This window comes from Sarcophilus harrisii, chromosome 4, assembly GCF_902635505.1.
Source record: "Sarcophilus harrisii chromosome 4, mSarHar1.11, whole genome shotgun sequence".
NCBI classification, from domain to species: domain Eukaryota; kingdom Metazoa; phylum Chordata; class Mammalia; order Dasyuromorphia; family Dasyuridae; genus Sarcophilus; species Sarcophilus harrisii.
In genome coordinates, this window is record NC_045429.1 from 424919182 (window position 1) to 425062627 (window position 143446).

At 39.6% G+C, this 143446-nt stretch overlaps 3 protein-coding genes, 1 long non-coding RNA gene and 29 other non-coding genes across 33 annotated transcripts in view; 18 read left to right on the forward strand and 15 right to left on the reverse strand.

Moving 5' to 3' along the window:
• Positions 1-4411: 4411 nt before the first annotated feature.
• Positions 4412-4482, reverse strand: TRNAG-CCC. The gene has a single exon. It is a non-coding gene; the product is annotated as a tRNA-Gly (tRNA).
• A 1929-nt stretch (positions 4483-6411) lies between these two features.
• Positions 6412-6482, forward strand: TRNAG-CCC. Its single transcript has one exon. It is a non-coding gene; the product is annotated as a tRNA-Gly (tRNA).
• Positions 6483-9910: 3428 nt separating this feature from the next.
• Positions 9911-9982, forward strand: TRNAQ-CUG. The gene has a single exon. It is a non-coding gene; the product is annotated as a tRNA-Gln (tRNA).
• A 640-nt stretch (positions 9983-10622) lies between these two features.
• Positions 10623-10693, reverse strand: TRNAG-CCC. Its single transcript has one exon. It is a non-coding gene; the product is annotated as a tRNA-Gly (tRNA).
• Positions 10694-13588: 2895 nt separating this feature from the next.
• On the reverse strand, positions 13589-13662 carry TRNAI-AAU. Its single transcript has one exon. It is a non-coding gene; the product is annotated as a tRNA-Ile (tRNA).
• Positions 13663-26954: 13292 nt separating this feature from the next.
• On the forward strand, positions 26955-27027 carry TRNAV-CAC. Its single transcript has one exon. It is a non-coding gene; the product is annotated as a tRNA-Val (tRNA).
• A 2072-nt stretch (positions 27028-29099) lies between these two features.
• TRNAK-CUU lies at positions 29100-29172 on the reverse strand. The gene has a single exon. It is a non-coding gene; the product is annotated as a tRNA-Lys (tRNA).
• A 9367-nt stretch (positions 29173-38539) lies between these two features.
• Positions 38540-38611, reverse strand: TRNAM-CAU. Its single transcript has one exon. It is a non-coding gene; the product is annotated as a tRNA-Met (tRNA).
• Positions 38612-39452: 841 nt separating this feature from the next.
• Positions 39453-50195, forward strand: LOC100916825. Its single transcript, XM_031968720.1, has 2 exons — positions 39453-39820; positions 49787-50195. The coding sequence occupies exons 1-2, from the start codon at positions 39512-39514 to the stop codon at positions 50147-50149; spliced, it is 672 nt and encodes a 223-aa protein (XP_031824580.1). The 5' UTR covers positions 39453-39511; the 3' UTR covers positions 50150-50195.
• On the forward strand, positions 48109-48190 carry TRNAS-AGA. Its single transcript has one exon. It is a non-coding gene; the product is annotated as a tRNA-Ser (tRNA).
• An 11293-nt stretch (positions 50196-61488) lies between the features above and the next one.
• Positions 61489-61915, reverse strand: LOC100917088 (histone H4). Its single transcript, XM_012549658.3, has one exon. The coding sequence runs from the start codon at positions 61850-61852 to the stop codon at positions 61541-61543; it is 312 nt and encodes a 103-aa protein (XP_012405112.1). The 5' UTR covers positions 61853-61915; the 3' UTR covers positions 61489-61540.
• Positions 61916-63697: 1782 nt separating this feature from the next.
• On the forward strand, positions 63698-63769 carry TRNAM-CAU. Its single transcript has one exon. It is a non-coding gene; the product is annotated as a tRNA-Met (tRNA).
• Positions 63770-63916: 147 nt separating this feature from the next.
• TRNAM-CAU lies at positions 63917-63988 on the forward strand. The gene has a single exon. It is a non-coding gene; the product is annotated as a tRNA-Met (tRNA).
• A 4189-nt stretch (positions 63989-68177) lies between these two features.
• TRNAS-UGA lies at positions 68178-68259 on the reverse strand. The gene has a single exon. It is a non-coding gene; the product is annotated as a tRNA-Ser (tRNA).
• Positions 68260-69763: 1504 nt separating this feature from the next.
• TRNAV-AAC lies at positions 69764-69836 on the forward strand. Its single transcript has one exon. It is a non-coding gene; the product is annotated as a tRNA-Val (tRNA).
• Positions 69837-70236: 400 nt separating this feature from the next.
• Positions 70237-70308, forward strand: TRNAM-CAU. Its single transcript has one exon. It is a non-coding gene; the product is annotated as a tRNA-Met (tRNA).
• A 9368-nt stretch (positions 70309-79676) lies between these two features.
• Positions 79677-79748, forward strand: TRNAW-CCA. Its single transcript has one exon. It is a non-coding gene; the product is annotated as a tRNA-Trp (tRNA).
• Positions 79749-80659: 911 nt separating this feature from the next.
• TRNAS-AGA lies at positions 80660-80741 on the reverse strand. Its single transcript has one exon. It is a non-coding gene; the product is annotated as a tRNA-Ser (tRNA).
• A 1163-nt stretch (positions 80742-81904) lies between these two features.
• TRNAS-GCU lies at positions 81905-81985 on the reverse strand. The gene has a single exon. It is a non-coding gene; the product is annotated as a tRNA-Ser (tRNA).
• Positions 81986-83585: 1600 nt separating this feature from the next.
• Positions 83586-83657, reverse strand: TRNAQ-CUG. Its single transcript has one exon. It is a non-coding gene; the product is annotated as a tRNA-Gln (tRNA).
• An 861-nt stretch (positions 83658-84518) lies between these two features.
• On the reverse strand, positions 84519-84590 carry TRNAQ-UUG. Its single transcript has one exon. It is a non-coding gene; the product is annotated as a tRNA-Gln (tRNA).
• A 2038-nt stretch (positions 84591-86628) lies between these two features.
• Positions 86629-86700, forward strand: TRNAQ-UUG. Its single transcript has one exon. It is a non-coding gene; the product is annotated as a tRNA-Gln (tRNA).
• Positions 86701-87524: 824 nt separating this feature from the next.
• Positions 87525-87596, forward strand: TRNAQ-CUG. The gene has a single exon. It is a non-coding gene; the product is annotated as a tRNA-Gln (tRNA).
• Positions 87597-91548: 3952 nt separating this feature from the next.
• TRNAS-GCU lies at positions 91549-91630 on the forward strand. Its single transcript has one exon. It is a non-coding gene; the product is annotated as a tRNA-Ser (tRNA).
• A 1286-nt stretch (positions 91631-92916) lies between these two features.
• Positions 92917-92998, forward strand: TRNAS-AGA. The gene has a single exon. It is a non-coding gene; the product is annotated as a tRNA-Ser (tRNA).
• A 1448-nt stretch (positions 92999-94446) lies between these two features.
• TRNAW-CCA lies at positions 94447-94518 on the reverse strand. The gene has a single exon. It is a non-coding gene; the product is annotated as a tRNA-Trp (tRNA).
• Positions 94519-96970: 2452 nt separating this feature from the next.
• TRNAM-CAU lies at positions 96971-97042 on the forward strand. The gene has a single exon. It is a non-coding gene; the product is annotated as a tRNA-Met (tRNA).
• A 28686-nt stretch (positions 97043-125728) lies between these two features.
• LOC116423423 lies at positions 125729-131255 on the reverse strand. Its single transcript, XR_004234034.1, has 3 exons — positions 130400-131255; positions 126744-126844; positions 125729-126003 (listed from the first exon to the last, which is right to left on the reverse strand). It is a non-coding gene; the product is annotated as an uncharacterized LOC116423423 (long non-coding RNA).
• A 447-nt stretch (positions 131256-131702) lies between these two features.
• TRNAQ-UUG lies at positions 131703-131774 on the forward strand. Its single transcript has one exon. It is a non-coding gene; the product is annotated as a tRNA-Gln (tRNA).
• Positions 131775-131949: 175 nt separating this feature from the next.
• TRNAS-GCU lies at positions 131950-132031 on the forward strand. The gene has a single exon. It is a non-coding gene; the product is annotated as a tRNA-Ser (tRNA).
• Positions 132032-132808: 777 nt separating this feature from the next.
• TRNAS-UGA lies at positions 132809-132890 on the reverse strand. The gene has a single exon. It is a non-coding gene; the product is annotated as a tRNA-Ser (tRNA).
• Positions 132891-134531: 1641 nt separating this feature from the next.
• On the reverse strand, positions 134532-134603 carry TRNAM-CAU. The gene has a single exon. It is a non-coding gene; the product is annotated as a tRNA-Met (tRNA).
• Positions 134604-135362: 759 nt separating this feature from the next.
• The window catches only part of LOC105750581, a 12956-nt gene continuing 4872 nt past the window's right edge, over positions 135363-143446 (forward strand). The window contains 3 exon segments of the mRNA XM_012550122.2: positions 135363-135702; positions 136304-136435; positions 136769-136773. Of these exon segments, the coding sequence (XP_012405576.1) occupies positions 135383-135702; positions 136304-136435; positions 136769-136773 (457 nt within the window). The 5' untranslated portion in view covers positions 135363-135382.

Genomic DNA, 143446 nt, shown 5'->3' on the forward strand with positions numbered 1-143446 from the left:
GACTTTAACAGCTGGCTGCATTTGAGGTGATTATTACACTGAGCTGAAACTAAGGCTGCTCCCAGAAGACCCCCAAGAAACCTGCTCCCAGAAAAGATTATATTTTAGAGAGAAATACTACAATGAGAGGCTGACTATACTCTAATTATAATAAAAGTATTGGGAAAGTACTTAAGTACTTAATTCCAGAACATTACTTATCAAATAAGATGTTTATAAGAAAAGGATAGGACACATTGTAGAAATAGATATTTTCCCACAGTAGTAACAAATTTGAATAAAATTTTGTTTTTCATTGATGTAATACAAAAATATTCTGCAAGTTACATCTCTCTAAGAGAGCTGATTGTACTAAAATTCTCTTCTCCAAACCACACTGGAGATGTTTCAAATTTCAACAATCAATAGAATATCAGTTAGGTCCTACAGACAGCTGTATCAATAGCCAATTGTTCTTACATTACTTTGGAAGAGTTAAGGACCTTATTTCATACAGACATATACTTCTAAAAACAAGCAGATGACTAACCCAAATACTCACTTACCAGATTGTTTAGGATATAATGATTACACATTTTCCAGATTGAAACCAGCAAGATCTTACATACTTGTATTGTATTCATATCTTCTACTGACCACTTGCTCTGATAATGGAAATTGTTGTAAGAGGAAAAAGCAGGGACATGATTATAACGTGATCAAATTGGTTCCTTCAGGCTGAAATCTAGAGGCACATATATGGCAGGATAAAGCATCCTTAGCTCTGTGACTTCAAGTAGGAGTCACAGATGACAATGTAGTAACAATTCCACCTCACGCCAGACTCAGGAATAATCAGGTGAGAAACATTTCTGTTCAAACTAACACTACTGGGAAAATGAGCCAGAAGGATTCTACCTTAAACAAGACGAAAGTTGTACTCTCAGCTCTTGCCCAGATATGGACCACTACCTATAACCAGTTCAGGATCACATCCCTCTTAGTTTGTAACATTTCCCTGGAATGGTTCATTACTAACTTCATGTTCCATCAGACAATCATACTGGAATTAAAATTTCAAAAGAATATCAATTATTGTCTCAAGAGATTTTATCTCAAATAGTAAGTTTCACTAACCACACTATATTAATTCTACTAGTTGATTCTATCTCATAAAGTTGTAATAAGCAATAAAAATTTACCAGAACTAACAGACAAGAAAGTTCACTTACCTTCTTTCACTTCTTTTTCTTTTTCTTCTCCTTCTTGAATTGAGACTGGTGTAAAGACCTATCCAAATTAGAATTCATTTCTATATAATAAACAAACATAGATTCTCAGTAAATACATTTCTGGTTTGAAAACTATATATGTAAAGGGCAGGAACTTTGGAGAAATATACTTAAGGCTCAGTATGATTGATTTAAACTCAGTGGAATAAGACAATGGTTATCTAGTTTAGCATAGCATATGAGTTCTCTAGTTCAGTAGGATTAATTTAATCTTACAAAAATAATGGATCCCTAGAGACATAATGATTGGTTTTTCTCAGTATACTGTAATTGTAATAGAGCATATAAACTGGGGACAAACTCAGAGGGAGACTTCAAGATAGAGACTATTGTGGTGGCTCTCCTGCTTTCTCCACTGAAACCAAGACCCCTTCTGGAGAGCCTCCAGAAAGCTATTGGAGCCCCAGGTGAAGGAGACAGACTATGAAGAAGATAATAAAGAATTTGGACTTTATCCCTGGCTAGTCTACTGGTGATAAATGAAGGCTGGTCCCAAGACCTCAGAAAACTAACCAGAACTTTATATATATATATATATATATATATATATATATATATATATATATATATATATATTTTATCCCAAAAGCTCTTTTCCCAGGTCTGATGACCTTGCTCAAAAGATGGTTTCAAAAAAAAACCTGGAAAGCTTACAAATTATAGTCTAAGCTTGCTGCTCCTATCTGTCCACCTCATCTCTCCTTGGTGCTTCTGTGGGTTGGGCTCTCTGACAGCTCTCCCCATTTTATGAAGTGGGGAAAGGGTGCTGCACACCCTCAGATCCCAAGGTGAACTGATTAGGCTTTTACCTCATACCCTTTTTTCTCCCCCCCACAATAATCACCAATTTTAGATTTTAGCATTATGAAAATATCTCTAAATAACTTAGTTAACAATCTTAGAATTTTCCTAAGTGATAGCCAAATTGTCTTAGCTGTAATATCTGCTTCATTTCAAGTAAAAGAGTAAATGCCCAAACTCCTAAATTGCATTTACAAGATATTATCTAATAAAAGAGCTAACATTCCTTTAGCATTTGCCCTATACTAAGCACTTTTAGAATCATGTGATCCTCACAACAAAAACCTTTATTATTTCTCTTTACAAATGAGAAAACTGGAGCAAACAGAAATAAAATAATTTGCCATAAGTTATATATCTAATACTTAATATATAAGATAATATATCTAATATCTCTGTTTCTGCAATTGAAACAGAGAAGGGTGGACTTACCAAAGGCAGAGATTGACTGGCTCCTCCACCTTATGCTGCCACACTAGGTTCTGCCAAGGGTACCTGACTCTAGAGTAGCAGCTGGATGGGACCTGCTAAGGACTGGGCCAACTTTGGAGGCACTGGCTGACCCAGCTTTGGGAGGGTGTGCCAGAGTGCTCCACCTAGGGGGCCCCGGACTGGCTGGAGTCAGTGTTTCCTTTTAGTAGTAGTTTCAGGTGTCAGAGCTCAGGGAATGTTGACTGGGGTGTCTGACTCCTACACCCCTCAATTGGGTTGGGAAGGTAATGGGACAAGATGTGTGGAATTTCCACTGCTTTTGCTATCTTCCCATTTCTAACAGGTGGGGTGGACCTAGAGTTTCCCTATAGTTCTCCAGCATTCTCTTTTATTAATCTGATAGGAGATGAGAGGGGTTGACAGAGGGGCTGTAATGTGGCCGTAATGAGTTTGTTAGCAATCTCTACAAACTGAGATATTTATACGTCTGGGGAGTGGGGCCTGCTGAGTGATGCAGGGTTTTGAAGAGGACCCCTCAATACTTTCTGGATGCTACGGGAAGCACCTACCTTTGCTTCTTTTGGTTGAACAAGAACATCAGAATCCTCAAAGGAGATCCCCTTTTCTGGGTTTCGGAACCAGGAAAAACTGCTTCGGGAGAGCGCTTGTTTTGGAGTTGGAGTGAGAATCCTCACATAGGTTCTCCTTAGGTTAAAGCTTTATTTCTCAAAAGCAGGTGATTCAAGTAGCAAATGCAACTAATTGGCAATTAGTGTCAGGCGGCAGATGCTTGCTTATATGCCATGAATCTGGCTCTAAGCCATTGTTGGGAATACTAAAATTGCTATAGAAATGCAGAGGTTGTCAGAAACTATTTTTTTTTTAGGTAGTAGTCTAGGTACAGCACTTATTGAATACAGAAATAATCAAAACATCAATGTAGTTGCCTGGGTTCAAAAATAGTTAGGAAGCATTCCTTCTGTGGCTTCAGCAAAGGTTTTGTTTTGTTTTGTTTTGTTTCACAAAATGTTTATGGGTCCAATAATCCTCTACATATTCATCAACTGTATGACTCCGTGGAGGCATCTGTCTCTGTCGCTCTCAGATCCCCGCCTCTGTCCCTACCCCTGTCTATTTCTGTCTCTCTCTGTATGTTTATATGTATGTATCCCTTCCCTTACGTCCTCCCTTTTTCATTCTTCACAGTAGTTTCGATGCTGTACTATCACAGTTCGTCCTATACTTCAAATATCCACTTTTCGAAATCGAAAAGAAATAACTCAGCGTCGCTTTGCAATTCTTCTCTACGTCCCTTTCTCCCTTCGATATTAGAACAGGAAGGAGTTCCTTTCACGCAGCAACGGTAGATAGTCCCTCTCTTCAGATCACTCATCCTCGAATCCAGCTACGTGAAGGAGGACACCCTTCCAGATCGCCGGGTCTCGGTGTCACTACAATCCAACTAAGCAATTTGAGTATTTCCCTTGGTCTTGATGTCCTTGGTTCCTAGTTTAAGACCTTGCACATTATGCTGTAGGTTCTTACTCGGTGTTTTTTGCATTGCTTTGTATACCTGGTAGGGCGAGAATAGGAAAATGTATGCGCGCGAGTGCGCATGTGCGTGTTTTCAACTACTTGGCAGTTGCTCAGTGAACTGATTCTTTGTCCTTATGTATTGATCCTCGGACGCACCCTCACCCCTACCCCGCTTCCTGCTTCTTTGTAATGCCTGGACGCGCCAAGTTCTGGAGCCTGAAGCTACGGTAGATACTTATTTATACCTTGACTGAAGGGATGAATCCAAGAGAGACCAAATTAAGTGCTCTGAAACCCTTATATACAGAGAATCACTTAAAACAATTCGAAGAGGAAGGTGTTTAAGAGTGAATGAATCTTTAAAACGAAGCTGCATTGGCCGGGAATCGAACCCGGGTCTCCCGCGTGGGAGGCGAGAATTCTACCACTGAACCACCAATGCCTTGGTTTCCTCCTTTTTCCTAATAGATCTATTCCGCTATCGACTGGGGAGGGAGGCGAGGTTAGGAACTGGAGACAACAACAGGGCATAATAAATCTTTACAAAAATAAACAGGGAAATCTTTACAAAATCACCTAACCTTCTAGACCTCGGGTCCCTGATCTGCACCAATAGCTCCAGCAGACCCCCCAGGCCTAAGATTCTTGACGCCTAGAAATCTGTGCTTCTCATTCTCCTCTTAGCTTTCTTTGCTCTTACCCACAGCTCAGTTCTTAGAGTGTCTGTCTCTGTCTGTCTGTCTGACACACACACACCAGAGCAACAATACCATAACTCTTCTTGGGCTTCAATTATATTTTCACACAAGGTCAAATTTTCAAGGAGAAAGCAGAAACCAGCCATTCCATATGTACACATGTATTTACTTAAATAGCAATATGTGTATGTCTTTACACATGTCTATGCATATGTGCATACACATATATGTATATCTCATTTACATGTGTTCATGCATATATATATATGTATATATGTAATAATACACACATGTATTAAGGAGTCTTTTGCCTGGAATTGGTAGTTAAATCAATGAGAGGTAATAAGCTGATAGAAAGAAAATGTTGAAGGACCACTAGATCTATACCCCAAAGAGAAAAAGGAAAATTTACAAAAGTAACCTCTTTTTGAAGTAACAAAGAACTTGAAAGTAAGGGAGATGCCTCATCAAGTGGGGAAAGGGTGAATAAAATATGATATATAAATATAAGAAAATCCACTACAAGAAGTAACTGATGGGCTCATTTCTGAATATACCGAGAAGATTTATTTATATAAACTTTGACAGAGTGTAGGCAGAGAGAACCCAAGAAAACAGTTTATGGACTAATAACAACATTTTAAAGACAAACAACAGGGAAAGATTGAAGATTTCTTTCCTTTGTAATGATCCATAGTGATTTCAGAGGAATGATAATTTTTTTGACAATCCCCTGACAGGCAGACAATGAATCCAACATGTAAAAAGAGACATACATTTTGGCTATGGATAGTGCAGGCATTTGTTTTGCTAATCGATGAATATTAGTTATGGGGCTTTTGCTTTGTTTTTATTTTTTTAAATGTCTGTCATTAGTATTTTTTTTTTTACAAAAAAGAAATGATATTTAGAGAGAGAAGACAAGAATGTCCGGGGAAAAGCTTTGGGGTACAACTTCAATTAAAATGTGGCATGTGAATGAGGAACAACTGGAAGAGACTGAGGAAGAAATAGACGAATAGGAAAAGAAATAATACAATTGTGTCAGGGAACAAAAAACAAAAAATTAAGCTTGGAGAAGATGTCCGGGGGAGACAATATTCAATAGTATTAGTCTTCAGGGAAGTTAAGAAGAATGGGATGGAAAAAAAGCCCATTGCTTATGTAAATTGTGTTTGTGTGGTTCATGTAAATTATGAATAGATCCGCAATGATCTAACTAGATGTGGCTTGGAGAAGGCATGACTGGGGATTTTTCTAGAGTGTCTATTTAATCCCAACCCGTTTTTGAGGGAGAGTTTGATTGCTCAAAAAAAAAAAAAAGAAAAAAAAAAAAGGATTTTTTTTCCAGAGAAGGGATACGGGGCTAGATTTATACCTTATATCTGAGTGAAATATATTTCTGAACCCAGATTGCATGCATGTATGAGTGAAATACACAGTCTCTGGGGACTGAGCCTTGACAAGAGTAAAGAAAGCTAAGGAGAGAGAGGAAAGGCGCATTAGTTTCGAGGCGTCAAGGAAGTTAGAAGTATATTGGTGTTGCTATGGTACACTATAGGTACCTGAGGCCTAGAAAATTGAGATAGCTTTGTAAAGATATCCCTACTTCACTAGCTAGAGCCCCCTAAAATAAAAGAAAGGAAGTAAGGAAAAGCGAGAGTCTAAGAGAAGCATTGGTGGTTCAGTGGTAGAATTCTCGCCTCCCACGCGGGAGACCCGGGTTCGATTCCCGGCCAATGCAGTCTTACGTTCAACCCCATTTTTCCTTTTAAGTGGTTCTTCGTAGTGTGCTGAACTAGTGCGGAAGGTGACAGAGTTCCAGGTGGAGTTAATTTTCAACTCACGTAATTTATTGAAACAACAGGTGTAGATCCCTAAGAACTTGTTTAGGTTAGACCACTTAGAGCTGCCTGAATTAACCAGGCATATTGGAAGATCTCTTAAAGTTGCGGGCAAAGCCAAATAGCCTCTTCCCGTCCCGCTCTCGCCCCCAGATTTGTTCCTGAGGATAGAAAGTCACAGACTTTAAATCAAGTGTACTGGATCACCCCCACTACCAAGAAGGCTAGATCATGGATTTCATCAGACCGAATCTAGGCCGGTTTTCCTGCCAGGCCAGCGAATCGCTTTGAGTGACTGAGTGCTTAGGCCGGCTGAAAGGTGAACAAAAACCTTGCTTTTTTAAATTCAACTTTTAGAAGTGTCAGAGGAGGAGAAGGCATTTTATCTGGGGCGCACACATCTGGAGAGCTCTGTCGGTACCTTGTGGCCAACTAAGCTTATCTAAATGAAACTTATGACTATTAGGGTATAAGCTTAACCTATGCTTTGGGGCCCAACTAAGTTACTCTATTGTATACAAACTTGTCTTAGAGGTAGAACTAATGGGTGTAAGTAACTACGATTAAGCTACATTTATATAAAAATAAATTTATATAAAGCTGATAGAAAATGTTTGACCACTAGATCTATACCCCAAAGAGATAAAAATGAGAGGAAAAGACAAATGTACAATAGTTACAGCCCCTTTTTGAAGTAACAAAGAAGTTGAAAGTAGGAGAGATTTCCCATTAAGTGGGGAGTGACTGAACGAAATATGATATATAAATACACGGGAATCCACCACAAGAAGTAACTGATGGATTCATTTCAGAATATACTGGGAAAGTTTATATGAATTGAAGTAAAGTGTAGTGAGTGGATAGGGTGGGGAGAAACGTGCCTTGGAGTTACATTCATAATACTATGGTGGCTCCGGAATTTAATTAAGTTATGGAAACAGTTGACTGGGTAATGGGCTCTGCTATACCCATTTCTCTGCTCTCCATTTTCACAGTCCGGGTTTTTGGACTATTTTCCCCCTTAAAACCTGATTGATAATGTTTTTGGGGGGTACAAGAAAGAGCAAGTGTTTCAGCGCCGTTGATATATTCTCTTTGGTATTAACCCATTCACTTAAAGTCTAAAAGAGCGCCTACCTCAGCTTTTGACGCCACAGGATTAGACCGTGGCTACTATCTGAACTCTGTGGAAGCCTGGGCGGGGAGGGGGAAAGGGTGAGAGGGGGAGCAGGGGGCCGAAGACCAAGAAATAGGAACAATCAGTTCGAGGCACAGGGCTCCCGGATACATGAAAACGCGCACACATTTCTTGTTCTCCAGGTCCCAAGGCATACAATGCAATCCCCAAAACATCGAGAGACTACTACGTACTATGCAAGGTCCGAAGCTAGGAAGCAAGGACACCAAGGACATCAAGGTCAGAGAAATGCCCACAAGACCCTTATTTAGATGTGTATTGATGCTGAGATCCGGATAAGGAAGAGAGCAGCACCTGGTGGACGAAGCGCAGAAGTCAGCGCAAAGAGGCAGAAAAGCTTGGGAGAACCATGCTCCCAGAGCTCCCTAGTCAAATAGCGCCTCGACACAAAGGAGTGGAAGAAAGGCTAAGTAGAAAGAATCCGTCCCATTGGACCCCAAGGAGAACCAAGAGAAGAACTATATTTGTCCATGCACGGAGAAATGCAATTTCCTAAAAATGAAACCGAAGAGATATCCAGTGAGTGAAACTGAAACGATAGACTAGGAAGCAAGTACAGTGTCCAGAATGTCTACAAGGAAGGAGATCATCGAACGTCTGAAAGCATTGCTATATTTCATTAGCTTTCACCTACATCTGGAGCTTGTACATCCCTCTTTAATTTGGAGTTCCGTTCCTTAAACAGCTCTATTTTGTGCAAGAGCAAATCACGAGGCCTTCAATTACTCAGACACTTGCTATCTAGTGCCGTCTGTCTCCGTCTCCATTTTTGTCTCTGTTTCATCCTCCTCGTTCTCTTCATCTTCCTCTTCTCTTTCCCTCTATTATCCTTATTTGTATCTTTCTCCCCTTCCTTCTGGAGCGGAAAACCGGAAAATTCCCAGAGATTCCTGATTCCTTCTCCCCGGCATCTTCCTAAATGCGCTTTTTCTCCATTTCTTTTCCTTCCCCATCTGTGATTGAGAAGAACTCTTTTTCTTGTTCCTCACGTCTCTGGAAGGCCTAAGTGGAAAGGAAACCCGGCCATCTTAGGGGAGGATGGTTGGTAATGGCATTTCTGAACTGTGGTTCTGAGAGGGATCTGCACCAAAACTTGCTGGTCACGATCTTTTTTATGCACTCTTTTCGTAGTTGGATTCGAGGATGAGTGATTTAAGAAGATGGGGCGCTGGAACTGTAAGAGCAAGGACCTTTTCCAGTAGTGCGCCTCATACGTATGTCTAGTAAAGGACTCGACATTTTTATTGAGAATGGAATATCAATTTGGATTCAAGAAAACCCTGTTGGGCTCTCAGAGATTATCGACAGTTAGTTATGTTAAAGAGACCCCTTTCCTCTTTCAAGATCGGACTTAGAGCTTAAGGGGCAAGGGAGAGGAGGAATATGGAGGGGGAACTATTGTTTCGGCTGGATTTCGAATCCATGAATTTTGGAGTATAAGATCTGATAACAAGTACCCTATGGAAACTATTGTAAGGAAAACTTCTTAAACTGTAAGTTCCGAATCTATAGAGAATCACTTAACTGTGAGTGTCACGAAATTATAATCTATTTTCAAATAATATTTGATCTGTATACGTTTGATATACTTATTTATATATCGGGAATCACGTAAAAATTGCTCCGGTGGAAAGAGGTCGCGAGTTGGAAAAGTTTAAGGAAGCCCTGATATAAAGAATGAAAAGGGGTCGGAGACAGATCTCCTTAAAGCACTCATCTTCGAATCCAACTATGAAAAGAGTACACAAAAATGATCACGACTAACAAGCTCTGGTGCGGAGCTAAACTTTACGGAGTTAAAAAACTTTGGGCGAGAGGGAATACGTTGATAACTTTATCCCTTCAGAACCACAGTCCAGAAGGACCAGTATCAATCTTCCTCTTAGGATGGCTTGGTTTCCTTTCCACTTAGGGCCTTCCAGAGACGGAGATGGAAAAAAGGAAGGACGAGAATTACACAACTACATAATGCACCCTCAGAATCAAACAGGTGGTCAATAGAAATGTCATGTGCTGTGTTGGTTGCCATGGACAAGATTGAATTTATTGAAGAAAAAAAAAAAAACTTTTGCAGAAGGTAAATGGTCTGAATCTTGCTGAAAAAGAGTGAAAGAGGTTGTCCGTTCAGGTGGTTCCATGGTGTAATGGTTAGCACTCTGGACTCTGAATCCAGCGATCCGAGTTCAAATCTCGGTGGGACCTTCTCCTTTTCCCTTCAAGGAAAACGTTCTTTCCTTATTGCCCACTTACATCACACTGGATCCAAAGTAATGGACTGTTGTGCTTATCACTCCTTTTTTTTTTTTTTTTTTTTTTTTTTTCTTGCGTGGGTTGGGTTGTGCTTTAAACTTAGGAAAGAGAGAACCAGGAATGTGCATGATTTGAAATGTGTATTTGGGAAAAGCCTATGTGGAGGGAATTGATCCTTTACCCCACCCATTTCTGGACTTCTCTCTCACCTTGCAGGATCACTGAGGATCCAGAACTCGTCTTACGAAGCTTACGAACAGAGTCAGTCATTCAAGTGGTGAGTGGATCTACACTGTGTTCCAAGCTCCGTGCTAAGCACTGGGGATAGGAAGACACATGCAAGCAAAAGACTATGGGGCAGTAGGTGCTCAATACAAAATCTATTGAGGGAAAAACGAAGCACACAAACGGCATGGCAATGGCCAGGAGGAGAAAGAAAACAGGGTGGAGGAGGAAGTTTCCGACGTGCTAGGAGGTTCTAGTTGGTTCAATACAGAGAGGGGCGGCCGAGAAACTTAATTAGGCGGAGGGGGAGAGGCGATGTGTGCTGTTAGTAGAAGAGAGGGCAGAGATCGGATTCCTAAAACGTAACTGCATTGGCCGGGAATCGAACCCGGGTCTCCCGCGTGGGAGGCGAGAATTCTACCACTGAACCACCAATGCCTACATAAAACCCTCACTCGTAGTTGGCTCCTCGATGTAAAGAAATTCGAAGTTCTTTCTAAAGGCAGTACATTTTTCAAGGCTTCACGTTCCTGTTGTGCAAGTTCACGGATTCGTACAAAATAGTCCCAAGTCGCAGAAGTCGCTAACAGACCCTCCAAGCCCTTACCCTTCTGCACATCTGCCCACACAACCCGCCTCATCCCACTGCAAGGCCCGACTTCCCTCGGGTCGCTCCCACGTAGAACTAACTCTCTAGCTCTAAACACTGTCCTGAGCTTCACTTTGACATTCTCTCTTGGCTTGACGAATAATAATCAACCGTGACACAATGGAGAGCATAAACTATATGGCTTTTAATGGAACTAGGACAGGATACGGAAAAGCCCTCTCTCCTTCCAAACCAATTACAGTAGCTTACAATGACTTGATTCAGGAATATCTGGGAATTTCGCAGTTCTCTCATTGCCTTTCCGAGAAGCGTTAAAATGATGACCAAGACTTTGTGTACAGACAAAACCAAGAGTTCTGGATTATAGGGTCCATTGAGAGCCCGAAATACATAACCACACCACTAACTGCAAGTGCCGAGAGTTGTACAACCACAGTGACCCCAGAACACTTAGGAGCAGACTCTAACACTCTGGCAGGACATTCAATAAAGATACTCAATGAAAACAACTCGGTGATTCAGCTAACCACAGCTTCCCAGAAGTTAATCGGGTGCTGAGTCTAGAACGGATCCAGAAGCTTCTGAGAGAGAAAGAGAGAGCTCTGGAGCTCACTGTGGCCTCTGTTATTTAATCTCAGTTAACTTTTCACACGGATCGTGCTAACGTTATCTAACCTCAATGCTAGAAAGAGACAGAGGGATGGAGGGAGGAAGGAAGGGAAGGAGAGCCAGAAAGAGAAAAACCAAAAGAGACAGAAAGACACAGAGATAGAGAGGGAAACAGAGACAGAGAGTCAAAGAGACACTCAGAAAGAGACAGATTGACACAGAATGACGGAGAGAAACTGCAAAGAGGAAGAGACCAGGCTCCCGCTTGCCATCAGTGATGCTCTTAACATAATAAGATCGATAAAGACAGTCAGTAATAAAAACAGGCCGAAACCAGTCGCATAAACAAGAGAAGCTAGGAGTTTTAAACAAGGGAGAAACAGTCCGATTGTCCCGACAGTTTCACCACGCGCAGATCCATCCTTAACCATGGCGGTAAAATGTCAAGGATCGTATAACATTGTGGTCTCCCTGAATTCTTTGCATTTCTTACCGCACACGGGCATGCATTCCCTTCAAATATCACATTGTGTTCAGCCATTCCCCAGTCGATGGGCAGGCCTTTAGTTTCTTTGTCCCTACAGATTTTGTTGCTCACATAGATGCTTTCCCTCTTTCTTCGTTCTCTCCGGGGGGCAGACCTCGTATCAGCCAACCCCACTTAGCTCCTGGCACCCGATGCACGGAATAGTGCGACATCGTTCCAGAACGCCAGGCTACTAGGAGTGGACTGTACGCATCAATGTGCCCTCCTGGGGACGCCGGGCTGGGGCTCCTGCAAAGGCAAAGGATAAGCAAACTAGATTGGGGGGTGGGAGTGGGAGATGGGGTGGCGTCTTTTTCCAAGTAATTTGTGTCCACACACAACCTCAACTCTGCTGCGCTGCTCCTCGATGCTCCTAGGAGTTTGCTTTTCTTTCCCGCCTGGCGGGTAACGGCTTCACTTGCAGCAGATTCTTGGAACCGTTCTTTGGGCCATTCCAACTAGTGAACAGTCAGCTAGCTAGTGGACGCCCCCCACTCGAGTCAGCTCTCTTGCTTGGAGTTAATGGCGACGGACCAGAAAAATTCTTGTTGAGTTCCGAATCTTGTCAATTTATCCCGAGGAGGGTGTTGATTCACTGCTGAGCAACTGGGACAATCCAATCCGCGTGTTTCCTAGTTCCTGTCAACGGTTTCTCCCTATTTGTGTCATTGGACACGCAGTGCATTTGTCCTTTTGGTTCCCTGTATTTTGTGGAAAGAGAACAACAATCGTGCTTCAGGGGATGTACCAGTCAGGGACTGCTCACTGCAAGGTTTCAAGGAATCAGATGAGGATGTTCGGGAGGAGCAGCTGAACAAATTGTGGTTGCATGAATGTCTCGGAATACGACCGTGCTGTGAGAGACAAGGACTAATTAGGAATTGTTGGAGATTAGAACCAATTAGAATTTAGAGGAGATGGAGCGATTTCCACCCTCTGATGCAGACTGAAATAAGCAGAGCCAAGAAAACAGTATTTACACTGACGAGCACCATGTCAGCGGAAAGAGCAACCACACAAAATCGTCAGCTGGGAATATTGCAAAATTACAAAGAGCCTCTAAGGAGAGAGACCTAAGAAGACATTCCGACCTGCGCTCTTCAGCGGAAGCGTGGCACGTTCCACATGTTTCTATTCTTTTTAAATATGTTCAATTTTGCTCCGCTTCCCCCTTCTTCCTCTTTTTATTTATCTATGTGTTTATTCATTCATTTATTTTCCTGTAAAGCCTATTGCTGGTAAAATGGGATGGTTTTCTGGAGTGGTTGGGCAAGAGAAATTCTGGTGACCTGAAAGGTATTAATAAAAAAATATTTTAGAAACTGTAGGTGAGTGACTAAGTAGTTTATTAATAAAAGGTACATTTTCCGGATTGGAGGTAAGGTAACTCTACTTAGGTGTTTGACATTCTCTTCAGCCCAACTGTTACTGGGAACTTTATCTGTGGGTCATTATTAGCCGGATTAAGTTGGCAACATTTCAAATTTGACTTTTTTTAGTTAGTTTCGCTGTTCCCTTGGGCAGTGGCAGCAAGTAGGGCCTGCGGCTTCCGATGTATTGATTTACAAATAGACTTTGTAAAAGTAGCTGGCCCGTACGGGGATCGAACCCGCGACCTTGGCGTTATTAGCACCACGCTCTAACCAACTGAGCTAACCGGCCCTCACGACGGAGTGTTTTTTAGTCAAATCTTACATGAATACTGAAAAGGCTTATGGGACACTCCTATAGTCTTTTGCAAACTAGAACTTGCCTACCAATAACAATGTTTTTCTTTTTCTGGGAATCCTTCTCCCCTTCCTCCTCCCCACTCCCCTCCCCCCCCCCGCCCCCTGAAAAAAATGGATGTGAATAAAAACAGAATTATGAATTCATGGCTCTTGGTATGGAATCAGGAAGACTTGAGTTCAAATTTGGCTGTGACTTGGGCCAGTCCCTTCTGTTTAGTATACCTTAGTATTCTTGAGTATCTTTGTCAAAATAAACCCCGTATACTTTGGGATCCACAGGGTCATAGAGAATCGGACACAACTGAATTCATTGTTGTCGGAAATGGGAATTTATTCAACCATTTCCTACAGTATTTTGGAATGACTGAACCAGCGATGCAGTAAGACTGTGTAAGAAAAGATTTATAGAAACACTTAAGGAAAAACAAAACATCAAAAACAACAACAACAACAACAAAAAAAAAAAAAAAAACCTGGAAGTGAGGAGCATGTCCACTGATTGCAGAATGGCTGGATATATGCTACAGTAATATAAAGAAATATCACCAGGCTGCAAAAAATGGCAAAAGAGATGAATTCAGAATCTTAGGGAAGCTAGTATGGACTGATGGAGAGTCAGTGAACAGAACCAGAACAAGTTATGCAATGATTGCCATAATGAAAAGAAAAACAACTTACATAGTTTTTACAAAGGTGGCTGATGCAAAACTTAATCAAGACATCCCAGATCTTCTAACAGAGGCAGTGAACTAGAAGTTTCAGAAGGAGCCAATAACTAAACTTGTTTTGCTTGACTATATTTAACTGTTAAAAGGAAGGACCTTCAGTTCCTTTTCTTTGCTCTAATCTGAGGTCTGAAATTACCAACTTAAAACAGAATCTGTTGCTAACATTTTCCTCAGAGACTATGCTTTCAGTGAATGAGAAATGTCTTCAACCTATTGTTTGTTTGTTTGTTTTTTTTTGTCCTTGTATAATTGATGGGGAGAGGGGGATATGATATAAATGGAATATTAGCAAATAGACTACAGCATATTAGAATAATTATACATTTTAACCACATTGAATTTATACCACAAATGTTGCAGTAAATCAACATAAGAAAGACTATAAATATGTCACTCATAATATAAATAATTGGAATCATAAGATTATATTAATAGAGGTAAAAATGACTTTTGATAAGAGGTAATAATCATTTCTGCTAAACAACAAACAAGAGGAGGCCTAGCTATCTAAAGACCAAGAGCAAATATGAGTAATGGAGATAAGCTTTCTAACAAGATAAAGAGTATAGGAAGAATACTATCCTATTTAAGAAACTCCTAGAAATGAGGGCTAAAGCAATTTTTTAAAAAAGGAAAAGAACTTAAGAGAATAAGCATGGTCAAAGAGGAAACACATATTTTGCCTTTTTGGTGATGACAAGACTTATTTAGAGGATCTTAAGGAATTCAGCAAAAAATTAATTTAAACAATAAATTCAGTCAAACTGCACAAAATCAATATGATACATGTTATAAAATAAGTCACATACATTACCTGTATTTCTATATACTACCAATAAAACACAAATGTCAACTGTGAAAATCCATTCCCCAAATACAGAGGATTTCCTATTGAATTGGGGGAGGGTATTTGTTAAAAAGGAAAGTTTTTAGTCATACATGATGGAGCAACCACATAATGGAGCCCATAGCCTAGAAGCAGGGGGTAATTTGTTCTTGAAAACCACAAAGAAGAGTTTTCAGGAGGGATTAGTATAGAGAGTGGAACAGATGGGACACACAAGCAGGATGTTTTGCAGTAACAGTTAACCACAAGTCTGGGAACGAAGGAAGTCTGGTACTGATAAGCATATATTCTCAAATTATAATAAAAGGCAGTACTGTAATCATTAAAATGTCTTGATTAAAACTGAATAAAAATATGAAGTCCAATAATGAAATAAATTAGGTATACAGAGGCAAAGAAACAGTAGTTCCATAAATCCAAGTGCCCCAGTTACAGGAGTAAGGGCTCATTATTTGAAAAAACCCCTGGGAAAACTGGGGCAAATATTGGGTATAAGTCAAGATCTCACACCATATATCAAGATAAATTCTAAAATGGGTTATGTAACTTATGCCTAAAGGTGATTTCACAGGTGAATTAAAAGGAGCAAAATAGAAATCACCTTTCAGGGAAAAGAATTTCTGATTATAAAAGTGATGGAAAGGATGACAGAAAATAACAGAATTTTGTTTACATAAAATTAAAAAGATTTTGTTTAAATAAACTTTATGTTGATAAAATCAGAAGGGAAGCAAGTAATGCAGAAAAACTATTTGCATGAAGTTTCTCTGATTAAGATTTCATTTTTAGGTTATACAAGGAGTTGATTCAAAATTATAGGATGAAGAATTGTTTCCCAATAAATGAATGATCAAAGAACACAGATAGTTCTCAAAGGAAAAATTCAAATTCTCAATAACCACATGAAAAAAAATGCTTCAAATCATGAAGAATTAGAGAAATGCAAACTCAAGCAACTCTGAAGTTCTACTTCACATTCATCACACTGAAAAATATAATAAAAGAGGAAAATGACAATTGTTGAAGGTGCGTTGGAAAACAGGCAGAGTAATATACTATTGATGAAGCTGTCAGTTAGTCTTGCCATTCTGGAAAGCAATTTGGTACTAAGCTCCAAAAATTATTAAATTATATGTACCTGTTGGCCCAGCTATACCACTTCTATGCCTACACAACAAAGAGATCAAAGAAAATGAAAAGGATTTTTAGTAATTCTTTTCATAGTTGCCAAAAAGTAGAAATAAATAGTGAGCCTATCTAATGGGGAATGCCTAAGAAATTATGATATATTAACATAATAGAATATTATTGTGTCATAAGAAAAACATGGACACTTTCAGATGAAGAGACTTTTATGAATTGAAGCTAATTGAAGTGAGCAGAACTAGAAAAACAAATTATATAATGGCAGAAACATTATATAGAGAAACAACTTTGAAAGACCTAAATTCTCTGATCAATGAAATAATGAACTAGTATTCCAGAGAACTGAAAATGAAATAGATCACCAACATTCAGCTAGAGAGGTGGAAGATTTAAAATCTCATCACAATATGAATTTCTGATATTAGGTTGTTTCCTGTACATCATATTATGTAATTGGGATGATCTCTTTTTCAATTAGATCAATTTAATTTACTTATGTTGTATGTTCATAGATGTTCATGTGTTATCTGTGAATTAGTTGGAACTGCACGTTATGTCCTCGGAAGGGAAGTAAAGACTAAAGATCTATGCTAGATGTGAGACTGGAAAAAAAAGTTGGGTTTGTTGGGGAGACCAAGGTATCCTGGAAAAGGGGAAGGTCGAAACTGAGTTTGTTGTTGTTTGCCTTTTGCTGTTGATAGAAATAGGCCATAAAAACAAGGGGCCAGCAGGGTATAGGATAATGACTATGTTTTCTTTGCTTAATTTTTATTTTGTTTAGATTTATTTTCATGCCAGTCTGAAGAGGGACTTGGAGTGAAATCAGGGGAAAATAGCTTGGTATACCTCTATCTTCCATGAAATTACTCTGGGGTTTCCTCAGGAGAGACTCCTAAAACAGATTTTGTGGGCAAAGGATGTGCATAAAAGGTAAACTGAAACTCAAGTTACAGACACTTCAGACCTGGGGGTCACTCTGTCTGGCTTTGGTAATGTTTTCCTTAACTAGATGTAGTACTCATAACTATGGATTGTATCCTTATTAGGGAGAGACTTCTTAGTTACTTTGTTTTAGCAGATTTCACACTTAACACTTCCTAGCTGTATGACCCTGGGCAAGTCACTTAACCCCAATTGCCTCAGAGGGGGAAAAAAAGCGAATGTTATGTTTTAGCAGATATTTCTATCTGCTGAGATTCATGCAGATGGTTCTAAAAAGATAAACATAGAAATTGATTGCAGAGAAAAGTTACATTATCAGAGGAGATGCTAAAGTGAAACAATGTGACAGCAAATGGATAGAAATATTCAGAAGAGCAACAGAGTACATCATTGAGACATTATCAGAGATATCAACAGCTCTAAAGCTTTGGTTGGGCGAGTTGCCCTGGGTGAATGTATATACAAAACACCATGCCCTGGCCACAGAAATCTCTGGTTTAAGCATCTTCACCAATTTTTTTTTTAAACTACACAAGTGTGTCCTCTATGCCTATTGGTGGATCATGAATTTTCTACCTAGTCTTAATTTGTGGGAGAATTATTTACGCATGGCAGGGCAAAACAAAAAATACTTGGATTTATTTTGGGGAATAGATGGGTGAAGAAACTATGTTGCTGTCTTATTAAATGTGCCTTGATGTGTACTAACATGTCTCCAAGGAAGGTATTTAAAGACATTGGTGGGAGAAGGGCTCATGAATTATGAGATTTTGTTTGTACTATCATTAAAAATTTTTTTAAATCTCCTTTTTCTTATTTTTTAAACTTCATAGTTATTTCCTGGCAAGGGGCTTGCTATGAATTTGAATAGCTATTAAATCCCCTTTCTCTCCACCCTCCCTCCATCTTTTCCCACTCCTCTCAGCAGAGATAATAGAATTTAATCTGTGTGAAGATGCCATCTGGAGAGAGCAGAAGACCTTGAGACTCAAAAGAACTTCAGTCTTGGGGTGAGTTATGCATGAGAATGTTATGGGGTTACTGACAAGATATTGTGGCCAAAATTGTGCATATGGTATATCAGCCCACTAACATTTACAGTTTGGAGGCACAGAGTTGTGAAACTGATGTACTATTTGGATTTGTGTAAACACTGAATCATTTTGGTTTCTTTTGGAATATGATCTTTAAATGTAGGGATAGTCAGGCAGCTGCTATAGGCTAGTATTATTGAGAGAGAAGTCATAGGAAGAGAGTAGTATTGGGTTGTCTAGGCCCAGTGGAATGGAGAGGATGAGAGAGGTCATGAAGGTGGAGGGTTCTGAGGAGGTTGGGAAAATGAAGAACAGAGGGGATGACAAGGATATCTTCAAGCGCTCTCAAAGATGAAACCTTTTCCTTTGCTGCCAGGAGAGATCCCCGTGAAAGTCCTAAAGATTTGTATATATTGATTGTCATGGAAACTTAGGTTAGGAAAGAGGTTTCAGTATGGCAGAACAACAGAAATTCAGAAAAATCCAAGTCTGTTAACCATTTAGGTTGTTTCATCTTTAATTCTACACCTAATTGCTCGTGTGTGTCACCCACAGGGTTCAAAATGTTGGAGCCATTTTCTCCCTGCTAATGATCCCTATTTAAGAATAAATACAAAATTCACCTATCTACTCCCTATGTGTTGAGAATTCTCAGGAATCCTGGGTCAAAGATGCATTTTAGTTACTTTTCTAGTATAATTCCAAATTGCTTTCTAAAATAGTTGACCAATGATATTCTCCCTAAGAGTTCTTGAATGTCTTTGTTCTTCCATAATCTCTTCACCATAGACTATTCCCAACCATAGACTATTCCCAACTTATATCATCTTTGCCATTTTGCTGGGTGTGAGGTGAAACTTCACAGTTTTTTTTTTTTTTGAAAACTAGTGATTTGAAGTAATGTGTCTTATAGTTACAAGTTTCTAAATTTTTTTTTTTTTAGAATTCCTTGTTTATTTTCTTTGACAATCCATTCTGAGCTGTAAGAAATGATGACTAGAAAAGGATGGGAAGATATATATATATATATATATATATATATATATATATATATATATATATACTGCAACATAATAATAATCTCTTTTCTCCAATCATTTTTCCTTGAATTGTGTGTCCAATATGCACTACAAATTAAACATGTTCAAAACAGAACTCAATATCTTTCTTCCTAAATCTTTCCTCTTCCTCTCTTTCTTAATATTATAGAGGACAATACCTCAGTCTCTCAGACTGACAATTTAAGAATCATCCTAGACTCCCATTTCTCATTCTCATATCCTATATGAGCCTAATATCTATCAATTTCATCTTTGCAACACCTCTCAACCCCCCTTTACACTTCTGACCTGCTACCACTCTGTGGTAGCCCTTGTCACCTCATGCCTGTAGTATTGCAATAGCCTAAGTAGGTCTTCTTGCCTCAAGTCTCTCCCCACTTCAATTCATCCTTCATTCAGCCAGAGAAGTGATTTTTCTTAAAGCTGAGATTCTACTCAATAGATTCTAATGACTACTTATCACATCCAGAGTCAATACAAAATGCTCTCTTTGGTATTTAAGACCATTCAAAACACATTCCCTTCCCTCTCCACCACCTTTCCAATCTTCTTATCCTCCTCTTCAACGTTTTCATCCATCTAGTAACATTGGCCATTGGCCACTTTTGCCCTTCCACAAACAATTCACTCCATCGCTCAGCTTGGAGAATTTTCTCTGTGCTCCATGCTTTCTCTGATCTTTTCCTGCCAGCTTTTCTGGCTTCCTCTAAGTCCCAACTGAAATATCATCTACACGAAGTCTTTCTCAACCCCTTTTAATTCTAATACCTTCCCTCTTTTAATTATCTCCTATTTGTCCTGTATGTAGTTTGTGTTGTCTCCTCATTAGATTGTGAAGACCTGATCAAAGATGGGGTGGAGTAAAGCCAGGAAGCTGATTGAGCTTTCCCAGTTTCTTTAAAAAACCATATGAAACCAAGCCTCTGAACAGAGACTAACAGAATGAAACCACTCTCTAGCTCAAGACAGACTGGAAAAACTTCAAGAATGGTCAGTCTCAGTAGGGTGAAAAGGGTGTTCAGCCCAGCTGACTCTGGGAAAGTCAGTGAGTCTTAACACAGCAAATTAACAACTAAAACCCACAGTCCTAACTCAGTAGAGAAGCAAATTAGTGGGGTAGTTTCTAGTCCAGAAAGCAAACTCTTGGAAATCAGGCTTTTCCTGGAAAAAGCAGCCAAACTACTGACTGTAAACACAAGGGGCCCCGCTGCTCAAAAACCAAGAGTGGGACAGCTCCCCCTTTACCCAGGAGTAGAGGTTGACCATAAAAATAAAAAAAGAAAATACCAAAAGAAAAGGAAAGAAAATGAGCAAAAAACGGAAAAGAACCTTGACCATACAAAGCTATTAGTTATAGTATAGGCACTAACTATAGTTAGTGATAGGGCAGACCAAAATACAAACTCAGACAAGGCTAAAACATGCACAGAAGAAATTTCAAAGAGTGATATAAATTGGTCTCAAGCTCAAAGAGGCTTATTGGAAGTGCTCATAAAGACTTTAAAAAGCAAATAGGAGAGATAGAAAAAAAATTGATAAAGGAAATTAAAGGTGTGCATGAGAGAGCCAACTGCTTGGAAAAGGAAGGGGAAAAATTTTCTTTAGAAAACAACTGTTAAAAAGTAGAATTAACCAAATGGAAAAGGAGATACAAAAGTTAACTGAAGAAAATCACATTAAAAACTAGAATAGGGGATTTGGAAGTTAATGACTCCATGAGATAGCAAGAATCAGTCAAACAAAATAAAAAAATTTTTTAAATGGGAGAAAATGTAAAATACCTCATTGGAATAAACAGCTGACCTGTAAGAGGAGACAATTTAAAAAATTTTGGCCTACCTGAAGGCCATAGCCAAAAAAAAAAAAAAAAAAAAAAGCCTGAATAGCATTCTTCAATAGATCATTAAGGAAAACTGCCCCAACATTCTAGAAACAGGAGGAAATAGTCATTGAAAGAATTCATTGATCACCTTTGGAAAGATCCCACAAGTGAAACCCCAAGGAACATTGTTGCCAAACTCTAGAACTATATCTAGAACACATATGGCTAGAAGATGCACACTTACTTCTCACTACCACATCTCCAGAATCCCCGTCTATATGTCCTGGAAGTTACTGACTTCAAGGAAAACACAGCAACATACACAGAAATATCATACAGAACATCAAGAGCTCAAGGAAAAAATACTAACTGCCAGACAAAAACAATTCAACTATCAAGGAGCAATAATCAGGATTATCCAGGCTCTGACAACTTCTACAATAAAGGATTGGAGGGCCTGAAATACCATATTCCAGAAGGCAAAGGACTTAGGGTTACAACCAAGAATTAACTACTCAGCAAGATTCAGCATCATTTTTCTGGGGAGGTGATGGAGCTTCAATGAAATATGAGACTCTCAATCATTTCCATTGAAAAAAACAGAATTTAACAGAAAATTTTTTTATTATTATAGCTTTTTATTTACAAGATATATACATAGGTAATTTTTCAGCATTGACAGTTGCAATTCCTTTTCTTCCAACTTTTTCCCTCCTTCCCCCCACCCCTTCTTCCAGATGGCAGGTTGACCAGTACAGGTTAAATATGTTAAGGTATAAGTTAAATACAATATATGTATACATTAAACAGAAAATTTAATCTACAAACACAGGATTCAAGAGAAGCATGGAAAGATAAGGGGGGGGGGGATATATATAATTTAAAGGTTAAACTGTTTATATCCCTATATGGGAAAATGATATCTGTAACTCTTGAAAATTGTATCTGTCACTGGGGCAGATAGAGGGGGCCATCACATGGACTGAGGAGGTAGCTGCAAATGGATTCCAATGTGATGACATCAAAGAGAAAGTCATTAAGGAGTGGGAAGGGTCTGTATTTGAAAAAGATTAAAGGGAAGGTATAATGGGACAATAGTTTACTTGAAGGGATGCAAAAGACCTATTACAATAGGAAAGGGAAAAAGGGAAAGAAGGGAGGGAAATGAGCATTGTCTAAAGCTTGATCTCATCAGTTTTGGCTCTAAGAGGAAATAATTATTCAATTGGGTGTAGAAATTTATCTAACCCCAAAAAGTAGGCGAGAAAGAAGAAAGAAAAGAGAGGGTCAGGATAGGAGGGAGGGCAGAAACTCTAGGAGAAAAGGTAAGAGAATGGGGGGGAAAGGGTAATAGAAGATAAAGTTATAGGTAGAATGGGTTAAAAAAACACTACTAAGATAAGGGGGGAGGGGTCATAGGAGATAAGAAGTGGGTGAGGTAATTAAGATTGTGAAGTCCTTAAGGGCACTTGTGAATAGGACTTTATTTTTAAATTGTAGTGAGTTTATTTATTTTTAATGCACATTGCTTTATGAATCATGTTGGGCCAGAAAAATCAGAGCAAAAAACCATGGGAAAGATAAAAAAAAGAAACCAGAAAAAAAAGTGAACATAGCATGTATGTTCTAGCATTAGTAGCATTAATTCTTTTTTGGGGGATGCAGATGACATTTTATATCCAGTCTATTGGGATTACTTTGGATCACTGAACACCGAGAAGAATCAAGTTTTCATAGGTGACACATTCTTGTTATTATTGTGTTCAGTGTATTCCTGTTCTGCTTGTTTCACTCAGCATCATTTCATGTAAATCTTTCCAGGCCTTTCTATAAACAGTTTGTTCATCTTTTTTTTTTTTTTTTTTTTTTAAATAGAACAATAATATTCCATTACCTTCATGTACCACAACTTGTTCAGCCATTCCCCAAATGATGGACATCTTACTCCTTTTCCAATTCTTTGCCACTATAAAAAGAGGTGCTACAAACATTTTTGCATATGTGGGTCCTCTTCCCTCCTTTATGATTTCTTTGGGATACAGACCTAGTAATGGCACTACTGGGTCAAACGGTATACACAGTTTTATACACAGTTCTTTGAACATTGTTCCAGATTGCTCTCCAGAGTGGTTGGATCATTAGGACAAATTTCCTAATAGTTGTAACTATCTAAAAGTAAAATATTCTCCACCACATGAGATACTACACAACCTCCCTTTGAAAATCTTCCAGCAGAGGTTAGATGATCATTTTTTTAGTATGCTACAGTAGGAATCCCTTTTTGGGAAGGAGGTAAACTAGATGGCTGTTAGGGTCTCTTCCAACTCTAAAATTCTAGAACTTCTATGGAAGTTGCTCTCAGAAAGAGTGAATTTTCTTTTTTCTTTTTTATTTAATAGCCTTTTATTTACAGGTTATATGTATGGGTAACTTTACAGCATTAACAATTGCCAAACCTCTTGTTCCAATTTTTCATCTCTTACCCCCCACCCCCTCCCCCAGATGGCAGGATGACCAGTAGATGTTAAATATATTTAAATATAAATTAGATACACAATAAGTATACATGACCAAATCGTTATTTTGCTGTACAAAAAGAATCAGACTCTGAAATATTGTACAATTAGTTTGTGAAGGAAATCAAAAATGCAGGTGGGCATAAATATAGGGATTGGGAATTCAATGTAATGGTTTTTAGTCATCACCCAGAGTTCTTTCTCTGGGCATAGCTGGTTCAGTTCATTACTGCTCCATTGGAAATGATTTGGTTGATCTCATTGCTGAGGATGGCCAGGTCCATCAGAACTGGTCATCATATAGTATTGTTGTTGAAGTATATATAATGATCTCCTGGTCCTGCTCATTTCACTCAGCATCAGTTCGTGTAAGTCTCTCCAGGCCTTTCTGAAATCATCCTGTTGGTCATTTCTTACAGAACAATCATATTCCATAACATTCATATACCACAATTTATTCAGCCATTCTTCAACTGATGGGCATCCACTCAGTTTCCAGTTTCTAGCCACTACAAAGAGGGCTGCCACAAACATTTGTGCATATACAGGTCCCTTTCCCTTCTTTATGATCTCTTTGGGATATAAGCCCAGTAGTAACACTGCTGGGTCAAAGGGTATGCACAGTTTGATAACTTTTGGGGCATAATTCCAAACTACTCTCCAGAATGGTTGGATTCATTCACAACTCCACCAACAATGCATCAATGTCCCAGTTTTCCCGCATCCCCTCCAACAATCATCATCATTTTTTCCTGTCATCTTAGCCAATCTGACAGGTGTGTAGTGGTATCTTAGAGTTGTCTTAATTTGCATTTCTCTGATTAATAATGACTTGGAGCATCTTTTCATATGACTAGAAATAGTTTCAGTTTCTTCATCTGAGAATTGTCTGTTCATATCCTTTGACCATTTTTCAATTGGAGAATGGCTTGATTTTTTATAAATTAGAGTTAATTCTCTATATATTTTGGAAATGGGGCCTTTATCAGAACCTTTGACTGTAAAAAATATTTTCCCAGTTTATTGCTTCCCTTCTAATCTTGTCTGCATTAGTTTTGTTTGTACAAAAACTTTTCAGTTTGGTATAGTCGAAATTTTCTACTTTGTGATCAGTAATGATCAAAAGAGTGAATTTTCAAAGAAGTGGGGGGGGTCCTCAAACAATGGGCTATGGGCCAGATGTGGCAGCTGAGGACGTTTAACCCCCTCACCCAGGGCTATGAAGTTTATTTAAAGGCCCACAAAACAAAGTTTTTGTTTTTACTGTAGTCCGGCTCTCTAACAGTCTGAGGGACAGTGAACTGGCCCCCTATTTAAAAAGTCTGAGGATCCCTGTTAGAGGATAAAAAATTATTGAGTTCTCTTTTAGTCATGGTGGGTATTAGATCTTCTTCAAAGACTAACTCAAATGCCATCCAATCTATGAAGGTTATCCTGATCCTTCATTTAATTTCTATAATAGTTATGCCAGTTACCATGTGATGTTTTAATATTTACTGAGTATATATTTTTTCTTATTAGATTATAAACTGCTTGAGGACAAGAATATCTTTTTGTGTGTGTCCACCATTGTACTTAGCTCTCTTCCTCTCTTCTTTTCCCTTTCTCTCATTTTCCTTTTCTCTTTTTCTTCTATCTCTTCTCTTCATCCTCTCTCCTCTTTCTCTTCCTTTCTCTCTCTTATTTCCCCTCTTAAACTTCCATCCTTCCCCTCTTTCTCCTGCTTTGTCTCTGCCTGGCCCTATATCTTTCTGTCTCTCTCTCATATATATGTACACACACATTTATATCTGCTGATTGAAAGAGATGAGTGGCAAGAATTCATATATTTAGGAACATCCCTCATCTTTCTGCTTAGTGCTCTTTCCTCCAAGCTTCCAAGCTAGACATGTCCAGTCCCTTCAACCCTTCCTAATATGACCTAGTTTTTAGACCCTTCTCTGTTTTGATTATTTTTCTTTAACTTTCAGTCAAAAACAACATCTCTGAGTTTCCATTTTTATTATCTCTTAAAATGAGGGATTTGGAAGAACTGATGTTCAAAGCTCTTTCCACCTCTTTGGATTCTATACTCTATTTGCTGTATTAGTTCATCAATTGAAGAATAGAGTGAATCTGTGGCCTTGGAGAGTAAAAGGAGGGTAATCAGTCTACCTTAGATGCTCCCTTCAAACATTTTTGTACATGTGGGTCCTTTCCCTTCTTTTTGATTTCCTTGGGATACAGACCCAGTAATAGCATTGCTGGGTCAAAGAGTATGCACAGTTTTATAGCCCTTTGGGCATAGTTCCAGATTGTTCTCCAGAAAGGTCGAATCTTTTCACAACTCCATTAGTGTCCCAGTTTTCCCACATCCCTTCCAACATTTAGCATTATCATTTCCGGTCATCTTAGCCAATCTGAGTAGTGTGAAGTGGTACCTCAGAGTTGTTTTAATTTGCATTTATTTAATCAATAGTGATTTAGAGCGTTTTGTAAATAGGATATAATAGAAGCTTAATAAATGTCAGTGACTGATTTTGAGGGAAACTATGTGTTTCCTTCTTTGAAAATTTGTCTCCTCATAATCTATAACTATCCATTTTGGAGTTGGGAATCAATTACTACTGTAAGTTTTCAATCATGCCTTACATATGTTATATGACAAAATTTTCAGATTTTAGATCGATTTAGGAGAGAATATTGTTGATGAATTGAAAACCAGCAACTCTGTCTTCTCCACTAGAGAAATCCCTATCAGCAGGCTGCCTTATCCAGTTCTCGTGGAGATATAAGTAGTAGCATCTATAAGTATTGAGATGACGTAGGTAGGCCCTTTCATCCAGCGTTCTCTTGTGAGTATCAGAGAGGGAATGTATAAATGTAGGACTCGGCTGTGGTCTGAGAAATAAACGGATGCTGAAGATTGCCCGAGTGGGACGCTTCCGATGAAAGCTCTAGGGAAGGAAAGCAGCTGCCCGGACTGTGGAAAGTCGGGAGGGACAAACGTCAGATGGTTTGTGTGTGGCGATTCAGGTCCGGATTGAATTTAGAATTCCAAAGAAATGCACCATAACCATCTCCGAAAACATACCGACACCGGGCAACAAATTTCAGCTGTGAAGAATGAAGACAGGATTCCCGTAGCAGTTTCCGTAGTGTAGTGGTTATCACGTTCGCCTCACACGCGAAAGGTCCCCGGTTCGAAACCGGGCGGAAACACGTTTCTTTCTAGTTTTTCCTTTTGAAAATACACTTCTTGGAAATTGTTTGGGAAAGTGGGATAAACCGTATAGGAAGGGTTACGTCACCTAATAAGCTCTTGAGGTGTGATATGTCTGTGTATGTTGCTGCTTTCCTCGCGGTCAGTAACTTCCAGGACACACACGCCGGGGCTCAGGAGACGCCGTAGTGCACCCTCTGCCGATGGGTCCCAGTGCTGACTCCGGAAGGCTGACAGCTGAGTGCTTTCCTTCCACATCAAAGTAATAAAAGCCCTTCTTCCCCTGCAGACCTTCCCCGCCAGGGATGCACAGCCTTCCTTCGGCCTCAGTGACCCAGGAATAAAAATCCCAGAAGGGGGACTGTTCCATTTTCAGTTTCCTAGCGGTACATAGAAAACTCTAAAAAGGAAAAAAAAAAAAAAAAAAAGACTTTGTTAGTGAAAATTTCTCCCTCCTCTCTTATGCTTGTCCCAGGAGGGGCTCTGGGTAGTAGCTACTTTCTATTCCAGTTCAGCTGCTGGAAGATATAGAGGAAAAAAAAAAAAAAAAAGAAATTGGTTGAGGCTGCAGGGTTGTTGTTGTTGTTGTTGTTTTTACTGTGGTAATCTGTTCTTGGTCTAGAAGCGATTTGGTTACAGTCAGGCGTGCAATCTTCCAGCATACTGTTTATCAGTCTTTGGGAAGTTTAGTCATTGTGATTAGTCCTTCATCCTCGAAAAGGATCATGGCATCAGGGAGGTGATGCCATGACACACAAGTGAATTGGGTCGAGGTGTGGAAGAGCTGTCTCACTTTCTCCTCCAGAATCACTTGGGTCCAGTGGCAAGATACAGATCAGGATGACTCGAGATGGCTCTGGATGTAAAGAAACCTGGACCTTTTTAAGCTAAGGTCTTTCCCAGGTATCAGTTACCATTCAGTGATTAAGACTTAAGTAGATATGAAGGAAAGGATTGGTTTCTTTCCTAGTTTAAAAAAAAAAATTCAGTCTGAGAGGGAAAGATCTTTAGGGTTTCCGGCCCAAACCGAAATCTGAGCCTAAATAATGATCAAATGAGGCTTGGATTGGGACTTATTGTTGGCCAATCAATGAGAACCAGAGGCAAGGTCCTTAAAAATATAGATCTAATTCATTTTAAAGAAATATTTATTTTAATTATTTTATTCTTAAATAAAGCTTTTTTTTTATTTTCAAAACATATGCACGGATAATTTGACAACAGTGGCTCTTGCATAGCCTTGTGTTTCCAATTTTTTCCTTCCCTCTACCCGCTTCCCCAGATGTCAAGCACTTCAATATATGTTAAATCCAATTGTGTATAAACATATTTCTACAGTTCTCTTGGTGCACAAGAGAAAAAAGATCAAAAAAAGAAAGTAAACAAAAAAACAAAATGCAAACGAACAACAAAAAGAGTGAGAATGCTATGTTGTGATCCACATTCAGTTTCTATTGTCCTCTATCTGGGTGTAGATGAGTCTTTTCACCACAAGATCATTGGAACTGGCATCAACCATCTCTCATTGTTGAGAAAAGCCACGGTCATCAGAATTGATCGCAGTATAATATTGATGTTGCTGTGTACAATGATCTAGTTCTGCTCATTTCACTTAGCATCAGTTCATATAAGTCTCTCCAGTCCTCTCTAAAATCCTCCTCCTGATCGTTTCTTACATTACAGTAATATTCCATAGCATTCATATACCATAACTTATTCAGCCATTCTACAACTGATGGGCATCCACTCAGTCTCCATTGTCTTGCCACTACGAAAAGGGCTGCCACAAACAACAAATCTAATTCCTAAACCCCAAGGAATCTTGCAAGATTTCAGCGATCAAAATTTCTGTTCCTTTGAACAGAGGACCAGCAGGAAAAGGCAGGATTTCCTATATGAACAGAGGGGTAAGAGAAAGGAAAGAGGTAGGAGGGAAAGAAGGAAGGAAGGAGTGAGCTAAATTGCTTAACTGAAACTGTCAGATTTCTAGGTAGGCAATTTATTAACGTTTGTTATATTAACTGAGTCCAGCAAGTTCAAAGAAAATAGTCAAAAAAGGCTCAAAAATCTTCGCCCAACGTGGGGCTCGAACCCACGACCCTGAGATTAAGAGTCTCATGCTCTACCGACTGAGCTAGCCGGGCGATGTCCTACATAACCCTTCCTTCAGGTGTCCCAAAAGAAATATTAGTGTTAGGGTCCAGAAAGTGAAACTCACTTTTATTTTCAGTTTCTCTCTTTCTCAGCGGATTTTCACTTTGGCTTCTGTGTCCTAAGAAGGTTGGGTAGGAAAAGGTTAAGAGGGAAGAGGCAAAGAATATTGAAAGGCCAAGAAACAACAAGTCTCCTACTCCCAGTCCACTTAAGACCTTATTTATTCCCCCAAAACAATACTTAAAGGTTTTTCCACCTTCGCATTTTAAGTCTGATTGAAGCTTGCTCAGGGGCTGCATTAGTCTTTCGCGATCCCAGGCTGTTCTATAGGTATTCGGTAGCAGGTGAGTAGGTGCAAAAGAGGTGACTTCTGGTAAAGTGTGACTGGTGACAAGTTAGGAAATGCAAAAGGTGGTGGGGGAGCTGGCGCAGAGGGTCAGAAAGGCTCCCTTAGGATCGGGCTCCTGCTCTCAAGAAATCAGAACTATTCTGAAGGAGACAATGGAAGAGAGAATATGTTCCGGACATCGCAAAGTTTGGGACAACATGAGCGTCAATTGTTCTTTGAAATGATATTTCTTGAGGCTGCTAGATGGCGCAGTGGATTGTGCACTGGTCCTGGAATATGGAGGAAATAATGTTTCTTGATGCCTTTGGATACAAAATAAACGCAACTTCTTCAGGTCAACTAATCTGCAACATCCTTCTGTCTCCTGGGTTCAGGCTGTCCTGTTTCACTTCAGATTCTTGCAGTAGGTTAATGGATGTCTATCTATCTACCTATCATCTATAATATTATACACATACATGTATGGGTGTACCTATACATATTATTGAAACTGCACTCAAAGATTAAGATAGTGGCCCCTTCCAGAAAAGCCAAGATTAATGTGATTCAGTTCCTATCATCTCCTTAGTCCCTGGATAAGAACATTACATTTATGCAGAGCTGTGACTAAGGTGAGATGATCTGTGGATTTTATCAGGGCACCAATCCCCAAAGGGGCATGGAGGTGATCCTGCAAGCTGCCAGGATCCCGGTGAAATCCCCTGCTGATCCTGCATCTCCAGTCACCTGAGTTCAGTTACTCTTCCATCTATTGAGGAGCACCCTATCCTCCTATCACTATACATACTAGCCTGTTGGATTGCACCAGATAATCAGTCTTCTTTTACAGCTCTCTTCTCTGCACTATTTTTGCTTTTGAAGTTACCAAATCCCCCTACCCCATCCTTGTCTTTCAGAACCCAGTTATTTGTATTCTCTTGAATTTACAGATTGAATCTCCACCTTTTGCATGGGGAATACCAATAGTATAAAAACTCTTCAAGGACCAGAGAAGTTTTTCTTCCTTGTAGAAAAAACGAAAATCTATGAGTGCTGCTCTGCACATAGGAGATATAGAAGAACTGTAGAAGTGATTTGATTTGATCCTAGATGGGACTGGAATCTAGGAACATACCAACTAAGCTAAGGAGGGAATGCTGCTAAAGAAACAAAGTAAACCTGAAGACAAATTAATGCTGGGCACCACAGTTCCTGGTGTTTCTTCATATAGGAACAGAGACTTAGAACTTGTAAGGTATTTTAGAGGTCATAAGACTTTATTTTATAGATAAAGAAACTGAGTACTGGAAAGTCAAGTCACAAAGGTAATAAGTATCAAAGTCAGGATGTAAAATCATGACCACTGGCTTTAAACTCAAGCTTGCTATTTTGATAAAAATGTAAACAATTTAATTGAAACTGCCCTCAGAGATAAAGATATTAGCCTCTTTTTCCTGCTGTTTTCAGGCTCAATAACACTCACTATGGGGATTTTTTCTCTTTATCCATTGACCTGTGGGGGTTGAAAAAGTTTAGCACATAGGGAAAATGGTTATGGTAGAAATGATACTTAAATGGTTCCAATGAGAAATAGGACCACTGGCTTTCAAGTGCTGGGGGGTTGGTCACTGAAACATGAGTCTACTATAAGAAATGTTATCTTTTTTACTTTGCATTGACATTTGGAATATACCATCCACACTAATTTGTACTTCCATTTTTCAAGCAAGAATAAGAAATGACAAGGTTTTCAATTAAACAGATATTTGCTGCCATTTACACTGATGCTCCTCCCCTTCTTTCTCCCACCTTTCCTCTTTTACTCACAGTGAAGTGTCTATCAGCTTTTCACCAAGGAAGTCCTGTCTTCACCCTCCTCTCCCCTCAAAACAGAATCATCTCCATCTCAGCAAATTGACTCTACTCTGTTGGCAGAGGAAAATTTTCACTTTTTTTATGGGGTTCCTACTCATTAGAGTAGGAAATGAAATAAACAGTTTCTTCCATTTCCTTCCCAAATGCACTTTTTCAAATTCTTCTTCACTCTGGCTTTATATTCTCCTCTCCTCCCAGCTGAGGTTAAGGGGGGGAACCTACATCCCAAAGGATACAACTGAGAAAGAGGCTTCTACCAATTCCCATGATTCTCTGGGAAGGCCCTATGTAAGAAAGGAAGCACACCATCATAAGAAAAAGAAGAAACAATACCTGAGATCAATAGTAAATATTTTGGAACATTTTGACAGGTTTATATCCTTTTTGGGGGGAGGGACAGGAATCTTTCCCATTCCTAAAAAGCAGCTGCGCAAGTACAGAGAAAATGTTTTGAGGGACATCAGATAGGGGTGAGAGTTGCCAAAGTGCTGGTATCTCCAGGTCATAAACTGCAAGCTCTGTGTGACAGACCTGTGTGTTGCAGAATGTGTGGTTCTGTGTACCATGACCAAACAGTGTTCTGCCACTGCTTTCCCCAGTCTTATTTAGTATTTCTTTCTTTGAATCATTCTATCATCCCAATCTTCCACAGAATTCTTTCTGTACCAGGTGAAGCACAGGGACAAAGGTTTTGGTATGACCATGTGGAGACTTTCCTGGCAGCTGAGGACTTCTCTGGGAAGGAAATAGGAGGGACTAAACAAAACTAGTTTGGTTTTTATTTCTCTACAAACATTAATATCATTACACTACTAAACCTAAGCACAAAAAAGCAGCAGGATAGAAGTTTTATTCTTGAAATATGCAAATTGCTGTTCTGTTTCACTCCATATTCTTGCAGTAGGTTAATGGATGTCTATCTACCTCTCATCTATAATATTATACTCATACATGTATAGGTGTACATATACATATTGTTGAAACTGCACTCCAAGATTAAGATAGTGGCCCCTTATTTCTATTATTTCCAGGCCCAGTAGTGATCACTATGGAAAATTTTCTCTTTAGCCATGATCCATGAAAAGAAAAATTGGAGAGTCTGTCCTATTGGACCCATAACAGGAATCCAGAAAAGTTATCACATGGAAAAAATGGTTATGGTAGAAATGATACCTAAATGGTTCCAGAGAGGATTACACATTAGGTATACACATTTGTGTATAATAATTGTATGTACATGTGTGTGTGTTATCCCTTGAGGTACTCCCAGCTTAACTTGGGCTGTATTTATAGATACTTTCCCTTAAAACCAAAAAAGCCAATCTCTATCGGAGGAAGTCCCACTCTTCAGACTCCTTTCCAGTCACGTCATAATAGAGTCATCATTTTAACTGGTGTGAGCCTTTTTTTTTCTTCTTCTTTCTTTCACCCCTCCTTGATGTGCTAAGTAATGAGAAGTCTGTCTAGTCCTGTAGAGAACTTTTTTCTCATTTTAAGACAATAACTTCAGAAATAATCTGGGAACCTAAGGCAACATCTACTCTCTGGTGATCCAACCCAGGATTGATAGTGCAAGTGATGCAATAGCTCAGGGAGCTTTGATTCAATCTTTCAAATAGTCACTGACAATTTGAAAACAACATATCTATCATGAATGTTAACATCAAAACATTTCCCCTATAAACCTGAGGAGTGTATTCTCCCATAGACACACAATCATCATTAGGAAGAATGTGTACATGTGTAGGATACTGTAGCATTGATAGAGCTACAAGTGTAGGAGACACATGTACCCTGGTTAACTAATTCTTCTGGTTCTGTGGAATCCTAATGCCCTTTCTCTTCATGCTTCTCCTTTTTTGGTGTGATATCTTTTCTAGACAAGTCATTCAAGTGGGCTCCTTCAATCTACCTCCCTTTACATATGTACTTAATGACTTTCAGGACCCTTGATTCTTCTTATTTACTCCATTATATAAACTCCCTTGAGTCTACTGGATGCTGCCATGGAAGCATTACATAGAAATATTTCCTCCTCTCCACAATGTTCCTAAGAACTGGCTCCTAATGGCTGAAACCTTAAAGAATGTTTCTGCCTGCACAGATAGCTGGATTTTTAAAGGCCACAAGGCTGATCTTTCAGACTACTAGTAGTTAGTAACTCCAGAATTTCATCAAATTGTTGGAGGAACTTCTTCCTATCTGTTAAACAACTGTAAATTCTTTATACTTCCTTTCCAAACTCTGAATAGGCAACTCACAATTTCATATCTGTAGTTGGATCTATATCTGTTAGGGTCCATTTCTTCAGGTAGATTAGGCTGATTCGTTCCCTAAAACGCAATGAAGATATCCCCCAGACTTCACTGGTTAAAGAGGCAAGTCACGTTTGAGAGCAAAGACGGAGATTAAGTAGGTGTGTGTGTCCTCTCTGCCATCTTGGCTGGAAGTCAGAAGAATTTTCTTTAAAAACAAACAGGATTTTATATGTGATCCCCAAGATCTCCCAACAGGGAGCCACTCATGTTCATTGACTATGGATAGGTGACAGGATCAGACCTGAACTTTAGAAAGATCAATTTGAGATGTCCACTAGGCAGTTGAATAGATAAGAGGTAAGAAGAGAGCTAAGGGCTGGATAAATAGATATGAGACTTGTTGGAATAGAGATGCTAGTAGAAATTGCAAAGTGAGAGCATTTAGAGGAAGAAGGCCACCTTGAAAGAGTAAAGGATGTGAGCTTAATAAAGATCTAGAAAAGAGACTGAGAAGAAACAGAGAGACTAGTAGAAAGAAAACCAGGAGTAGGCAGTGTTAGGGAGAAGCAAGTTTCAAGGGGGAGAGGATGAATAACTTAAGAGCCACAGAAAGGTCAAGGAGGATAAGGATTAAGAAAAAAAGGCCTATCAGGTTATTGTTTAGACAATTTAAGATTTCCTACTAAAGTTATTAATAGGGAGAAACAGCAAGGCAATTAAATCAATAAAGCTATTCGGTGTGATAGATGGGGGTTCATCTGATGAATTCCTAAGATCTTTATGCTAGGGCAGGAATTTGTCATTATCATCAGCCTCATCACTGTCATTGTCATCAAGAGGCAATGCAATGTATTGTGGAGAGAAGTGATCTTGAAGAACGAACCTGGGCTCAAATTCTGCCTTTGACATGTTGTATTCCTGACCCTGGCCAACCCATGATCCAATGATCCAGTGACAACATCTCAATGTCTCTGGCCAACTCTTTAAAATTATAAATTGCAAAATAGATATCACTAATATCATTGGACTTTCAGTGACCATGCTTGAGGAAGTTTCACTCCATCAGATCCAAAATTCTTACTTTAGTCCCTTTGTTGTCCTGATATGTTTACATGTCACGCTACATTTTTAATTGACACCCTCCAAGCTTTATATCCCACTGTAGTCATCTTCTTGCCATTTGTCTTAATGTATCACATGAGTTATTTCCTCTCTACCCCTACTCCTTTACCAGCTCTAGAATGACAATCAACATGATGCTATCTTTGCTATTAGAAAGTTTGTTCCAATGAAAATTTACTAGGATTATTTCATAATGCCAGTGATTCCTCTAATAATTTTCACTGTCAACAAACACTCTCCTATATGTGTTGTCTTTCCTCATCTGAGTATTAGCCTAATCAGGGGACTGTAGAGTAAAATCCATGCTCAGCTGATGCAAATTCCCTATGTGGGAGAGAATGGAGAATAGGGAAAATGTATAATATTGTGTGTGGGGGGGGGGGGGGGTTTGTGTATGTATGTGAAATGTGGAAAATCATGTTTATAAATATGCTTATATTGTAAGCATGTATATATGTGTGTGTGCATATGTATATGTGTAAAGTTGAAAATCATGTCACATATTATTTTATCCAAATCATTGACCAAAATGTTAACAAGCACAGGGCCAATTACAGATACTTGAGGAACTTCAACAGAGACCTTCCAAGTCAAATCATTAATGACTATTTTTTGGAGTCAATTCAATCAATTTTAAATCCCTCTAGTTTGGGAGTTCTTAACTTAAAAAAAATATTATGGATACCTTTGGCAATCTGGTGGTCTATGGATCCCTCTGGGAATAATGTTTTTAAAGTTATAAAATACATAGGATTGCAAAGAAAACTATGTTGAAAGGCAATTTTCAAAATAGTATTCCTATCCAATTTCACAGACTCCCTGAAATCTATCTACAGATACAGGTTAAGACCCCTAATGTAGTTGTATTATCGTCTAATCCTCCTCTCTACACCTGCTTCACAAAATTAGTAGAAGAAACTTTATTAAAATGTTTTGTGAAAATGTAGTTAAACTTTATCTGTACTCTGATTTTACTACTTTAGTAATCTTGCCAAAAAGGGAACTAATGTTAGATTGTCATAGACAACTAGTTATCTAGAATTGGGAGTACCTGAATTTAAATTTCAGCCTTGGCTTACTAGTTGATTTCCAAAACCTGCTTTTCTTTCCTGCATATCTTGCCAGGGATATGCAGTAGTAATGACAATATCACTCTATCAACAAATTCTCACTAAATGAAATTAGTTATAGATGTAGTTATAAAGTATGGAAACCTCTCTTAGATGGTCCCTTCAGTTTTGTCCTTTCCCTGATGGAACAAAATATTAGAGTTTGAAATTTTAAAAGAAATATTTTAATAACTAATAAACTAAAAATAAACTTTTATGAAAAGAAAAATAACTTAATTCTAAATGTCTTAATACATAAAGTTTAGATAAATTTTACTAGTAGTTCTCTACATTTATAAACTAGTTGGTATCAAAGCAAAACAGACTCTGCAAATTCTAAAATACACTACAAGATAGCAGTAGCCATTACTCTTTTATACATTTATGACTGAATTTTGTTTATTCTTATACAACTTCTTTGCAATTTTGTGCATTGTGCATTGAATCTTGCGGGTTTGAATCTGCCTTTATGTTGTTCTGGAAGTCCTTGAACCCAATTTGATTCTGACTGTTGTGATTTAGCATTGCTAAATATAACTTTCATCTGTTTTTTTTTTTTTTTTTTTTTTTTTTTTTTTAATGAACACTCTGTTCCTAAGTTGTAACTTAGTGTACATCTTAGAATACAAGATAATTTCCAAGACTTCTTGTAAAAATCTCCCCAAAAATATGAGATACAGACTCCTTGTGTCAAACTGAGACACTCCTGGAGAGGGAAGGGTCTCTGTCAGACTTATTTTCTAATTTTATTTTCCATAAAATCTTGTTTCTAATAGATGTGACTGCTAAGCACAACACAAGTAACTCTATTTGCTTCAATATCCTAAAGTTGCCCATTCTATTTGTCATGCCATGTCCTATCATTACAAATCTGCTAAAAGAAAAGTGTGACTGTGTCTGTGCTTGAAGGATTTAGCAACCATTTTAATCACTGAATTAACAATATTATCTGTCCTAGGAGTGACTTCAATTTTATCACATGGCATTGATTTCACTGTGGAATTAAAGTCTCTGTCTTTAATAAAGAACATTTTGAAAAAGACAGTGGAGAAGAAAATGTTTTGTGCCGTAAGCACAGATTTTCTCTTGCTGTCTCTCTTATATAAGTGGCTATGGAATAGGTGCTGACATGCCAGTTCTCTACTCCATTTCTCATTTTTTATAATGATCTTAGCTTCAGGAGCCTTTTAGTCAGCTGAGGGAAAATTAGAAATAATTTTCCAATCCAAGATCTCCTTTGTACCTATTATCTCCAATTTGGTTCCGATGCTTTTTCTATCACTAAGGCTGGTGATGGGAAGCCTGTTTGTGGTGGGTATCTATCTATCTATCTATCTATCTATCTATCTATCTATCTATCTATCTATCTATCTATTTATCTATCTATCTATCATATCATGCTACAGAGACAAGTCTACTACTGCCTAGTGAAGAACAGCTGGAGCTTCCCCAGTTCCAGACAGTAGGAAATTTCTTAATCTAAGATCATATGCAACAGGAGTTACCTCACCTGTCTCAAGTAGGAATTTTATCACATTTTAGAAAGCCTCTCTAGACACTAAGGATCGATTCCATAATGTTCCTTTCACTTTCTTTAACTCCTTTCCCTCCAAACTCCCTGCACCCAGCTTCCTAGATCCCTGGGTCAACTCTATACCTAGCCCAAATATTTTTAGACAGTAATAAACATGAACTCATTTCTCAATGATTAACGTACTTCCACCTATCATGACTCTCCCTGCCAGTGATCCCGACACTTCAGCTGCTTTTGTTTAAACTGTTTTTTTGTCTCTTAGTGACCAGTCCCTTATTCCCATCCCTCTCAACTCAGTCTCTCCCTCTCAACATCCTGCTCTAAAGCTACCTAGCTTTTCCATTGTCATCTCTGGAATGCATGCTTCTCAAGTAATAAACTTTCATCTTAAACTTTTTCCTTTCTTGTTTTCCATTTTCTTCTGTCACTGAGACTTGACTTGCTCCTGATGACATAGCTAATCTGGCCACTCTTTTAAATGCTTGTACTTTCACTTATACTCCCCTATTCATTAATCATTTTAAGGAAGTTAGATTACTTCTATTTCTATACTCACCTATAATTATCATTCAGTAGTCTCTCCTTTTGGGTTTATTACATCCACAGACTCTACCTCTTGTGTCTGCCTTGCCTCAATCACAGACTGACCAAAACTCTGATGAAAAAAGTCACCATGGACAAGAGAGAATATATCAGCTAATGAAGATGAACACAAAAATTTAAATTTCAAAAGCTAATATTTTAAGTTAAACCGAATATACAATGTTGCAGGAACGCATTTGCCTAAAGCATCTTGGTTCAGTGAAAAGAGAAGCGCATTTAGACTGGTGGTTTTTGTTCAGTTGTGTCAGTCTTTTTGTGACCCCGTTTGGGGTTTGCTTGGAAGAGACACCGGAGTGGCTAGCCATGTCCTTCAGATCATTTTATAGATGAGGAAACTGAGGCAAATGCGCGCTCAGGGACACACAGCTTTTGAAGATAGAGTTGAACTCAATAAGATAAATCTTCCTGACCCCAGGTCCCGCCCTCTATTAAAAAAAAAAAAAAAAAGATTTCTTTTCCCTATCAAGAAGCCACTTAAAAAAAATATATTGAAATGTGTTAACGACTTCAGTTTTTAAAAGTTCTTCCTAGCAGAGGATGGTTTCGATCCATCGACCTCTGGGTTATGGGCCCAGCACGCTTCCGCTGCGCCACTCTGCTGTGGCCGGCTGTAGGCTTTGACTCCCCTTTAAGATGACATTTACGTTTTCCGTAATCCCTCCCTCTTTTGTTCTCCTGCGTCAAACAATCGATCCGCCCTCCTGTCTCGGCAGTCTGAAACAATGTCACAGGCTTGGCAGAAATACCCGATGTGGAACGGAAAATGAGTGAGACGAAATGTTCTTTCATGTTATAGGTGATAGTTTTCCCAAAGGAGAAATTAAAACAGAAGGAAAAAAGCTGTCTCATTTTCCATATAGATTCGCAAAATGATTTTTACATTCAGAACCGGGGATTCTGAAATGAAAGCAATATACTATTAGTTCGGCAGTGAGCCCAAGCTCTTTCTTAAGCAGACAAGCTCATCAAACCTTCAAAAGGAGCCACATTAGTACCTACCCTCTCCAGAATTCTTTGAGAACTGGATTCCTCCGCCAGCCCCAGCTCTCCGCATTAGATAGAAAGACACTAGTGCGGTGTAGGAGACAGAGGAAATTCCTAACCCAACGCGTATTATGCCGTTAACTAGCTCTGTAATCAGGAGCAGATCATCGCACCTCTAGGAGCTTTATTTACAGAATTTTCTTGCATAATTTTTACTAGAAACCAAATTTGAAAAATACATAAAAGATAATAAAGAAATCAGAAGATTTCTTCCAATAAGAAGGGGATGCATTGTAAGAGAAAGGGCGGAGCTTAAGGTTTTGAATTATCCGTCCAGTAAGCTGTTAGGACCAAGGGAAACTCAGTGGGGCGGGAGGAAGGGAGATGACGCAACAATCAAGTTTCCCGCCCGCGCGCTTTCAGTTTTCAAACAGGTCGGACACTCGGCTATATAAAGTCCTCCTCGCCAACGGAAAGCTCAGATGCTTTAGTCCTCTGTAACGTTGTTTTGTCATCATGTCCGGTCGCGGTAAAGGCGGCAAAGGTTTGGGCAAAGGGGGTGCTAAACGGCACAGAAAGGTGCTCCGAGATAACATCCAGGGCATCACCAAGCCTGCCATCCGTCGTCTGGCTCGGCGCGGGGGCGTTAAGCGAATCTCGGGGCTCATTTATGAGGAGACCCGCGGCGTGCTGAAAGTGTTCTTAGAGAACGTGATCCGGGACGCCGTCACCTACACCGAGCACGCCAAGAGGAAGACGGTCACTGCCATGGACGTGGTCTACGCTCTCAAGCGCCAGGGACGTACCCTCTACGGCTTTGGCGGCTAAATTTGCCTAACTGCACTCAAAAAACAAACTTCAAAGGCCCTTTTCAGGGCCCCCCATTTTTTCATCTAAAGAGCTGACATCGAACTGCGCAATTAAAAAGGTTTTTTGGGCTTAGTAATAGCTGTAGCGTTCGTAATTCCTAGGAGTGGCAAATTGTGAAGAGAACAAAGGGGATAGTAAGCTTATCTGCTGTCGAGACATAGGAGATACAAAGACACAGGAGCAGTGGTCTAGGACTCCACATTTACAACTTTTTGTAACCCAAAAGATCCGTTCGGTTACTATGTCTAACCAGGAGAGGGTTGTTAACATTTGACAGCAGACGATAGTCTCACGGAAATGTATCAAGACCGCTTGGAAGAAAATGCGCGTGCTAACCTATTTGTAATTTACTCCACTTTTTTGGTGCTGAGAATTAAGCCATCAGGAGTGCTTCGATGTCAACAACTGTGCCTACCTATATTTCCCCAAAACAACGTCGAAAAAGTTTTTTTCTCGAAAGATTAGGTCTTGGATTTCTTATTAGTCCGAACTAGATTTTAATATGTTGGAAGTAATTTAGATTCTGTTCTCGGACTGCTCACGTTAACCTACCGTTGTTATGGACACAGGTTTAAAAAAAAATGCTGGTTAAAAGAACACTCACTTCTACCACAGTTCTATTTAACAAGTATGGTAGCAACTCTAGACTGGGATATTGATATATTGGCAGATTCCCTGAATCTATAATTTAAAAATTTTAAAGGTATCTCAGGTAATATATCTTAAAACCAATTCTTCCTTCCTAGGACAAGATGGGGAACTCTTAAGGCCTAGTGATAATAAAGTGACTTACACAGGGTCACAGAATTTGAACCTAGGTTCTCTGAATTTAGTTAGAAACCTCTTCACTTGTTCCAAGTATAGGAAACAACATAGCCAGGGGTATAAATGAAAAAGAATAGGCTGTATTTGGGGTACAAATCAAAAGGTCAATAGCATTCAATTGTATACAGGGTGTTCAAAAAATCTAAGCACTTTTGGGACAGTACATATGGACTTTCCTGGAAGTTTTTGAGATGTGACTGGAAAAGGCAGTATAGCGCCAAATTCTTAAGAATGTCAGGAGTAAAATTAGCACCAATAACAATAGTTTTGAGTGATTAGTGATATGACTATATTTCTAGCTAAGAAACATTCTGACAGGTGTGAAAAGTCAGGAGTAAAAAAATGTAAAAATTTGTTAGAAAATTAATGATATGTAACTGGAAATTAGTAAAGAGGATCTGTATTAAGTTGATGGAAATAAAAATATTGAAGGTGATGGCATTTGAGCCAAGACCTCAAAAGGTATCTTGGTCAAAACTCAAAACTTTCCCTTCTCATCCTTCTTTTTTTTCAATTCAAGAAAAAATTTCTTTAAAATATACATGCCTTTGCTTGAATTCAGACCTTCAAGGAGATAGGAATCCTTACAGGTATCCCACTCTACTTTTACTTTAGTGTTTAGGAGAGGCAATAAAGGTCACAGTCGATTCACTGTTAGCTCTGGAGTCAAGACTGATCTTCCTGAGCTCAAATACTGATAAGAGTGTGTGTGACCCTGGGCAAGTCACCTTTAATCCTGTTTGGGTCAGTTACCTCATCTGCCAAATGAACCAGTCCATATTTTTGCACAAAGAAAATTTTAAAGGGGAAGGGGCATTAAAAAAATTCCAGAAGTTACATTAGAATCTCATAACTTTAGTATGTCAGGCAAAGGACAGAATTGGCCCCCAAGATTTTTTTGGCTCTTAAGTACAAGCTTCTTACTACCTCCTAAGTCAAGCTGTATTGTTGTTGTTGTTGTGTTGCTTCCCACTGTGAGTAAAAAAGAACCAACTCATTTCTCTTCCTCTTGACAGTCATTTTACATTTTGAAATGCAGCTTTCATTTCATTGATATATTGTTTTCATTTTATCCTGAAAGTTATTTCTTTTAGTAAAGAATTTTTTAAAAAGAAAAAAAATAAGATGAGGAAAAACTAAAACATGTCATATAAAATCTTATAGTGTGTATAATTTATCCACACCAAAGTTCTCACCTCTGTAAAAGAGGAAAAAGTAAATTTTTATATTTTCCTGGAATTGTCTAGGTCATTATAAAGAATTTCATGTTCCATTTAAATTGTCATAGTATCTTGATTGTCCTTTCATATTCTGTATCACTTCATATACTTCTCTGAATTCTTAATATTACATTGATAATAACACAATTGTTTAGCCCTTTCCCACTTGATGAGCCACCTCTCCTGTCAAGTTGTTTGCTATTATAAAATGTGTTGATATAAATATTTAGATGTATCTTACTACTCAATAACTTCAGCAGCAGAGAAATCTGGGTCAAGGAATCAACAAGCACTTGTTAAGCATCTGTTTTATACAAAGCATTTATACAAGGTCTGTATTATATAGATAAAAAAATTGAAAACAATGCATGCCTAAAAGCTTCCATAAAGTTAAAAAAATCATCTAAAATTCTATAGAAAAAGTTTAAAATACCTTAAAGGAAGGAAATCTTATTTTAAAATTGCACATTTTTAGCGTTTAATCAATCAAATTGTATAGGAAATATAGTTATATAGTCAACAAAAACAAGATTCATTTAGAGAAGTTCTAGAAATATCAAAAGAAATAATAAATTGGAATGAAGGGAAGGACTCAGTAACTTGCAGACTTTAGGCTATATGAAGCAGCAAACCATCTTAATAACTAACACAATTTAGTATTTCCAAGTGGTAGCTATTTGTAGAGCCTTTTCCCATAAATGTTCTTGTATATTCTTGGATAAATCTTTGAGAAGTTCTAGAAATTACCTCCTACTAAAAGTTACAAGCTAGGAACAGTGTTTATCAAACAGAAAGGAAAAAAGTTGTCACAGTTACATTTGGTGATACTAAATCATAACTCAAGAACTTCCAGGACTGGATAAAAATATTGCAATTTATAAGATTCATACAAGTATTGTCTTATACACAAAATAGTATCTTCTGATACCTTATATATATGAATTTGCATGGAGACTATTTCAATTCCCATCTGGTAACATACACACATATATATTGCTAAATGTAAAAATCTAGTAAAATTTATCTGAGTCTTACCAATTCATTTATAAATTTGAGATGGTAATATTTTGTTTTTTTTTGCCTTATCCTCTGTGTGATACTCATTTTATGATATAGTATTCCCCCTTGTCCTCTAATAGGACATTTATAGCAACATTTTAAGAATGTTAGTATTACTTTTTTTTTTTAAATAAAAGAGAACTCTTAATTTCTCAGAAAGAAATCTAGGGCATTTTACTGAGGTTTTGACTGAAATTTACCTGCTAGGCTTTTGTTATTCTTTTCAGTCTTTTAGCTGCATGGTCCCATCCTCTGGGGGAGGAACATCCAGTCTGAAATCCAAATTAGATGAAACCCCTGAGACCCATCCTCTGTAGGGATCTCATGTAGTCTCACCTTGTCATTGTTGAGGCTGGGAAAGGGGATCCCAAAAGTTTGGGATCATAAACTGGTGTTGTAAGGTGCCTCAAATTTGCAGGCATATTCAAGTTGAGGGGCAAAGTTTATTGTAATTGTAACACCATTATAAAGCTGGGCGAATCTCCAAAAGAAATGAGCAGATGTAACAGAAGCAAGGAGACACATTTATCCAGCTTTCTATCATTGATATGCTAATTCTATGGCTCATAGGTAGGAAGTGGTCTCCAGAATCTGATTCTCATTGACAAAATTATCAGTCAGCAATTAATTGAGGAGCAATGAATTAGGTTTTCATTGACCAACAAATTATCTGACAGTCAGCAATGAACTGAGGAATGATCTTATTCACTATAGTCTCAGGGGTTTGATCTGTGGGATTACCTTGAGGCTAGAAGCAGTCTGATAGATTGCCAGACCAGAAGCTCCTCAAGGTTAGGGGACCACAAAACCATTGCTCTATTTCCCTAGAAGTTACACCATACCACCATGTCTTGTCAAAAATTCCAGTTTTGTTCTTGATGTTAAATTTTCCTTATAAAATCTACTTAATAGCAGCCATCCCATGGCTGCTGCCTGCCTTTGGGGCACTAGTATTGCCATCGGATACCTCCTTACTTCTCCCCATGCCAAGCGGTATCTCCCCTAACTTCATTCTGCTTCTCAACCCCACTTCTCCTGAAAGCTAGCTAAGTATTTTAGGGTTGCTAAATCCTTTTCAGGATTTATTCATAATGCCCCAATTTCATGGAATGCTCCCTTTCTACTGGGTAAATTGAGTTCCCCTGAGGAACTTGTCTTTCATATGCTCTCCCACTCTTATTTCATATTTATCATTCCTGATGTCTATCTCTTCTTTTTTGTCTGTAATCTCTTCCCTAAATAAATCTACCTTTTGACAAAGAAAATGGCCATTGTGAATTCTTCACATGATCGAATCTCAACTTTTGGTGCCTGCCATCAGCCTGGGTCTACAACACATATCCAAAGGAGTACTTGAAGTTTGGAGGGGAAGGGAAGAGTATAATTTTTTTATTTTTCTCTTTCTCATGTACTCTGATATTCTATTGCTTCCAGAATACTTCGAAGTTACATCAAACCCATTGCCAGTATCAGCTTTCATTCCTCTCTAGTTTGGGGAATCTCATTTTCATAGATAAGTCACAGTTTGGAGTCCAGTCTACCACTCAAACAGTGATGAATAAGAAAATAAAATAGAAACAAAAGAATATATAATATAAAATATACAAATATTATATACAAACTATAAAAAAGAAACAAAATATCTTACCAAGAATTTAACTAATTCAATGATGATACATGAGAGATATATTTTACATCCTTACAAAAATGGGTGCCTAGATGAGTATATACTTTCAAAGGCAGCATTTTATTTCCTATCTTGAAGTCCCTCCCTTGATTCTCCATGAATTGGAAATTTACTCAACATGAATCTCCATCCTTCATTACATAGCTAGTCCCTGCCCCCAAGGAATTGACTTTCTAGAAAGGAAATGGTAACTGAGGAGGACTAAGGGCAAAGAACAAAATATTCTTTTCAAATCTCAGGCCACGACCCTAGATTGCAAGTCTCCCTATACCCAAGAAGTTTACATTCTTTTGGGGGGAGATAACCTCCACCCTTGATTATTCTTTGATTTGCTTGTGGGTTTCAGTTTTCTAATTTGTTTCATTTCTCCAGTTTAATTTTCATAACTGTGGAAACCAAATGATCATCCATTTCTCACAATTATATGAATAGTGTTGAATTTGCTTGTTCTCTTGAGAAAAAACATCAGTGAGGGTCTGATATCTCTGAGTCAAAGGTAGAAAGCCAAACTGAAATTAGAGTGTTAAGGAATCTGTTTTCCCTAACAGGAAATTCAGATTTCTCTGGTACAGATTTAATTTTTGTAAGCAGCAGGTCTTTTTAAAGTACATGGCCAAACATTAACAGCATATAGTAGAAAACTTATGAACAAGTAAAGAATCTGTTCTCCCTAAGAGCAAATTCAGATTTCTCTGATATTTTTGTGATCACTAGGCCTCCTTTTTAGAATACACAGCCAAACATTAGCAGCATATAATAGAAAACTTAAATGAACAAACAAAAATATTTTACTGGAAAGGGAAATGTGGGGAAATCACACTAGGGAGAGAGAAAAGGGCAATATTTGAAACATAAGGATAAGATTATGAGAACATTCCCTGTTCAAGGGCAGGAGATAAAAGAACAAAAACTTTTACAGTTGTGAAAGTAGTTCTTTAAGATAAAACTTCAAGGTCTCTTTTTCTGGGATAAGAAATAGCTTTTGCAATTGCAAATGAGACCATTCATGTCCTAGCATAGAGGCTGGATGAGGAGGAAATTTTTAGGTGATGGGGCTAGGATGGAGTCGGTGGAGGATGATTTCTATATTACTTCATCAAGATGTAGTGAAATGTAATTGAAATTCCTATTTTCCCCTGCAATAGTAAATAGGGCAAAAAGTTAAATAAGCTCTTTTTGTAAAGGTTATCTGTAAATAGTTAGCATTTGAACTTAGAATCCCATGGACAAAAGTTGAACCAGAAGTGAGTGCATGGGATAATGTTGTAAAAAAAATTACCCAGGCATGAGTTCTGTCAATAAAAAGTTATAATTATTAAAAAAAAAAAAAAAGAGAATTCCATGGACATGAATTTTTGGTCTCAAAACCACATGGAATGGGATCAGAGGTTTTTTGGCATTAGACTGAATAACCTTTTGTTTATGCATCTGTAAAATGAATTTCAAGTGGCTCCATGATTCCATCCTCTCTTCAATTGCTCCTGTTATTAGATGGACCATAACAATTTCTTTAGGAAGAATGATTCCACCCTCTCCTCAACTGTGTAATGCCAGAGAAACTGAGGCAAGATTGAGATTAGAGAGTTTTTAATATTATATTTGAGAGGGAGAGATTGTTCTGGGGTCATGTTGCCCCAAGGGCTGATGTCTCAAAGCATCCAGCAGGGAATGTGAGTTGTCAATGACATATAATATGGCTCTAAGCTGGGGTAGCTAAACAAAGGGGGCGGGGAGGTCCAAATTCTGGTGAGCCAGAATCTCCAGGCAGAGACCATCAATCTGGTTCTGACAGGTTGGGGGTAGGACCATAAATTCTTACAAATTGGGAGGACTTAGGAGGTTTTCAAGTAGAGCCAGGAAATCCAGGACTTAGAGATCTGAGATAGGACATTTGGAATTTTATCTTTTGTAATGCCAGATCTCCACAGCCCAATTATCTCAGTCCTAATGAGCAGAAAAGGGGGATTGCAACCAGGGGGATTGAGGCAGAACAATTCAGGAAAACAGGACAATTCAGGGAAAGTGAGGTAGAACAAATTTAAGGTAACTGAGGCAGGACACTAAAAGGGACTTGTGCACAGCACAGACACAATCTCTCCTGTTTTTAGATGGACCATAACAATTTCTTTAGGAAGATGGGAAAGACAATGATCTTAATTAGGCAGGTTCTTGTTTTGAATCTGGTTGCTGTATTTAATGTTCCTTAATGTTCCTCCCCTGGGTCAAAGGCTTTTTTATTCTTGACCTTTTACACAAATTTCCTAAAGGAAAGAACTTTAGACTAAAGAAATATTAATTTTTAATGTTTTCAGTTGAACTAAAAAGGTTTAAATTTGCTTCCCGATAAAGTGAATACAAAGGAGGGCACACCAAACAACCAGCAAGAAGTGGAATTAAGAAAACATATAGTTATTTCTATAAAGAAAAGGAGCCAGGCAGCTAGGTGACACAGTGGATAGAGCACTAATTGAGGACCTGAGTTCAAATTTGACCTCAGACACAACACTTCCAGGGTGCATGACCTTGGGCAAGTCATTTAACCCCAATTGCCTGAGGGGGGAGGAGGAAGGAAACTACTAAGGTATAAGATTGCTTGTATTGCCTGTCCTAATTACCCTCTATTATTTGATGAAAGTGTTTTGGAATTTACAAATGAATCCCAGAGTTGAAGGGGAGGTGTTGGCATAGCTAATTAGTGACAGGATTTAGACTAATTTATACTTCTCATTTGTTTTTTGCCATTTGTATTATTACCTTTTAATACATCTTGGACTTGATTTTTAAAGTAAATTATAAAACTCCTTGTGATCAGGGAATGTGTCTTTTTTTTTTAATTTTTATTTTGCAATCTCCAAAGTGCCTAGCATATAATAGTGTTTTGCATAAGTGCTTTACTCAGTAAGGTGGACTGACCCAAAATTTGTAATAGATATTGAAAATTGTGGTCATTATTGACTTAGAAGAAATTTGATTCTTGGCATTACCATAAAGCTAGTATCTTATGATTCTAGGCAAGTTACATCACCTCAAATTCCTTATCTATAAAATGGGACTGATAATATTTGTACTACCTATTTCATGGGATTGTCCTGAAGTAAGTCATCTAGAAATGTGACATGTTGTTATTATGTGTATGATAAAGGGTGAGTAATTCCATTTTGTAATGGAGAGAGGAGAACTTGTCAAGGAAGTCCCCTGATCATATGTTATGGTTAGAGGGAATCCTATGTAAGAGATACACGGAGGAAGTTTATATGATGTGCCAAAATGATACATAAACAGTTTTTAGAGGTGAAGTAATGTGCTTCAAACAACTTTTTCTTTCATGAAGGGGCATATTATTTTAACAGAATCTCAATAAATGATCACTTAAAAATGAGTAAACACACTTGAACCTTCCAACAGAGGTATTTTCAAGGTTTATTAATTATATATATTTTTTTGTGCAAGAAGTAGTCGTGGCCGAGTGGTTAAGGCGATGGACTAGAAATCCATTGGGGTCTCCCCGCGCAGGTTCGAATCCTGCCGACTACGGTAACCTTTTAATTACTATCTTCTACAAGCAGTAGACTTCAATCTCCGGGAGATAGGAGGAAAATTCTGCTATTGTGGTGAACATTTAATGAACACCCCTGATCTCTTTATCACTAAAGGAGCAGACTTGGAAATGTGGTTTTCAACATGTTCTCCAAGCACTTATGAGGCGCTGAATAACTGTTTAGTCAATTCGACAAACATTTTTGTCCTGGGATAGACACGATTTCCAAGGCTCCAGCCTATCACTTTTCTGAAATTCCTTCTATGAGTCCTTTAGGTTCCCAGTTTTATGTCCCCACCCCTCAACTAGAAATCAAACATTTACTTCTGAAACTTCCTACCCTCTTAATTTCACGATGCTACTAGAGTGATTTTTGTAAAGCTTAGTCCTACTTCTTTCCTTCGGTCAACTTCTATGGCTCCCTAAGGGCTTCCAGGGTCTTCACTTTATTCACCTTCACACCTCTGCAACTTGTCTACACTGTTTATTATGTTCCTCAAACAGGTAAGTGACTCCTATTCCATCTTTTGCATTCCCCCCTCCCCCCTTTATCTTTCAGCTAATTTGTTATAATCGTGTGTGAACATAAGTTATTTGCATGTTATGGGAAGGATACATGCTCATTGAAAGCAGGAAATGAAATGTACGTTCTCTCTCCCCAAAACTTAGTTGCTGAGTATGTGAATACGTCGACTAATTTGAAAACGAAGAAGGAATTAATGGGAAAAAAAAAAAAAAAAACACTCATTAAGAGCTTTTATAAGCTCAGTTAAGTGCTGGACATTTGAAACAGAAAAAAAACAAAACAAAAACAAAAACAGTCTCTGCTAGCTCTGAAGTAGTTTTATAGTATGCTGACTCCGATCCCAAAATGAACCACTATAAACAATCACCTTTTGTCGAGTTGGAGATTTTGAAATATTACATTTTCAGGTAATCGACTCTTTTATAACAGATTAGAATCTGCCACTGAACCAGTAATAGGGAGAAAGATCTCTGCTATCATCCCCTTCACGTCATTCGAATAAGTGAGAGAGGACAAATACTACAGATATACAGCAATTTACAGTAACGTGAATTATAAAGACATTGGATCAAGATGTCTTGTTTGATTCTTGTTTCTGTTGCTACTCAGCTATTTTCCTTCCTCTGTAAAAGAAGATTCAGCGTTGAAACTCAATATACTAGCAGTTCCTGACTTTAAAGTCTATCCTGAAAACAGTTTTGATGCAAATAAGTTGTTATAGGCTGAAAAATTCTACAAACTACAGGAAATGTAGGTGAGACCTTGCGTCCTCCTCAATTGGAGGAATTATATCTCATCCTAAGCTTATATTAGGTGCAAAATACAGATGCGAGCTATTTACTTGTTCGTGTTTCTATTTTCAGATTTCTTGGGAGAAACCTTATCGGAAAAAATAAGATTTTAAAATACAATTCTGGAAATGAAAGGAAAGACAATTTCTCTTCAGAGGAGCGAAAACTTAATTCTTGAATTATATTGGCTGTTAAAGTCAAAATGGGTGGGGAAAAATTGTTCCCGCCCAGGGCAAGTAGTTTTCAAACAGGTCGGACTCTACGCTATATAAAAGAGCTCCAGCGCGCTGCGGCTTCACATCCTTTGTTTCACTCTTCCAGTTAACATGTCTGGTCGTGGTAAGGGAGGCAAGGGGCTTGGTAAGGGGGGTGCCAAACGGCACAGGAAGGTGCTCCGGGATAACATCCAGGGCATCACCAAGCCCGCCATCCGCCGTCTGGCTCGGCGCGGGGGCGTCAAGCGTATCTCGGGGCTCATCTACGAGGAGACCCGCGGGGTGCTGAAGGTGTTCCTGGAGAACGTGATCCGGGACGCCGTCACCTACACCGAGCACGCCAAGAGGAAGACGGTCACCGCCATGGACGTGGTCTACGCCCTTAAACGCCAGGGCCGCACTCTCTACGGCTTCGGCGGCTAAATCCTTACATCCTTCACAAAATAAAGGCCCTTTTCAGGGCCACACACTTTTTCTTCTAAAGACTGTAGCGCTTGGCTTTTGACATTCTGGTTTACCACAGAAACTAGTAAGTATTCGTACAATTTCATGTAATTGCATTTAAACACAACTAGTACGTTGACTTCATAAAACCCAGTTTTTTTGTTTCCAGTTTCTTAAATGCATCTGGTTCCCAGATATTTGTGACCAAGATTACGATGCATTCTACAAGCAGGAGTACAGTAACTGGAATGTAGGGAAGCGGAACATGTTAGTTGAGAAGGGATACTGCAAGAACCAATCGGCTGCGGATTAGGGAAGAACGTTGTGGCCTCTACCCAATCAGAAGCGATTTGAACGAAGGTGATGCGGGCAGCTTCGCTATATTATTGAAAATTGTTACCAAGCAAATTATTCCAACATTTAATTCCTATCTATAAACTTGATTATGATCTTTACGTGACTTTGGGCCAGAGCCCCCTTCAGCTTAAACAGGAGGGCTGAAGTGGATTTATTTACTGATTGAAAAAATGCTTTGGAAGTATTTCATTAAAGGATTTAACGAGCTGATATCCCAGCTCTGGAAAAATAGGGAGATGATAATATTTTATGTTTTATTTCGCTCAGTCTCCTGGAACAATGTTTTGTATGAGATAGAAGGAAAAAAGAAAACAGTTAACATTCTACACAACCCTTCCCATTTTCCCCTTCACCCTCTCTCCTTCCTAGCTTGGCTTTTTCCTTTCCTTTCTCAAGATCCTGCCATCCAAATAAAAATAAGATATGCATTCTAATCCCCAAGAAAACAAGTACAATATCATTCCCGTTTGGTAAGTAAACTGGAGGTGGAAGTGTTTTGTCCTTGTAATGCCGGAGAAACAAGCAGGAAAGAGAGTTTTTAATATTTTATTAATTGGAGAGCATAATTGACTGGACAGGACTCTCGTCTCAAAGTATCCAGCGATGAATAGGAGAATCCCAAATCCTTTTACAAAGAAGGGGACAGAAGCAGGAAACTTCTTCACAGACCCATTTGGTTCTGTCAGGATGGGGGGAGGCCATAAATTCTTATAAAAGCCAGAGTCAGGATGTCTGAATAAACAGAAGTAAAGATGTCAATGAGGTATCCGGGATAGTCTTATCTTTTGGAATATTTTAGAGGGATAGTGTAAATTCTTGAGGACAGAAAGAGCTAGGAGTCTGGAAGTCTGATCTCCTTATCTTGAATTTTACATTGACAATATATAACCTTAGAGCAAATGGTCCTCAGCCTTAATATGGGGGGGGAGGGGGAGGCAGAGGGGGGAAGAAATAGAGGCAGAACAGTTATAGAACTGATATAGAACAATTCAGGGAAACTCAGAGGAAAATGCAGGGAAACTGAGTCAGGACAATGAAAGAGAACTGTGGCACAACACCCTAAAGAAGATAAAAGTAGATAAAAAGATTAGTAGGGAAAGGAGGGGCTTAAGAGCACAGCCCACCCTCATTTATGGTTTTTGTTACTTTACTTGATAGATCAGGGGGATGGTTGATGTTCAAGGCCTTTTAAACAGTTTGTGAACAAAGGAATTTGGGTGGGGGGGAGGGGCGTTGGGCAGGGCTGTCTGAGAACTTTCTGGACACATATTTGAAGGGAGGAGTGACGAGAAAGGGATCTGGGTAAAGATGTTCTTTTGGTGTGTGGAGATACGGTTCAGAACAAAAGGAGAATTTGTTGTTGTTACTAATTTGGGTAGTTACAGATGTTTGGAAGTGAATTTTATATTGTCAAGGTATTGTGGAGAGATAAGAGCCTTTACCTTAGAGGTTGCTGTGGGGTCATGAGTTGACCTCCACCACTGATTGTTTATTACTCAACACAATGCATATATTTATTATTTACAAAGAAATTTTGTATGATCTCATGAAATTCATATAAGGATGCTGTCTCCATGTGACTTGAATTCAGGGAGGCAAAAGAGATAGCTCATTAGTGTTTCCTCCTCAAGTTCAATGAAATTATCAGTTAGGCCCAGTTGCCAATTTTAGGAACCAGAGTAAGGCAAGCTGTACTTTTCCTACTATGTATCAACTATTCCAGCTGATATGGTGAGTCCTGAGAAGAATAACACCTCTGGATTAGACATTATGCCATCCAGGAAAAAAAGAAAAAAGAACAAGGCAGGAAGATCGTGATATCAAAAAAGGATCAGGAGGGAGAGAAATAACGGATCAAAGAAGTGAACAGAAACATACAGGGTATAAAACCAACACAGTTCTTCAAGGAAGAATTCCTACCACTGTTGTGCCACAGTTCCCTTTTATTGTCCTGCCTCAGTTTCCATAATTGTTCTGCCTTGATCCCTCTGGTTGCAAGCCCCCTTCCTGACCAATGGACTGAGATAATTAGGATTGTAGAGATCTGGCATTCCAAAAGCTAAGACTCCAGATAGCCTAACTCACATATTAATTAACAGCCTCTACTTCTGTCTCTCCAGACTTCCTGGCTCTAGTTTGACTATCTCCTTTATTCCCAGTTTGTAAGACTTTATGGTCCTACACCCCACCCTGTCAGAACAGGATTGATGTTCTGTCCTTGGAAATTCCCACCATTTACCAATGCTCAGACTTCACCCCCTGCCTTGCTACCCTGATCTTGGAACCAGGTATATATATATTTCATTGGAAACTCACATTCCTTGCTGATGCTGAAGCTGAGGCTGTTGCTGAATGCTTTGAGACTTCAGCCCTAGGACCAAAATGGATTCTTTGGTACCAGAAAATCTCTCCCTCTCAGAAATCCAAATAAAATATTTAAAACTCTCTAATCTCTATCTTGCCTCACTTTCTCTGGCATTACATCACCTCCACCAATGAAAGGAACCTATACCAAAAGAATCATAATATGAACTATGGAATAGGGCAGCTTATCTTTGTTATAGTCTTTGGAATTGTTCATTTACCCTGGTCCTGTCATTATAGGTAAGATACTAAAGATGTGAATGAATGACACCAAATTCTACATTACTTTTGTAGTATATACCTGAAATTCATGTGAACAAAATTCTTTCCCCAGCAATCAGTCCCAGTCTGGCCAAAGGCCATGGAACTAGTGTGTACCAAGCATTATTACAAGATATACAGGGCTAATACTCTCATGCCATTCTTAACAAGGGGGGAAGGTTGAGAAATGTAATGTTCTTCTCTAAAATATAATGTTCTCTGAGAGCAGATTTCTTAGGGGGCTTCTGGAGGCAGCCTTCGTTTCAGTTCTGAACAATCACCCTGAATGCAGCCAGGAATTAAAGCCAAAATCCTTTATTTTCTCCTTCAAAGTCTTGTCTCTTTTCTGGGGCCTGGTTAGGTTTAATAGAGGCCTATCTCTCTCCTTGGTTCTGAGAGCTTAAGCAACTTTCTCTGGCTTGTGAATCTCCTCGACTGAATCTTGGCTGAGGCTCAGAGCTCCTAATGGGTTTCTGTTCTAGTGGGCTTGTCCTTTAGTGGACTTCTCTTTGACCCTGATAGCTCCTCTTTATATATCTTCCACACTGAGTATACACCAATCATTATATCACTAGGAAATGATTATTTGAGGATTAAATCAATGCTAAACTAGATTTAACTATTATCTCAATTCCTTGTTTCAAGTTCTGGCCCATAACATCTCCTTGTAGGATCACATCAATGTCTCTATCAATTCCAGTGATTTAGCACCTTGTAAGAATCCTAAGAGAAATATTTGATCAATGTAAAATACTCTTACTTGTACTTTCTTTCCTTTCACTCCCGAACATCCTATTTATAATATATATACATATATTACATAAATGTATATATATATATAATATATATATGCATGTAACATATATAAAATATGTAATATATATAATAAAATGTCCATTCTATTTATAAAATCCCACTTCTGACATGAATGGTTCTAGCTGAACTCAAGATTTCACCAGAGAATTGGGTCTCATATACAAAGATGGGACAAAAAAAAGTAAAATTTACCAAGTAATAGTAAGTAGTGCTTGTAAATGAGAAAAAAGAGTTCCTGGGCAAACAGAATTTTCTTGAGCCCTTGAGCAATATCAAATCCATCCCATCTATGAGACCTACTGGTCTGTATTGAAGAGATCTTTATGATGCACATGGATCCCTTGTTATGGGCCAGAACTTGAAACAAGGTGATAACTCACTGGAATTGATAGAAACAATGCTTAAGTTTACACCTTTGAGAATTCACACATTAGAGCTCACACCTTTAACAGAGTTTACATGTTAGCTCATACATTAGTTGACAAGTTTGGGAGATTCACAAGTCAGAAACCTATAATCCCACTCTCTCAGAGGAGGAGTCAACCTTTGGGTTCACACCTTTAAGAGATCATATATAAGGAGCTCCTGGAGTCAATTGAAGAGGAGAACCAAGATTCAGAGAGAGCTGGTGGCTGAAGCTGGCGGCTGAAGCTGGCAGACAAGCTGCAAGAACTCTTGGAACCAAGGAGGGAGATAGGCCTCTAAGAAAACTAACTGAGCTATTTTGAAGGAGACAATAAAGGATTTAAACTTTTAACACCTGGCTGCATTTGAGGTGATTACTACTTTGAACTGAAACTAAGGCTGCCTCCAGAAGCCCCCCGAGAAACCTGCTCCCACAAAGAACGATTTTATTTTTAGAAAAGAAGAGAACACTACAATCCCTCACTTGCATTTTTTTTTTTTTTACAACTAGATTGAAGAGCTCAAAATCTAACTTGCTGATTGATTGACTGTGAAGAAGGTAGCTTCTTTAACCTTGACCCTTCCATGATGGCTCCATGGGGGCAAAACTTCTTTAATTTTGTGAGTTAGTAGCTTTACTTCAGGCCATGGAATATCATACTTTAGGTTGATCTTTAGGTTAAGTTACTGCTGTAACTTCACTTCCTGAACTACTGTAGTCCAGTCACTGTCTATTAAAAAAGGAGGGCTTAGGAATATGGCACATGAATTATACTTTATTTCTACCTTATTAAGTTAGTCTGAAAGGGACTTTTAAGATTTAACAGAAGAAAGGGTACAGAGGTTATACAAGCTTTTCATAGTGACCACTTAGGCTACTAAACTGTCAGTGTGTGGAGACTGAAAGATCTGTGGGAAACATAAGCACTTGTATTTCTGTCACTCCTGCTTCTGTATGGAAGGAAAACGGTCTTAGTGGATCACCAATGGCTTAAGAAAAGATCTGGAGCCTTATATAAAAAAGCCTGGCATTTCCTAGCAAACCCAAAGATAGGAAAAGAAATAGGAGGCATTCTAAGGATGTTATTAAACCTGCAGATCATGGGGCTAATTATTAAGAATGTCACCCAATCAGAGAAAAGAATTAATTGCCATAGCATGTGAGTAAAAGCATGGACCTTTATGAAAATTATTAGCATAATTGCTCTCTTGCTGTTTATTTCTGGGACCAATGGAAAACACAACTTGATTTATTCTTTCCCTATTGCCAGCATTACTTCTAGAGAGAAGATTGTGTGAACATCCAAGGGATGTTGTATATAGGAAGCAGCAGTACTGGATTCAATTACATTAGTTGTCATGGATTCCTGAAGCCCATTGGGATAGGGTAATCCCATTTTTCGCTTCTTAAATTTGCTTTTCTGCTTAAACTATCATTTCTTATTAACCAACCTCCCTGAGATAAATAAAGCAAGGCACTGGGTTACACCACAATCCCTTTCACTGTTGTGCCACAGTTCTTTTATTGTCCTGACTCAGTTTCCCTAAATTATTCTGCCTCAATTTCCTCAATTATTCTGCCCAACCACACTCCCACTCCCCATCTCCCCCTCTCCCCCTCTCCCCCCCAGTTCATTAAGACTGATATAACTCAGGGCTACTTACTCTAAGGTTATAAATTGTCAATGTATAAACTCAAGATGAGGGGGAGTTCAGACTGCCTGGTTCCTAATTCCTCCAAAATCATCAAGAATTTATGGTCCTACCCCCCATTCTGTCATTGTTCTTCTTTATCCCAATTTATCAGAATGTCTGGTGCCTCCCCTCACCCTGTCAGAACCGGATTCAGAGTCCATTCCCGCTTTCAGTGCTCTGACTCTGCTCCTGCCTTGGTCTACCCCTGTAGCTGAGCTACATGTATATATACTTCATGGGAAGCACACATTAGCTGCTTGATGCTTTGGACATCAGCTGTGGGGGCATTATGCCCCCAGTACAATCTCTCCCTTTCAAATTAAATTATTAAAAACTTTTTAATCTCTATCTTGCCTCCGGCATTTACACCACCTCTCCCACTCTTCCTCCCCAAACAAAAAATTACCTTTTACAAGGCTTCCCCAGTTGATATCAATATCTAAAGTAGTGATAAGAAATCCAAGCCAGGGTAGAGGATTTGGCTACATTTTTTTCTATTCCGTGGGAGTTTATGATGCAGACCTGTAGTATTTTTTCAACTAGACCCTTTATAACATGTTTTGACATTGATTTATTGTCTGAAGAGTAGGTCTGTTACATTGTACCCTATTCCAGGGTTTTCCAATACCTTAAGGAGCTTGGAGGAGTCTCTCTTCTCTCCCAAAGACTTGAACCCCTGCCAATTGTTTCCTCATTTTTTAGAGGTCCATGATTTAACATCCTAGTTTATTTAACCACATAACATTGGACAATTTTACAAAGGATAATTTACTTCAAAGATATAGCAAGAACAGATCTACAAAAAAACACCCCATGAGATAGGGGCAGGGTAGTAAAATGGAAAACACTGGGCCAATCTGACTTTTTGCTAGCTGTGTGACTCTGGGCAAGTCACTTAACTCATGCCTGCATAAAGCTGGAGAAGGAAATGGCAAATCATTCCATAAGTATCCTTGCCAAGAAAACCCTAAGGACAGTTTGGTCCAGGGGGTCACATAAAGTCAGATGTGACTGAACAACAAACAGTCCCAAAACATAAGTGTAATGTTCTGGTTGGTTTTCTGGAGGTCTTTGGACCAGTCTTCTTTTCAGCAGAGTAATCACCACGAGAATAGCCAGATGTTAAAGTCCAAAACTCTTTATTGTCTCCTTGCCTGGGGCCTGGGCTAGCTTTCTGGAGGGCCTTCAGAGGGGCCTTGGTCTCAGTGGAGAAATGAAAGACAGGCCAGACAGGGAGATGGAGTGAATGTCTCTGGTTCAGATCTTGTTGGCCATTATATACTCTATTATACTTATACACGTAGGTGTGAATCTTGTAGAATAGGTGTCAATCTTGTAGAACTATATTAAGTACTAAGTACATGTACTGAGCTAAAGAACTCACATGTTAAACTAGATAACCATTGTCTTATCAATTCCACTGAGTTAACATCTTGTTGTAACAATTTCTCCAGAATTCTGGCCCATAACACTAACCAATATAAAATGTACCATGCCTCTAACAGTTCTCTTGTTGCACAAGAAGAATTGGATTCTGAAGGTAAAAATAACCTGGGAAGAAAAACAAAAATGCAAGTAGTCCATATTTATTTCCCAGGGTTCCTTCTCTGGGTGTAGCTGATTCTGTCCATCATTGATCAATTGGAACTGAATTAGATCTTTTTGTCAAAGATAGCCATTTCCATCGGAATACATCCTCATACAGTGTTGTTGTTGAAGTGTATAATGACCTCCTGGTTCTGCTCATTTCACTCAGCATCAGTTCATGTAAGTCTTTCCAAGCTTCTCTGTATTTATCCTTTCGGTCATTTCTTACAGAACAATAATATTCCGTAACATTCATATACCACAATTTACCCAACCATTCTCCAATTCATGAGCATCATTCATTTTCCAGTTTCTAGCCACTACAAAAAGGGCTGCCACAAACATTTTGGCACACAAAGGTTCCTTTCCCTTCTTTAGTATTTCTTTGGGATATAAGCCCAATGTAGCATTGCTGCTGGATCAAAGGGTATGCACAGTTTGATAACTTTTTGGACATAATTCCAAATTGCTCTCCAAAATGGTTGGATTCATTCATAATTCCACCAACAATGCATCAGTGTTCCAGTTTTCCCCGCATCTCCTCCAAAATTCATCATTATCTTTTCCTGTCTGTCATCTTAGCCAGTCTCTCAGGCATTATTTTAACAGGTTATTCTTCTTCCAGGTCTATCTCCTCTTTCTCTTTTTTTCTCTTTTTCCCCCAAATTTGTTTTATTGGAAGAAACAATAAGCAAAAAAGAAAAGCATAAAAGCAATACAAAACAAAATGAAAAGAAACAAAAGAGAACATTATCACGTGCCCAGCAGAACATCAGGGAGGATTCAAAGTATATGACAACAAATATCAATTTAAGAAAGTGTGTGTGTGTGTGTGTGTGTATTAGTAGAAAAAAATATATTCATGAGTGTACATCTTTTCTTTACTTCTTTATAAATTGTTTTGTTCTCTGCTGCACATCTTATTACTTTATTTTTCCTCTTTATCATATAACTATACATAGTTACATGGTTTTAAGTTCAATATTACACAAATCATTTTGCTTTTAAAATGCTCAGTACATAGAAAACTTCTAAATTGCATATTGTCTATAGCAGAAATGTGTTCAAAAGGACAAAGACAAAGACTAATATTCTCAGAATCCCTTTAAATGATGAATACAGCTTTAAAGTGACCCAATACAACGAATTAAAACAGTTTGACCAACTTCACATACACAAGGATTTCACTTAACATCTTTGATCCCTTTTCTTTATAGTAAAAATTTATTCTGGTATGAGATAAACATTAAAAATCATTTTTATATAACACACTTGTAGATTATCAATAAACTCATTCCTTTTTTGGAGACTATAAAACCTAAACAAACTCTTCCCAGAGCTTACAAGATGGTTTCAAAAAACATAGTAATCTTTCAAATAGGGGAATCAACAAGTGTCTCCATGGAGGGGCTGGACTTGATGTTCCTACATGCTCACCCCAATTATCCTTAGAATTTTTCTGAGAGATATACTCTTTGATATGCCTTCCTTTCCCACCAAAATAATATTGCTTTAGTGCAAAGTCAGTTTTTACAGGTTATACATTGTCCTTAACAGTCCATTCTTGAGGTTCCTCCACAGCTCCTTTAACCTTGGTATAGAGTCCACCTCTTCTCAGTCTCTGGACCACGGTCTCTGTCATCAGTTAACATCTGATAAGGTCCTTCTCACTCTGAGCCTTCCAGGATTTAAAAGGCACCCAGACTCCTGGAATGACAAACTGTTGTCTGGGCCAGCAGTTGTTTCCCAAGGGCTGAAAAGAATAAGGACACTGCCACTATATAATTCTTAAAACCTTATTCTTTGTTCCAAAGGAGGGTATTTCCCGTTTCCCTCCATCTCATATGGGGAAAACTCCAGATCTCTTCTGGGGACAGTTCTAACTCTTTAACAAAACAAAACAAACCATTTGGTCCAAAACAATTTAGTATTAACATCAATTTAGTAATCTGTTTCTTAAAAACCTGATTCATTCGTTTCATTTTCCCTGGTGAGGGTGTAATGCCGGAGAAACTGAGGCAGGAGAGAGATTAGAGAGTTTTCAATAGTTTATTAATTGGAGAGTATAATTGACTGGACAGGACTCTCGTCTCAAATTATCCAGTCAGATAGAGATAAAAACGTACCGGGACCAAGGAAAACATGTTGGTCCCAGGGCTGGAGTAGACTGTCATCTCAAAGAATCCAGCACCTGAATGGGCATATCTTAAGCTCTTAAATACCCTCTAGAGACAAAGAAGGGTAAGAAGCCCGGGAAAACTTCTGTCAGGATGGGGGGAGACCATAAATCCTAAAAGCCCAGACACAGGATGTCTGAATACACAGAGATAAAGATGTCAGTGAGGTCTTGAGGGATATTGTAAATTCTTGAGGACAGGGAAAAGTCAGGAGTTCTGCTCTCTGTTTATCTTGTTAACAATTTATAACCTTAGAGTAAACGATTCCCAATCTTAATGGACCAGAAGGGGTTTTTACAGTTTTAAGGAATTGAGACAGAAGAAACTAGTGCAGGGAAACCAAGTCAGAGCAGTTAAAGAGAACTGTGGCATAATATTGACACATGCTTTCAATTTGCAGCTTCCCCCCTTGTTTCTTAGAAAACCTTAGAAGTAATTATTAGAATTCAATAGTCCCTAGCAATCCATAACTAGGTAAAATTTACCAATGTTATTCTACTAAATTCTTAAAGTAGCACAGCTCAGGGGAAAGCGTCCTCCCGTCCTATCAAGCGGTCCACTAAAACCAACGTGACCAACACAGATAAAACAATTTAAGATTCGGAGGCCTGGCTGCGTGGCTGGTAAATTTCATCTAGGATCTGGACGCAGGTTTTCCTGACAAGAGCTAACACTTTCTCAGAATAACAAAACTGTAGTAAAGAGTTTGGGGGCTAATCTGCTGTCACAGTCCGGAAAAAAAATCCCTCCACTGAAAGGTGAAAACGTATCTTGGAGGCAAAAAGAGCCCTAAGAAGCGGTTTACGCCTTAACTCAACCGGAGGACTACAAAATGAAGGCCTGGGGAACAACTAGTGGGCAACTGTTGCCAGCTATGGCTACAGCCAGTTCCCGGAGGCCTCGATTGCTCCTAATTCGAATTGTGAAAATCAGTCCCATTAACTAGGCCATGTGATTCACCTCTTTCCCCTAAATGCCTAAACTACACAGATCAAACTATGTTGAGAAAGCTTTCAAGTTTTTCAAAGTGCCTACTATTTGTTAAACATTATACCCTAAACACTATGTAGACACAAAAAGACAAGTCTCTGCTCAAGACTTTCCCAGTTTAATGAAGGTGAAGGAGATGAGGGAACGAACATACAAAGAACTATATGCAAACAACCTATGGAAACAAGCAAGTTACTCTCCGGATCTTTCCTCGTTCCTCATCCTGCAATGCTTCTCATTTAGCAAGCCTTCCCCTTTTGTCCGTCTTTTTATAAAGAGAGAGAAAATTTGTCAAACTAGAAACGAACAGCAAAATTTAGAGCAACTCTCGATAGCTTAAAATCCGTTCAGATTCATGCAGTTCCTCCCCGATTGGTTCATACATTACTATTGCCTCTTCCAATCGTTAGCAGCTTCTCAAACCCGCCAGGACAACCTTGAATGGCTCAAGTACACTTACAGTAAGTATCACACGCTGCACAATCGCATTTTCCCCTTTGTCTAGGGGCCAAGAGAAAACTACAAAACCGGAAGAAGCAAAGGAGCCCAATCCAATGCTACTTCCAAGTCATTAAGAGCGTCAATAACCACATTAACTTAAGCAAACGCTCAGTTTCAAGGTAGTTTTTAGCATGATTCAGTCACAGCTCTTTTTAAGTGAGAAAATGAAGGGCCCTGAAAAGGGCCTTTTGATCTGTTTAATTTGAATAGACAAAGTTTAGCCGCCGAAGCCGTAGAGAGTGCGGCCCTGGCGTTTTAGGGCGTAGACCACGTCCATGGCGGTGACCGTCTTCCTCTTGGCGTGCTCGGTGTAGGTGACGGCGTCCCGGATCACGTTCTCCAGGAACACCTTCAGCACCCCGCGGGTCTCCTCGTAGATGAGCCCCGAGATACGCTTGACGCCCCCGCGCCGAGCCAGACGGCGGATGGCGGGCTTGGTGATGCCCTGGATGTTATCCCGGAGCACCTTCCTGTGCCGCTTGGCACCCCCCTTACCAAGCCCCTTGCCTCCTTTTCCTCGGCCAGACATGATGAATTTAGTGAATGCAAAAGAGTCTGAAAACTCAAAATGCAGAATGACCAGCGTTGAGAAACAGCCGCTTATAAGACAGACTATCCGACCTGGTTGAAGACTGCACGCAGGGGGCGGGAACAAAAAAATCTGTTTTCCCCGCCTCTTTTATTAAGTTAAAAAAAAACCCAACTATCTAAGCTCCTCCCCCTACCCTCCCAATTGGTGATTTTTTTCCCCCCCAGATTGTACTCTTGGTCACTAGAAAGAATTTTCATACACATTTTTGGGAAAATTCTGCAAAGAGAGTTTATAAATATAAGCAATGGACAAACGTATTCAAACGCAGTCTCATTTTTTTCTGCTTGTAGATTCTGAATGACACAAGGCCATCGAGGGTTGATTCTTTTAATTATTAGAACCCAATGCTTTACTATAATATAGTTTCCCTAAGCGTTTCTTGTGCATATGCTCCCCTCTGTATCTGCTTCAATCTGGGGCCTTGCCAAAATTATAGAAATGGCGAGAATATTTTTAGGGTTGAGCGTATGCCAGAGATATTTAATCCAAACACTAAATGAAGAAACAGGCCTAGAGAATGCAGAATGATTTGGTCCATTGGTGAGTGGTTCAATAGGAACCCAAATCTGAATCCAATGTGGTACCTTTTTGCTTCTGTTAATTAGCAGTAATTAAAAATAGAAAAGCTCTGAATCTGGATATAGGTCTTGGATTCAAACCATGTCTGTGCAGTTTTCTTCGTGTAGAATCTTGAGTAATTTACTTAAATTTTTAGGACATCAGTTTCCTCATCCATAAAATGACGTTTGCCTCTTTTTGTATCCCCAATGTTTATCACAGTAACTGGCATAAAGTAGGAACATAATAAATGTTTTTTTGATTGATAGTCTTCATGGTTTCTTCCAGTTCTAATCTGTGATCCTGGGAAGTTTCAGAGATGTTAGTGGGAAACCTGTGTTGTGAAGTTTGCTAGAGATAAGCTGTTTTAATGGTAGAAGTCTTCCAGGTTCCTGGCTAACCTGGTATTTGTTGTACGAACATTCACTTAAAGATCTCGTTTTCATTAAAACACACACACACAATCTGTCCCCAAAACAGCACAGAGAAATGAGTTAAGTTCTGTGGATTTCGTGCACTATGCCCTTTCTTGTTTTCTCAGCTTTTTCGTAGAGATGGCTTTATATTTATTTTTAATACATTTTTGTCCTTACTAAGATGTGTATTTATTCCTCCGACTGCAATACAATCTATTACTTGAGAGCAGGGACTGCTAGGTCTTATCTCTGTATACTTACTTTAGTCACTGTCCTGGTACGTAGTAGGCTCTTGAATTCTTGAAGAATTGAACCGAAGACCCTTCCAATTTCCAATATGTGGCTTCTTTTCCACTTGTGCTTCATTTCTGCTTTCCAGTAAATTTCAAAGTAGTTGTAGCTTGTAGGGAAAGATCTCAGCTACACAACATTCACTGAGCACTTTCTTTGGGCCCTAAGGCGTAAGAACAGGCCGTGCAAAACACTCAGCCCTAGCGCTGTCCACCTTATCTCTCCCTCCTCTTCCCCAATCGCTCTCCTACTATGCGAGCACACACACTCCCCTAAACCCGAGCTCGCTCTCAAGGCGCCCCATATATTAAATCTCACACTTTGTGTTTTTGTAGAACCTGGAAGACTGGCTAGCCGCAGAGTTAATTTTAGAGCGAATGCCGACTTCAGGAATGGTGTTTGGGAAGAATTTGTTTTGTAAGAAGAGAATTGAAACATACAAATCAATTTTAATTTTAAGGATTTACCAGCTCCTTGTTAAACTTATTATGAGCTAATTAGGGTCCTTGTTCACTGTAGCAGAGTGGCGCAGCGGAAGCGTGCTGGGCCCATAACCCAGAGGTCGATGGATCGAAACCATCCTCTGCTAAGATGTTTGTTTAAGTTTCATACTATGGCTTTTACTGGCGTTTTGTAAGAAGACAATTGAAACATACAAATCAACTCTAACTTTAAAGAGGTGTTAATTACCTGCTGGCTAAACCTATTAGGACCTAATTAAGCTCCTTCTTCATGTAGCAGAGTGGCGCAGCGGAAGCGTGCTGGGCCCATAACCCAGAGGTCGATGGATCGAAACCATCCTCTGCTAAACCGTTTATTTAAATTCTATGTCACTGATTTTACTAGCTTCACAATAAAAAGCTTTAAAAGCATATCTGAAAAGGAGGATCATATCACTCGTGATTTGGGGAATCTATATTTGTCATTATACTCTCTGGACTAAGTATTTTGCTGTAAAAGCTTTAAAAAACCATGGGATTCAAAAGTGGGAAAAGTTTGATCAATAAAAAAGTTTAATTTGTATCTACACTCCATGTTAATTCCTTGAAAGTACTGTCTTCTCACTTTCCCTGGGCACTTAAGCGCTTAATAAAGACTTATTGAGTGAAATAAATCTACTTCATGTTTGTCCTGTTTTGTTTTGTTCCTTGTTTTCATTTTGATTTATAGCTAAAATTATAATAAATATATTTAGTTGAAATATTTTCTCTTTCCCAGTAGTATGTTAACTTCACCAATGTTCAGTTCTTCCAGTTTTCTAGGGCTCTGCCTATTTTATCTCTTTTCTCAGGAGATTTTAATGATGGTTTTTGAGTAGAGGCCTTCAAATTAGTATCTCTAATCTCCTTTCTGAATTACAAACATAGATCTTGAGCTTCCTGTTGAATGTATATCTTGAAATCAGAATTCATGATCTGTTCGGGTAAACCAACAGTTCTTCCTATATAATTCCAATGCTTCCAAATATCCAGCTTCACAACCTCAAAATTGTACTTGGCTCTTATCTCTTCTTCTCAGCTCTTTACCCACAGCTCTTTTCCCCCATCCCCACATCCATTCTATCATTTACCAAGCCTTGCTGATTTTATTTCCACAGTATCTTTGCATCCATCCCCTTCTTCATTCACTCAAGCACCATAGTCTCTCACCTGGACTAGATTAAGAGCCTTTTTAATTGGCCTTCCAGATTCTAGTCTCCCTTCCTGAATTCATCCTCCCTACAGCTGCCAAACAGTTTTCCTATATTTTCTTTTAATTTTTACTTCACTTTTATTTCCATATGTATCCCTCCACCTTCTACTTATACTAAGAATGAAGTCCTGAAACAAAGAACTAAAAAGAGGGGGTAGGGGGGTAGGAGTATTCAGAAAAAATAACTGACATGTCAAAAGTCTGACATGTTGAGGTTTTTGTTTTTGTTTTGTTTTGTTTTGCAATAGTCATTAAGTAGGTTATTTTTCTGATTCTCCTTATTTCATATTGTATCAATTCTATGTCTTTCCATGTTTCTTTGTATTGTTTCTTGTAATGTAATAATATTCCACCATTCATGTACTACAATTTGTTGAAACAGTTCTCAAAGAATGGACTTCCTTCTGTAATGCAGGAGAAACTGAGGTAAGATAGAGATTAGAAAGTTTTTAATATTTTACTAATTGGAGAGTATAATTGACTGGACAAGACTCTCATCTCAAAGTATCCAGTGGTGAATGTGAGTTCTCAATGACATGTATACCCACATGAGTCAGCTACAGGTGTAGACCAAGGTAGGGGTAGAGTCAGAACATTGAGAGTGGAAAGTCTCAGGGCCATAAATTTATTTCTAGGGGGGGGGGGGGGGGGGGGGGGAACTGTAAGTCAGAGTCAGATGTCTGAATAAACAGAAATAAAGATGTCAATGAGGTATCCCAGATAGTCTTATCTTTTGGAATATTTAGATGAGGGTAGTGCCATAAATTCTTGAGGACAGAAGGAGTTAGGAGCTAGGAAGTCTGAACTCCCCCATGAATCTTACATTGATAATTTATAACCTTAGAGCAAGTGACCCTCAGTCTTAATGAGCCAGCAGAGTGTTTTACAACTAAAGGGATTGAGGCAGAACAATTAAGGAAACTGAGGTAGAACAATTCAGAGAAACTCAGGACAATAAGGGAAACTAGTGCAGGGAAACTGAGGTAGAACAGTTCAAGAAGACTGGCATAACACTTCCAATTCATTGCTCTAACACTGTGAATATTTTATTTTTCCATTTTCTTTCTGATTTTGACATCCTTTAGGATATATGTCTAGCAATGAAGTCTATGTTTAAAATATGTGAATATTTTAGTTGCTTAGTGTTGTTTCAATTTTCTGTGCAGAATAGTTGGACTACTTCCCAGCTCTATTAACAATATTAATATTGTTAATGTGTCTGGCTTTCTATAATCCTTCCAAAATTGACTACTCCCATTTTTTTTTTTTTTTTTGTCAGCCTTGCCAATTGACTGGATGTGAGCTGAAACCTGAGTTGTTTTGATTATCTTTTTTTTCTTATTATTAACAAATTGGAGCTATCTTTCATATGGTGGTTAACAATTGTCAATTCTTTTGAGAACTTTGTTAATATACTTTTCTTAATTATTCACTGGGGAATGCATTGTCTTTGGTCTTATATATCTGTGTTTTTATTTATTTGACAAGGTAATATTTTATTCTCTTTGGACCTAGATATTTTGACCACATTTACACTGATAAATCTCCTCAAAGGGGGATTAATAAGAACAAAATGACAAAGTAGGTAGGGCTTAGATGGGGGAAAATCTTACAGGACAAGCTCAAGCTTCTATATTTTATCCCATGTGTTTTGGACCCCTGGGGCAATCTGGTCCTTATAGAAAGATCACTTATTTCTTTTGAAGCCTTTCATGCTGTTGGTCACCTTCTCTTAGATATTCTCTTCTCCTTAGGTTTTCATGACAGTATTCTTCTGATTCTCCTCCTGTCTCATCATTCTTTCTCAGACTTTACTGGATCTTCATACTCAATTGTTTTGCCCAATTTTTCTACCAATCTTCAGTACCATATTGCCAATTGCTTTTGAATAAATCCATTTAGATATCCTCTAGGTATGGCAAACTCATGATGTTCAAAATATTTTCTCATTTTTTACGGCACAATAGTATTCCATTGCATTTATATAACACAATTTGTTCAGTCGATGAATGACTATCCTTAGGTTCTCTGTCTCTGTCTGTCTCTCTGTCTCTGTCTCTGTCTCTGTGTGTCTCTCCGTTTCTGTCTCTCTATCTTTGTCTCTGCCTCTCTGTCTATCTCTCTCTCTTCTCCTATCACAGAAAAGAACTGTTATAAATATTTTTGTACATAAATGCTCTTTTCCACTTTGATTTAATTTAATTATAGGTTTAGCAGTCCTATAGTTTGATTAAAAGGTGTAAATTATTTTGAAACTTTTTAAAAAGTAACTAATAGCTTCTTTTAAAAATGAACTATTTAGAAATAATTTTTATTTTGCTTAATCTAAAATTTTCCACGGATTCCTCCCTTTTGTTTTCCAAAGAGCCATTTTTAAACAAACAATTTTTTAAAGAAAAAGAGAAAAATTAGCAAAGCATTTTGAAAAATAAATCTGACAATTTAGGTGATGTTGCACTCCAAAAGATTCCTCTCACTTCTCCTGGTCCACCTACACAGAAAAGGCCATAGCCTATTGATTGTTCACCCTGACTCAATTTTCTCCCCACAGCAATACGTCCAGAGTAATTTTCCAAAGAGACAGTTTTGACCTTGTTACCCCACCCCAAATGTTCCAGGGACTCCTTAAAATTTTCAGGGTCAAAGATAAAATTCTTTTTGGCATTTAAAGCTCTTCACAATCAGGCTCTTTTCTATCTTTCCAGTTTTCTTACACTTCCTTCCCCACAACATAGAGTAATTGCTTCCTGGCTTCAATCAAAACACCTCAAATCCCACTTTCTTAAGAGGCCTTCTCTAATCTTCCGTCCTCCTTGCTAGTGCCTTGAGTTAAATCACCTTCAATCTCTGTCTCTGTCTCTCTCGTAGTTACTTACTTTTTCTCTCTCCACTAGAATGTGACGTCACAGGATTTTTTGTTTGTTTTGTTTTTGTTTTTTTTGTCTCTGACACATAGTAAGCCCAATAAATTCTTGTGGACTGTCTGGACTCCTGGATAAGAGATAAGGACCCCATGATAGAAAAGAAAGAAAGCTGAGTTGGAAGATGGGCCTTGAGAGATGATCTACATGTGCAAAAAGAAAACAGGAAAGATGGATCAATGATCATTTATATGGGGTGAACAGTTAAGAAAACAAGCAACGCGTTCAAATGAACTGTGCTCCCAGTTATGGAAAGTTGGTGAAATTGAATGAAAGAAGATTTCTTTCACTTTGCATGCACATAAGATAGTTTTCGTGGATTACAAGCTTGAAATGTCTTTCCTTTTTTTTTTTTTTAATTACACAGTTTTTAAAATTGCACCTCGTAGTCGGCAGGATTCGAACCTGCGCGGGGATACCCCAATGGATTTCAAGTCCATCGCCTTAACCACTCGGCCACGACTACTTACTGCTCCAAAGATCCTTTAAAGTTTTGAAATAATCAGAATTGAAACGTTGATTTTTTTTTTTTTTTTTTTTTTTTTTTTTTAGTATTTGAAAAACAAATCTATTTGTTAAAAACTATTTCAAACAAAGCCTTTAAAGTTACTTTTTCAATTCTCTTTTCAATTCACTTTTATTCTTCTGAATAAAGATAAATTCTCTTATCCATAGGTTTCAAATTAATTGAAGGCAGGCAGGGCACAAAACATTTTGAGATTTATGATTATTTATAAAGAATCTGCCTAAAAAATCTATGGAGCATTGAACAATCGGCTGTAGGGCAGATCGCCCTTTGAGTTTGGAGAGCCAGTTCATTAAGTTATGACAACTTTTGGGACAGGCACTGCAGCTGGACAGATCCAGAACAGTGACCTGGGCCACATTTGTCGAGTTATAGTCACACAATCATTACTCAAAACACACAATTGTTAAGCAAAATTTTGAATTTATCAGTGTTTATGATGATGTCAAACTACTTCCTCGTGTAAAAACATACACCTTTTCAATAAAAATGTGCTGCTGAGTGTATGATTGTCAATCCTGAAACATCAAATCTCTAAGAAATCAAAGTTGTAACTATGATTTTTTCCCCCCATTTTCTTCCATAGATCCTAAAAAAATAATTCAATGACAATAGTGGTGGGGACGAGAAGGGGGCTTTTTCCAAAGCCTTTTTGGGAGAGATCGTTTATTTATTTATTGCCTGACTATACTTGTTAATAGAATATCTTTTTTTTCTTTCTCTCTTTCTTCCTCCTTCCTTCATTCCCTTCCACCAACACTTCCTCTCTCCCTCTTTCACCACTCTCTTCCTTTTTCCCCTCCTCCCCTTTTCCTACTTTTTTTTAAGTTCAAAATTTTAAAAATTCTTCCCACTCAAAAGACCTAAAAGAAGGCCTCTGCATTCTTCTCTCCTCCACCTCCATTTATTGAAGAATATGGAAAAAAATTACATTGGATAAGAAGAAATGATTAAGTTGCCAGATGCACCAATACAAGTAATCCCTCTATTAATGAATGAGATGATAGATCCACAAAACATGGAAGAATATTCACTGCAAAGTACAGCAGCTTTCACATAGTAGGTGCTTAATAAATATTTATTCAATTGAATAATAAGTTTATATTTATATAGTACTTTAGAATTCACAAATCATTTGGCATATTATTCAATCCTCCCAACAATTCTATGTGATAAAGGCTATAAGCATCATTATTTTACATTATTATTCCATTGCATTTATTGCGAATGCAGTAGAAGTTAAATTTCACAGACTAAAAAACATCTAAAAATTACTGCATTTTGTCTTGGTCTCCATCAGGAAATAGTCAAATCCAAGATTAATATGAAAACAAAAACAAACACGTAACGCCCCCCCTTGTCTAATGTAAAAATAATTCATCTGAGCCATGCTAATTGTTCGTTCTTTTCATGAGTCGCAAATGAACACCGTTCCCTATCCCGAGTTTCCGTAGTGTAGTGGTTATCACGTTCGCCTAACACGCGAAAGGTCCCCGGTTCGAAACCGGGCGGAAACAGTTTGAGTTTTAATTTGATCAAAACTGTTTCTCTACATTGTCACTCTATACTTCGCTGTTCTGGTTTCTTTTTTTTTTTTTAATATCCTAGAGAGATATATACAAGTGAAGAAAAAGAAATAAAGTTCCATTTCTTTGTAGTAAAAACGTCTTTTTACATTAGGAATACTTCATGTTTTATCTCCTTAAGAGTGGTAATAGTTCCTTTTTATCTTTTTATACTTCCAGTCCCCAGCACTATGCCTGGCGCGAAGCAGGAGACAAACAAGGCAAAAATCTATATTAAGGATTTACTAGTAGGAAATTAGTCATTATTTATTAATGAATATTTTGATTTTTAAAAGGATTGGCCCGCTCGTGGCTAAACCTATTAGGAACTAATTAAGCTCTTTATTCACGTAGCAGAGTGGCGCAGCGGAAGCGTGCTGGGCCCATAACCCAGAGGTCGATGGATCGAAACCATCCTCTGCTAAACCGTTTATTTAAATTCTATACCACTGCTTTTACTAGCTTCACAATAAAAAGCTTTAAAAGCATACGTGACAAGGAGGATCGTGGCACTCATGAGTTGGGCAATGTTTATTTGTCATTATACTCTCTGGACTAAGTATTTTGCTGTAAAAGCTTTAAGAAACCATGGGATTCAAAAGTGGGAAAAGTTTGATCAATACAAAAGTTTAATTTGTATCTACACTCCATGTTAATTCCCTGAAAGTACTGTCTTCTCACTCTCACTGGGCACATAAGCGCTTAATAGACTTATTGAGTGAAATAAACCTACTTCATGTTTGTGCAGTTTTATTTTGTTCCTTTTGTAAGGTTCTCATTTTGATTTATAGTTGAAACTATAATAAATATGTTTACTTGTTAATTGATAATTAGCCAATCCAGAAAAACAAAAAAAAGGAAGGAAGGAAGGAAGAGAGAGGGAAGGAAGAATAAAGGAAGGAAGCAAGAGAAAGAAAATAAGAACAGAAGGGCAATGAAGCACTTTGAAATATACACAAAAGAGAAAAGGAGGTCAGAAAAGAAACAGATAAGAAGGATAGTTTTAATAATTATGCTAAATTTATGGTATACATTTGGAAGATGAAGTAAGAGTTGTATGTGAAAGTGCTTGTTTTGTTTGGTGTTAACTTCAGAATGAAAAATAAAACTTAAAAAGAAGATTCAAAGATTTTCAAAATTACATATTTTCTATTTCAAGAAACTAACAGTCTACTAGTGAATTCAGGTATGGGTACAAATATAACAAGAAAATCAATCAACAGGGTCCATGGGAATAAAAGAGGACACAAAAGCAATATGTAGACTCTATGACATTCAGAGAAGAACATGACAGGTTTTTTGGCATTAATAACGGCATAATAATCCAGCTTAGTTGAAATCCAAAGTGCCTGAAAAGTAGGGAAAAAATAAAACTGAAAGGTTGGGTAGAGTCAGACCTTTTTAATTTTTTAATTTTGTAGAACTTTTTTTTTTTTTTTTCATGAGAGACACATATTAACTGAGAAGTCAACTCAACCAATACATATGCATATTTTCCTCCCCCAGGTAACCTGCTTTATAGTAGGGAAATGAAGCTGTGAACCATTTTACTGTAAGTACAATAGTACAAAATATTTACAAAGAAAATTTAAAAATAAGCAAAACCAGAAATAAAAATACTGAATGAAATGCATTAGTTTTTTGACAAATATCTACTTCAGTGGTTATCCAAATCATTTAAGAAAATGTAGTAGTGGTAGCTGTGGTGAGGTGGAAATGTATGATTTGCCTATGTCTCTAAGGGGAGTTACTTCCCTCATTTCCAGAAATGATTATGATGTAAAGATATGTTAAAGTACTTCAGAACCTGAATTTTAGTATGTTCATCTATTATACATACATAGTAATACTTTTATTATTCCCTTCACAGGATTTATTTCAGGATTTTTTTTTGAGGAAAATGCTTATAAAGTACAATATAAAACGTGTTATTTTCTTGTTGTTGTTCTCTTCCTGATATATATTCTTTTGATAACTTTTGATATATATAAGTTTAAATTCATAGTTTCTTTCAAACAGTCCTTATATGACAAAAATATGTACTCCTTCACCATCCTAGTTGTTCTCATTTTCAAATTCTCTCTCATCTTACTACTAAATAATAGAACTTAGGATTTAATACAGTACTCAAATGTGGTCTAAGCAAGGTACACCACAGAGAACCTATCTCCTCTGTATTCTTAGAAACTATGTCCCTCTCAATACAGGACAAAATTGTAATAGCATTTGGAGCTGCTCACATTACACTGTTGGCTCATATTATTCTCAGATTCCATGAAATCCCCCAAATCTTCTTAAAATGAATTGTTATCTACAGTATTATTTTTATCCCAATTATAAGACTTAATAGTTAATTTTACTGAGTGTTATTTTAATTCAGCCAATGTTGTAAATTTTTAGATCCTGATTCATCCATCCTAATAGCTCTTAGCATCCAACTATAAGCTTTGTGTCATCTTCAAACTTAATAAAGAAGCCATTTATATCCTTATTTAAACCATTAATAAAATTACAAATAATTAATAATCAACAATAATCAATAAAAATTACAAATAAATCAGAGCAAGTACAGATGTGTAGAGCTGTCTATTGGAGTCTGCCATGACAACTTCATTTTAAATCTTTACTATAATTTTCTTAGTGTTGCCATTCATCCAGTTAATAGATTAGGTTGTATCATCATCTGACTGTTAACTCTATCTTTTTCATTAAAAAGTAGCATCAGGTACATTGTGAAGAGCTTTACTAAATGGAATAATTTTTTTTCCACATGAATTATTTTCTAAAGTCTATTTGCTTTTAATCAAAATTGCTCTTGAAGAGTCACTCATAAAAAAGCAATATATCTTTGAATAATTATAGCTGAAAAGGAATAAGGTTTTTAAAACAAGGCAGTCTGTATCAAAGAAAGGGTGACTATGAAATGGTTTCTACAGAAAAATTGAATGTGTGACAGATGAGAAAATCCCCCTAAAACAGGTGGAGGTTTAAGAAGTGAAAAATCCTGAAAATCTTGATCTACCTTTCAACCAACTTTACCTTGGATTTGAACTCATAGCTATTATAGACTCAGGGAAGATAGGCTGAGAAGTGTCATTCCAAACCATGCTACTTATGTACATTTAATTTTTCTTTATATACACTTATACGATTGTTTATAAAAGGGTGGAAAATCAATACTTTTACTTGAGTAGAAGAAAACTAAAACAACGATAGGATTCACTCTGGATCATTCCATCAAATTGCATTCAAACTTACACCTTGAGTCCATAAGGTTTCTACTACCTCAAGCTAAATAGGAACACTGTCTGTGGCTGTTTTCATTTCTGCAGCTAATAAATCCCCATTAATGTGCTTCTTTTCAATAATCCGCTAATAGATACAGATGATTCAGTGCAGGCATTTATTAGAATGGCACAGTAAGTATAATAGTTATGAAATATTTGCCATATAAAATTGGAGAACACTAGCCTATAAATATCTACAACATCAAGTGGGGTACATGTGTTGGATAAATTATTTCTTATAGGATTTGGAAATTCTATTTTTTATAGAATTCTTATATAGTTCTTCTTGGTTTTTAGGTAGGTTACATGAGTTGGTTTACAGGGTTTGGTCCTCTCCAGAGTTTTACTTTCAATTACCAGTTTTCTATTGAGTCCACAATTGGCACTTTTCTCTGTTGCCAGGTATTCTGAAAAAGTCCTCTAGAGTCACTGCTTTGATCCACACATTGATCAGAGGTCTTAAATCTATCAGTTTATTGTTTTTAGAATGTCCTAGTAACTGCATAATGTACCCCTGGTTCTACTAACTTTATTCTGCACACAAGTCTTCCCAGGATTCATAAAATCTATTCCTTTAATTCTTTTTTTTTTTTTTTAAATTGCTGAAAATCCTGAATTTTACAAATACCAACCTAATATTAATATAAATATCAAAAACATTCCCATATACTTACTAAAAGAAAGGTTATAATTTAAGTGGCAAACATTTAGTGTGTGTACTTTTTTGCTTTTGTTTTCTTTTTTTAAGTATATGATAAATTCAATGGGTAACTTTAAAGGTAGCCTTCTTTGTCTGTACTTGTTCCTGTTCCCTTGTATGCATTTAAAAAAATAGTTTCAATATCTCTGGTGGGTTTTTTGTTTGTTTTGAGTTTTTAGCAACCCTCACCCAATGCCTTTTCCATTTATCCCATTTGAAAGAAGGAAACACAAAATTATTGTTAACAAGTATGCAATCAGCAAGCCAACTCCCCCCTCTCCCCCAATAAACAAATCTCAAGTTGGCCATGATCATATTCTGCATGTCAGGAAGTGGGTAGCATATTTCAGTATTAACTGTCTATAAAGAATACTGGAAAGCAGCATAGATTGTGGTGAATGACTACATAATTTGGTGTCTCCATGACTACTACACATACAGATGTCCAATAATCGACTATCTATATCACAGAAAGGTCTGTGGACAGGAAAACGATAATCATATGTGATCTCAAGATGGACCAGTCCAATTACAATAGTTATTTCAAAATAGTACCAATTATAAACTATATTTTGAAATAATTATAATAAATATCACCTGAAAATATCTGTAATTTTTATTATTGTGAAAGTCTAGGTACTATTATTACAATCTATTATAATGAACTTTTTATCTAATTCTTTCAAATTAAGTTATCAGTCTTCAACTAATCTTAGTTATTGCTTTAAAAGCCCTTAATTCAATATAATTTTATTACATTATACTTCATAAATTGTTTACTATTGCTGCTTTTCTACCTTTGTGAGGTTTTTATATCGCAATATATAGTCATTTTTGTAGCATAAATTGAGAAGATTGTATATTCATTTATTTTCTAATACAATAATCACTAGATGTTGATCATGTCAAACTTTTCCAAAGTTCTATTCAAATCTTTTAAAATTTTGTTTTTTTCTTAATAAATAAAGGAGACTATTCTCCTAGGACTGTGTACAACTCTGCTACACTTAAGATTTGAATTGCATGCAGTTCCAGTTAGAACTGCCTGCTAAAATCATTCATTAAGTTTACTGATAGTTCATCATTATAATTCTATCTTCCTCATCCTGAGTAGACTGTTCTGATTAATTTTTTAAAGGTGCCAGATTTGCTACTGGTCTATATTTTCTGACTCTATCTATTAGACTCCAGCAATGTGATAGCCATCTCAGCATACCCCTTGTCTATAAATATTATATTGTTACAACCATAGCCCCAATCCCCCCGGGGAAAACTGGGTTTGAAATTTTAAAATGACCCAGCGATCCCAAATCCCTTTTGCACCCTTGTTTCCTTCTCTCCTGCTAACATTAGTAACAGAAATTTCATGCAAGACTTCTGTCTCCCTGCTCCTGTCTTTTATGTATTCCCTTAACAGTTGCAAATGCATCAGTTAAGGAAGCAAGCTAACCTGTCTGCTGGTTTCTGTCAAACTCTATAAAAAGTCCTATGTCTTTTTGTTTGGGGCCAGGCACTTTGGATGCAAATCCTGTGAGCCAGATGACTTTAATAAATTGTCCAATTAAAATTTAATATTTCTCAACTCCTCTCTATATATCTTGGCACAACAATATAAACTCAGGCACCCAGTGACTTTGAACTTTGGAACAAAGAGCACATCCAACTGCTTAAGACTACCACCCGCAGCATAGTACATGGGAATCTGTCTCTATCTGCATCTTCCCCTATCCTCCTATTCTGTGTTTGGTTATGAGTATCAATGAATCATGTAACCCATCTTACTATTGCCATTCATCTGAACTCCATGCTAAATTTGCATGACAATCATATTTTTTTTGGTTAGATATATTTAGGGATAAAAGGTGTACACTGAGGTTGCCTAGTATATATTTTTTTCTCCCTTTAATTCATTGAATTTTCCTTTATGAATTTAGATAGTAACCCATTTGGTGAACTTATGTTTAGTACTTATATTAAATCATTATCTATTGTAACTTTCAGCACAATGTAATTTCTCTTGTCTGATTTTTTACTGTTGTTTTACTGTTGTTTCAGGAATCTGAAAACATGATTGCTACCTCTGCTCTTTTTTAACTGGAACTGAAATATAATACGCATTGCTCTGGCAAAAGGACTCCTTTTTAAGGTACCAGATGAGTCCTAATGAATCAACTGAATTACAATAAATAACATATTTTGGGGTTTTGCTTTCTAATCTATCATGTCCATCTACAAAAAAAAAGATAGTTTTATCTCCTCATTGCTTATTCTAATTCTTTTATTTTTCTTTTCTTATCCTTAAGGCGTCATTTCTAGTACAATATTGAGTAATAGTGATGATAATGAGCATTCTTGTTTCACTCCTGATCTTCTTACTAATGTGTCCAGCTTCTCCCCATTATAAATAATGCTGCGATCTTGGTTGGGTTTAGATAGATACTGCTTATTATTTTAAGAAAAACTCCCTTTATCCCTATGCTCGCTAGTGTTTTTAATAGGAATGGTTGCTGTATTTTGTCAAAGCTTTTTCTGCATCTATTATCATATGATTTCTGTTGATTTTGTTATTGATAATGGTCAATTATGGCGATAATTTTCCTGATATTGAAACAGCTTTGCATTCCTGGTACAAATCCCACTTGGTCATAGTGTATTATCTTCCTGATAAGTTGCTGCAATGTCTTTGCTAATATTTTATTTAAATTTTTTGCATCAATATTCATTAGGGAGATTGGTTTGTAATTTTCTTTCTCTGTTTTGGCTCTTCCTAACTTAGGTATCAGTATCATATTCTCTTCATAGAAGGAATTTGGCAGGATTCCTTTACCAATTTCTCCAAATAGTTTACATAGTATTGGAATTAATTCTTTAAATGTTTGGTATAATTTACTTGTAAATCCATCTGACCCTGGAGATTACATTGTCTGCTTTATGGGTAAGTTCATGTCATTCATATTTATATTTATGATAATTTATTATACATTTATCTCTACTATGTTCTCTTACATATTTCCCTTTCTTTGTTTCTCATCCCTTCCTCATAAAGAAGAGAATGATCAGCCCTACGGACAGCCCCATGACTATAGTTCATGCATACTGGAAGATGATCTCACAAGTTTGGGAGTGGTAGTATGAAGTAGAACTAAAGCTGATCAGGTATTCATATAAAGTGACCCAGGTTATAAAGGGAGCAGATCAGAAGCAGGGTCAGGCTCATGAATGATTTGTGCACTTCCTGCTGGGTAAGGTAGGGAGGTCTTGTCTCAAAAAAAAAAAAAAAAAAAAAAAAAAAAAAGGAAGGAAGGAAGGAGAAAGAATTAGAAGAGCAAAGGGAACAAAAGGGTGAAATTGAAACTAGAAAAGAAGAGAAGTATATATATGTGTGTGTGTATGTGTGTGTGTGTGTTTTTATATATCATATATTTTGTGTATTTTATATATGCTTATATATATTTATATACATACACCTATACATATACACACATACACATATATTTATATATGAGTAGCCTTAGAGAAAACTGGGACACTAAAATGTATTGTTGGTGGAGTTGATGAAACTGATCCAACCATTCTGGAGAACAATTTGGAACTATGACCCAAAAGCTATAAAACTGTGTATATCCTTTGATCTTGCAATACCACTGCTAGGTCCATATCCTAAAGACATTAGAAAAAAAAAAAAAGGAAAAAGGACTTATTTTTACAAAAACTATTTATAATAGCTCTTTTTGAGGTCACTAAGAATTGGAAATATGGGGAGGTGCCCATCAGTTGGGGAATGGCAAAACAAGCTGCAATATGTGATTGTGATAGAATATTAGTATCCTATAAGAAATAATAAACAGGATGATTTCAGAAAAACCTGGAAAGATTTATAAGAACTGATGCAAAGTGAAATGACCAGAACTAGGAAAACAGTATGTAGTAACAGCAATATTTTTACATAAAGAATTGTGAAGACTTATTCTCAGCAAAATAATGATTCTAGATAATTTCAAAGAACCAATGATGAAGCATACTATCTCGAGAGAAAAGAACTGATATTGTGTGAATACAGGCTGAGCATGTTTTCTTTCTTTCTGTTTCTTCCTTCCTTCCTTCTTTCCCTTCCTTCCTTCCTTCCTTCCTTCCTTCCTTCCTTCCTTCCTTCCTTCCCTTCCTTCCCTTCCTTCCTTCCTTCTTCCTTCCTTCCTTCCTTCCTTCCTTCCTTCCTTCCTTCCTTCCTTCCTTCCCTTCCTCTCCTTCCCTCCCTCCCTTCCTTCTTTCCTTGCCTCCTCCTTCCTTCCTCTTCTTGTACAAAATAACTAATATGGAAATGTTTCACATGATTGCACATGTATCGTCTATATCGAATTGCTTACCTTCTCAGGGGAGGGAGAGAACAGGGAAGAATCGAATTTGAAATTCAAAACTTTTTTTTTTAATGTTTAAAAAAATTTTTTTTAACATATAATTGGGGAGGGGGAGGATATATTTTTTAAAATAGCCTTAGAGTGGAAGTCAGTAGGAGTTGGGGATGAAGCTTGAGAAAAACCAGGAAACGTTTCTTGCAGCAGATGGGTCTTGAATCTGAAAGGAACTCAGGGATTTTAAGTAGCACTGATTAGGAGGAAGATTCCAGACATGAGGCAAAGCCAAAGCAAAAGCAAAGAATTTCGATGGACCATTTTATGTACAGAACTCAAATAAGACAGTGTGCAGGAGTGGTGAAGGTGTAAAAAGAATGGAAAATTTGGAAGAGGCATGTTTATAATGAGCTTTAAATGCTAAACAGAGGACTTCTATTTTATTTTGAAGGTAATAAGATTCACTGGAGTTCCCTGAACAGGAATCAGACTTACGATTTGCAAAAATCAACTTGGTAGTTAAGTGGAAGACATTTTAGAGCAGGTAGAGATTTAAGGGAGGGAGAACATTTGGAAGGTTTATTGCGGTAGTTCTAGTCAGAAATTATGTGTATCTAATCTAAAGTTGCAGTTGTATGATTGTACAGAAGGAAAGGATGTTGGAAAAATAGAGAAGGCAAAATTGGACAAGCTCCCCGAGAGCAGAAATTGTTCCTTTGCTTTTCTTTGCACCCAAAGTGGATGCTAAATTCTGTTTTTTTAAAGTCACTGTCCTATCCACTTCTGTTTTATGAGAGAATTAATCTCGTTTACATTCACAGTTAGGATTGCTAACTCCATCTACTTTAACACCGTCCCTTCTCACTAGTGATTTGCTTCTAACCACCTCTGTCCCACCTTTTATCGACTCACCTTTTCCTTTTCTCCTTTCCCTGGTCATACTGCCTTCCCTTTCATCAGCACCGCCCCACTCTACCCTTTTCTTTTCCCTCCTACTTTCTACAGGGTTGCTACTCAATTACATTGAGTGTGCATATTATTTCCTCTTTGAGTCAAATCCTTTGAGAATGATTCAAACAATGCTCTTCTCCTCCGTTTACTCCCCCTCTAGTGTAATAGGTTTTTGAATCTCTTGTCGGGATGTAATTTACCCTATTCTGCCTCCCTCTTTCCTTTTCTTCCAGTGCAATCCTTACCAGATGGCCAAGTGATGGTACGCTTTCCCTCCGTCGGATTATAAACCCCTAGAGGAGAAGGGCCGAGGCCCTTCGGTTGGGACATCCTCGGCATTCAGCTCCAAGTCTGGCGCAGAATTGGCTCTTATTAAATGTTCAGGAATGGAACAAACAAAAAGATGAGTGAATAAATTGAAATAAGAAGACAAGGAGTGGGCTGCGGGGAAAACGCATTTTTGCTTTAGAAATCCTTAAGATGAAAAGAGCGAGCGGCCCCGCAAGACCTCGTGGCGCAACGGTAGCGCGTCTGACTCCAGATCAGAAGGTTGCGTGTTCAAATCACGTCGGGGTCAAGTCCTCCTTTTCTTCTCTTTTCCCAGCCAATGGGGAAACGGAAGAAGCCTACGCTCAGACACAGCTTGGACACGCAGGGCAGCCTCCTGAGCCACAAAGGAGTACTCTCACTCTCTCCTTCTCACTGTCCCATAGACACTAAAAAGTTTAAAGTCACGGCCCGTGTCCTAGTACTGCTTTACCTATTTTCTAGAGTACGGTATCCTAAAGGAGGCCTCTTATGTACACAGCCTCGCCAGGTATACCTTGAAGTGTCTTAAGAACCACAGACAGTCTAGGATGCAGACACCGTGCACGGAATAACGCACAATTCTGCTCACGCACAGTCTCAGTGGGTGCCTGCCCAATCAGGGCAGATTGTCTCTGTCTTTACGCACAGAAACAAATAGCACACATCAGAACAGCACGTCCACATTTTATGGGATTGTCGCCATGCCGACTTCACTACGGACTCTCCTGCAGTCAGGAAGACGCGCTGCAAAGAAGATGCTGGATCCTATTAGCAGAAAGGGATGGAACAGCGCACGCCTAGAGCTTGCCTGCTGAGGAGTGTGCGGCTTTATTTTTCTCACCCTCTGGTTTCAGTGTTTTTCGCTTGTTTTGCACATTACACACAGCAAGACCAGAGGAATTCCCTGTGAAAAACACCTAGGTGAATAAGAAGTAACACCCTGCTATAAGGGGTAAGGGTCAGGCCTTAGAGAAAGAGAGCAAAAGGGACCGGAAAGCTGGGGACACTGGATAGCGCCTGCCATAACAAACAGAGCCTTTTCCTCGCAGGAGCCAACATGTAGGGGAGTAGCTGAGTAAGTTGGAAGCTCCCATTTCCTTTTCCTCACAAGAGCCAACATCTAATTGAGTAATTGAGCAAGATCCTTGGAAGCTCCACACGGAAAAGGTAGCGCAAAGTCGTAGTCGGTAGGATTCGAACCTACGCGGGGAAACCCCAATGGATTTCTAGTCCATCGCCTTAACCACTCGGCCACGACTACCTGCCTAGAGACAACATCCGGACCGCTACTAAGAGCTGCTAAATGCCATCGCCGAGCCATCCTGCTCACTCTCCTATAGACTCTCTCATCGCTAACCCAGGTGCTACATCTTTCTCCCAAAACGTAACAACGCCCACTCGCACGCCCTCTCCCTGCTTCCAACCTGCTCACTCTGCCCGCATCTGCAGGGGAGGCGAAAATAATCCCAAGCACCCGAGCAACTCCCTTCGCCTCTCCAGGTCTCAGCTTATTTACCCATCTTAAAGCGGAGACAGCAAAGACGTGATCGAAATGACAGAATCCCGGAGGTCCCTTGAACCGACTATCATTTCACGCAAGGTCGATTCCGGGGCTCTGGGAGTTGAGTCAGAAGGGAAAGCCAGGGTAGCCGGAATATAGAGGGAAGGAGCAGCGGGGGGTGAGGGTGAGGTAGAGGGTTTGGGCTAATTTCGAACAGGAGAATAGATTTGGAACCAAGGCGAGGTGAGGCAAGGCGCGCGCGGCTCCACGCCGCTCGGCGAGGGCAGTTTCAGGAGGAACAAACTGCTCGGACCCCGGCTTGTAGTCAAGGGGACCTCCACGGAGAATTACGGAAACGGGGAAGAGTATGGTCTGACTGGAGCTGAGGGGAATCCAGGTGCGGAGGCAGTGCGCCAGGGCAGGGAACGCACCTTATCCAAACTTTGGATCTCCCGAAGCACCAAAGCACGCCCGCGGCCTCTTGTCTGTTAATGTTTGTTCCCACGATATGTGTGGTACGTGGCAAGGATGAGAATGAGAGGTACCGAGGACCCCCGGGTCTCTGGATTCCCGAGGTGTCCAGAATCGTCCTAGGTCGCCTGACCAAGGGGGAGGAAGAGCCTGGTTTTTTCCGGTGGCCTCTTTTGGCTGGAGATTTTGCGCTCAGAAGGCTGGGAGCGGGGCAGGTGGTGGAGGAATGCTAATCTGAAAATTTGCATCAATACTCAAAATACCAATAAGCAATATCAAAGTGCAAGCTCCATTCAAACTGGGGAGCGTTCTGCTAAACACGGCAACCTTTAGGCCCAGATCATCCTTGGTGCAAGATGTGGCTTCTTCAGGGAAGTGGCGGTTGGAGATGTTGGTGCAGATGACTAACAAGGGAGAACCTTTAAAAGCCGGGATCCTCAGAAGTAAGAGGATACAGAGGATGGGATTCGAACCCACGCGTGCAGAGCACAATGGATTAGCAGTCCATCGCCTTAACCACTCGGCCACCTCGTCCCGCTCTTCTGCCTTCCTCCACACGCACACACACAGGTGAGAGCCACAACCCCGTCCCACTGGCTGGCAAATCTTGGCAGATTTCTCTATTTGCAGTCTTCCACAACTGCTGTGTGTGTCCCAACACTTTGCCCTGCTCTCCACTAACAGCTCTCCTCCTTTCCTGGAACTGCAAAGGAAAACAATCCGAAGGGACAGGGAACAAAGGGCAAAAGACAATCGGCAATCTGGCCGGGTTGGGGAGGCCCGGCAAACATAGGGGGCAAAAACGAGAGGGAGAAGACACCAGTAGGGAGACCAAACAGGAGATACTCATAATACAAAATGAGGGAGGAAGGGAGGAAAAGACGGGAAGAAGGAAAAGAGGAAAAGAATTACTCCTAGTTCCTGCTGGCTCATCTTTTTTGTCACTGTCAAATTCCAGGCACTCTCAGTCACAGAAGACAAAAGATTTTACTTGTTGCAGCAAGAGCAATCAGTTAAATTTTCTTCCCCCGCTGCTCCGATTCTACACGGCACAGTTTTAGAATTTTATGGGGGCAAAATACCACCCCACTTTGGGGTGTCTGTTTCACTCTCAAACTGCTCCGTATCTTTGCTTTGCTTCCTGACGTAGTCAGTCTTGTTCTTTCTCTTGATTATCTGTACTTTCTCCATTTGTGCAAAGACAGTTGAGGTCATGGCCTTTATTGATAGAAACTCATTTGAATTTTTTCTCCTGCTAATTATAGGACGTGCCAACTACTATTATTTAACTTATGTTCCTCCACCTGCTGCTCTTTGGCATTCAGGTGATATATATATATAGAAGTAGAATTTTCTACTCTCTCCACTTTAAAAAATTTAATTTCAACTCTATCAAGACCAAGGCAAACGTATCTATAGCTATAGTAGTCTCCGCTCCCCCCTTTCCCCCCATGTTTACCAACCTTCGTCACACTTTCCTCTTAGCCAAGAATCTCTCTTTACTACGTTTTAACCACGGTCAGATTTTATGCAGGACAAGTCACATGAATTCCTCTTCCATGAGATGACTCTACCTGCCAACTTTGAAGACCATTAATCGACATATACTCTGGGTCTTCTCTTCTCTAGGATAACCTTTCCTCCATCCTTCAATTGACCCAACCTTGGATGGATAGCTGCCCCCTCACTACCCTGATTGCCTCCCTGTACACACTCTCTTCTGAAATATGGCACTGAGATGAGACACAATGCTTCAGACAGGAGCGAACCAAGACAGGGAGGAGTATCTCTTGAGATACTCAGTAGACTAATATATACAGGGATGACAGGATAGGGGGGTGAAATATAACATCGAACATTTGAATCGGGCTTCTAATGTTTTATAATTGTGTGAACTCGTGAGACTCAATGCAAGGTGTCACGAAAAATCTACTTTTTGAAAAAAGCATTGAAGTGCAGGGATGGTGGAGGAGAAAGGAGGAGAGGGAGAAGGAGATGAGAGAGTGAGAGAAGAGCGGAAGGAAAGGAAGGATTTTCGACTTTCTCTCAAATATATAGTTGAAGGAGGTGATGACCCTGGGGAATTGGTTCAAAATTAGCAATTATCTCTAAGAAAAAACAGATTGCACCACAAGGTTCCACCGAGATTTGAACTCGGATCGCTGGATTCAGAGTCCAGAGTGCTAACCATTACACCATGGAACCGGCACGTATGGTAGTTCCTTCTGAGTTTTATCGGACATCACGAGAATCCAACATTTCCATTGTCTTCACTATTAGTCTCTCCTCAATAGTTTTCCAAGACTAAAGTCAGGCAGACACTGCACTGCTCGCCTAAACAATTAGCCTCTCTTGTCTTAGCACACCTCCTTCCTAGAGTCGCCCCGTAAGTTTCCGCTCGGAAGGAAACTCACAGAGAATAGCATCGATCCCCTGGTCCTTTCTGAAGATGGATCAATACTCGGACCGAACCTGTACCCCCCTCCGTCTACCTTTCTGCATTCTCCCTTCCTTATCTCTGTACTCCTGCATCCCCTTTCCTTCCTTCACTTCCCCTCTCCATTTGTCCCCTTCTCCTAAAGGAAAACTGAAGTTTTCCTAGAGAGATTTTAGTTCTTTTTAGCTGCTTTTCAAACAGCAGGACACAGATCTTTTGAGGAAAAAATGTACACACCTTACCCGCTCCGAGCCCTCCGCATAAATGCTACTGTGTTGATTTTTGTTGGCGGACCGGACAGATCTGTTCATAAATGAGAGACTGGTCTGACACATGGACAAGCAGGTAAGTTGGCAGGCGATTGGACTGACTGAGGAATACATGTAGTCAGTATTTATTATAAAATAGCTCCTTAAGATTTGCAAAGCATATTACCTTTATGCAATATCAACTGATCCTCACTACAATTTTGTACTATCCTCTAAGAGACGGGAGAGTCGTGGAGAGATCTGGGACCTGTTTCATTTGGAAAGTGACTTTAAGGTAGCTTCTCCTTGATTCCCTTTAGTCACACAGAATTTCTCAATCCTATTGCACGGGTTGTATTTCGGGAAAAGGGATCCAAAAGAAGGTCCTACCGAGATTTGAACTCAGATCGCTGGATTCAAAGTCCAGAGTGCTAACCATTACACCATAGGACCTGACCTGTTCCTGATACTCCTAATATCACCCTTTGTTTGACGCATCTGCGTCTGAGACTGTTCCTTTCACTTATGATTTAGGAGTTCTGAACTCTGGCCTGGACATCCCCAGTACTGTAATTTTATGAAAGCTGATCCACACCAGGGAGCTGGCATAACTCCTTCGACACAGTACAGCAGGAACGAGAGACTAACCTACCATGTATTCGGTCAACAAACGCCTGATAGGTGCCAGGCATTTTGCGAAAAGCTGAGGAAACAAAAATGCCAAAAAAAAAACCCAAAACTTTCAGCTTTCGAAGAGCTCAAGCGGCCAGATTGTGAAGAACTTTGTAATGCCAAACAGTTGTATTGGATATTGAAGGCCATAGGGAACCCCTGGAGTGGATCGAATGGGAGATGGTGGTTACATGGTTAGATCTACACTGTAGGAAGAATTATTTGCTAAGTGGAAGATGGATTGAAGGAGATTGAGACTTGTGTCAGGAAGACCAAGCAACAAGTTTAAATTGTCCAGGTGTTAAGTGATGGGAACCTGCAGCAGGCTGAGGATAGGTTGTTATGCCACAGTTCTCTTTAACTGTCCTGACTCAGTTTCTCTGCACTAGTCTCACTTTCCTGAACTGTTCTGTCTCAATCCCCTAAACTGTAAAACTCCCCCTCTGGTCCATTAAGACTAAGGACCATTTACTCTAAAGTTATAAATTGTTAATGCAAGCAAGATAAACAAAAGAGTAGACCTCCTGACTCTTTTCTGTCCTCAAGAATTTACAATATCCCTCTAAAATATTCCAAGATACCTCACTGACATCTTTATTTCTGAGTATTCAGACATTCTGTCTCTGTTTTTTTTTTTTTTTAGGATTTATGGCCTCCCCTATCCTGACAGAAGTTTTCGAGCCCTTTCCCTCTTCTTTGTTTCTAAAGGGTATTTAAGGGTTTGAGATTCTCCCATTCATCGCTGGATGCTGGACGCTGGATTCTTTGAGATGACAGTCTCCTCCAGCCCTGGGACCAACATTATCCCTTGGTCCCAATATATCTTTATCTGTGGTTGACTGGATAATTTGAGATGAGAGTCCTGTCCAGTCAATTATGCTCTCCAATTAATAAAATATTAAAAACTCTCTAATCTCTCTCCTGCCTCAGTTTCTCCGACATTACAAGGTAGAGTTAGATAAGAGAGGGAGGGGGGGTGTATATGGAAGAGATATAACACAAAGAACAAATGGATGGATCTTGGTCACACTGAATACGGGTGTGGGAGCAGAGTGAGGAGTCGAACCTGATACTTCCTTTGAGAGACTCAACAGACTGAGAGGATCTGTGATTCCCTAACCTTTTCCTAAAGGAAAGTTCAAGGGGGTGAGGGAAAGGATTTTTAGGTAATGTTAATAAGTTCGGTTTTAGACATGCTGACTCTAAGATATCCAAGGGACGTCCAGCAAGTTGGCAAAAGGAACTCTTATAAAAGAGAAAAAGAAAATAAAATCAACTTCACTCTTCATAAGAGTTGGACACCCCACCCCCAATAAACTCGCCATTCCTCCTTCCCTTTATGGCTATTTCACTTGTGAAAACTGAATTTTAATTTAGTGAGCTTGAAGATTTTGTGCAGGAATCCTATTAAGGTAGGATGCTTCCTAAGTGACAGATAGTATCAGAAACTTTCAATGAATGCTTGATTTAAGAAAACGATGAATTGGGAAGAAGCAAAACTTTCTACTCGGGGGAATATCGCTGCTAAGACAGCCCACCTGACAAGATCGCCTTTGGGAAATCGGCAGTTTCTTATCAGATTGTACATTTCACGTAGAATTGAAAAGGCTGCCTCTTAATAACGTCGTTTGTTGTCTACACATTTTGGAAGAGAGTGATTCAACAAGATCCATTTCTCAATTACACTTTTGCATCTTAGGTTTTACACAAACGTGGTTCTTTGCTTTTCACTACATTGAACATTATTGTGCCAGTTCTAAGGCATGGAAGAGATCATCAGTCAAACAAAGAGTGTCATTAGGAATTAAGCTAACTGTGAGGTCCCATGGTGTAATGGTTAGCACTCTGGACTTTGAATCCAGCGATCTGAGTTCGAATCTCGGTGGGACCTGCTATTTTGGCTTTCTCTCACAAAATGAAGTCAATGCAGTGAAATTGAGTACCTATGTGGACCTTAAGGGAAAAACTGACGGAAAGTATCTTTCCCCACTTAACAGATCCCAGATGATTCCATGATCCTTCCAGTCTGTCAGAGACTGTAATATGAGTATAATCAGATTGTATGTAGTAAGGGTCAAAATGAGATTAACATCAAGGTAATGTACTTTGCCAATCTTAAGGATCTATTCATTGTAGAAATAGTGACTTTATGTGTCCCTCAGTCAGTCATTCGTCCGCCAGCTTCCCGGTCTGTCCAGCTGACCGCTCGCCCTCTCGTTTGTGGGCGGGTCTGTTCAGATCGCCAAAAACAATCAACACAGAGTGGCATTTATGCGGAGGGTTTGGAGCGGTAGGGTGTGTGGATCTTTCTTCAAAAGAACTGTGCCCTGTTGCTTTTCATTTTCTCTCCAGGAAAATTTCTCTTTACCTTCAGGTGAAAGAGGCGAGTGGGGGAAGGGAAGTGGAGGAAGGAAAAGGGGTGTAAGAGGAGAGTGGTAAGGAAGGGCGAATGCAAAAAAAGGAGGAAAACAGGTTCGATTTGTGTACTGATTCATCTTTCAGAAAGGAACAGGTGACCCATTGTCTGTGGATTCCTTGAAACCAGAAAGTTACGGAGCGACTTTAAGGAGGCTAGTTGTTGCAGCGCTCAGTGTAGTAGTTGCCTAACTTTAGCCTTTGGAAAACTGTTGAGAAGGAAGGACTGAAAAAAGAGCAATGAAGATGGTGGCGTGTCCAAATGACTGATAAAACTAAGAAGAGATGCTCACTTGTGCTGGTTCCATGGTGTAATGGTTAGCACTCTGGACTCTGAATCCAGCGATCCGAGTTCAAATCTCGGTGGAACCTGGTAACGCAATCAATATTTTCTTTGTGATCCTTACTATTTTTTTTTTTTAATTTTTTAAATAACTTTTTATTGACAGAACCCATGCCAGGGTAATTTTTTTACATTATCCCTTGCACTCACTTTTGTTCTGATTTTCCCCTCCCTCATTCCACCCCCTCCCCCAGATGGCAAGCAGTCCTATATATGTTAAATGTCACAGTATATCCTAGATACAATATATGTATACAGAACCGAACAGTTCTCTTGTTGCACAGGAAGAATTGGATTCAGAAGGTAGAAATAACCCTGGAAGAAAAACAAAAATGCAAACAGTTTACATTCATTTCCCAATGTTCTTTCTTTGGGTGTAGCTGCTTTTGTCCATCATTGATCAGTTGAAACAGGTCTCTTTGCCAAAGAAACCCACTTCCATCAGAATACATCCTCATACAGTATCGTTGTTGAAGTATATAATGATCTCCTGGTTCTGCTCATTTCACTCAGCATCAGTTCATGTAAGTCTCTCCAAGCCTCTCTGTATTCATCCTGCTGGTCATTTCTTACTGAACAATAAAATTCCATAACATTCACATACCACAATTTACCCAACCATTCTCCAATTGATGGGCATCCATTCATTTTCCACCTTCTAGCCACTACAAACAGGACTGCCACAAACATTTTGGCAAGTACAGGTCCCTTTCTCTTCTTTAGTATCTCTTTGGGATATAAGCCCAGTAGTAGCATTGCTGGTTCAAAGGGTATGCCCACTTTGATAACTTCTTGGGCATAATTCCAGATTGCTCTCCAGAATGGTTGGATTCGTTCACAACTCCACCAACAATGCATCAGTGTGACCCTTACTATTTTGAATCAATGTTCAGGGTCACCATCTCCTAGAACTATATACCTAAGGAGATCTTGAACATTCTTCCCCCTCCTTCCTTCTCTCCCTCCTCTCCCTCCCACTCTTGCTCTCCCTTCCTCTCTCTCCCTGACACCTTAGTGTTTTTTTCAAAAGCAAATTTTCCAGGACACCTTGTAGTAACTGGCACGAGTTCACACGATTACAAAACAACAGAAGCCTGATTCAAATGTTCCAGGTTCGGTGTTCCTTTCAGCATTATTCATCAATTCCTTTCACCCTATCTACATTAACTGGAGTCTGGTGAGTATTCTAATCCAGATACTCCTCCCTGTCCTTTTTTTTTTTTTTTTTTTTTTTTTTTTAAATTTATTTATTTATTTATTTTTTCTTTTTATTTAATAGCCTTTATTTACAGGATATATGCATGGGTAACTTTACAGCATTAACAATTGCCAAACCTCTTGTTCCAATTTTTCCCCTCCTTCCCCACCCCTCCCTAGATGGCAGGATGACCAGTAGATGTTAAATATATTAAAATATAAATTAGATACACAATAAGTATACATGACCAAAACGTTATTTTGCTGTACAAAAAGAATCAGACTCTGAAATGTTGTACAATTAGCTTGTGAAGGAAATCAAAAATGCAGGTGTGCATAAATATAGGGATTGGGAATTCAATGTAATGGTTTTAGTCATCTCCCAGAGTTCTTTTTCTGGCATAGCTGGTTCAGTTCATTACTGCTCCATTGGAAATGATTTGGTTGATCTCGTTGCTGAGGATGGCCTGGTCCATCAGAACTGGTCATCATATAGTATTGTTGTTGAAGTATATAATGATCTCCTGGTCCTGCTCATTTCACTCAGCATCAGTTCGTGTAAGTCTCTCCAGGCCTTTCTGAAATCATCCTGTTGGTCATTTCTTACAGAACAGTAATATTCCATAATATTCATATACCAAAATTTATTCAGCTATTCTCCAACTGATGGACATCCATTCAGTTTCCAGTTTTAGCCACTACAAAAGGGCTGCCACAAACATTCGTGCACATACAGGTCCCTTTCCTTCTTTATAATCTCTTTGGGATATAAGCCCAGTAGTAACACTGCTGGATCAAAGGGTATGCACAGTTTGATAACTTTTTGAGCATAGTTCCAAACTACTCTCCAAAATGGTTGGATTCGTTCACAACTCCACCAACAATGCATCAATGTCCCAGTTTTCCCACATCCCCTCCAACAATCATCATTATTTTTCCTGTCATCTTAGCCAATCTGACAGGTGTGTAGTGGTATCTTAGAGTTGTCTTAATTTGCATTTCTCTGATTAATAATGACTTGGAGCATCTTTTCATATGACTAGAAATAGTTTCAATTTCTTCATCTGAGAATTGTCTGTTCATATCCTTTGACCATTTTTCAATTGGAGAATGGCTTGATTTTTTATAAATTAGAGTTAATTCTCTATATATTTTGGAAATGAGGCCTTTATCAGAACCTTTGACTGTAAAAATATTTCCTAGTTTATTGCTTCCCTTCTAATCTTGTCTGCATTAGTTTTGTTTGTACAAAAACTTTTCAGTTTGGTATAATCGAAATTTTCTATTTTGTGATCAGTAATGATCTCTATTTCTTCTTTGGTCATAAAGACCTTCCCCTTCCACAGGTCTGAGAGGTAAACTATCCTGTGTTCCTCTAATTTATTAATAATTTCATTCTTTATGCCTAGGTCATGAACCCATTTTGACCTTATCTTGGTGTACACTCCTCCCTGTCCTGTTTCTTTCCCATCTGAAGCATTGTGTCTCATCTCAGGACCATATTTTAGACTATCCAAGAGAGAGTATGTGCAGAGAAGGCAATCAGGGGAGCGTGGGGGCAGGCAGCCATGCTACGGTTGGGTCAGTTGAAGGAATGGGGGAAGATTTATCTGTTCAGAGTAGACGTCGATTAATAGTTTTCAAAGTTAGCAAGTAGAGGTCATCACATGGAAGAGGCATTCTTCTAACTTGTGCTACTTAAATATGACCATGGCTTAAAACGAGATTAGTAAGGGGGATGTGTGCCAAAGAAAGGATGGCAAACGTGTGTGTACGAAGTGTACTATATTTATAGATTTTTTTTCGACTTGTCCAGAATCACACAGCTAGTGTTGAGTGCTAAGCGTCTGAGGTCAAATCTGAATTCAGTTCCACCTGACTTTAGAGCTGCTTCTCTATCCACTGCGCCACCAAGCTGCCCCAATTAAAATTTTTTTAAGTGGAGAGAATAGTAAATTCTACTTCAATATGTATCATCTGGATGTCAAAGAGCAGCAGCTGGAGGAACATAGGTAGAATAGTAGTTGACATGTCCTATAATTAACAGGAGAAAAAATTCAAATAAGTATCTATCAATAAAGGGTACAACCTCAGCTGTCTCTGCAGAAATGGAGAAAGAACAGGTAACCAAGAGAAAGAACAAGACTGAGTGCGTCAGGAAGCAAAGCAAAGACACGGAGCAGTTTGAGAGTGAAACAGACACCCCAAAATGGGATGGATGACATCCTTGGTTTTTGCCCCCATAAAATTCTAAATTCTAAAACTGTGCCGTGTAGAATCGGAGCAGCGGGGGAAGAAAATTTAACTGATTGCCCTTGCTGCAACAAGTAAAATCTTTTGTCTTCTGTGACTGAGAGTGCCTGGAATTTGACAGTGACAAGAAAGGTGAGCCAGCAGGAACTAGGAGTAATTCTTTTCCTCTCTTCCTCCTTCCCGTCCTTTCCTCCCTTCCTCCCTCATTTTGTATTATGAGTATCTCCTGTTTGGTCTCCCTACTGGAGTCTTCTCCCTCTCGTTTTTGCCCCCTGTGTTTGCCGGGCCTCCCCAAACCGGCCAGATTGCCGATTTTCTTTTGTCCTTTGTTCCCTGTCCCTTCGGATTGTTTTCCTTTGCAGTTCCAGGAAAGGAGGAGAGCTGTTAGTGGAGAGCAGGGCAAAGTGTTGGGACACACACAGCAGTTGTGGAAGACTGCAAATAGAGAAATCTGCCAAGATTTGCCAGCCAGTGGGACGGGGTTGTGGCTCTCACCTGTGTGTGTGCGTGTGGAGGAGGGCAGAAGAGCGGGACGAGGTGGCCGAGTGGTTAAGGCGATGGACTGCTAATCCATTGTGCTCTGCACGCGTGGGTTCGAATCCCATCCTCGTCGTATCCTCTTACTTCTGAGGATCCCGGCTTTTAAAGGTTCTCCCTTGTTAGTCATCTGCACCAACATCTCCAACCGCCACTTCCCTGAAGAAGCCACATCTTGCACCAACTGTAATCTTACTTTGCCTCTGGGCCTAAAGGTTGCCGTGGTTAGCAGAACGCACCCCAGTTTGAATGGAGCTTGCACTTTGATATTGCTTATTGATGTTTTGAGTATTGATGCAAATTTTCAGATTAGCATTCCTCCACCACCTGCCCCGCTCCCAGCCTTCTGAGCGCAAAATCTCCAGCCAAAAGAGGCCACTGGAAAAAAAACCAGGCTCTTCCTCCCCCTTGGTCAGGCGACCTAGGACGATTCTGGACACCTCGGGAATCCAGAGACCCGGGGGTCCTCGGTACCTCTCATTCTCATCTTTGCCACGTACCACACAAATCGTGGGCACAAACATTAACAGACAAGAGGCCGCGCGAGTGCTTTGGTGCTTCGGGAGATCCAGAGTTTGGATAAGGTGCGTTCCCTGCCCTGGCGCACTGCCTCCGCACCTGGATTCCCCTCAGCTCCAGTCAGACCATACTCTTCCCCGTTTCCGTAATTCTCCGTGGAGGTCCCCTTCACTACAAGCCGGGGTCCGAGCAGTTTGTTCCTCCCGAAACTGCCCTCGCCGAGCGGCGTGGAGCCGCGCGCGCCTTGCCTCACCTCGCCTTGGTTCCAAATCTATTCTCCTGTTCGAAACTAGCCCAATTCCCTCTATATTCCGGCTACTCTGGCTTTCCCTTATGACAACTCCCGGAGCCCCGGAATCGACCTTGCGTGAAATGATAGTAGGTTCAAGGGACCTTCGGGGTTCTGTCATTTTGATGACGTCTCTGCCGACCCCGGAGAGGCGAAGGGAGTTCCTCGGTGCTTGAGGGGAAGGGGGGTTGTCCCCTTTGGTGGTGGGGAGAGGTTAATCCAACGCACAGAGGGATGGACTTCTGGACGAAATGGCAAGTGAACGAACGGCTGGGCGCTCGGTGTCAGCTAATCCCAGAGGCGAAAGTGTGATTGTTGGAAAGCCTTTGCTGTCCTGTCCTTGCCTCACCTGCAGGTGCAGGCAGAGTGGGAAGGGTTGGCTGCGGGGAGAGGGCTGCGAAGTGGGAGTTGTCGCGTTTGGGGAGAGTAAGGTCTCACCTGGTTGTTGACTGTGAGAGAATCTAAGGGAGAGGCTGGATGAGCTGGCTCCCGCATGGTATTTGGTAGCTCTCTAGAGGAGGTCTGGATGATATGTATACAAAAGTCATTTGTAGGTAGTCGTGGCCGAGTGGTTAAGGCGATGGACTAGAAATCCATTGGGGTTTCCCCGCGTAGGTTCGAATCCTACCGACTACGGCTTTCAGTTGCCTTTTCCATAGGGTTTCCACTCACTTACAAGAGTGTGCTCTCTTGATGAGCGGACGTTGCTTGGATTAGAAAGAACCTTCAAAAACCTAGCGAAGTAGATCCCTTTTCTCCTATCCTACCTTTACTTTGATTCCGGTTCGAACTTTTCTCTCGAGCAGACCTGACAATTACTCTAATTACAGACACCTACAACCAATAAACTCCCTTTGGAAGACTGGGTCAAACTGTGTGTTTGGGTCAGTATGACTTGTTGGATCTTCCAACATCTTTCCCCAGAACCTTCTTCCTATATACTCATGAGTTTGTTGAATGAGCTGAATTATCCCCGTCGTGCAAAACTAGCACTGGGAAAACAAAGAGGAGCACTGGGGAAGGAGGTCGGCAGTTAGATGGGCCACCTGCTGCAGGAAGCCAAGTGTTCTGCGAAGCTCACAGTCTCAAGACAGTTTGCAGAACTCGTGCCAGACCGCAAGTCTGAAGATTTCGGGTCCAAGACTTCCCTTGACTAATGAGTGTCTTTCTGGACCTTATTTCATTATTACTTCCCTGCGTCCTCAGCGTTTTGGGGATTCAGTACTATTCCACACCGGAGTGGGAAGGAGAAGGTGATTCAGAGCACAGAAAAGGGAAGACTGTGACAGGAACCTTCCTGTCCCTTCGGGATGGAAACCTCCGTTCTTTTTGCTCCAGGACCCAGACGGACTCCGAGGCTCCGTTATTCCTGTGGAGTCTGGCAGGAACTATCTGGATATCCCCAACTTTCCGATGCCTTTCGCCCTCCTTTTCTAATGACCCTTATCCTTACCCTTTACAGCAAGGCGATACTTACTTAGGTGTTTTGCAGGGAATTCCTCTGGCTTGCGGTGTGGAGCGTGCAAAATCAGGAGCCAAAAACACTGAAACCAGAGCGTGAAAAAATAAATCCGCACACTCCTCGGCAGGCAAGCTCTAGGAGTGCGCTGTTCCATCCCTTTCTGCTAATAGGGATCCAGCATCTTTGCAGCGCGTGTTTCTGACTGCTGGAGAACCAGCACTGAGATGAGTATAGAGGCAATCCCATAATATGTGGGCATGCTGTTCTGATGTGTGCTAGTTGTTTCTGTGCGTAAGGACAAGGACAATCTTGTGGCACCCACTGAAACTTTGCGTGAGCAGAATTGTGCGTTATTCCCCGCAAGGTGTGTGCACCCGAGTCGTAGGAGGCCTACTTTAGGATAACGTAGTTCAGAAAATAGGTAAAACGGTACACAGGCCTTGGCTTGGGATGCGGGCTGTGGCTGTAGACTTGCTAGTGACTATAGATAGGGTAGTAAAGAGAAGAGAATCAAGAGTATTCTCCTTTGCTGCCAGAATCAGAGTTTTTTTTTTTTTTTTTTCGTTTTTTTCCCCCCAAGGCTTCTTCCTTCCGTTTCCCCATTGGCTGGACAAAAGGAGTGTGACCCCGACGTGATTTGAACACGCAACCTTCTGATCTGGAGTCAGACGCGCTACCGTTGCGCCACGAGGTCCTGAGGGACAGTTTGCTCTTTTCACCTTAAGGATTTCGATGGCAAAATGCGTTTTCTCCGCAGCCCACTCCCAGCTTTCCCATTTCAATTTATTCACTCATTTTTATTTGTTCCATTCCTGAGCATTTAATAAGAGCTTATTCTGCGCCAGACTTGGAGTTGAATGCCGAGGATGTCCCAACCGAAGTGCCTCGGCCCTTCTCCTCTAGCGGTTTATAATCTGACGGGAGGAAAGCGTATAATCACTAGGCCATCTCGTTATCTATGGGGCTCTTTATTCATTTCATTCACTTCAATAAGCCTTTATGAAACGTTTCTGCCAGGCCCTGGCCAAAGAGACGAGGAGTCAAGCTAAGTGGTGACGTCAGGAGTGGGAACACTACACACCTTTCCTTGCTAGGTCTCCTTTGTACCCAAAGACAGTTACATCATCTTCTCCTAGGCCTTCCTACCACCTGAACTACACCTGCCCCTAGGATGAAATGAAAGTTCCTCAGTCTGCCATCTGGAGCTTACTTCTCCAGCGTCATTTCCCCTTCATGATACTCTGCCCACCATCCAAACTCACCAGTCTTAAAGTTTTCCCACCCTCCAGACATCCCTTTCTCATTTCGCCTTTTCCCAAACCTTCCTCTAGCTCCGATGCTACGCTCAAGTAACATCTCTTTATCCCGGAGAAAGAACGCCGGTAACTTGCCGGAGGGACCATTCCTTACTCATTCTCTGTTTCCCTCATCTCCGAGCTAGGCGCCTTTACTACACAAAAGGAAGTCAAGTAAAATTGGAGGGATTGATGGTATTTTGTCAATTTGTATTAACGATATAAAAGCATTTGTAATGACTTAAACATTTCTTTTCTGTACCTTTGGAATCGAACTCGTTCAAGTTCTACTCCTTGTGATGAAGATGAGTCCAAAGAAAACGTTGGGTCTGGGAGCGGGGAAGGGAGGAGAAATTTGGAAGGTGAAGGCACATTAGAAAAGTTTTCCCAAATGAAGTACTTAATAAAGAAAATGACCCGAGAGAATTAACAAAACGCTCTTTTTTCCCTGGATAGGAACAAACTTTCTCCCAATCTCATCACAAAACTTTTGAGACCAGAGTTTAGCTTGCGTGTGGGTGTGGGAGTGTGTTGGAGTCCAACTCCCGTGAAATCCGAAAGTGTGAGTACCAGAGGCCAAGCAGATGTGCTTTGCGGTCTTCATTTTATTAATCTGAGTGCCAACTTAAAATGTCTTTTAGACTAGTGTAACAACGTTACTAGTTATCTAAAGTTGACATCATTATCCCTTAGGGTTAATGTATATTTCATAATTTTACTTTTTCAGTATCTACATCAAGATACTTATCAACACTGAGTTGTAGATAGCCTAGTTGTGATGTTCATCAACATCAACAGAATTGTGAATAGCTGCAATGTTTTATCGATAGCAAGGTACTTATCGAAACAAATTATCATACCAATTAATTTATCTCAAATATGTCCTCAATTATAACGCCTAGTTTCTATTGCATTCATTCTCCATCAAGATTATCCTGATTTTTTACCTATCTTTATAATTATTAGGGTAAGCCAATTTGGGCATGGACTTACTGGCCCTCTGAATCTTTTAGAAAGGCTGGCCTTCTACAGGCGTGGGCGTGTATATCTGTCCCTGTGTACGGCCCGCGGATACTTTTAACAGTCTGGTGAAGCACAACTAAGGAGAACAATTTGACCAAAAGTATCAATATTGTGAGCATAGGTGATGCTATGGTACCTTTTCTTCTCTCCTTCTATACTTTTCTTTTGACTTTATATTGCCTAGGTTTTCCCCAGTATTTGTCTTCCCCTTCCAATTCCTTATAACAAAGGAATTGTGGGGGGTTTTTTAAGAAAGAAAGAAAGAACGGAAGGAAGGGAGAGGGAGGGGAAGAAGGAAAGAAATCGAAACAAAGAATAAATAAAAAGGAAGACAGGAAGTAAAAAAGTGGGAAAATTCTGACCATCATCGTGATGATCAAATAAAAAAAAAAATCTTAATTTATATTCAACGTTCCATATCTGTAAAAAAACTATGAGAAAGTATACTCTTTTGCTACGTCACGACTTCTTTAGGAATCATCTGATCTTCTGGACTTTCATCCGTGGTGCTGAAACAGATTGAGTGGGGCATGTGAAGAAAGAGCACAATGACTTTTATTTGGAAAATCTTCAGTTTCTCCAGAGGGTACCAGAGTTTTATTGGGACTGGGGGAGGTGATGAGAATAGTAGTATAAACCACCATTTGAGTGACTTGATTTGAGAACCTTAGTTTCAAAGACTAGGATGTACTCAGTGTAGATTGCGAGTTGTGTTCAATCTTAATTCAAACCTAGTCAGAAATCAAAACGGGAAAGATTCCGGGAGACTAGGAAATAGGAATAATGAAAGTTACTTGAGGTCAATTGTCAACAACTTGAACTTGACAAAGCAGAGTGGCGCAGCGGAAGCGTGCTGGGCCCATAACCCAGAGGTCGATGGATCGAAACCATCCTCTGCTAGCCTTTTTTTTTTTTTTTTCCACATGCACATTTGAAAAAATATCTAGCTGTCGCAGTGAATAAAATGCTGAGCTTGAGAGTCAAGAAAACTCTTCAAATTTTCACTTTTTCTTGGAGAGATCAATACTTTTCATAGCTTCTCCTAGAACCTTGCGGCTTCTAGTCATTTAGTAGAGTATGATCTGTTCCATTAATTACAATCCACTATTTCATTTCACTAAAGGAAACTCCTTTTCCGACACCCTACATGTCTCAAAGTGCCCCACTCCTTTAGTTCTTTTTCCCTTAACTCCTTCCTTGACTATTAACCCCTATCATCCCAGATCAGATTTCCAAATAGGTGCTGAAAAAAAATGCTGTAAAAATGTAGGGAAACGAATTTTTTCATCTTCTCCAGCTGTGCATTTCATGTCCAGCTCACCTTGTAGAATGAGGTCAGCAACCGCAGTGCCCCGCACCACTGACAGTTGCCCTAACGGCTCTGCGTCCCCGGGCGTTTTAAAACCCGCCCTTGTGGGCAAACCTGGGGGCATCACCCAGATACTGTACATTCTGCTCACCTTGCCCCAGCAGCTGCAAGTTGATCGAAATCCAGCAGCGCTTGGCTCCAAAGCTACAGTTTAGGAGGCGGGGCGTTTGGACCCACTGCCAGCACTCGCTTTGTCCAAACACCACAAAACGGCCACCGTGGGATAGTTCTGACATCAGTCAGCCCAGGCCAGCCCCTGGGCTGTAGTAAATGCCCTTCTCCACGCTCCTGAGAGCCTAGTCGTTTTCTCCAGTGTAGGCTTAGCGCTCAGTTGGCCCCGCTCAGCTGATGCCTGGGAAGGTCCCAGTGAACTTAGCAACGCCAAGCTTGGTAGAACGAGGTAGGGGCAGAAGTAGCAAACATCTGTCCTTGATGAACCCACCCTTCAACGTTTTGATTGCAGAAATTTATTAGCTGCATAATCTTGGGCAAATTATTTGTTTGCCCCAATTTCCTGATCTGGAAATACAAAAAATAATAATGGTACCCACCTCCCAGGGTTGTTCTGAGATCAAAATATGATTGTAAGGCATGCTTAACACAGTAACTAGCATATGCTGAGCATTATATTATTTCTTTAACAGAATATTATACCATACCTAATTACACTAAGATGACATCAAAGGTAATAAGATTAATGATTTTTGTAGGGGATAACTTGGAAATGTAATATAATCTGAAGTTTTGTTTCATGGTGTAGTTTTGTTATAATTGTATTTCTAAATTCTCTTGTGAAATTTGAGGAAACCATTGTAATAGCAATTTAATTTGGTTGCTGTTAACATATGAATCTGTTTTTTTAAACTGTTATGATAAAATTAGATATTTGAAAACAAACATTTAATGGGGAATATTTTGTAATAAAGCAGATAACAATATAGTTCATTTTACAGATAAGAATACGAGGCAAACAGGGTTAAATTACTTGACCAGAATCACACAGTTAGTAACTGCTTGAGGCTGGATTTAAACCGTGGATTTGAACTCAGGAAGATTAATCTTCCTAATTCCTAATTTAGTGGTCTTTTCATTTTACCATCTAGATGCCCCTTGGTTCAAACTACTGTTTACTTGAAAAACATTAATGGGAAGGGTTAACATTTTCCCATGATTATTAAAGATTCATGTGAAAGGAATTCTCATATTGTGTCTTTAAGTTTTCTATAACCTGGCTTCTCATGTTAACATTCACTTAATGCTTTCTTCAAAATTAACTTTGAATTCATGAATATAATGTTCTTTACTCAGTTCTCATCTATAGCATTTGACATTGTAGATTAACCCAGAGAAGAATGAGTATATGAGAAGAAAAGTTAGTCAACAATGTCAGATCAAGTCCTGTAGAGGGTCAGGAGAAAAGAATTCCTTCCCGGTCTTGAATCTTACTGTAACTTGGCTCACCAAAACTCCCTTTTCTTATTGAAATAGCAGAGATTGCTTGTCAATATAATAAATCTATAATCTACTGACTGAAGCAAAATGCTTTTTGCTTTTTTTTTTTTTTTTTTAATCCTTTTTGGATTAAAAGCAAACCTTTGAATTAGGACAGGAAAAACAGCCCACAAGGGAGACTAAAGGCTTTTAGGAGAAAGATACTTTAGACAATGATTTGATAAACTTTATCCTGATATGTATCTCAACTATTTGCATCTCTAAGTAACCAAGATTTGGGGCTTAATCATTTACATCTCAGTAGATCTTGTTTGTTAGAGAAAACTATAGGAACTTCAAAGGGTGTACTTTGTATCAAATTTATGAGCATTTGAGGTATATATATTAGTCTCTGGTCATTAAACTTTGAAGAGTTCATAATTCATACTTCTCTGTCTGGCCCCAGTAAATTCACACCCTTAATTCACTACAGGATCTGAACTCTAACAAAGTCCTTTGTTGGGACTTCGAATATACTAGGCCTACTCATTAGGTGTATGAGCCCCAAAGCGCTTTTGTTAATCTTCTAATTTTTTCTTTTCATATACTTTCTCAGGTGAGGTCATCAATTCCCATGGTTTCAATTCCTTTTCTATTGTAGATCATTCCCAGATCTACTTATTTAGCTGTGGTGTTCTCTTCTTTAAAATATAATGGTTCTCTGGGAGCAGGTTTCTTGGGCAGGTTTTCAGGAGGTAGCCTTAGTTTCAGTTCAGAGTAATAATCACTCCAAATACAGCCCAGCTGATAAAATCCAAATGTTTATTTTCTCCTTCCAAGTCTTGTCTCCTTGCCTGGGGCTGGATAGCTTTCTGGAGAGCCTTTCAGACCAGCCTTGATCTCAGTGGGAGAAGTGCAGGAGGCCAGCCACCACTGTGGTGTTAAATGAAGTGAATGAATCTGGTTCCACCTTTGAGAGTGGACTTCTTCTGAATGGACTGTGACTGATTCACTAAAGCTCTTTTTATGCTTGGTGTAAAAGGCTGACTCCTCCTCTGAGAGAGTGGGATTGTGGGTTTCTGACTTGTGAATCTCATACTGAATATTGACTTGTGAATCTCCCAGAAGTGTGAACTCCAATGAGTACTTAAATACATTAGTGAGCTAGAGAATTTGCTAAGTATCATGCTAAATTAGGCATTAGACTTATTGCTTTATAAGGATTCTAACATCTAGTTCTATTTTCTGCTAAGCTAATGTGTTTCAACTTTATCTCAAGACATTTTGAACTTGGGCAATTTGAATATTATGAGGTTTGAATGCCCTCAATTCCTGGTGGTCATGAGGTTAGTGGCAATAAGAAAGTTGTTTTAAAAAACCCTTTAATCCGCCACAGGTTTAAAAGTGAATGTGGAGAATTTAGACTAGCCAATCTAATTGAACTCATGTTCAAAAATCAGTCCAGAGTGACTGGGGAACAGCATATATATATAGCAAAGCAAGCCGGTGATACAGAAGCAAGAAGAATGTAGTTAGGTCATGAGGCAGTTGTTATACAAAAAATTATATTTCTCACAAACTAAAGTAATGAACGAGATGAGGTGAGATCTTTCAAGACAGTTGTGAAAATTGAGTAAGGCTTCATCTATTTCAAAGTTTGAGTAGGCCTGAAGGACTTTAAGCATTAAGTCAAGGGCATACTTACTTCCCCTCCCTGTTATCCTCCTAAGGGCATACTTAAGTCCCCTTGTTAACCTCCTATGACATCAGTGTCTTTCCATTTAGGTCAAATATGAGCAATTATGTACTTATTGGTCAAGTTCAATTTCTTGGGTAATTCCCACGTTTAGAATGTAAGATCCTCAGCCAATAAGGATGAGGGTCAGTGGTGGGAGGATGCTTTATCTTTAGAAATAAAGACTTGGGGGGGGGGGATTTTTTTGTTTTTATATCAATTAAATTTTCTCCTGCATCCCTCCAGAAAGTCATCCCCATAAAAAGAATGTTCTTAAATGAAATAAAAGAAGGAAAAGATAATCGGGAAAAGTGATTAATTGAAAAAAAAAAATCTAAAAATATATATATTGTTCCACACTTGAGGACTTCTTCCATCTATAAGAGTTGGGAAAGTGCCTTCTCATATCTCTTCTTTTGTAATGCCAGAGAAACTGAGGCAAGATAGAGATTAGAGAGTTTTTAATATTTTATTTGAAAGGAAATATTTTATTTGCAGGCAGAACAGAATGCATTCTGTCTCCAGGGCTGAATGAGACTATCATCTCCAAGAATCCAGCAGCTAATGTGTGTTTCCCATGAAGTATATAGACACACATGTGGCTCCAAGCGCCTGGGGTAGACTGAGGCAGGGGAGGAATCAGAGCACTGAAAGCACAACGAACTATCATTCCGTTTCTGACAGGAGGGGGGAGGCACCAGACATTCTGATAAGTAGGGAAGGTGGGGTTCATGATGTCTAAGATGGAAGGTTTTTCTCCTTATATGGATCAAACATTTACAATTTATAATCTTAGGGTAGCCAGTCCTAAATTATATCAGTTGTAATGATTATGAGGGAAGGGTGGTGACTGAGGCAGAACAATAAGGAACTAAGGCAGAACAATTTAAGGGAAACTGAGGCAGGACAATTAAAGGGATCTGTGATACAACACTTTGGAGACACATTTGTTCTTTACAGTTTTGTTATACTCTTTTTAAAAATTTGTCTTGTGATTGTTCTTTCTTCATTGTTGCAATCATTGTGTATATTTTCTTGCTTCCACTTTCTTCTCTCAGTATCAGTTCATATAGAAATCTTCCCATGTTTCTCAGTAGTCATCATATATTCACAGAGACAGTAATATACCACAACATTCAAGTACAAAATTTGTAGAACTATTCCCAAGTCCAAAGCATCTACTTTATTTACAATTGTTTGTTATGACAAAAATTTCTGGGCATAAATACTTCAGTATACATAAGAAATTATTTTCTTTTTATCAATTATTCACTTGGGGTATATGACTAGTAGTAGAATCTCTGGCTCAAAATATATTATGTCCCTTAATTTGCAAATTCCAAATTGTTTTCTAAAATTATTCTAAGCTGAATGATACATGGGTATGCCTATCTTCACTAGGCTCCTTCAACACTTTCCATCTTTATTTTGTGTTGTTAATTTGCTTGGTATGAGGTGAAACCTCAAGGTAAATTTGATTTGCATTTCTGTTATTATGATCTGAAACACTTATTGTTAATAGTTTATAATTCCTTTGATAGAAAATGCATTTTTTTTAGATAAAATTTGATTCACTGTTTGGGTTCACTGTTTTGACAATATTTTCTATTAAACCAAGTTTAGTATACAATGAAAGGAGGAAGAGGCTTTCTGTACTATCTAATCTTTGGTTAACCATTCCCTCAAACCACTTTCAAGTCTCTTTGAGACCAGTAAAGTTTTTATTTGTTTGTTTGTTGTGCTTAGCTATTAAAACTAATTTTTTCCAAACATAAGCAAGAATAAGAATCTAGGTCCCTCACTGAAGAGGCTTCACACATTAAGGGGGAACCTTTACTTTCAAAGCATATTGTCTTCCCAATTTCAGAAGAAAGAAATTTCAAGAGAAAAGTTAGAAAAGCAATGATCATTCAAATAATTAATGTATTTTCCTTAGGATAAAAAGTATCAGAGAACCATAGTAAAAGTCACATGGTTAAGCATTTAATAAATTGTTAGATCCCAAAGAAGAAATCAGAGGAAAGAGCTCTGCCTCAGAAACCAGCAGACAGAGGATTGGAGATCTTTACTCCCCCACTGACCTAATAGGCGGGTCTTGATCAAGAACCTTTCCCTCCTTAGATTTCTTTCTTCCTTTGTAAAATTCTAGGACTGGAATATGTGACTCCTAAGATTTTACTTATTTCTAATGAACCACTGAATATGACAAATCTTAGATAAACAATTTAGAAATTACTTACTTTACATTGACACCCCCTTGTGACAAAATCTGAAAACAGCAGTTTGGTGAAGATCCACTATGAATATTAAATGTAATGAAATCAATTAAACATCAACTCTTAAAGCTCTTAAATTAACTTTTATTCCTATAACTTCCAGGTTACAAACTCTGTCTTCTCCAATTGTCAATGTCCATTTACCCCTTGATTTGTGTTTATGTTATCTTCATGTACTCATAATCAGTGTGTAGGGAGAAGTGAATATTGTCTCAGAGGCAGAAAATATAGGTTTCAAACACTGTCTCCATCATCCATATACTAAGACAAGTCATGTAAATTCTCAATGGTGTGGGAAATACTTTAAATCGCAGGGGTTCTTAACTTTTATTTTAATATCTTGGACCCCAATGTCAATCCAGAGAACTCTTGGACCCTTCTTAGGATAAAGCTTTAAAATGAACAAAATAAAATATATAGGATTACAATGGAAGCCAATTATGATGAAATATTTATCAACAGTTTTTTTAATCCAAGTTCACAGATTCTGTTTCTATTTTAACTAAGCACAAAGAACTTCTGCTTCATCTTTTCCCACTTGTCATTATTTAGAGCAACTTTTCAGCACCAAATTATATTCTGCACATATTGCATTATATTAGATTACATTCACATTACACAAGTCTCCAAATGTTGGAATATTTTCTTTTTGATTATGTTTCTCATAATAGGGATCATTAGGCAATATCATATATCATAATATAATTCTTATTAATATAAATATAACTCACAGCGTGTGGACAATTTCTACCACAGATTCCATCAGTTTTCCATTTCAATTGTAATATGAGCATACTTATTTATACACCACTTCACTAGTAAGGTGTTTTGTCGGTATTGTTTATTTTTATTCCTGTGCCTTAAGAAAATTAGGATTTAGATTTAGTCATAATTTATTTTAGTTGCTCCAACTTGTTTATCATTTATTTAAATTACTAGTAAATGTTTTCTCCAGGGGCTCGATTCCATGGCATATGCAAAAAAGTAAGGACACAGCAAGCCTGTAGGTCTAGCCAAAACAGAGAGACAGGAAACCAACTCTCCTGAGAAGTCGGAGGGTGTGGCATCCTGTCCTGTACTTGAAAGAGTACCTGGACCAGCTAGAAAGCTTCTGTGCACTCACCTGCACCTACTTGAGCATCTGCGCATTTCCCTCCCACACGTACCTTACGTAAACAAGGACGGCCTTCCCCTGTTTAAGTATCCCCTTGAGTCTCTACCGCCTGTTCATTCTTGAAGCCCTCCCGGAACAGATCCGGACAAGTGGCACCTAAAACAGGGACCTGAAACAGCCGCCTGGCGAACAGTGCGAGTTTGGGTGAAGAATCGCGGTACCCAGGAACAGGGTAAGTGTGATAAGCAGGGGGAAGATTCGGCAAGGGCTAATTTAGTTACTTTCGTTTTCCCTCGGATATGGAGCGAGAACTAGCCAAGGAGCCTCCCTCTAGAGGGAAGTAAGAAAAATACTTAGTAAGGTTGATAAGAAAGCAAGGCTTGTTAGTAACCCAGAAGCAGATCGGTGGAGCGCACGTCTCCGTGGCTGCCTAAGGAGGAGATTTTGGAGCCTGAGAAATGCAAGATAGTGGGAGAACAATTAATACCATCACATCACAGGCCCTGGCTCGCTCCCCGAGCACACGTTTCTTATCTATAATGTAATAAAATTGGCTTTGAGAGAGCCTACTTATTATCAGGAAAAGAGAGCTTGTAGGGTGGGAGGTCAGACCCAAGAGAAAGTTGAAGAGGAAGGCTGGAAGTTAAACAAGTGCCAAAAAGGTGCGGGGAGTCGTGAAGAAAGCGGCACTTCCACTTTTCTTAGCCCGCAGCGGGTCCCCACTGTGCCTTCGCCGTTAACATATCCCCCGCTGCCTGACCCGAGCCTATTCCATCCCCCGCCTCTTCCTCCCCCTCCGGTTGAGCCCGGTTGTCGGGAAAAGGAAAGGAGAGAGGAAAGTGGGTTGTGGCAGATGGCCCTCACCAGACGCCCGGGACTTTCCCGGTTACAGGTGGCGCTGATCAGAGCCAAAGAGCAAGGTCAGGATATTTCCTGGTTCGGAGTAGGACTCTCTGTACTAAAGGAGCTGGATCCTCAGGCTAGGAGAAACGCTCCCTTTGACCTAGGTGTCATCAGAGACCTGAAGAAGGGGTGTAACCTTTACGGGCCTAAGTCACCATATGTCAGGATGTTGTTGGACAGTTTGGCTGGTGAAGCCCTGCCTCCTAAAGATTGGAAGTATATAGCCAAAGTGTGTTTGGAACCGTTTCAGAACCTGGTGTGGCTTTATGAGTATAGTGAGCTGTGCCGAATACAGGCCCAAAGAAACGGTCTCCTTGGGGCTAATGTTCAAGCCTCTTTTGAGCAACTGACAGGCACCGGCCCCTATGAAGATACAGCGGCTCAGATTAACTTGCCAATGGCCACATATGTCCAGATAGCTGATGCTGCCACTAAAGCATGGGGCTCTGTCCCGGAAAACCGGGACAGAGAGAGCTACATGACAAAAATAATACAGGGCCCTACAGAACCCTTTGCAGATTTCGTAGAGCGTTTGCAGACTGCTGTTACAAGGACTGCTGGAGAAACTGTAGTTAAAGAGCACTTGGTGAGACTCCTTGCTAAAGAAAATGCCAATGAGGATTGTAGGAGAATTATACTAGGATTGGAAAAGGATGCCCCATTGGATGAGATCATAAGAAGCTGTGCAGTAGTGGGCACAGTTACCTTCTATGTCCAGACCATGATGCAAGCCTTTCAGGGCTTGAATTTAGGCAAACGGGGAAGTACCCAAAAGGAGACTCGGTCTTGCTTTCAGTGTGGTAAAAGAGGGCATCTGAAGGCGCAATGCTGGCAGAAACCTAAGCCTAAGGGAAAAGATGGTGGAATAAGACCTAAAACTCTGTGCCCAAAGTGTAACAAGGGCTTTCACTGGGCATCGGAATGTAGCTCAGTATGCAGAAATGGGTATCGCCATTTGACTCCTGGGCCCAAAGCACAAAACAATTGTATCATGATGGCAGCCACAGCCCTGCCCCGCCCCAGGAATCATTAAAAGTTCAGTAATCTTATTCTGTCAGAGGAAAGACTGGCTGAGAGCAGAAGGAATAAAAAAAAAATACATGAATCTGCACCCAGGGTAATACCCCCTCTGAAACATCCAGCCTATAGATCCATTACTTCCCACCTCCCCACCCTCATTCCCTGAGAGTGCTTACAAGGTAGTGTCTATTCATACACTGATCTGGGAAACTGGGTAACATGTTACTAATATACCAGTCACTAATATATGTAGACAATGTGTGATCTATCACTAAGGAGTAGTGCAGGAGCAACTTGACCAAGTACACCTATAAACCTCTAAATCCTTGGAATTCCCTTTTATTTGTCCCCCCCCCCCCAAAAAAAAAAAAAATCTGGAAAATGGAGAATGCTCACTGATTTGAGGAAGGTGATTGAACAGATGGAGACAATGGAAGCTCTTCAACCTGGGCTTCCATCCCCTACTTAGTTGCCTAGGAAATGGCCTCTTTGGGTTATAGACATTAAAGATTGCTTCCGCTATCTTCCTCTGATGAAGAGGATATGAAAAGATTTGCTTTTTTCTTTTCAGTGTCCAGCATGAATTTAGCTGAGCCTTAAAAGTTTTTGTAAGGACAGTTTTACCTCAAGGAATGAAGAATAGCCCCACCATGTATCAGATATGTGTGGCTGCTGCCCTTGGTTCTATAAGGAAAACGTTTCCACATATTATGCTATTGCATTACACGGATGGCATCTTGAGGTGTGCCCCTGAGGAGCAAATGTTAGAAATATGCCTACAGAAGACCATAGAAACACTAAGGCACTACTGGTTGAACATAACCACAGAAAAAATTCAAAGGCATGCTCCTTTTCAATATCTAGGATATGAAGTATACCCTAAGGCATTTACTGTACAAAAACTTTTCTTTATGAACAGAGAAATTGAATATTTTAAATGACTTTCAAAAACTGATAGAAGATATCCAGTGATATCCAGTGTCAGGTATAACTATTCATCAACTACAACCATTGTCTGACATCTTAAAGGGAGACACTGCTTTGGGCTCCCTTTGCTAGCTCACAAAGGAATCCCAGGAGGCTCTGAAAAGGTTGAATTGGCTTTACCCAATGGTTGAAAGTCACCCCAAAACCCTTGGAAATATCAGTTTTGCTACCAAAGAGATGCCTTATAGCAGTCCTATCAAGGAAACAGTTTAATTGAATGGGTAACCCTCTCAGCACAACCAGACCAAAGCTTTAGCTCTTACCCAGTGCTTGTGGCTAGAAATCTGTTAAAAAGCCATTAAGTGAATAATGCAATTATCTGAACTAGGACCCAACAAGATATACACCTTTTATACTAATGCACAAATCAATGTGTACTGTGAAACTATCCCAGAGTGAGAAATTTTATTGGCCACGGCTCCAAATTTCTTGCACAGGTTAAGGATAGCCCAGTTATTGCATAACTGGCCATGGGTTTTTTGAAAAAAAGGTTTCTAAGATCCCTCTTAAAGGACCAATAATCTTTACAGATACGACCAAACATAACATTTGGGCTATATGTTCTCCTGACTTAGTTATAAAAAAAAGTGGTCAGAACTTCCTTTCAGTCCATGCAGCAGAATGAGTTGTATGCAATCATCCTAGCCTTTGCTTGTTATCCAGGGGATGTAAACATAATATCTGATTTGGCTTATTCTTTAGCGAAAATACAAAGAATTGCCACAGCCCAGATAAAAATTGTAGTCTCTTAACATATATCAAACTGTGGGAATTTTTAGCTATAGGTTTCAAGGAAGGAATACAATGAGTGCAAGATGGAACTATTTGTCTTGCTTTTTGTTTAGTAATGTTGAATTGACGATGTAGAATTTGTGCAGATGGATGAAATCGTGAATGAGAGTTTTTGGCATCAAAAAGAGACATAGTAAGGAGAATTGTGTTAGAATATCAGCAACAGCATTCCCTGCTGTTACATCTCCTGGAAGTTCAGTATGTGAGCATATATTGCATACTCAAAAAAAGGGCCTTTCCTATTTCTTATGACATGTTGCAATTACTCAAACAATTCAAAAATCATTAAATTACTAGAAAACCTTATTTGGGCTATTTCTCTTATTTACCACATAAACAGCATATGTGCTATCTGAAAAAATGTTAAGAGGTTCCTGAACAATATACAGTGCAGTAATAGTTGCATATAACTCATTCTGCTGTGTTGATTCAAACAGGGTGAAAAAACATTTAGTGATAGGTGGGATATATAGAGAAGCCAATTGTTAGTAGCATCTCTAAATATCATAGTGTTAGTAATAGGATTAATTTTAGTCAGGCATGGAAATATCCATTGATACTTGGTCATGGATTGTAAAATTGGTAGATGAAGGATGTTATCAATTGGATCCTGATACATTGTCAATAAAACTTGCCAGTCATTATCAGAAGCTAATGAGGAATCCACTTGATCTTTAGAATATCGTTGATGAATTATTTATGGAAGATTTCCAAGTAACTGTAATATCTTAAAGCCTTTTGAAATCAGTATCGCCCACCATCTGAGGGCAAGTAGAAAGGCTTTTTTGAGATTGATTTGCTAAATACACCCATTCTAAAATGCCCTGAGTCTGATGTATGGAAGCAAAAGGAATGTTGCGAGTAGCCAGTCATCATTGATATCTGTATTTTCTCTTGTAAATTTATTTGATCAAAATAACAGGAAATTATTGTTCTTTCTACTGCTTGCAACTAGTCCTCAGCTTCTTTAGTTAGACCTCTTTTTTGAATTGGGGTTAAGATCTCTTAAATTTTGAATAAATTTGTCTATTCAAGTGTTCCCAATTTAAAATACCATCTTATCCAATTAATATCTTCCACTAGTTTTTGATAATCATTTAGAGAAACTAACTTATCCCTTCTAATTTCTATTTTTTTGAGGCCTGATTAATGTTTCCAATTATCTGTCCTAAATATGAAGCTGGTGGAGCTTAATCACACTTTCTCTGGAGCTATCTTCAGCCTGTGTTTTTCTAAAGCCTCCTTTGTGTCCCTCAGTACCTGTTGTACAATATCCCAATCATAATGGGCACATGAGATCATCCATGTAATGTACAATATGTGCTTCTTTATATTTGGCTCTGATAGGTGTGAAATGCTAATGACAAAGCAGCTATATTGGCTCTCACAGAGACCAGGAAAGCAACAAAAATAGAAAGCATCTATATGTGTGGTCAAGGCAAGTTTATTGTATCTATGCTCTCCATATTTAAACCCTAAAACCACAAAGTTACATAAAGCAGATAAACCATTAATCAGTGCTTGAATGTTTTGTATACTAGTAGACACCAGGCATTCTCTATAGAAACAGCTTCACCCTCTTGCTATGCTAATTAATGATACACACCCAACATACTTGTTCCTAATCTCAGTCTTGGCTGGTCTGCTGGCTGACATTTTAGTTTTCAAGGGGGTCAAAACCTGGTCAAGCAAACCTTGAATCCTGTAGCTAAACAGGTGTTGATAGGCAAGTGTTGTTGCCTGGAGAGGCACAGATAGGAGCTATAATTTCAACCACATATTGTTAACGCATAGTGGGGCTATTTTTCATGCTCTGTGGAAGGACTTGACATTGAAATCTTAAGGTAAGGTTCCTTCGAATTTGTGGATGGTAATGAAAATGCAAAATAAGAACAGTTTTTAGATCATAAAGGAATAGAGTAAAACAGTCCTTGATATCAGTGATCCATAGTTGCCATTCTATTATAAATGTGCCTTAAGTCTGTTAACATTTGACACTTTCCTGATTTCTTTTTTATGGCAACTATGAACAAATTTCATGGGCTATTGGATTGTTCTATGTGACCACCTTGTAATTGTTCTTTAATAATTTCCCGAAGGCCTCTAATTTTTCATTTGTTAGGGGCCATTGATCAACCCATATGGGTGGGCCCTTCTTTCAATTTAATTGTAGGTACTTGTATTTTCTGATCAGTGACCCCTAAGAAAAATTTTGAATGACTGCATTTATTCCTTTTAGCAAATCTCTCCCCCCTCTAAATTAATAGGGAGTGTCTGAAGAACATAAGGTTTGAACCCTCCTTCTTTATTCTCATTTCTCCATAATAACCATTTGGCATTTTGTTCTGGCATTTGTACATCACCTATACCTTGTAAAGGCATGTGCACCTGTACCTTGGTCCAAGCCTGTGGCCAGAAGCATTGTGATATCACTTATTTATCAGCTTCTGTGTCTACTAACCCTTCAAATATTTTTCCTTCTATTTCCAATTTTAAAATTGGCCTGGAATCAGTCATAGATTGCATCCAGAATGCCTACTTTGCTGTACTCCCAAAACTTTCACCACCCTGAATTTTTTTACATTCTTTTTCTATTTTTTTATAAGATGTTATTTGAACCCCCTTTTTTATTTGTCCTGGTGAGAAATAGCATAGCAAAGTATACATATTTGCTCTAGAGAATCAGAATCTACTACTCCAGGCACAACCATAAGCCCTAGCAATGACTGTGAGCTATGTCCTATAGTGTGACCTAGCATACCAGAAGGAAGTGACCCCAAGATTCCATTTGGGAGAGAGCATATTCCTGTATCATCTATAATTTGTTGTGAAACCGAGGAGGATAGATCAAGGCCAGCAATTTCCAGGGTAGTATGCATTAAACCCTGTATTATGTCTGATTTAAGGTATTGTTTGCCTGCAGCTGGAGAGGCCTAGCAAGCGGGAATATAAGCCTCCCATTGTTTCATGGCCAGAACGAGCTTCAGAAACAATTTCCCAATGTTTGATTACCTTCTCTATGATTCTGAGTTACATTCAGAAGCCCAGTATCTGCCCTTCTTGCATTTTTGGCCATAAAGTCAAAGGTTTATCTGCTGAATTGCCATAAGGTGCAACCTTTTGAGCAGTACAATTTTTTTCTTCTGTTACCCCATTGTCCACAATTATATCATCTACGAGAATTTGAAAATTTTTGAGATCATAAATTTTCTTGATTTAGTATAGCAGCCATTACTGCCTCTTGAAAAGTAGAAGTGCCACATCCTGACATCTTTGGATCATTTCTGTTAAAGTCATTTTCAGTTTTCCCCCAACTTATGCTATTTTCAGCATTAGTGTTTTCAAGAGTATGTTTTCTCAAAAAAAATTTGAGCTGCTTCCCAGTCATTAACAGAATGTAAATTGCCATCTTTAAGCAATTAATAAAGTCTACAAAAGTCTCATTAGTTCCTTGCATGATTTTTTTTGTAAAATGTTCCTCTATCAATTTTTCCTGGTACTTTTACCCATGCTGCTCTAGCTGCTTTCATAAGCTCATAAGTTACAATTTCATAATTTATTTGATCTCTTAATTGATTGAATGCTTCTACTGGAGCCAGTTAGAAGCAGCCTGATGTAATTCCTTTAACAGTTTAAAGTTTATAAATTGATATTCTCTATAATTTGAGTTGGATTATGAGCTTCAATAACAAGAAAAGCTAATTGCATTCCTAAAGGGACATCTTCTCTTTCTTTGGTTCTCTTACTTGTCTCCTGGACTAGTTCTGGGGCTACATAAGAATTTGGCTTCCCTTCAAATCTGTGTTTATGAACAAGATGTGATCTGGTAGCTGGGAGGAGGAGAGGAGGGGAAGAGAGAAGGGAGGAAATGTAAATTGTGCTGATTTTTCCTTTTTATTAATATTTAAATATTCTTTTGTTCTGGCCATTTCTTCTTTGACCATTTGGTAGAAGAATCTACTTTAAGGATTTTTGTAGTTAATGGGAGTTATCTCTGGAGGTTGATAACACATTTTCAAAATAATCCAAATAGAAAATACATTAATTGGAAAAGCTCCTTATCCCCTTTCCTTAAAATATTCACCTGTCTGTTTACTCACTTTATCCCATTTTCCCAAATCAATCATTCCCTCTTGAGGAAACCAGGGACTCCAAAAATTCTAGTAACTGTCCTGTGGTAATTACCCTTTTTATTTAACTATTTTAAAAAATACTTTTAGTAATATTCTCTGTCCCTGCTATCTGACTGATTTTGCCCCATTCTATTTTAATATATATACTATACTGATAGCAACTGGACAAGGATCAAAATCTTACAAATTTTGTCTTATATTTTATATGTGATATTTTATGTCTTCTCATGTCAGCCTGGTGATAAATTACTTTCAAGCTATATAACTTCCAAGGTTAATGTAAAGACCCTACTTTGATATTTCAATTCACCTTAACTAGCAATAATAAGATATCTATCATAACAGTCATCAAAAACAAATTATCAATAGCACAGGTATTTGTCAAAACAGAGTTGCAAATAACATAGTTGTGATGTTTTGTTCCTGTCACAGCCACTCTCCATCAAGATTATTCTAAATTTATCCCCAGTATGTCTTTCAAAAATTGTTAAAGCAGACAGTGAGCCAGTGCCTCCAATTGTTCAGCCCTTACAGAGAGGTCTCAAGTAATACCTGGACCTGCCCTATGGTTTGTAAGATTTTTGTTTGCTTTAAATAAATCTCAAGCCTCTGACTGGTGAAACTTGCTATTGAGATGAAATCTCTTGAGATTGTAACTACTATTGTTTTGAATTTTGAATTCAGATATGATTGCCTGGTGAATCATTAAGTCAGTAAGTTACTTAAGGGATGCTTTCCTGCATCTGGGCTTGGAAGACAATCTTACCTTTTGCTAGGGTGGAATCGTTCTGACTCAGTTTCCCAGTTCTGTTTTTTTGCTTCCCACCTGATTATTCCCAAGTCTGGCTATGAGGTGAAATTGTTACTGCATGATTGGTTGTCAGCTGTCAGAACCAAGGATGTTTTCTCCTATCATGTTTATGCTCCCAAGCCTGAAGGACTAGTTCTGGTAGTATGATCATGCCCATGTTTTTTCCTCTTAGAGCAGGTTTCTATAATGAGGGCAACTGATAGAGGCCATGACCCAAATATGTAATGTCTTTCTATTTCCAATCGGATTATATATAGTCATTATATCCTAAATAATTAGGTAAATGAGTATTTGGCCTAGTCATCTGTCAGTACTAGATATTTGTCTGTAGATAATAGGGTCCTTAAAGGTTTCTAAAAAATAAAATAAAATAATGCTACTTTATGGTTTATTGAGATTACAGCTGATACATCTTTTAACATTTATCTGTATTGTGTGTCATGTGATGCATATTTCCTTACATGAAAAGCTACTGGCCAATCTATATTGGCCTTTCTACATCATAACAGTAGTCCTTATATATCAGTCTTTCTATCTCAACCTATTCTAACATCTTTTTGTTAGATTTATTTTTATTCTAGATTCAGTTATAGCTATATTGGTCAGCTTCAGGGACCTGGATCAACCCATTGGATGAACCATTCGATGGTTTCAGCATACCAGCTCCCAAAATGGGCTCCTGTAGGATGATTCAATTCTATGCCCATTCTCAGCAGGAAGTAGTTTCAAAAGATGAGACCATCGCCCCTGACTCTTAAAGGACTTTGGGCCCTATAGAATTGGAAAACTGGAACTGGTGGTGAATGAACACCAAATTTTGAGGGAGTCTTCTGTTACAATGTATTTGGGACTGAGGATGGGAAATACTGGGTTGAGATTTAGGTAAATGCTACTCAGAAAGGGTTCACTATTAAACTACTAATAAAATTATAGAATGTATTTGCATTTTTAATTGAACACAATGTTCCCTTCAGAACATGTGATTATTTGTGAGATCATTGGATAGGTACCAGAGTAGAAAACTGCCCTTGTAAACTCACTCAAAATTTGGTGAGTCCCCTGTTACAATGTATTTGGGACTGAGGATGGGAAACATTGGGTTAAGATTTGGGTGTTACTCAGAAAGGGTTCACTATTAACAACTAAACAGTAACAGTTAACAAAGTCAACTACTAACAAAATTATGGAATGTATCTGCATTATTTAATTGACCACAATGTTCCCTTCAGAACATATGATTATTTGTGAGATCATTGGATAAGTACCAGAGTAGAAACCCCTTGTTGTACTAGCGTGTCATGTATAGGAACTTTAATTCATTTTCAGAACTTATATGTGGCGTGTCTATTTGACAGTTGGAACCCTGTCTACTCCCCCTTGGATGATTCTTTCTACAAAAGAGGGGATAACAGATCAGGGACCAGGAAAGTTGGTGGATTTTCCCACAAAACACTTGGAAGAGTGGGGAAAACGCCTTCATCAGACAACTCACTTAAGATTAGATTAAAGAGATAGCAGCTAGGGAAGAGTTGGTTGATGGAACTTGGCAGAAGTTAAACCTCTGGCAGCAGGTTACAGGTATCTCTCTGGCCACCATCACCTTGTTCCCACCTAATCCCATTCAGCCAGACCCCATCTCAGTGTCACCAGCTCCTGTTCAAATTGCCCTAACACAGCAGTTCCAGCCAAAAGCCTTTCCCATGATCCCGATCAACCTTATTTTTGACTTGGTCTGTTGCCAGCAGTGCACTCATTTTTAATCTCCACAAGTCTACTCCTCCAATCCTGTAACCCCAGTTCTTTAATTAATATTTCAGTATCCTCAATTGACGTTGCAGTCTGGTACTAGGCCCCTGAAGGTCCATGGTTTGCTTGCCTTGATGGTCTGATAAAATGTGCATACTCTCACACCCTTCTCAATAATCGGGACCCTTTCTGTATCCTGGTAGCAGTATTCCCTCACTTGTCTATTCTTCCCAGTGGAGCAGGTGGAACTATTTCAGGTCTCACCTTTCCCTCCTGGGCTCTCACAGACAGCGTGGTGCATGCAGTGTCACTCCTTCCTCTCCTAGTAGGGTTAAGATTGGCCAGTTGTGCCCCTTAAGGGCTACTGTACTCTTTACAAGCAGTTCTGGTTATGTGCACAGATGACCTCAGACCTGACTCCATTGAATCGGCCATCTCAAAACCAGAAAATCAGGCTGATTCCCTGGCTGAGGACCTGTCCCAGCCCCACATGGACCTGAGCCAACTTTGGGGCTACACCCAAAAGCCCCTTGAGCTAAATCTCCCATTTTAAAAGGGAGATGCCGGGACCCTCTCTTTGTAAAGATTCCAAACATGCTAGCCATGTGAGGACCTTCTGTCCAGTGCCCTTCTTATCTCTTCCTTCACCTATCTCCTACTTCTACACCCAATAAAGGGTTTACTCTTTTATCATTCTAGCTCTCCAGGCCAATTCCTTTATTGGGAACTCGCCTGCTACTAGACCTCATTTACCGCCGAATCCGAGAGGGTTGCAGGGGAGCTCTGTTTGACTCCCTGTACCCCAAACCTGCCACTAGACTTCAACTAAACCCTAATTTCATTTAGGTACCCCAAATCTAGACCTCAACATTTGGTTCCCTGACCAAACGAATACTGGAAGCTAGATAATTTGGGGACCAAACCGAATCCCAACCTTTTGGGAGCACTCAGAACCAATCTGGGTTTTGAGCTGTTCAGGCAGTACTTCTTCTGGGAAGAATCTGCGTTCCTTCTTTGTCTCACTCTATCTCTAAGGTAGAGGGGAGAATATCTGCCTCACCCTACTTGCATTTCAGGTGAAAAGGCCTCTATTCTTAACAGGCAATCCAGAACTCTGGACAAGGTAAAAGACTTTTTTTCTTGCAGTGGATACCCAAAGCCCTTGGGTCAGGTTTGGGTCATTGTTGGGAGCTCTAAGATCTGGCACTATTCTTTACGAATTGCTGCGGTCTGACAAAAGCCCTTCTTTTGTCGGCTCTCTGTCTCTAAGAAATAAGAGGGAGGCTGCAAGGATTTGGAAAACTAAAAGTTTTTACCTGTCCACAATCTCGAGCTCCCCTGCCTCTAAAATCTTTCCTGGAGCAGATACTTTGCTTGAGGAAACTCTGTTCAAATCCTTTTCCAGAGACAAAGGCCTTTGCATCTCAATGCATTTCTAATCTTTTTTCCCCACCAGGAAGCCCTGCTCTCAGGCAGGGACTCCAAGACAGAGAGGAAATGTCTCTTTTAACACCCTTGCCCCCCCACCAAGGAGACACATGGCCGTTCTGGGGACCCCACTCCTCTCGGAGGTCCCAGACCAGCGCTCTCTTTGATCTGTTCTGGGGAGATAACCAGAGAAATGTAAGAGGAGCCGTGTTTCAGCCCTTCTCCCACTCCACTGTTAAATATAATGGAGTCTCTAATGGTCAGGCTCTAGCCACGAGGAGAAAGGTCACTGAATTGGGGTGAGTTTAGAGAATGTCTCTGCCCACGGCTGCTACTCCCTGGACAGGGGTGAGCGGTCTCTCCTTCAGGTCTTGCTCTCCCAGCAAGATTTGGGGGCTTAGGTGAGCTGCCCTGCCCTCAAGTTCCTGTGTGGAATCACCAGAGGAGCCCTCGCCATTTGGGAAGCACTGCACCAGGTATCTCTTCCTCCCCCACCCTCGCTCTGGCCTTTCCTCCCCCTTCTTCCATGGAATGGGAAGCATAGAACTGGAGGCCTGTTTCAGACCTCTCCCATGTGGCTTGGCAACTTGCCATTTAAATGCTCCTATCCTGTCCCCTTCTTGGGATTACTGTACAGTGGGGAGATTGGGGACTCAATCTTAATCTTCTCAGATCTCCGGAAAGGTTTTCACCAACTTTTAAAATAGAACTTTTCTGGCAATCTGAACAAGTGAGCCAAGCCCTTCCAGATCCTTACCTGGCTCTTAAAACAGCAGCTTCCAGCCCTCAGGAAGCATGCTTGTCCCATACATTTTAAAATGGGACTCGGTTTCCCGATTTGGTCATCCTGCTTTAGAGCAATGCCTCCCGTCATGGTCTTTTAACTATAGAAGCCTCAGAATTACGCTTTTGCATGCTCAGGAGGCTGTCTACAAAGACAGGGTATTTTAAAATGCTCACGATTTTTTTTCTTAGCCTCAGGACACTACTTAAAACCTTTTCTCAGCAGCTTGTGGAGAGAGATAACCTAGGTAAACCAGGCTAGGTCTGTCTCTCTCCCACTCTCTCTCACTCTCACTTTCCTACCTAACCCTAAAGATGGGAACTCTTTTGCTCCTAATTTTCTTAGTCCTAAAACCTTTTGCTCTTGGCACACTCTGTTCTATCTTCTGGATTGGCATTCTATGTCCCTGCCAACAATTAAAAGGTTTTTTCTGGGCTCCAACCCTGGCCATGTTGCAGCTTCAAGAAAGACCTTTGGAATGATGGCTCGGAAATAAAATTCCGGGTCAAGGCAAATTAAATTCTTTAGAAGATGGCTTTTTTTTTCTTTTCTCCCTTAATTCCTTGACGGCAGCAAGAAATGAGTTAATGGGAGAAACTGAAGCCATTTAAGAATTCGGTGGAACACCTTAAGGAAAGAAGTCTGTCTTTCCTGTTCTTTTCTCAAGTGCTCTAGACTTGTTGCCCGTTTTCCCTCCCCCATTCCTTGAGACATTAGGCTCAAGGAGCCCTGGGGATATAGAATATGCATACTGTCTAGAGTTAAGTGAGGAACTATTGAAATGGAGAACACACCCACTCCTACCACACTTCTATGCTACCTTGCCCTCAATGTTAGTGGTCCTCTTGGGTTTCCACTGAGGCAAACTCGGCACATCACCCCTCTATAACCGGTGGCGGCTCAAAGTCCCGGGCTAATTTGAGCTTGCTGACAGGCTCCAGGAGCTTTCAGAGGAAATTAGTCACTCATAGGACGCTGTGAGGATGAACTCCTGGTTTTTCTTAGGCAAACGGCCTTCTAGGAGGTCCTTTGTGACACCTTCTAGAGACGCCTAGGAAGGCGGGAAAGTCTTCAGGTTTTGCTATGAATTGGCTTCCCTCCCCCATCTCTAGACATTTTAAGCCCTCTTAATGCAAAGATAAACACTGGGCTTTAGAAGAATGCCTCAATCTCAACACCTGAACTCTGAATAGATCAGGTGAATTCCAATCTCTCCACAAAGTCCATCCTCTAAAGTGCTTTTTTCTTTAGAATCCTGGGACTGATTAACACTTGTGCCCTCAGGCAAAAGCGGGGAGCCAAAACACACCCAGCACACTTGTGTCTTTTAAAGCTGAAAAACTCAACCTAATGAAACCTAGGACCCACCCACCACCTCAACTTTTTCGGGGTCCAAACCTCAATGTTTCTTCCACTCTGCTGCTAACAGCTGTTGGTTTCCCTTTAACTCTAACCTGAGACTCTTCAGCTCTTTTCTTCTCAGGACAACTTCTGCCTCCTAAAAAAACACTCGGAACAGAGCGGAAGTGCCTCCTAATGCAAATCTCTCCCAGATTTAGGCATGTAGGTACTCTGGAAACTGTCTGAGGAGACCCCAGTCTCTGTCCTGAGTTCGAGCAGGAGGAACAATGGAGAAACTGCGTCACACCACAGGGGCTGAATTGGCCCCTGGGATCCTGCTCCTCGTTAGGGAATTGGGGTCTGGCCCTGTTTCCCCTTTTATCCCAGGACAGTTCCAACACCTCAGGGGCTGGTAAATTGGGTTGGCAGTGCTGATACTTTGCACTCCCTCTGACCCCTTCCACCCCTCCCCCATAAGAGTGGGGAAAGTGGGGGGAAGGTTCAGGATCTTTGCTTATTGAGGAACCAACTTTTTTTTTTTTTAAAAAGAAAGGCAGCACAGTTGAAAGATTTCTAAAAGCTTAAATTGCATTTTTATCTTGACTAGATATCAAGGCCCCCTGTTTCTCCTGACTTCTTAATCCACACCCTTTAATCCCGACCCCAGGAGAAATGAGCTTTCCTGGAAATTAAGAGTGAAAGGGCTAAACTGTAGGCTACTTAACACTTTTTACTATGGACAAATAATCTTTTGCTCCCAGCATTTTCTCCTATTTCTCTTTGATAGTTAGATGGGCCATCAGCATTCTTACAGGCAGCCCACAGAAGGGAACCTGATGCATTTCCTGCTGTGCCATCTCCACCCTGATTGTCACCCCAGTTTTAGCCTTCTCCCAAGATCTGGGCTTCAAACTTTGGACTCTCAAGTGCCCTTCAGCCTGGAGAACATGGGACAACTGACTGGGAACGACGGACCGGGACAAACACCTCCTGCCCTGCTGCCATCCCCACACCTCATGCCTCACAACACAAAAAAACACAAAATGCCCCGCTGCCATCCCCACACCTCATGCCTCACCTCCTGGCATGAAACCTCAAATCTCTACGACCCTTGCCAGCTCGAAGCAGTTAAGAGGAGATCGGCGCCCCTTTTCCCCACATGCCTTTGGAGGTGACTGCTTGAGGGGGGGGATGAAGAGGGGACCCCCGAACTTGGAAAATCCTGGAAGGAGAAAATCTTCAATTCTGTCTCAATAAGAGGCTTTGCTCCCTGTCTTTTTCCTCTTTGCAGAGATTACAAACATGCTAGCCATGTGAGGACCCTCTGTCTGGTGCTATCCTTACCTCTACCTTTACCTATCTCCTACTTCCAAACCCAATAATAAACCTCTTTTATCAATCTAGCTCTCATACCAATAAATGCTTTTATTGTTATGCCAAAGTTCCCTTTTAATGGGGTGCCCAGTTCCTCCAAAGCAGTTTCCAGCCACAGTAGCCTGATGGTAGACAACCCCATTTTGGCCAGAGGAGAGTAAGTTTGTCTGGGTACCTTTTGGGGTACCATCTGGTTATGTCTTAAGACTTGTTTTGTTTGGTTGATTAGTGACTAACTGGACACATTTGTCACTTTTGGGGTGCCCTTTTCTTGGGGTACCAGTTGCTTTGATTGATTAGTGTCTAACTGGCTGCGGTTGTCACTCCGGGTGCCCTTTTTGGGGGTGTCAATTGCTTGGTTGATGAGTGGCCTACTGGACGCGGGGGTCGCTACTGGAGTGTGAAATAATGGAATTCTGGACAAGGTAAAAGACTTTCCTTATTTTGTGGTAGACACTGCAGTCATCAAGACTGCAGTCCTTGTTTGGAGCTCTTGGGAGCTCTGGCACAATTTTTTAGGAATTGCTGCGTGCTGCCGCTCTATCTCTAAAAAGAGATACGAGGGAGGCTACAAAGATTTAGAAAACTAAGTTTTTACTTCTCAGTAATCTAGACACTCCACTGCCCTCAAAAATCTTTTCCTGGAACAGATGCTTTGCTTAAGGAAACTCTTTCTGTCCAACCCTTTTCCAGAGACAAAGGCTCGTCCTTTGCATCTCAATGCATTTCTCCAAGACGTCCTCCCACTTCTTCCAACGAGTGGGAAGGATATACATTTGAAAACGGGACTCAGTTTCCCTGCTTGGGTCATCCTGTGTTAGAGTAATGCCGGCTGCTCCCACTTTTGCATGCTCAGGGGGCTATCTACAAAGACTGGGGATTTTAAAACGCCATTTGGTTTGGCTTTAATGTTAGTGTCCTACTGAATGGTGTAATTGTGCAGTCTGTGTCATCAGTGTTCTGTATGTCTTGTATGTTATTAGATAGTCTAGTTGTGCTCTGTGTTCTGTGTGATTTTTGTCTGTATTAAATTGTAATTTGTTTTGTTCATTTGAGAGCTCTGTTAAATTTAAGAACAATGATCAAATTTGGGAATTGGTTATTTCAATACTGAACTCCAGCTGGTGAAAATATTTGATTAGGAATTTAAAGATGATTCTAAATTTGGGAAATGAATTTGTTATCCTTAAGTATAAGATCTTAAAGGAACAATAGCTTGTTAAAAATGTTCTGTTAACTTGCCTGAAAGAGGTCATGTGCCTCTAATTTTACCTAAAGTATGTTAACAAGGACTTTTCTGAAAGCTTCACCTGGCCAAACTGGGCTTAGGAGAAGTCCATTGGGAATGATGGCCACACGGGGCCAGAAGGAGAGAAAGAAACTATGTTGTTTTATTATTTGAAATGAGATAGAAATGGATTATATGCTTTAAATACTGCTGGACATGTAGGTTTTATGGGATTCCCCCACCCACCCACTGATTTCTGCCACTTTAAATTTTGGGTGGGGTAGGGATCTTTTGTAAAGATTTAAACTCACCCCCCACTGCTGCCACTTCAGCTATAGGAGCATTTAGTTAGCCTGGGGTGAAGTTTAGTTCGACTTCACTCCCCACCCTTGTGGAGTTAGGGGAAGGGTAGTCACATGGAACTCTGTTCTTCCCCCCTTCCTGTTTCAGACATTTTAAAAGCAGCAAACTGATAAGGTTATGGCAAATATCTGTTTAGGATTTGTTACTAGAGGTAAAATATCTTGGGTTTGTAATTAATATGTCACTGCATTTTTTCCTCCTGTAACTGATTTCTATAATCAGAGCAATAGTCAATAAGAAATTGTTAATTCAATTATGTCATACCTTGCTGTTTCCAATCTGGTTATGTATAATCACTATATCCTAAATACTTGAGCAAATAAGTATTTGGTCTGGTCATCTGTTGGTTACTAGATATTGTGTCTGGATATTCAAGTTTTTTAAGGTTTTTAACTAATGAGAGGTCACATCTTGTTGTAGTCCTTGTGGACGAGTCTTTCTATCTCAGACTGTCCTAACTTTTCTTTGTTAGATTTGTTTTTATTTCTAGATTTGGTCAAATTGCAGATATATTGACTTGCTTCTGGGACCTAGATCAAACCTTTGTTTGTCAGCTTGCCACACTACAGACCCATCCCCCTAGCAGACCGAGCATCGTCCCTGTTCAGCATGAAGAAGCAATTGACAGCCATCGCCCATTTTTCCTGATGTAATTTGGACTGATGGGGGGGAGTGGGAAAGTGGTTGACTTGTTAGAATTTTCCCTGTATTACTGTGCTGTGTTTTAAGACTTGGGATGGAAATTGTTAAACTTGTGTAATTATTGCTGTTATGTTTGAAGAACTTTTAGTCTGTTATGTATATGATTTATATGTGGGATGGTCATTTGATAATTCCTTTCCAAAAGAAAAAAAAGGGAGGAGAAGAAATAGGAAATTGGGAAAACTGGTATCTTGCTAATTCAGATTTAATTGGAAGTCCTTTACTCCTTGCTTAAATTTACTAGACTACGATTTGCTGGTTGTGCTTTATTAGAAATCCCTTATTCTGTTGGAATTGCCCTAGCAGACTCAGTTTTGGGGATTATTTTTTAGAAACAACCAGAATTTGGATACCTGTCTTGGAACTGGTAGTCCTCTCTGAGCTGTTTCTCCATTTCCTGTTACCCCAGGTCTTTAATTAGTAGTTCAGCGTACTTAAAAGGACCTTGTTGATATTGAGGCCTCTAAAAGTTTGGGGTTTGCCTTGCCTTGGTCTAACTGTGCATAATCTGCATTCTAGTAGCAGCCTTGTTTGTTCCTCTGGGCGGGACAGGTGGGGGTACTCCAAGCCTCACCCTTCTCTCCTGGAGCCGGCTGCCCCTCTGAATGGGCAACACAACTACCTCCTGCCTGCTGCTCTGTAAGCAGAGGCTAAGTCATGCACAAGTGGCCACAGCTATCCATATACTCCCCAACTGCAGAGGATCTGACAATTGATTGTCAGAAATAATTGAAATAAGGAACTTTGTGTACTGCTGATTAACTCTGGAGTTATCAGAGAGAGACTTGACCTTGACATAAGTCCTTGTATTGGTCTAGCTTTATTTTGATTTTTATTTGGTCTATTTACTTCACATAGGGTTGTTCAAATTATGGTGGTAAGGCCTTCTAGAGGAAGGTAATTCAAAGATTTGAATAGTTCCAAGAGAAAAAGGGGGGAATGTTATGCCAAAGTCCCTTTTAATGGGGTGACCCAGTTTTCCAATTGTCCTATTTCGCTATTCTGCCTTAGGTTATAACTGTCCCCTCTTAATGATTGAGATAAAGGTTTTATAGACATTCCTTAATGTTTGACAAGATAAAGGTTTATCCATTTCAGATTTCATTAGAATATCAGTAATGTCATTGTTCTTTTTATTCCATAAAAAGTTTGCTACCCTGATACTAGACTCTTTGAGAAGATAGTCTCATCTAGCCCTGGGATCAACATGGATCCATTGGTCCCAGTATTTCTCAACATTTAATAAATTATTGAATTGGTCTCTAATCTCTGTCTTGTCTCTTTCTTTGGCATTACATTATTGAGGACTCGCGCTGCGACTAGACTTCATTTACCACCGTATCCTTGCGCCAAATGCAGGGAGTTGCAAAGGAGCTCTGTTTGACTCCCTGTACCCCTAACCTGCCACTAGACCTCAACTAAACCCTAATTTCATTTAGGTACCCCACATCTAGACCTCAACAGCTTCATCTGCTATTCTTGCAATGGGCAGGCCTCTGTGCAGCCCTAATGGAGGAATACTGATTTATGCTAACAATTCTGGAGTTATCAGGGAAAATCTGGCTCTTGTCCATAAGAATCTTGAGTCCAGACCAATGGAGCAGGGTCAGGGGACGAACTGGTACCAGTCCCTGTTTAATTCCCATAGTCCCTACATCTTTTCTAGACTTATCTGGTCTCGAATAATCAGCCAAAGTTATGGTGCTACAACGATGATTCAATGGTTTGAGTATCCTCCTAAAAACAGTAGGGAATATTAGATCCTGGATTAGTAGGCTATAGCTCCTATCCTTAGGAAAACTGGATTGGGTTCAGGGGCCCAAACCTCCCCTTCACATTCTGAATCCTGTGACCCCCTGTGCTTTTGGGAGAGGGAGCACTTGAAACTGCTTGGGGTCCCTTGAAACTTCTCATGGTCAGTGATTGGTTTTTTCCTGGAACATGCAACTCCCTGAAGCATACCGGTAATTTGGCAGTAACACCTGCAAGATGGGGCCCCTTTTGTCTTAAGGTTATGTTCATTAAGCTTTGAGAGCATCCTGACATTTAAAGAATCTCCCTTAGATTAGCAAAAACTTGTGGTCATGTGTGCCTTTCCTTTGTTTCCACCTAGAATTAAGGAATGTATTCTTTGCTCTATTCCTTTTGTAATTCTTGCCTATGGCATAGAATCCCCTCCCCTTAGTGGTTTTAGTTTTTGTAAACCCCCACCTTTTATTGTTTAGGACAATAAACTCCACTTTAAAACTTCCAAGGTCTGCCTCCAGTCTTTTCATTCCTAGCATAAATTTCAATCCCGGCCTTCCCTTTTCCAACACCACATATACTGAATCCCAAAACTTTGGTCCTATACTGATTAGTTTAGAAGGAACAGCACAAATAGGGTAATTTACCTATCCATGTATAAATGGAAATATTACTGTCCTGGGGTAAAACTGCGTCCCCTTTAATCTAAAATAATCACTCTGAAATTTTGTCCCCTTTGATTCCAGGTCTTCTAGACTCCAGAGAGAAGGTATATTTTCCAGACTGGGCCTTTTCTAAAGCAAATCACTCCCTCACCCCCTTTGATTTTTTGGTTAGCCTGATCTCCATTCAGGAAGCCTTCAAACTGATTTTCATTTAGTTGGAGATCTGGGTCTGATATTGAATGACTTGAAACCCCAAGATAAGTATGTAGGCCTGGGGGTATTGGTTCTCTTTTCAACTAGGTACCTTAGCCTCAGCCGTCTGTAAAGGACAATTTTGAACTCCATATCTTTGCAGAAGTCTGAAGTAGGAATTAAGCTTCTGCCAAGGGTCCTCTATCTTCTTGACACAGCTGCCTACCAGGACTTTAGCCCACTATGAAAACATTCTCTTCTTAGTGCTAATGTCTATTTTCCTAACAGGACTTTGCCACTCAAAAGTCTCCCTAGCAAAGCTGACTTCTCAGTTCCAATAAACTTTTTTTGCCACTAAAATTTTGGGTTCGTGAATTTTTTTCACGTTGGACCTGCACCTTTGACCAAAGAAGGGGATTCCCACAATTCTCTGCACTGCCACTAGAACAGCATTATTACCACTAATGGTAAAACCCCAAATTACACCCACATCATGTAGGATAATTGTACACAGACCTCCACCATTTTCAAAAACAATGGCAGTATTATGTATATACACCAAAAACTGCAGTTACTGGTTCCCTAATTCCACTGTGCTAGGGAAAAGACATAGCTGCAGAAAGTACACTGGGAAATATCCTACCTCAAAACCTCCATCCTGGTATGTTCTCTGTCACTCTACATATTATCCCTTTTACCTACCAACTTGTAATTGATCTACTCCGTGGAGCCAGAAAGTGACATCCTTGTTAAATGCTACCCATTCAAATTCTGTGTATGCCCCCTCTGGATATATGTTTGTCCCGTGGCATATCAATCAATACTTTGCTTATTGAGTCCCAACACTTACCATTTTTCTTTCCCTTTCCTCCTCAACCTTATCTCCATGCCCAAAGCTTCAAATGATGAGACCTCTTACTCTGAAATTGGAAACTGGGGTTATCAGGAACGTATGGCTCTTGTCCGTAAGAATCTTGAGTCCAGACAAATGGAGCAGGGTCAGGGGACGAACTGGTACTAGTCCCTGTTTAATTCTTCCCAAATATAATAGGGAACAAACAATAGTTCAAATAAATTACTTTTAAGAAAAAGTGGGGGTTCTGATCATTTCCATGTAAAATAAACCCACAAGGATACAGGAAGACCAACTAGGAGCTTGAAATGAATTCCCTTTATCAAGTGGACAAAGCATGTGATCTATCCCCAATACAAGATGTGTTGCTAAATTAAAGCAAAGACTAAGTGTGTGCATTGTTTTATTCCCATTCTGAAAGGAAGAAAGCATTTTTTTCATTAGTACTTTTCAGAGATGTGAGGAATTGATCACCTCCCACCTCCCAATCCACTTGGGTGAAAGCTGAGTAAGTATAGTGCTTTCTTTGTCAATGCATTTAAAATAATGTCTTTTGTAGTGGGTGAAAGATGAAATGACTGAGGAAACAAAAGGTTCAGTCTCTGGAGCATTTGGGTTTATTAAGCAATACATAGCAAATGTTCAATAAGCTGGGACCAGACTTCCTTAGCTTAGGCCTGGATCCCAATACAGGGGCAAACAGACTTTTTATACCTTAAAAACAATGACAAATACTCACAATTAATTAAAAGGAAACAATATAACATTAGGTAATCTGATTTCTAACTGGTAGATCTTCCAAGAAAAAAAGAACAAACTTGTGGGTCTCTGATTTCAGAAAAAGAAGTATCCCACTCCTGTCAAGTGTCTGTAAAATATCAAAGGAAGATAGAAAAGATAACTGATCAATGTAATCAGTTTTTAGATAAGAAAAATGGGTTATTTGAAATACACAATGAGGAGGTCCTGAATGAAAACCAAATTATGTCAGACTTCTGAGACCCACTCTCTGTAAGGGTATCAAGCAGCCTCTGCCCTGTCAGAAATTCTAATCATGTCCCTTGAGGTTAAATTTTTCCCGTAAAATCTACTTGTGGGCCATCCCCATGGTGTTTTTTTGGTGGGTTTTGGAGAAGGACACTACCTATATCTTACCATACTAGTTACACTCAGCATAAGAATCCAACTTTTCGGAAGTTTGGACACTGTCTCGCTTTTTCTATTTGTTTTCTAACAACTCATCAGACTTCCAAGTCAGCAATGAACAGTGATCAATGAAAATGTGGTATGACTTGCAATGCTGAGCAGTAGATCCCAAGATATTTATCTGTAATCACTAAACATCTATGTATGTCTCTGGCCTGAATAAGAAATATTTTCGGGTTGTTATGGTATATGTGGAATTTGTCATATAAATTTTGAATTCTTTGCCTTCTCTTCTAAAGGAGAACAGGCTGCTTAGTCCTTTGTGTGTAAGGACTTCTGGAGTTTAGAGATCCACTCCCCCAACCCCCCCCCCCCCCCCCCCCCCCCCCCCCCCCCCCCCCCCCCCCCCCCCCCCCCCCCCCCCCCGAGATAGAAATATAAATAAAGCAGCAGAAAACCTACCCTGTTAGCATTATGGATAGGAATCTTGATTTCAGTGAGCAAAAAAGGGTAGGGATGCAAGGAAACCAGGAGAATAGCACCAAGGATCAATTTTTCCTCTCCTATACAAAGATATTGGGCTCAAATTACATTCATGTGTTTACAATTTGGGTCATATACTGTTATTCTCTTTGATCTTTATTTTTAATATTATAAAACTGAGAGAGAAGAGCTGACTTCAAGGCTGGAACTAGTCTTTTGAATGGCTCATTATTCTGGCCCCAATGGAATACTTGATGAATCTCTAGCATGTAGAAATGCTTTGTATCACTACTTCAAATGCATTTAATATATGCACTATATATATATATATATATATGTATACACACACACACAAATGTGTACATACCATATATGATATATACAGCCCAGTCTCATGTAGAGAACTCCCAAGAAGCTAAAGACTTTGATAACTGCCATGTTTCCCTCCTCCTAAGATAAATCAAGGATGCATTTAAGGTTGAAATCATGACAAAGCATAAGGTCCTGGCACATTTCCTGGGGCACTGTGAACTTTACACAAGATGGAATCTCCAGAAAATAACATGCTTAAGGGAATCATATCATACAAAACAGGAACCAGGGTTGGTCACAGAATAATGCTTTGTTCTGTTGTTTTAAAGGTATATAAGCAACATGAATTCTTTCAATAAAGGGCTCTGTTGAACTCTCAGCAACCCCATCTCCTTATCTGTAACCACCACTAGCCCATTTGTATTGTGCTGGTCACCAAAGTCTCACATTTCAGTTACACAAATGCACGTGTATACATGTACATAATATGAGGCATACACAATTTCATATGCAAGGACAATCATTTAAGCAAACACACACGCACAGACACATGTATATGGCCACACATATAAATAGGTACAATGTATGCATATCCATATATGTGAACACATATTTTAACAGGCTAGAGAAAAAGGAAAAATTTATTAGATCTTTCTACAGAATGAAGAGCCAAAAAAATGGTGGCCAGCTTTGCTTTCTGCTCCCCAATCTCTGTAAATTTCACATTATATAAAATTCAAAGAAACATGGCCTCTGGGCCGCATGGACAGTTTCCTTACATGGCATATAGGTCTATTTGAAAGGACAATCATTAGGATATTCCTTACATTCCTTGCAGCAATATTTAAAGAAGCAGTAGGATTGTCAAGAGCTATAGTAAATACTCCTCATTAACAGATCCAGAAATTAACGGAGGCACATTAAAAGTTAGAATTCCCCAAGCTGAAGATGGTTGGTTTATTTCCTGGCTGTTGGATCCTCTGGCTTCTATACTTGACTGTCTGTACTGATGAACATGCTTCCTCCTCCCTTAATTGAACTGATGTGCTCCATATATTTATACATTGTATTATATTTATACATGTGTTATGTATGTTCCACATGTGCCACATAGATAAAATACATAAATATTAAAACTATAAATAATAATTATATAACATAATATATTTTACATATAATATACAATATAAATATAATAAATTTACATATAAAATATAGCCATATATGCTCTGTACATATGGGTATATATACATGTGTATATATATATATATATATATATATATATAAACATCAGTCAGGATATATATATCAAATGCTGTTGTAGTTGCTTTGTTCGAGCATGTCCAACTCTTCATGACCCCTTAGTAGGGTATTCTTGGTAAAGATTGTAATGCTGGAGAAACTGAGGCAAGGCAGAGGTTGGTTTTTAATAAACTGTGGAAAGTTTGGGATAATCAGTAGAATGGGGCTCATGCCAAAAAGACATTAAATCCTCAGCAACTGAGGCAGAGGCCTTTTATATGTTTGTTTGTTTTTAGCTATGTAGAATATATGGCAAGGGGGGGGGGGGCAAGGATACTGGGTCGGGGACAAGCCATAATTCTAGGAAAGGATCATAACTTAGTCCTAAGAAAGGACCATAAAATTAGACAGAATGGGGGCAAGATAAGAAAGTCAGAGGGCAAGAGACTGCCAGGAAAGGGGCAATACTCAAAGGAGGGGGAATTATCCTATCAGGCATTTGAGATGTTTTATGACTCCATGATATTTCAGGGTCTCTTTTCTAACTTAATTTCCCCATTCCTAAGAACAAAGGAGTAGGGCTATAATAATTTTATTCAGGGAATAATAATTCAGTGAAACTGAGGCACAGCAAGATAACTGGAATGGTTTGCCATTTCCTTCTTTAATGTATTCCCATTTTACAGACGAGGAACTCAAATTCAGGTTGTGACTTGCCTGGATCACAGAACTAGTAAGTATCTGAGCGTGAGTTTGAACTCAAGCCTTTCTGATTCTAGGCCCAGTGCTTATGGACTATACCACCTAGCTGTTTCTAGATATTACATATATTTTTTAAAAACCTGTAAATCTCTATATAGTTATATGTGTGTGTATATATATATATATATACATATATATATATATATATACACACACATATTGTTGTGCCACAGTTCTCTTTAGTTGTCCTGACTCAGTCTCCCTGCATTAGTTTCCCTTATTGTCCTGACTGAGTGTCCCTGAATTGTTCTAAGTTTCCTTAACTGTTCTACCTCAATGCCTTTAGTTATAAAACCCACCTCTGGTCCATTAAGACTGAGGACCATTTGCTCTAAGGTTATAAATTGTCAATGTAAAACTCAAGATAAGGAGATCAGACTTCCTGACTCCTAACTCTGTCCTCAAGAATTTACGCTATACCTATAAAATATTCCAAGAGACAAGACTATCCTGGATACCTCATTGACATATTTACTACTGTTTATTCAGACATCCTGACTCTGGCTTTTAATAAGAATTTATGGCCTCCCCTCCATCCTGACAGAACCAAATGAGTCTGTGAAGAAGTTTTCCCATTTCTGTCCCCTTCTTTGTTTGTAAAATAGGCATATAAGGATTGGGGATTGTTTGGGGATATATTGAAATAATCAGATGATGCCTTTTGTAGTGATACTACTTACAATCAATCGATTTTGTCCTGTAACAGCCCAATTCATCATTCTTCATCTCTAAACTTAACTCAGAAATGTGGCTGTCCTATGTTTGGAAATCCAGTTCTCTTCCTATTCCTCTATTCTTTCGTCAAAGAAATCTGTTACACATGAAGGATGCAGATGGAAAAAAAGGAATCGGGTCTAGGATGTTTAGACCAACAAGTTATCCTTCAATCCAGTCAATTATGCCCTCCAATAATAAACTCTAATCTCTCTCCTGCCTCAGTTCCTCCAGCATTACAACATGTGTTTTTGTGTGCCAATATAACTATATAGCTACTATTGCTATCTATGTATTTATTTAAATATATATGTATAGACATCTCTATATAGATATTAACATGCACATATAGCTACCTATATGTCTATATAAAAAAAATATATAAATATAACAGAAATATCAACAGACATTTATGGATTATCTGTATATATTTATATGGGTATGTAAATCTGCTGAAAGATATATAAATATATTTACATACATAATCTCCAAATATCTATATATTTGCACATCTGCATATAAAACATCACTATGTAGCTATAGAAAAAACATATTTGTATATATTGAAATAATCAGATGATGCCTTTTGTAGTGATACTACTCACAATTAATCGATTTTGTCCTGTAACAGCCCAATTCGTGATTCTTCATCTCTAAACTTAACTCAGAAATTTGGCTGTCCTATGTTTGGAAATCCAGTTCTCTTCCTATTCCTCTATTCTTTCGTCAAAGAAATCTGTTGCCCATGAAGGATGCAGATGGAAAAAAAGGAATCGGGTCTAGGATGTTCAGACCCACAAGGTATCCTTCAGTGACGTCTGGTTTGCTCTCTCTGTCCTTGAGGGCAGGGCTGGACTCGAAGGAGGAACATTTTAGTCTCGGGAGGGAAAGGGGAGGTTGTTGCTCGTTTTCATTCCCAATGTCCAACCACCGTATTTTCTTCCCTCAGCCGTACTATTTTCCGTACTCCCCAAAACTATAAGAACTCGCTCACTGCATAACCGCGTCTTTACCGTGGAAGCCGGGATGCTAATTTATTTAAATTCGGATTCTGACCTTGCTCGGAATTCGTGCTTCAGTCTACCTTAATTTGACAACTGCTATAATATCTAAATGTATTTGCATATGCAAATACACGCGCGCGCACGAGAGCTAAATAGATACGTAGGGGCGAAAACTAAAACAACTCCTGGTGGGAGGATGAGTCCTCGGCAGCCTGTGGCCCTAGAAGCGGGGTTTCGGACGGGCCCGCGCGGGAGGGAATTCTCCCTCTATCCAGCACCAGCCACTTCCGGGGGGTGAGGGGATACCGTCCCAGCCCATTAAATAGAGTCCTTCACGCCGCACCCACAGCACGGGAGCGTATGGGATCAGAAACTGGGACTTCATTAGCACACGTTCCCTCCTAGAAGAAACAGTTCACCTCCACTTCCGGGAGGACACGAAAAATAGTCAGCCCCTACTTCCTCCTTCTGCAAAAATCTCCGCGAGCCAATCACAGCTCGGCACAGACGCAGGCGCAGTCTCCGGAGTCACTCACTCCCCTCCCGACCGGGGCGGTGTATTGTGGGAATCCGAGCCTCCGGGTTCTGGCCCGCCCTGGCTGTTTACACAACTTGGGTGCTCCGCGGGTGGGCGAATGTGGGTTGGGAGAATTTTAAGGGATACAATTTTTTTAAGGGATATTTTGTGACTCGTGCTTCGGGCTTGCTTCGTTTTCTTTTCGTGGTCGTGTTGATAAGGGTTGTGAGCTTGGGCGTCCACAGCCCGCCCCTCCCCCCTCTATTTGAAGGCTGAAATGCAGCTGTGGTTTATAAAACCACAAATGTAATACAAAAGCCATAACTAGAAGAAAAAAATTGGCTACGTCAAATAAGGATCAATTTCGCGATGCAGCTCTCGTTGTGAGGCCCCATGGTGTAATGGTTAGCACTCTGGACTTTGAATCCAGCGATCTGAGTTCGAATCTCGGTGGGACCTGCAAGACAATTTTTCTTTCTGATTTGCTTTTACGAGTTTACGGCATGTATAGGACGAGTTTTATAGAATTCTTCTAATAAACAAAAGAAATATGAAAAAATCCCTGACTTCTAGTTCTCTCCAAGAGAAACGCTGTTACCTACTATAGAAACTAATCCGAAATTCTCCGAAAACAGACGAGGTGGCCGAGTGGTTAAGGCGATGGACTGCTAATCCATTGTGCTCTGCACGCGTGGGTTCGAATCCCATCCTCGTCGGATTCTCTTGCTCGCTAAAACCGTGGTTTTTAATCCTTTGTCGCGGCGAAAAATTCGTTGTTGGCGCTTGGCTGTTTGAAAATAAACCCTTTGTCTCAGTTTCACCCAAGAGTGATTTTCTAAAACCTCCGAATTACCAGCTAAGGAATGAAAAAGTGAATCCTGGTTTTATTTCCCTCTCCACTTCTAGTGGAACAAACTAGACTTTTTATTCAGTAATGACTAGTTAGTTACCTGCCTCATCAGCCTCGCGGTCACATTTATTTTGCCTAAGGTCCATCTGTGAAATAACCATTTACACATTTTATTAAGCCTAATTTAACTGTTGTTAGGAGCTGTAGGAGATACAAAGATTCAAAGTTAGCAAAGCTTGAATCCCTATTTTCAAGGAACCAAAATTTACGGTTTCCTGTTTTACGTTCCCAGAATTTGCGGTGGGGTTTTCTGACTTGGACTTTTGTGCTGTTTGGTGCTCCCTAGGAAAAAATGTGTCCATTCTCTGTTCAAAATCCATTTCTCCTGTTCCCCTTTCCTGTACCTCTATTCCTTATTTCCTGACGTTTTTTAGCAAAGAAACTGTGAAGCCGCGGGGAAATTAAAAATAGATTCCCCATTTCAGAAATATAGAAATTGAATCAGAAGCCATTGTTAGCTCGGTCTTTTCGCAGAGAAAGAAATTACAACTATGTGACGTTAGTAGAATCATCAGGGTGATAGGAAATAACAGGTGAGACTGGAGCTCACCCTTTTTTTAATGTTGTACCCAAAATGACGCCTCGTAGTCGGCAGGATTCGAACCTGCGCGGGGAAACCCCAATGGATTTCAAGTCCATCGCCTTAACCACTCGGCCACGACTACTATGCGGTTCCACTTATCTCATGAATGTTTCATTTCTTCATTTCCTTTCAGCTTCCAGTCCAGAATTTTATTTGTAAGTGGATTTCAATAAATGTAGACATGTAACAGGCATCTAACAAACATGTATTTAAGTAAAACGTGAATGAGTGAAGAACTGAATGCTTGATCAGATTATTCTAAATTTTTAATAAGAGCTGTTTTAGTAAGATAAGCATGGCTGTATGATAAAGTGAATTCGAAAAGCTTACTTTAGTTCTGCTATCTAAAAAATGTGTATACATTCATGTGCATGTATATATGCACACATGCATATTGATCTGAAGATGTGTGTAAGCATGAATGGATTTATCGATATATATGTGTGTGTAGAGTCAGTGCCATTTTGTAAAAAATAGGTATGATCGTTTTGGAGTCTTGAGTAGGAGAGTGATGACAAATCCTAAACTAACTGCTGGTTTCTTGAAGGCTTTTTTTTTTAAATCAGTTCAGTGAAGGGGAATCATCTTCCTCAGTCAACCTGTACATTACAAAAGTGCTTTAGAAGAGAACTAGTTGTACTTTTACAAATCTGTAGACTGAACTCAATAAAAAGTTTCTCTTTGTCCTTGAGGTTTTGGGGGCTTTCTGAGATCCAGAATGGAAAAGTGGATGGATTTTAAATATCTAGGGTTCAAGGCCCACTGGATTAAGTTTCATGAGGGTCAAGATGTGTCATTCATTCCTTGTTGTAATTTCCTTGGTTCTAACACAAGTGTGTGTAATACATACCAATTTATTAATAAATTGATAATGAATGAGAATGTAAGCATGAATAAAGAACTTGTTGTTTGAGGTATTCTCTCGCCCTTCCCACAGCTCAACATTATCTTGAGAAAGTTTTTGATTTCTAAAATAAATACAAAAACATAATTTGGTTTTAAAAGCCCTCTCTTAGTTACATCTAATTACTCTTAGCTTGAGCTCGGAGGCCCTCTTATTGCCATTAGTACTGGAGCAAAGTAAAAATACAGTAATCTGTAATCTAGTCTAATAAGATTTCTTGTTTTCTCCAAGGTCAACCCATTTTTTCTGGAACTTTATACTCTCAAATTTTCTTCATTTCATCTTTTCTCTGTTTCACTAATCATCTTAATTACCTGCAAAATAAGAATTGTAGTCACCCTTAGTGGACACATCAGTTAACAGTATTGATAATTAAAGTTTATAAATACAGCATTAAGTGATAAAAATAGATATTTTCTTTTTTTAAAGTTCAATTTTATTTTGCTTCAAGGTCCTAATTCTTTCACTTTACTTCCCATCCCCTAACCCCGATCTTTATTGAGAAAGTAAGAAAACCAAAACCTGAAACAAAGATATAATATAGTTAAACAAAGATTCTGACACTGGCCAAAAAGCACATCAAAGGAACAAACGACAGCCTTGATCTGCCCCAGATTCTAGCATTTCTCTGTCTAGAAGTGCCTGGGATATTTTGGGGTCCATTTCAAGAGGAAATAAAGGACCACTCTTTATTGTTTAATGTTATACTTTCTTTGAATTGCTTTTCTTTTTGCTTTTTTCTTTCCAGTATTAAATTTAATCAATATTTGTATTTTTTTAATGTAAAGAACTTAAAAAGCAAAACGTTCACATTGTCCCTAGCAGAGGATGGTTTCGATCCATCGACCTCTGGGTTATGGGCCCAGCACGCTTCCGCTGCGCCACTCTGCTGACAACGTACGACACGTTTTTTTATTCCTCCAATTGGTTGTCTCATCTCCATAAATGTGGCGGTTATCTTCCCCTCCGCTTTCCTAGAGACTGTTTAATCCTAGAGGAAGTCTTCCTGCTGTATTCCCCCGATCCTGAGTCGTCCTACCCCCACCCGACAGAAGACAATCAAAACCTGGCTTGCGTGCTCTAATTTGGGACCGAACCCGAGTCCAACCATCTTCCTATTTCTATACAAACGCTTAAAAAGTGAAATGAAGCGCTGCGTGTTTTATGCCCAGGTGATTGTAGTGCTGAGCGTTCCCACCCAATAGAGAGATGCTTGATAATAATTTAATACGCTCCTTCCCCTCCCCACGGTGCATTGTGTATATTGCAGTCTGAGCGAGGTAAATACTAGCAGCATTTTGGTTTGGTTTCTAGTGAGTGTGTTATGTTCGCTCCTGGTCTTTTGGAGTTTTTCCCTTAAGCATCACAAGCATCAAAGAATAACAGAATTTTCCTGCAATCGAGCTCGGAAAATGCCTCGTCTAACCCCAAAAGAAAAAGGGGACGAGGAGCTCTCCATGACGGGACACAGTTTAGCTAAGCCCGCTTAGCTTTCTGGAAGAGGGTTTGTACCTCCGTTGTGCCAGAGCTAGAAGCGACCCGGAAAGACAACTATGGTTTCTAGCTAGTTCCCGCCCGCGCGCTTTCAGTTCCCAAACAGGTCGGCTACGTGCGTATATAAGCGTGCGCGAGCTGCTCGATTCCAGTCTGACGCAGCTGTCGGAGGCAACATGTCTGGTCGTGGCAAGGGAGGCAAGGGGCTTGGTAAAGGGGGCGCCAAGCGGCACAGGAAGGTGCTCCGGGATAACATCCAGGGCATCACCAAGCCCGCCATCCGCCGTCTGGCTCGGCGCGGGGGCGTCAAGCGTATCTCGGGGCTCATTTACGAGGAGACCCGCGGGGTGCTGAAGGTGTTCCTGGAGAACGTGATCCGGGACGCCGTCACCTACACCGAGCACGCCAAGAGGAAGACGGTCACCGCCATGGACGTGGTCTACGCCCTTAAGCGCCAGGGCCGCACTCTCTACGGCTTCGGCGGCTAAATCCTTACGTCCTCAATAAAATAAAGGCCCTTTTCAGGGCCCCCCAAATCTTCTCACTTCAAAAGGGCAGTAACATTGTTGCAACTTTTAGCAGCCTGAGCGATCTTTACAAAGTCTTGTAAGTTTCTTCCTATAATTGTAACCGTTGCTTTTTTAGGCAAGGAATTGGATCTTATTTGGGCAGAATCAAAGACGGTGCGGCTGAGGTAGGCTGGAAACCAAGGACATGGGTGAATTCCCTGGTAGGGAAATGATTTAACTAAGCTGGCAAAGTTCCAGGTCCTTTAATTGCGATCCTCATAATGTCTCCTGGCATGGTGGCTTGGCGCCTTTTTTCACCAGCCTTTCTCCGCCCCTTAGGGCTCTGGAATCACTTTGACTAGCCCGACTCGGGACAGAACCTCCAACTAAGGGTAAATTCCTTTATCGCTGGCACTTCCAGCAGTCCGAGGGGGTGCGGGCAGTGTCGGTGTCTAATCGTCCAAACTAGTGCTCGGCAGACCGGGCTCTGTAATCTTGTGTCTTCTCCCCCACAGAGCCATGTGCTCCGGAAAAGGGAGAATTCTAAGTCTGGGCTTTTGTACCCCTATGATTTATCCCGTCAATTAGGGGGTATCTGGTCGGAGCAATGGTCATATCTTGCATCCCATCTCTCCGGGCCAAACCCGAGGGCGAGTTCTCTGGTGACTCACAGACTTTTGGGCAACCGGTGCAGATCTCACTGACTATAAACCTCACGAGGTGTGAAGCCCTTCTCTTAGACTCCCCTGATCTCACCTTAAAAATTTGCTGTGTCCTAAACCCTGCTACACACTTCCCAGCACCTTCCCCCGGCCAGGAACCTGCTCATGACTGAGATAACTGGGTTATTAAAGCAGCCCCGATCTATGAGACTTCCCCTCCAAAATCCTGACGTGGTCTAGTTTACAGATGGCTCTAGTTCAGTTCAGACGGAGCTCAATACTCTATGCAATAGTTTCTATGAGACCATAGAGCCCGACCCATTTGCACCTTCCACTTCTGCTCAAGGGGAGGTGAACTAAGTTGCTTTGACCTGTTCCTTGGCCCCTTAAGCAAAGGTAAGCAAGCGTGTCAGTATCCACACTGCTTCCAAATATGCTTTCGGTGTCCCGCATGCCCGTGGTGCAATCTGGAAAGAACGGCTCCTCCTTACATCTGTTGCTCTTCCAACGAACGGGGCTCCCAAGTCATAGCCCTCCTTCAAGCCGTCCATCTGTCTGACCCACTTGTTGTCATGCTGTCGGTCCCAAACCTCCTTGCTCTTGATCCTTCTCAACCTTCCTCAATTCCCCTAACTCCCTTGCCTGATTTATGTCCAACGTACCCCTCTCCTTCTTCCCCACCTTCTAACCATCATCAGCTGTCCATGTCTCCCTTCTTCCTCTGTACCTTTACCTGCTCCCACGTCCAGCGAGTCCATGACCCACATGGGACAGGAAGAACTGGAGGGAGTTCGTGTCTGTTTTTCTATTTCTGATTTCTCCCAGATTACTGAGAAATTAGGATTCTACCAAATTCATAGAAAGTTTCACCTTTCTCTTCTGACAATTTGACCTGATCTGGGGAACCTCCTCCACTGATGAGAAAGAGAACATGGAACTTTGCCCAGCACTACATCAATCTTCCCCAACCCAGTGGCTGCTCCCTTCACAGACCCTGAGTGGAACTACAGCTCTGACCAGGACAGGACAAACCCGGACTACATGCTCCTCTGCCTCATAAAGGTGAAAACAAGTCTTAAGAAGCTGATGAGCCATGCCAGAAGGAGGTTATTCAGGGCTCCCAGGAGAACCCCACAGCCAGAGATTTTTTAGGGGAACCCCCCAGTGATACACTGGCCTGGATTCCTTTCCCCAGCTGGAGCCACTGTACTCACACAAACTTCTTTTCCCCCTGGCAGCTTCTGCTATCCCCAGGAAATTACAAAAACTGGAGCAAGGCCTGCAAAGCCTGTTGAAGGAATTCATGGAAATTGCTCTCAAGTTTTCAATTACAGGGATTAGTAGGACATTGAGGATAAGGACTGCAGGGTCAGGGCCTGAGGTCAGCAACAGGCCCAGCTGCAAGCCTGGCTCCTAGCAGCAACCCTCTCTGGGCCCACGGGGTCCAGCTTGCCTGCCATCTCTGAAATGCTTCTACTGCAAGAGGTTGGGCCACTGGTAAAGGAACCATCTTTTGACCCCTGCCCCTTCTGCCATTAGGAAGGCCATTGGAGACATGACAAACCTTGACAATGGTCCCCTGCTGTAATGATGGAGCAGTTGCCCCTCAACTCCCTACTATGTAAGACCCTCAGGACTCACACTGACAGTATCCTGGGAACAGTCAAACTGGTGATTAATATGGGAGCTAGCTACTCAGTCCTATTTCACTCTTCTGGGCTCTTTCCCTCTGACTTTCCTCTAATGGGGATCTGTTGGAATCCTTACAAACTGTTAAGTCATTTGAATTTATAGACAATAATTATCTAATTTAGCATGGTTCAGTATGATTGATCTGATCTTATAAGGAGATGTTATGGGCCAGAACTTGAAACAAGGTACTAAGTGGAACTGATAGAAACAATGCTTGTGTTCATACCTTTAGAGAGCTCATATAAGCAAGAAGCTCTTAGGGCCAAAGAGCACTCTGGGACAGACACAGAGACACTGGGAGATACAGAAACCCACTCTCTGAGGCAGAGTCAGATCCATTCCATTTTCCATCTTTGTGCTGGCTGGAGGCTGAAGGACAAACCTTGAGCTCTTGGAACCAAGCAGAGAGATAGGTCACCAAGAAAACTAACTGGGCTATTTTGGAGGGCTATTGTTAAGGGACTCTTCATGATGCAGATTTATGAAAGGGGCCTCAGTGGAGGGAGGTGTCCTGTGATCTATTGTTGGAGACATTCTGACCTATGTCTTTACCTTCATCAACATCCCAACCTGAAGGGTTGTCCTGGGGCTGACTGCTGAGGTTTTTCTCTGCAGTCCATGGAAGATTGGGGGAGATAAAAGAGCCCCTTAACAATAGCCCTCCAAAATAGCCCAGTTAGTTTTCTTGGTGGCCTATCTCTCTGCTTGGTTCCAAGAGCTCCCTTTGAATGTCTCCAAATCCAAAGGTTTGTCCTTCAGCCTCCAGCCAGCACAAAGATGGAAAATGGAATGGATCTGACTCCACCTCAGAGAGTGGGCTTTTGTATCTCCCAGTGTGCTCTGTGTCTGTCCCAGAGTGCTCTTTGGCCCTAAGAGCTAAAGTTCTCCTCAAAGACGCTCATCTTTTTTCTCACTGCAAACCCCAGGCCAGGGTGAAATGCCAGCCCTTCATAAAGAAATTTCTGGAGCATGGCCTCCTTGCACCATGCTATTCCCCTTGTAATATTCCCGTCCTACCTTAAGAAGACTGATAGCCCATAACTGTCTGGTCCAGGACCTCCCAGGTATCAATTCTACTAACATGCTTCTCTGTATTCCCACTAGGGAAGCCACCTAGAATATGAAAAGAGGATACCCTTTCCTACTCCCTCCCCATCACCAGAAGACAACTTCCATCCTTCTTGGGCCTTGTAGGATTATGTAAACTTTAGATCTTCAACTTTGTTCTTATTTCTAAGCCCTTGTATAAGGTTAGGGATTAGACACCTCCCCAACTTTAGCCCTCTCAAAGCCATTCACACTTTTTGCTAACAGTAAAGGAAAGGGACCTGTATGTGCAAAAATGTTTGTGGCATATGTGTCTATTTCTTCTTTTCTCTGAAAATAGCAAAAAAAAGAAAACAAAACAAGACAAATTCTTTCTTGCCTGTAGTACTTTTTTTTAAATTAAAGCTTTTTCTTTTTCAAAACATATACATAGATAATTCTGCAATATTAGCCCTTGCAAAACCTTTTGTTCCAGTTTTCCCCCCACCCTTATCCCATCCCCTCCTCCTATAGATGGCAAGTCCAATATATGCTAAACATGGTAAAAATATATGTTAAATCTAACATATGCATACACATCTATACAATTATCTTGCTGTTCAAGAAAAATCAAATCAAGTCAGAAAAGAAAATGATGAAGAAAATAACATGTAAGCAAACAACAAAAAAGAGTGAGAATGCTATGCTATGAACCACACTCAGTTCCCAAAGTTCTCTCTCTGGGTGTAGATCTCGATCACATTTTAATGACCTCAGGCTTATTAACATATAATTAACATTACTGTGTCTCTCTTTTCCACCTTATCAGGGGAACCTGGAACCTCTGGGAAACTGCATGTGTACTGAGTCTTTTGTTTTTTCTGGCTTGTCTTCTCAACCTGGCTAGACTGCTGCCTCCCTTAGGAAGCGCAGCTCACTAAGTGCCTTACCCCAGATAATTGCCCTTTACAGGGTTTGGAGATCTCCTGACTGAATTCTTTTAACAAAGTAACAGTGGCTCCATATCTCGTTAGTTATCCCCGGATGTGGCTACTGTGAAATATTTTAAAAGCCAGACCACTGTATTTATGTTCCTGGAAGTAAAAGGAAATCACTGTAATTTATAGATTGTAGCTAGTTCTCTGTTCTCCCAGAGGACCATGACCTCAGGGAAGGGATGCCATAACTTGCAAGTGAATAGGATTTAAGTGAGGGAGCACTGTGCAAAGTCACCAGTCTCACTTTCTCCTCCAGACTTATCTGGGGCCAATGGCCAAATATAGATCAGGCTGCTTGGAGAAGGTCCAGGACAGAGTAGGGAGCTGACAAAGTCAGAGCTTTATTTTAGGAATGGAGATTGGAGAGGAGTGAGGAGATATTAAGTATAGAAATCAATTATTAGCCAGCTACAAAAAGCCAGAGGAGAGATGATGAGGGCCTGTGCTGAAAGATTAGGGGACCTTGCAAGAGATACTGTGAAGGTAGAAATCACAAGACGTGACAAGAGATTGGATATGTGGGATGAGTTATGAGTTAAGCTTTGAGGCTAATATTTAATTAACAACAATGTAAGTTTCATTATCCATGGCCCTGCTATTTTGACCCCAAAACGTCTTCAATAAATTTGCGTGTAGATATATAAATTCAGTGCACAAACTGTCTTTTATTTCTCTGATGTGGCTGATGATTTATCATCCCAACACCCACACAGAAAACTTATCTGATTTAGAAAACAGTTGCTGCCAAATGAAGGGGATAATATGCTTGCTAATATGATCAGCTTTCTTTTCCTTGTAAAGCTCTAAACAAAGTTACCTGTCTATCTCTGTCATAGACTACTTTCACCTACTATTTTTGTTATGACATAGTTCTCTTTTAAAGTCCTGACCCAGTTTCCCTAATTATCCTATTCAGTTACTCTGCCTCAGGTCATTTCCTTTTAATGTTTGATGGGATACAGGTCTTTATCCATTTTAGATGTTATTAGAATATCAGGAGCCTCTCCAGCACCTCCCATTATGTCATCCTAGATGCCTCCCCCATTAGGTCATCCCCATCCAGGTGCCTCCCCTATTATGTCATTGTTCTTGTTACCCTATAAAAGAATCTTGTATCTGACATTCACTGCTGGATTCTTTAAGACAATAGTCTCATTCAGCCCTGGGACTAAACCATGGATCCATTTGGTCCCAGTAAATCTCTCCCATTCAAATAAATTATTAAATTGTTCTCTAATCTCGATGTTGGTCAGTTTCTCCAGCATTATATTCTCATCCTTCCCATTCTCAAAAGCCTTGCCAATCAATAAGAAAGATATGCACATATGCAGGCCCTTTAAATCAATGGCCATTATTTTCATCCATCATCTCCCAAATTCTGTCTTTAGTGCAGAGAGTTGTAGGAACCTCTCTTTGGTTGGCTCAGGTCCAACATGAAAAAATCATGAACCCAAAAATTTTGGATGGCAAAAGGGAAGTTTTATTGGCACAGAAAAGTCAGTTTTTCACTAGAAAGACTGACTTCTGAGTGACAAAGTCCTGGCAGAGAGATAAAGGTCCTAGCAGAGAAATCCTGGTAGAGAGATAAACAGAGGTGTTAACACTGAGAAGAGAATGTCTTCTCAGTGGGCAGGGGTCCTGACGGGTAGCTCTGCCTAGGAGAAAGGTTCCTTGACAAAGCAAGGTCCTTCTTTGGGCCTCTGCAAAGAAATGAGCCCCCAAATTGCTCTTTAAGTAGGAAATCTGATATTGAAGCTTCAATTGAATGAAATTACTTCAATGTTGTCACTGCTGCTAGGTCTAGATTTCCAGTTTAATAAGACCACTTAAGCTCAAGCTAATCTTCACCTCAATAGAGGGTACAGCTACTCAATAGAAATATCAAGTCCAGATATCCTCCTAAATGAGACCACTTAAGTTCAAGCTAAGTAGGGAGTGGTCCTGGGCCAATCTTAATGAAACCATTTAACTATCCCAAGGGTGGGTCTGTGTCAGGAGAGTTTCAGGGCTCATCCCAAAAGTCAAGGACAGTTTCAAGGTTCCCCCATCATCTCCAACATATGAAGCTCAGTCTCCAAATTTGACCTCATTTAGCTATACCATATTAAATGCCACTCATATTCATTGTCTCTCTGAGCAAATTCATTCAGTTTCACTTCTGTTGACTTGAAATTTGACTGTGTTCATTGTTAAAATATATATATTTGAAAATATGTGAAATAGATATATTTATGTTATTCTTGAAACTATCCAATAATTTTTACCATTGCTTTACATCCTCCCTAAAAGGGTTACATGCATTACAGTTGGAAAACTTTTTCTTTAAAACTTAAAAAGAACGAAGAATAATGCTTTTGTTATATTGTTTTTATTGAAGAGAAGCCAACTTTAATTTAGATTAGTCTCAGCCTAGTTAACTAATCACCTAGATTTCCCAAAGGCAGACTAAAACAAAACACATTTGGGACAGACTCTCTTGAGCAGAAAACTAGATATTTGAATATATTGAGCTATTTATTTGTCTATTCACCTATTTATTTATTCATAGGCAGCATAGCATAATGGAAAATTGGCATTTACATGCCAGCTTTGCTATCAACCAGCTGTGCTTCCCTGAATGATTCATTTACTTAGCCATTCTAAGCTTAGTTTCTTTGGTTGTAAAAATAGAAAAATAAGAGCTGACCTATTATCACAAATAGTTTTTTAAAACAAATGCACTCTATAAACTTTAAAGTTTTTTATACAATATTCTGTTAATGAAAATGTGTTTTTGAGATCTACAGAATGTACTAGGCACTATGGAAGGTTTTTTGTTTTTTTTTAATGAATCATATAATCTTTTCCAATAACAATATCACAAATAGTCAGGAGTGGTTTTTGTTTGTTTGTTTTGCTGAGGCAATTGAGGTTAAGTGACTTGCCCAGGGTTACACAGCCAGAAAGTGTTAAATGTCTGAAATCACATTTGAACTCAGGTCCTCCTGATTTCAGGGCTGGTACTCTATCCACTGCACCACCCAGCTGTTATCCACTGCCCCACCTAGCTACCACCCAGCTGCCCCGGAATGGTTATCAACAAAATTCCAATATCTCAAAAAGTTGTCACTATGAACTACTCTCCCCAGCCTTTGATGTGTATTGGAGCTTTATTCCCCTCTTTTTTCATTCATTTATTAAGCATTTTTGGAAAATTCAGACTTCATGCTTGTTAGAATTCTTACAAGGTGCTAAGTCACTGGAATTGATAGAGACAATGGTTATGTACTTAGTACTTATTAGCGTTCACACCTTTCATACCTTTAAGATTCACACCTTAAGGGAGCATATATAAGCTAGGAGCCTCAACCAGG

Coding starts and splice junctions, on each gene's coding strand:
- LOC100916825 (XM_031968720.1), top strand. CDS start 39,512: ATGTCCGGTCGCGGTAAAGGCGGCAAAGGTTTGGGCAAAGGGGGTGCT. Junction 39,821..49,786: donor CCCTCTACGGCTTTGGCGGC/TAAATTTGCCTA, acceptor GCTATATAAAAG/AGCTCCAGCGCGCTGCGGCT.
- LOC100917088 (XM_012549658.3), bottom strand. CDS start 61,852: ATGTCTGGCCGAGGAAAAGGAGGCAAGGGGCTTGGTAAGGGGGGTGCC.